Source organism: Nannobrachium achirus (genome assembly GCF_963921795.1).
Source record: "Nannobrachium achirus genome assembly, chromosome: 24".
Lineage (NCBI taxonomy): Eukaryota > Metazoa > Chordata > Actinopteri > Myctophiformes > Myctophidae > Nannobrachium > Nannobrachium achirus.
Window position 1 is genome coordinate 43,276,966 of NC_137831.1, and position 116,935 is coordinate 43,393,900.

General features: G+C 41.9%; 5 protein-coding genes across 7 annotated transcripts in view; 4 read left to right on the forward strand and 1 right to left on the reverse strand.

The window, feature by feature from the left end:
- Nucleotides 1-12,020: 12,020 nt before the first annotated feature.
- LOC308280570 (uncharacterized protein) lies at nt 12,021-16,503 on the reverse strand. The gene is made up of 4 exons (XM_080720895.1): nt 16,394-16,503; nt 15,425-15,459; nt 14,020-14,193; nt 12,021-12,774 (listed from the first exon to the last, which is right to left on the reverse strand). The coding sequence occupies exons 1-4, from the start codon at nt 16,488-16,490 to the stop codon at nt 12,556-12,558; spliced, it is 525 nt and encodes a 174-aa protein (XP_080577021.1). The 5' UTR covers nt 16,491-16,503; the 3' UTR covers nt 12,021-12,555.
- A 12,345-nt stretch (nt 16,504-28,848) lies between these two features.
- LOC308280482 (splicing factor U2AF 35 kDa subunit-like) lies at nt 28,849-46,925 on the forward strand. The gene is made up of 8 exons (XM_080720760.1): nt 28,849-28,903; nt 30,295-30,382; nt 33,679-33,745; nt 36,212-36,261; nt 40,808-40,906; nt 42,634-42,767; nt 45,254-45,346; nt 46,349-46,925. The coding sequence occupies exons 1-8, from the start codon at nt 28,860-28,862 to the stop codon at nt 46,530-46,532; spliced, it is 759 nt and encodes a 252-aa protein (XP_080576886.1). The 5' UTR covers nt 28,849-28,859; the 3' UTR covers nt 46,533-46,925.
- A 778-nt stretch (nt 46,926-47,703) lies between these two features.
- LOC308280004 (cystathionine beta-synthase-like) lies at nt 47,704-79,556 on the forward strand. Of its 3 annotated transcripts, XM_080720243.1 has the most exons (16): nt 47,758-47,819; nt 53,912-54,155; nt 59,830-60,102; nt 61,925-62,031; nt 62,676-62,810; nt 63,668-63,747; nt 64,672-64,876; nt 66,352-66,443; nt 67,823-67,948; nt 69,447-69,531; nt 72,082-72,187; nt 73,078-73,155; nt 74,617-74,751; nt 75,059-75,167; nt 76,282-76,366; nt 77,856-79,556. In XM_080720243.1, the coding sequence occupies exons 3-16, from the start codon at nt 59,837-59,839 to the stop codon at nt 77,990-77,992; spliced, it is 1,746 nt and encodes a 581-aa protein (XP_080576369.1). In that variant the 5' UTR covers nt 47,758-47,819; nt 53,912-54,155; nt 59,830-59,836; the 3' UTR covers nt 77,993-79,556. The 3 variants fall into 3 exon arrangements, with proteins under 3 accessions (XP_080576368.1, XP_080576369.1, XP_080576370.1); XM_080720242.1 differs by lacking the exon at nt 53,912-54,155 and having other exon boundaries at nt 47,704-47,819; XM_080720244.1 differs by lacking the exons at nt 47,758-47,819; nt 61,925-62,031; nt 62,676-62,810; ... (9 more) ...; nt 76,282-76,366; nt 77,856-79,556 and adding an exon at nt 47,826-50,777 and having other exon boundaries at nt 59,830-60,051.
- Nucleotides 79,557-112,464: 32,908 nt separating this feature from the next.
- LOC308280549 (uncharacterized protein) overlaps nt 112,465-116,935 on the forward strand; it is a 35,993-nt gene continuing 31,522 nt past the window's right edge. Inside the window, exon 1 of the mRNA XM_080720871.1 lies at nt 112,465-112,562. Within this exon, the coding sequence (XP_080576997.1) occupies nt 112,543-112,562 (20 nt within the window). The 5' untranslated portion in view covers nt 112,465-112,542. The remainder of the gene's footprint in view (nt 112,563-116,935) is intronic.
- LOC308309359 (zinc finger protein 654-like) overlaps nt 113,723-116,935 on the forward strand; it is a gene marked incomplete at its 5' end in the record, with an annotated part of 5,079 nt that continues 1,866 nt past the window's right edge. The window contains 4 exons of the mRNA XM_080754908.1: nt 113,723-113,795; nt 114,697-114,899; nt 115,734-115,870; nt 116,480-116,621. Coding sequence (XP_080611034.1) covers nt 113,723-113,795; nt 114,697-114,899; nt 115,734-115,870; nt 116,480-116,621 — 555 coding nt within the window. The remainder of the gene's footprint in view (nt 113,796-114,696; nt 114,900-115,733; nt 115,871-116,479; nt 116,622-116,935) is intronic.

Here is a 116,935-nt window from a genome sequence, read left to right on the forward strand (position 1 = left end):
GTGCGAGTGATGTACAGTATTTACACTGAACTGTAGGGAGTATGTTAAAATGTAATAATGATTTATATGATTTATAAAGACATCAGTATGACATAACTCACTGTGAAGCTTATTCTGTTCATTGCGTGCATTTTAATTTCTCCAGGATGGTGATTGATCGATTGAATACTTTAATAGTTTGCAAATAGTACAGAGCTAGTACTTTTCATAATTGTATCATGATTTAGATAGAATTGACAGGATGATTTAATGATGATTTCTGGAAGGAGCAGAAGAAGTTGGGGACAGCAACTTCCTGATTTATAATCTACCACACTAGTATAAACATGTCTGAAATAAATGTGCAAATCAAATCCATCCATCCATCCATCTTCAACCGATTATCCGGAATCGGAACGCAGGGGTAAGAGTTCCAACTGAGACTTCCAGATCTCCTTATCCCAACTCCCTTAGGGAGTATAGTAGTATACCGAGGCGTTCCCAAGCCAGTTTGGAGATATAATCCTTCCATCTGGTCTTTGGTCTGCCACGGGGTCTCCTCCCAGTGGGACGTGCATCGAGGACCTTCCAAGGAAGGCGCTCGGGAGGCATCCGTACTACTAGATGCCCGAACCACCTAAGCTGACTCCTTTCCAAGTGTAGGAGCAGCGGTTCTACTCCAAGTCTCTCTTGGGTGACTGAACTTCTCACCCTATCTCTAAGGGAGATGCCAGCCACCTGTCTGAGGAAACCCATTTCGGTCGCTTGCACCAGCAACCTTATACTTTCGGTCATGACACAATCCACTGTGGTGCATCTGGCTTTGTCGAGCGTCTAGACCAGTGTTTCAAAACCTTTTTTCAGCATGGGCACACTTTTCATGTCCCAAGAATCGGGATTTTTTTTTTAACAATACAAAGGAAACTCATTCACCCAGTCCACTTCCACACCCGGCCACGGTCCAAGAATGCCATTGTCAGGGGTGTCGCACCAAATTCTGGGCCCTGGGTACAAGGATTCATTGACTGGGAACACATTATTACGCATTATTTTGTGCTTGTAACTATTGAAAAATAGCAGACAGGTAGGTCTGCTATTTTTCAATAGCTACATAATTAAGGCCCCTCCACCTTGGGCCCTAGTAAAGTACCATGCATAGTAGTACATAAGGACCGCAGGAATACACAAGAAACCGATGGGGAGAGTGATTTAATCCGGTTGCTCCGTAGGTCCGTACGTAATTGTCTCTGTCCGTAACCTTACAGACAACACTCAACCCGACGGATTAAAACCGATAAAGACGTACGTACGCTTGAACTACCTGTGGCGAACTTTTGTCAACCGTGGCAGTAGTGAGGACAATTACTTATGACAGCGGTTCTGAAACTATGTGTCCCAAAAAGAAATAGCCTACAATTTAGCAAGAAACAGGAAAAAAGGAACGTCATTGTAATCACTGAAGAGGACGTCTGGACTCCTCACAGGCTCATGAGAAAGCTATATTGGCATGAGAAAACATACACACAAACTGCGCGCACACACACTCACACCGCCTGTCCTCCAACAGCGAGACGGGTGCAGTGCACTTTTTTTGTTATAATTACTCAGTCCTAGTGGTTAATCTGTACCGAGTTGCATTTACTGCGATAACGTTGCGAACAGACAGCAGCTTATACCAAACATCATTCTGTGGTTCTACATATTTTGGCTAAAAAACCACCTCCATGTGGGCGGCCCCAACGGGAGCAGAATTGCAGCGGAGAGCGGGTCGGCACGTAATAACGTAGAGAGGAACTATGCATGTCGACGGATCTACCGTACGTACAGGGGCGCTGGAAGTGGGGTGCTGAGGGAGCTGCAGCTCCCCTGGTGGTGGGGAGGGGAAAAAAAAAAGAAAAGAAAAAAACGTTTTTTTTTTTATTTTTTTTTTTTTTTATAAATAAGCCTATATATACACACACACAGAGCTATATTAAAACAATAATGTATTTGACTTTGGGGAATAAAATATGTTGAAAAAAGGTATTTGATTATCACATGGTGACCTAATCACATGGTCACCTTGCCACTTCCGGTCAGAAGGGAAGTCAAATTTAAATCCCGCTTTGATGGCACACCAAAGTCTATTTATTTGAGGACTAGAAACTGTCTATAGGCTCATTGTTGCAAACTAACACCGTTGTATATGGGGAATAAAAAACAGTAGAAAACTGTTACAAAAATAATACCCGATTTTGTAGTGTGTGCGTGAGTGACTGTGTGTGTGCATGCGTGCTGTGTGTTGCACTGTGTGCTAAAATAACTAGTAACTATACAGCTCCTTGTTACACCGTTGTGCGGGGAATAAGCACCCGAAACCGTAATAAAAATAACCCAAAACCGGATAAAAAACGTGAATTTTTCGGCGTGCGGCCTTTGGCCGCACGCATGAACTCCTCCAGGCTCAGCTCCCCTTGGGATTTGGGAGTTCCAGCGCCCCTGCGTACGTACTCTCTCACCCAAAAACGTACACAAAACCACACATACGTAACTATAAACGGCCCTTAACTCAGTTCCACTTCCCCCCCCTGTGACGCCCCTGGCCATTGTTAAAACCTCTGGCTCCTATGAACAGCACAGCTTTGTGGACTAAAATGATGATATTGTACAAAGTAAAATCCCCATTGTTCATTTGGTTAAATTTGCACACTCAATTCTATTGAGTTACAAATGGATGAATGAACACTGAGGATTTGACTGTGTATAATTTATGCCACTTCATTGTGTTAAACGGTTACAGTTCCAAAATAGTCTGGCACATAAACACACGCCCAGTTTCACACTTGTAGTCCCAGGTGATTTTGGGTCAGTGAGTCAGCCAAGGGTCAAACATGCTCACAGTGGTGGAAAAGACGTTATTCCATTTACTCACTTACTGTACTTAAAGGGATATTTCACTTTCAAAAAAACTTTTTGTCATTTTATCGTCTAATCAGACTTTTTGGAACACCCAGGACAGTTTTTGAATTTCTTCATTCGGTATTTAAATGTTTGATATTAATTTCCTCCAATTTTCCCCCTTCCAGGACCTTCCTATTCAAACCCTTTGTAACTTCAAACTCCATTTTAATCATGATAGATTCAATGAAAACAACTGTCCTTTTTTCTGGTGACTCCGAGTCCTGACACCCTCCAAATACGTGAGCAGGCTGTGTTTTACTTTTTTCGATAACATTTTTCATTGATTTATATTAATCTTTTGGGGAAATGAGAATTATTAAATACAATAAAAGATTATAAAAAATAAATGAAAAAAGTTATAAAAAAAACACGGCCTGCTCACGTATTCGGAGGGTGTCAGGAGTCACCAGAAAAAAGGATGGTTGTTTTCATTGAATCTATCGTGGTTAAAATTAAGTTTGAAGTTATAATGGGTTTGTATAGTCCTGGAAGGGGGGAAATGAATGATCAAATATCTAAATACTGAATGAAGAAATTAAAAAAACTGTCGAGGGTGTTCTCAAGAGCCTGATTAGACAATAAAATTACAAAAAGTTTTTTTGAAAGTGAAATATCCAATTAAATACAATTTTAAACCATTTCCATTTTTTATACTTTAAATACTTCCACTACACTACATATCAGAGGCAATTTTGCAGCTTTATACTCTACTACAATAACAGTAGTTTGGTACATTTACTTGAGTACACTCTTTAATGCTGTACTTATACTTGTTGTAACAGTATTATTACTTTTACGTAAGTAGGAAATCGGAGTAGGCATTTTGTCGTATGTACTGTAAATGTCATGACGGTTTCCTTTAAAAACAAGGAAAGGATTAACACACACAAATCATTATTAGTATGTATTTTGTTATCAGTAAAAAATTAACAAATGAATGAAAAAAAGGTGTAAAAACATGAACGTCATTCAAATTATATTAATAGAATAATAAATAGTCCTTTGTTTTATTTTTGGGTCTTTTGCCAAAAGAGTCAAATAATATTTTGGAATGTTTCTGAATGTAGCCTAGGAAACCTGCTCTCCAAAATACTAAACATATTTTTTGACCTTGACAAAAGCCTGTGGGACAGTCTCAAAGACAGGAAATTGAAAAGTTCCTTTGTCCCTTTGAGTAGGGAGTAGCCACATAAGATATTTAAATTATTATGTTATTAAAGTTATAAAAGCAAATATCTTAACTAATAATGAAAAGCCAACTTTGTCTGACACTTATCTGGCGGAAACCTGCTAAAGCCTCAAAGAGTGTTTTGATTTTTTCCTTTTATATTATTACAGGAGCGTCAATTAGGTATGGCAGGGGTATGCAGCTGCCATATCCTGGGTCCAAGGGAGAAAATAAAAGTTGCTTTTAAATATAAATCCATGAATGTCTCTTTGTCTATCTGTGCTGGTTATTATGTTGTTAAATTACAATAACTACAAATGCAAAATGTAACAAAATGGTCACTTTAACAAGGTATTATAATCATATTCTCCACACTTGTATTCTCCCCATCTTGACAAAATGGTATATTCCCAGGTTCCGCAGGTCAGCTGCACAGGTGCAATGCATTATTGTTAATTGTGGCATGTTTACTAACATGCCAAGTTTAGCTGCACTTGAACAACCATTCAAAGCTGCCATATCCAGCCCAAGAAACCGTAGAAACGGGGGAAAACTTAAAATGTACTTCTTAAAATAAATGTATCATGCCTGTAGCTAAGGTATGGCAACATGACTGGTGTCTTGCGCACGCGCGAAGGCACGCGTGCAAGACACCAGTCATGTTGCCATACCTTAGCTTTTTCTGAACTGACGCCCCTGTATTATTATCATAAATAACAGTGGGTGTGTCTGTGTCATGGCGTGCACTAGTGGTTGATTGTCAATCACAGACTCCTTGATTTGATTCCAGTTGGAGACCCATGTGTACCTTATCTCTGCCCTCTGTTTCCTGTCTCTACACCAGGGGTTCCCAAACTTTTTTGTCTCGAGGCACCCCATAAATATTTTTTTTAATCCGAGGCACCCCTACATTATAATTGTACACTCCCAGCACCTTATATTTATAGCATATCGTCGTTGTCGGGTGGAAACTTTGTATGTCCAAAACCGTTTGTTTTGTATTTATCATCTAGAAAATGTACAAAACTAGTGAAAACAGTAGATCTACAAGCACACAACGCCTCGCATCGCGACGGTCTTGCATGATGAAGCAGGGCTTTGCTTTACCAAAAGATGTACACATTTGAAACTTGGAGATACAAGGTTTCTGCCCGACAGTGACGATATTTTAGTGATTATGTTGCGAGGAAGGAGATAACAGCCATTTTGGTTAGAACTGATGGAAAATAACTTTAAAATTATACAAAATATTTTTTCAAGTGTCAAAATAAATTCCAATTATTTTCAAATTATCTCGCGGCACCCCTGGACTGGCATTGCGGCACCCCAGGGTGCCCCGTCACCCACTTTGAAAACCCTTGCTCTACACTGTCCTGTCCAAATCAAGCAAATAGGCTACTTACAAAAAGAAACAAATTAAAATAATTAATAATAATATTTTCATCAATTCCCTGCCCTTCTCTAACAACGACAGTAAACTCTTTACGTCTTAATTTAACTCTGATTGAGTGCTAGTTTGACCTGGTCACTGAGTGTATAGGCCAACATTTGTACACTCTCCGTCTCCGAGTTACAAATGTTATCACTGAGGATTTTACTGTGTAGAAAGTATTCATGGGGGCACGGTGCGCAGTGGTTAGCGGCGCTTCGCCTCACAGCTAGACGGTCCTGGGTTCGATTCCTGCCGGGGGACGCTGTGGGCACTGGGGGGCGTGTTCCTCCCTCCGCGTCATCAGCGCCCACACCCTAGGTGGGGTTGGCGATAGGGCCTTTCTGTGTGGAGTTTGCATGTTCTCCCCATGTCTCCTAGGGTTGATACCCTCACAAAAACATGCAGTAATTCTGGTCTCAATAATGCCTCCCCCTGGCCAGCCGGGGCGCCTGATGTAGGGGAAACAAACTGGTTGGAATAACGTGTTCCTTCCACGCGCTATGTCCAAACCAGGGAAATCCCCTCTGTCAGGTGAAAAGAAGCAACTTGGACTCCTCGTGCATAGAAGGAAGCATGAGGTCAGTCCGTTGTCTCCCCAGGCACGCAGAGGGAGAGCAGAGCCCAGGATTACATAGGCAATTGACACTGGGTGAAAAATGGGTTACAAAATCGTGGGATAAGAATTATTAGAGAGAGAGAAAAAAAGAAAGTATTCATTGCAGGACACCGGGAGGATACCTTTCTGATTTGGAAAGGATGTCCATATGATGCTGAAGTGTTAATTACAACTTATGTAATACGTTATAATACTTAATATTTGGTGGAGTTTGTGATAACATCAGGCTAGTAGTAGGTAATATTGAATGAGGTTGACACTAGATGGCAGTATATATCCTACTGTGGCATACCACCACACTGTTGTTGTGCTAATTAAAGCTGTGGTTCTTCTGTTTTGGGGAATGTCTCAGTTCATATTTACACAATGTTAACATATTTATATCTTGTATCCTGTTAGACAATACAGACAAACTTACAGAATGTAACTTTCCAAATCAACACATACTGACACATCATAGTGACAATGGTGGTGGATTTAAATTAAACTGTGTTTTTTTTTAAGAAATCTCCCCCTTTAGAAAAACACCTTTCTTTTCCAGCGCCCTGGTAAAGGACAAGTGGTAGATTAAACGTCAGGAAACTCAAAACGCATCTGAAACTATCACCATTCGTGCATACATAATGTATTCCTCCCTCTTACCACAGATGTGCTTTGCTTTTATGTGTGAATTCCTGTAATGTACGACTTACTTTTCTGAAGTGTGTGTGTGTGTGTGTGTGTGTGTGTGTGTGTGTGTGTGTGTGTGTGTGTGTGTTTGTGTGTGTGTGTGTGTGTGTGTGTGTGTGTGTGTGTGTGTGTGCGTGCGTGTGTGTGTGTGTGTGTGTGTGTGTGTGTGTGTGTGTGTGTGTGTGTGTGTGTGTGTGTGTGTGTGTGTGTGTGTGTGTTTTCAGTGTAGTAGGTTACCACAGACCACCAAGGGGTGTCGCACCAAATTCTGGGCCCTGGGTGCAAGGATTCACTCACATTTTGTGCTTTAACTACTGAAAAATAGCAGATCTACAAGCTTGCAGCGCGGCACCGAGTGCCGCGCTGCAAGCTTGTAGATCGTGAAAACTTGTGCAAGTCTTTGAATGTTTCAAATCCTTCTAGGTCTTTTGAAAAACTTATGTTTCTATGTCAGTGGTGCTCAAACCTTTTCATGTGAAGGACCCCCAAAATGATCTGTATTTGGCTGCGGACCCCCATTTCAAAAATTTTAATTCCAGGGACCCCCCAGAAGCAAAATTTGAGCTACAAATGTAAGCTTAAGAAATACATATATTCAAAGATTTGCACACATTTTCACCACTTTTTCAATAATGAAGGCCCCTCCACCTTGGGCCCTAGTAACTCAGTCCCACTTCCCCCCTCCTTGTGACGCCCCTGACCTTACCACAGACCACCCTGCTGTTGCGTGCCACGAGGCACTGTACATCCACTTCCTGTTTTCACCCACTCGACTCCACCTTCTCCAATGTAATCTTTTGTCTTACTGCATGCCTGTTACATTAATGCAGTCAGTGGTTCTCAACCTTTTCAGGCCGCGACCCCCAAAATAATCATATTTTAACTGGGTTCACCCCCACCCTGACGAGCACTAAGAGTTGAGGCATTACATTTTGTATAACACGGTTCTATTGTGAAAATAGCAGACCTACATGCTCACAACGCCTCGCAACGCGAGGCGTTGTGAGCATGTAGATCTGCTATTATCAAAATTTCTACCTCTTTGACAATTTGGCCAATGTTTAATTTGTTATTTTAGAGGTATTAAAGGTATTAAGTCCTTAAATTGTCACTTTAGAAATGTGCAGATACCCTCTATACACTTAAACCAAATGTTGGTTTGTTTACTGTTGAGAGAGAAAAGAATGTTGCACATTAAGTTAATCATATGGGGACCCCCCAAAATAATTTGGGGACCCCCCTGGGGGTCCGGACCCACAGGTTGAGCACCACTGCATTAATGTACAGTAGCACCCTAGTCGTTGAGCTGACAATTTAAGCACGTCCACAATCCACATGAATCCTAGCTAGCATCCATATTCTCTGAATGTTGTTCAGTACTAGGCAAACATTTGGAAAAGAATAGCAGATATACAAGCCCACACCGCTTTACAACACGACGCATTGTGACCTTAAATAATAGGCTATAATGTATTATGTTTGCCTCTTCTGAAATGCTTTGTTAATGTGCACTATTAGAGTGAGTCCTCAAGTAATAAAGGAATGCGGTCGCAAGAGTTTTGGATCGCTCCATGCCTGGCGATGAGGTGCAGGTTTCACTAAGAGATTGTTGTGTTTCTGTTAGAATGGTGTGAAACGAGAAAGAGCTGGCCTTCAGAGGAACCAAAACAACAGAGTTTCCTGCTGCTGTGCGTCTCTCTCTCTCTGCCTGTCTGTTTCTCTGTCTGTCTGTCTCCCTGACTGTCTGACTGAGCCAAACAGCCATCTGATCTAATGCCTTATTATGTCTTGTTTGGTCAGCACATGATGCCATGGAGACTTGAGTTCAATAATATTTTTTGTTTTTTAAGACTCAAATTTGATTACAATAAATGTATGCCCATTGATTCCGGATGGGTACATTTACTAAATCTTTTTTTTGCCTTGGGAATGTGACAAATACAAAAATATATAAGTCTCCATGGCGTGAATAATTATTTAAAAAAAAGGCATTTTGGGGGTGAATTACTCCTTTAAGAGATCAGTCAGAAGCCATTCACATTGATGTTGTACTATCTGAAAACCACTTTGCTTTAGGCTACATGTGTTGGCCGGCCTGGGATGGAATCTCACCTGCACCCTTTCTCTGTGCCTCCAGAAGGCTGTGCCTTGTTCTTGGCTCTCTCAGCCTTTCTACCATTCAAAATATCAGGGTCCAATATGTCAAAGACCCTAGCCATCCCAACCACAGACTATTTCAGATGCTGCCACTTGGGAAAGGGCTCCGCAACCACAAGGCCACTGTTTGTAGCCTGTGGAATAGCTATTTTCCCCAGACAATCACGTTTATGAACGAGGAGGCCAGGAAGAAGAACGATAACAAGGTTTGAAAACGGTAATCCCCACTGCCTGTCTCATCTGCCTGGCATATCACACATACCCCTCTCTCGCTCACACGCACGCACGCACGTGCACACACACACACACACACACACACACACACACACACACACACACTTGAATGTCCCCATACTCTGTTTTTTTCTGTCTGTGCTATCTTGTCTAAATTGAGAAAAATTGCTAAAAACAAAAACACAGATTCAATAACGTCGTTGTCGGGTGGAAACCTTGTATGTCCAAAACCGTTTGTTTAGTTTTTATCATTTTAAAAAACGATTTAAACTAGTGAAAACAGCCGATCTACAAGCACACAACGCCTCGCGGTGCGAGGCGTTGTGTGCTTGTAGATCTGCTGTTTTCACTAGCCTTGTGCGACAGTCTTGTATGATGAAGCAGGGCTTTACTTTATGAAAAAACATACACATTTGAAACTTGGAGATACAAGGTTTCTGCCCGACAGTGACGATAATTTGGCAGTGCGACCCTCCTCATGCACGGCTATGCGGGTTGTAACTGCTTGCCTTATCCTCCTGTGATGGCTGCACTTTTGTGGTGATTAATTAGACCGAAACAGGATGCACAGTCTAACTACTAATCTGAATCTGTACTGCACGTCACACCTGTACTGCTGGAATCAACGCCTGCACCACTTGTGGTTGGAAATACCAAAACGGGCCATACTGTACAAGGAGCATAGCACTGGCTTTTGGGTTTGTGCACCTTTACCCACTGCCCTGTACACTGTTCACACAGTACAAATAAATCCCCTTTGCACAGTTCAATTCTTCAATTTCAGGTTATGTTCATAGTCAGGGAATTTTAATAAAACCCTGGGAATAAATTCCTTACCAAACGATTTCTTCACCAATGTGTTCGTAAAGGTGTCTAGTAACATATCTAACAAAGATTGAAATTCAACATCCCTAGGAAAGTCTTTGACAGCTAGGGTAATTCTGGGTCTCATTCACTTACTATACAGTATACACTATACTATAAGGGAAAAAATTACTCCCAAAAAATATGCTTTAAGTAGCATGTGAGGGATCTAACTAGGTGTTTTTAATAATTCTGAATCCATTGCAAGCATTTGTTTTGCACGAAAAACATTCCTTGGGCCTTATAGTAGAGTGTAAGTGAATGAGACCCAGAATTACCCTAGCTGTCAAAGATTCTCCTAGGGATGTTGAATTTCAATCTTTGTTAGATATGTTAGTAGACACCTTTACAAACACATTGGTGAAGAAATCACTTGGTAACAAATTTATTCCCAGCTTTGACAGGTATTCTGCTAAAATTCCCTGACTATTATTGTTCATAGGACATGCAGTTTGTCCAATCTTTTTGTTTCCGTCAGTCATCACTTAGACTTTTTGCAGAACAATGCTTTTATTTGACGTATGTATGTATGTATCACATCCTCTTTTTTTCTTTTTCTTTTTTTTAACAGCACACCCAACCCTTGTGAGAAGTCACAGGTACAACGTGTGCAACACGCACAGACAACTTTCTACAGTACGATACAAGTTTCATACAGGAAGTGGAACAAGTGGGTTTGGTTTTTTTGCAGAGCAGAACACTCCCAAGATTCATCCTGGTGTGAAAACATAGACGTAAGAAATGTAGCACATGTGAACCGCAGGAGGGTTTTAAGTGAAGCAAAGTGATTTACTGGAATAAATAATAAAGTGGTCATCAATAGAAACACATTCATTTCATAACACAGTGATCAAACAACTATGGATAAAGCACAAACAATAATAGTTGATTGCACAAATCGACAGAATCAGTGTTATATACAGCAGGGGTTCTCAAACTATCTCAGGGCACCCAATCAATATTTTTTCACTCCCAGCACCTTATACATACAGTATTTATAGCATATCGTCGTTGTCGGGTGGAAACCTTGTGTGTCCAAAACTGTTCGTTTTGTATTTATCATCTATAAAATGTACTAAACTAGTGAAAACAGCAGATCTACAAGCACACAACGCCTCGCATCGCGAGGCGTTGTGTACTTGTAGATCGGCTGTTTTCACTAGTTTTGTGCGACAGCATGATGAAGCAGGGCAAAAGACGTACATTTGAAACTTGGAGATATACGTTTTCTGCCCGACTGTGACGATATTTTAGTGATTATGTTGCGAGGAAAACGTTGAGATAATAGTCATTTTGGTTAGAACTGACTGAAAATAACGTTGTACTTCAAGTTTAAAATGATAATAAATATTGTTTTAAGTGTCCAAATAAATTCCAAATATTATCAAATTATCTTGCGGCACCCCTGGACTGCCATCACGGTCGGCACCCCAGGGTGCCCCGTCACCCACTTTGAAAACCCCTGCATTAGAAGGACAATATCAGTCATCGGAAGCAGGCAGTGTCAGCTGTTTGAAGTTGAATCCTGCAGGAGGAGGTGTCAAATAGGCTATCTAAATACTGAATCAAGCAACTTAAACACTGTCTGGAGTGCACACAAGCCTGCATACGTAGGTGTTAAAATGAAGTGTACTGTATTATTAAGTGAAGTACCTTTAAATAAAATCACAAACTGCTATAAAAATCTATTTAACAAAACATAATGTAAACAAACATTTTCATTCAGAATAACATGTGTATAACAGCATTGGGTGTTAATTGATATAGAATAGAATAGAATAGAATAGAATAGCTTATTGTCATTGTAACAATACAGTACAGGCACAGTTTCATTGTCAACGATCAACTCATTTCCAAAGCACAGTACACGTACAAGCACATACACAACAATATAATATAATATACATTCAAGGCAGATGGCTGCACGCCTGATTCTGCCAAAGGTTTCTTCCCATTAAGAGAGTTGATCCTTGCTTTTATATAGAGCAACATGTGGTCTCTCTGTGTGTCTTGAGACAACTTGTTGTGAATTACGGCTCAAGGAGAAAACCTTTGACCCAAGGTAACTGTCAAATGTCTTACAAACATTAAAGGGATAGTTCACCCAAGAAATACAATTTTTAATCGATTACTCACCCCATGGAGACATGAATTCATGGTTTGTTTTTGTCGCATTCCTAAGCTAATAATTTGATGACCAGAAGTAAAGTGGTTCCCTATGGAGACGCTAAGAGCCTGCTTTGTTCCCTATGGAGACACAAATAGTGTCCTCAAATTATTGGCTTAGGAATGCGACAAAACCAAAAAATATGAATGAATTCAAGTCTCCATAGGGTGAGTAATCGATAGAAATTTTGGGGGTGAACTAACCCTTAAAGTGTGAAATTCTGTGTAGAGGAAGTTAGCATTTCCAACTGAAAACCACAACCACGTCACATTCTTTCAGTTGGAAATCCTCTTTTTGGCGAGCGATGTGGTCAGTGGACAAAGCATGAATTAACCCACGCGTATCGCTGCGTACTCTGAAGTCTCCTCCGTAGGCCTTGGGGGCTGCACGCGCGCACCTGGGCTCTGGTGGTTCAGCGTGGCGTACAGCAGAGAGCTCTCCTGTTCATCGTTTGCTAATGTCTTCTTCCCTCGCTGTGCCTGCTTCCTCGCTGTGCTGTAGGTGTGGTCTTGGTCCCCTGACGCTGTTGGGTGAATGCTGGCCGTCGCCTAGGGATGGGACGATATGAAAATTTCATATCACGATTATTATGACAAAAGAAATCACGATTTATGATATTATCGCGATAATCAAAATCCACTATCCATTTGCTTGTAGATCGTCCATTTTTTGGCAAAGACATTTGATAGAGTGGGTTTAAGAGTGGGTTTAAGCTCGGGAAATACAGGGTTCCCAGTTCCCACACATTTTTACTAAGGCTGGGACTTTAACTGATTAATTGCGATTAATTAATTACAGAAAATTAACACGATTAAAAAAATTAACGCATTTTAATCGCACCTAGTTTTTGCACCAGAGAACCTTCAGTTTCAGGCATACCGATCATAGCAATGCACCAACCAAGAAGAGACAACAAACGCAAAGGGAGAAGTAGCCGAAAAGAGCGCTTTGCTTGGCCCAGTGGATGCGAAATTTTGATTTAAAAAACTCACTTGTTGATTCACTCGTACAACAAAATGTGTTTTACTAAAAAAAAAAATGCTTCTCAGGTCAAATATCGATGTGCGATTAAAATGAGATTAATTGCGATTAATTAATCACAGAGCCTGTAATTAATTAGATTACATTTTTTAATCGCATCCCAGCCCTAATTTTTACCAATTAATTTCCAAAACTTTTCCAGAATATTTAACCCAATTTCCAGGACTATATAACAATAATTCAGCTCAATAACAGGTCACTTACTCCTATGTGCAATGCCCAAAGACAGGTAGTGTATGCCAGTGGTTCTCAACCTTTTCAGGCCGTGACCCCCCAAATAATCATGTTTTAACTGGGGACCCCCCCACCCTGACCAGCACTAAGAGCAGAGGAATTTTGTATAACACGGTTCTATTGTGAAAATAGCCGATCTACATGCTCACAACGCCTCGCGTTGCGAGGCGTTGTGAGCATGTAGATCAGCTATTTTCACAATTTCTGCCTCTAATATTTGACAATTTGGCCAATGTTTAATTTGTCAATTCAGAGGTATTAACAAAATCAATAAACAAAGATAATGCATAGTTCCTTCCAGGACCTTCCAGGACCCTTGATCAATTCCCAAACTTTTCCAGTACTGGAAAAAAAAAATCTAATTTCAAAATATTTCCAGGAATTTCATGACCTTGGGAACCCTGGAAATAAAAGGTGAATTGATCCGATGTCACGATAAATTAAATCTCCGCGATACGATTATCGTGAGTGTTTTTTATCTCAATAAACGATAATATCGCTTATCGTCCCATCCCTACCGTCGCCATGGGTGTTGCCTGCTGCTGGGAAGCTCGCCGAAGCGGGGCGTTGTCATAGGTGCGTGCAGGGTCTCTGCCGGGCGAGGACTCGCGGGGAGGGAGACCTTGTCTCGGGTGAGGTTGGATTCTGGGTTGAGGCGGCGGCGGCTGGTGGGACATGGGTACGGACGTGTACTGCAAACATACGAAAGAAAACAGATCAAAAATGGATCTAGTCACACCCCATCAAAAATTCTGATATATTCTGATTCTCAGGACATTGTTATGATGATCATTAGACTCAATAACCCACCTACTGTATATACCTGACTCCCTCCCAAGTTCAGAGTTTTAATGAATGTAGAATTATGTGCAGGATCTAATTAGCTGATTTAATTTAACTGACCATGTTTAAAACAATTAGATTTTAAAATAGAAATACTCTCACACTTCTGCCAGTGTGCCAGTGATCACTCTCCCCTGTGACAATGTTGGCACCCGGTTGGCACCCGCCCATAAGTCCGAAGGTTCATTAGTCCGAATTTAGTTAGGGTTACTGAGGTTAGGTTTAGGGTTAGGGTTAGAGTTAGGCATAGTATTCTTAACAAATTCGGACTAATGAACCTTCGGACTAATGAACCTTCAGACCAATGAACCTTCAGACCAATGCCATGGCACCGGCACCCAATGACGCCGCCTCTGTGTGAGCCGCGGGGCCGCAGCCCCCAGGAAGATCAAGCCCGAAAAATTAACACGCACAGCTTTGTTTGTGGGGAAAACAAAACATCAGCCCGGCAGCCCCCCACCCCCACATTCCTATGGGTGGGGGGCTGAGGGAGCAATAGAAACCAACGTTGAAACTGGAGGCGGAGCGCTCCCAGCCTAGTTGCATGTCTGCCTAATCATTCTTTTGTTTAAACCGGCCAGGTAAATTCCAGTGGGGGGGCTGGTGTGGGAGGCGGAGAATTAGTGCCTATAGTTCCTTTGTTTTAACCTGGCAGGTAGAGAATAAAGGCCAGCATACAGTAGCTATGCCTTCACTTATTGCAGTGTACAGCAAGATGCCACTTTGATACTATGGTGCTTAACTGTTGAAACATGCTGAACTTTCATTGTAAAAATGTACCCAGTGTACTATTGACAAACTGTAAATAAAGTATCCATTTGAGAAAAAAAACGCCCTTTTTTTGCGACGGGGGGGGGGGCTAGCGGGGGGGGGGGGGGGGGGGGGGGGAGCGCTCGATGCTTCGGCACCCAGCGGCAGGGACAAAACTCGGCGCCTATGCCGGCACCCGTGCCTAAGTTTGCCGACCCCTGGTTTAAAGGAACTGAATGAGGTGACTTTAAAGCAAAGGAACAGAAAACTGAACGAGGTGGCTTTACGTTAAATCACATAAACAATAAACATATAAATGTTTTATGATACCTGAGTGTCAGTTTGTTCCTTTTTCATTCGTTTTCCTGCATGATGGACAAAACACATTGTCATTTGGTGTACAGTAATCATTTTCAGAACCACAATCGTGTCTGCAGATGCAGAATGAAGTCCTATTGTGCAGAAAAGCCAAAGTCTAAAAATCCAGGCCTGATGGTGGTGCTATAGGAAAGGTCACAGGGTCACCAACATCAGAGGGTTTCTTCCTCTTGGGAGAATGAATGTGCACCAGGGACGTGCTGTCCATTGGGAAAAGCGGGACAACTCCCGAACGGCCGGTTCATTCCCGGCCAGTCCAGGCCGGCCATTAGGAAAAAAATAAAATGTCGTTCCATTTTGGGGGCTGGGCGGCCAACAAAGTAAATCGTCATTGTCGGGCAGAAACCTTGTATCTCCAAGTTTCAAATGTGTACCTTTTTTCGCAAAGCAAAGCCCTGCTTCATCATACAAGGCCGTCGCACAAAAGTAAAAAGTGAAAACAGCAGATCTACAACGCCTCGCGGTGCGAGGCGTTGTGTGCTTTTTTAAATGGTTTTGGACATACAAGGTTTCCACCCGACAATGACCAAATATATAACTCATAGTAATTGGCCCACTGGCTTGTCACTTGTCATGATCTGAAATGGCAAATCTTTGTGTAGCAGCAGCGCTATAGAGAGATCTTTCTCTGACTATAGTGCACAATGAGGGCCTCTACAACTCTTTTTCCCGGGCTGAATCAGGGGCCCAGCATGTCCCTGATGTGCACAGCAAATGTCATAGCAATCAGGTCATGGCTTTTGTATGTTGGACACAGACAAACAGATGGGGATTCAAATATAAATTGTGGTGGAGGTAATGAGACAGTCAGTGCAGATCTTTATAATGCTTGTATATCTTGAAAGAGCACACGTGTGACAGATAATGATAAATGTGTGTTCTGACTCTTTGTGTGACTTGGGCCGATTTGAAGCATCTTACCTTTGCAACGTCGTATTGATAGGACAGACAGAATTATCACTATGGCGACAAGCCCCACGCCAGCCACGGAATAAACAACATGCCACGGTATGTCCATAGACTCTGAATTTACTCTGAATTCTGTGATGAGAAGAAATACATTGAATTCAATTCAGTGTTTCCTGAAACTCAACTAAGTACTGAAAACACTAGGTTTATTTGTACAACAAAGCATATGTTAACAGGGACGTGCTGGCCATTGGGAAAAGCGGGACAACTCCCGAACGGCCGGTTCATTCCCGGCCGGTCCAGGCCGACCATTAGGAAAAAATTATAACTAAAATGTCGGCCTTCATTCCATTTTGGGGGCTGGGCGGCCAACAAAGTAAATCGTCACTGTCGGGCAGAAACCTTGTATCTCCAAGTTTCAAATTTGTTATTTTTTTCGCGACGCAAAGCCCTGCTTCATCATACAAGGCCTCGCACAAAAGTAGTGAAAACAGCAGATCTACAAGCACACAACGCCTCGCGGTGCGAGGTGTTGTGTGCTTGTAGATCGGCTGTTTTCACTAGTTTAAATCATTTTTTAAATGATAAATACAAAACAAACGGTTTCGGACATACAAGGTTTGCACCCGACAATGATGAAATATAACTCATGTAATTGGCCCACTGGCTTGTCACTTGTCATGATCTGAAATGGCAAATCTTTGAGTAGCAGCAGGCAGCGCTATAGAGAGAGAGATCTCTCTCTATAGCGCACGATGAGGGCCTCTCCAACTCTTTTTCCCGGGCTGAATCAGGGGCCCAGCACGTCCCTGTACGTTAATCACGCAAAATGCAAAAATAACATTCTGCAACAAGGGGAAGTAGGACTGTCAGAAAATGTGAGAACCTTCTGTTGCACTTGGTGTGTTGTTCCTTAATGTAACAGTGGTCACCTCATCACTATCTGGAATACATGAAACATTGACACTTTGTCACTTTGGCTTGCGTCTGTTGGATTTAACTGATAGATAGGACTTAAGAAATAACTACGAAAATTAAGGGAATTTTTACGTTACAGGGAATTTCCCGCTGCTGAATGAAACCAGCTATAGCTTTGCTTTATCTAGTCTATTCTACAGTGATATAGAGTGGAATTTCATTTGGCAGACTAGTACAATTTAGATGTAAAGTTTGATGTGTGGAAATGGATATACTTACCAGAGACTGAAACTTCAATTAAATGACTTTTAGAACTTCCACCTTGACACTGATATAGCCCGGAGTTGCTTATATTTATGTTGTCAAAATACAGATAAAAGTATCCTCTTAAATTTGTCTCTTGCTCCCACTTCATGTGAATGTGAGTGCTGTTATTAATGATGGTGGATGATATATTTTCAACTCTGTACCAGGACATCAGTGGTGGTACATTGTTGCAGATCTCCACAGTACAGTTAATCCTCAGTGGTTTCCCTGGTGAAACTCTATAGATAGTGTTGTGACGTACTTTAATGACCGGCACACAATCATTATCTTGACCTGTATTGGGAAAACAAACAAACAAACAAACAAAGTAACGTAATTGAGAATGTATGCAGAATCACTGTATCTCACATTGGATACAGGCAGCATTTCACATTGAGATGCTGGATCATAGTCAGTCAGGATCTTGAATTCCATGAAGAAAAAAAAGATGACAATGACATCCATGTGATTCTTTCTCTCTCTCTCCCCCCATTCTCTCTCTCTCTCTCTCTCTCTCTCTCTCTCTCCCATTCTCTCGCATGCACATACACGCTCACACATAGATGTACTGCACTACCAAAATACTGTTACTAATTTACTATTACCACTTGTATTGCCTTTTGTGTACATAATACAGCAGGTGCAATAATTCATATTTGTATATACTCATATCCATTACACTTCATAGCCTCTACTCAGTAGAGTCTACTGTGTATAGTTTCTGTCCTTAACTTATTGTGTAAATGTGCCAACCTAACCAAGGCAAATTCTGTGTGCAGTTTTTGTCAGGTATGTGCAAACATACATGACGAAATAAAATAATTCTAGATTCTAGTAATGAGTACTAGTCTCTCAAACTGTAATCTTCATATTATAAACAAGTGAAGATTAAGCTTGGTATTCTTCTTAAAGATGGGGTGCCATGATTCTTTACCCCTCTAAAACATGATTATCGGGTATTATGATTATACTAGTATCTGTGTTTTTGGATCTGCACTTTTGACCCACAAGGTGTCAGCATCCAGGAAGAAACCCCAACTACAAAAGGAGTACATAATTGTTCATAACAACCACACCAGGGGGTCTAATGAAGTACTGTCAACCTCATAGACACATGAAAACCAGAAAAAGTACAAGTACAAGTGTGAAACCACAGCGTGATTAAATATTACCAGACAAATCGAAATAACACATCACTTTTCCCTTCATTATCAGTGAAAGTGGTCTGTTCGTGACATACAGGGCATCACACAGTGTGACACATACATTAATGTGACATTTGACTTCCTACAGAGTGGGAACAGCATGATGTGTATGAAAGAGCCGGAGGTCTACACAGGAAATGAGTAGCAACCCCACCTACAGTACCTAACCTTACTATAAAGATGTACCGGTATAGTATATGATATACTAAGAACCATTGCTTCAGTCTCTCTAGAACTGCAATGTGAACTCCATGGCATTAAGAAATGGCCAGCTCTGTTTAAACCTTTTTTTCTGTTGGAAAATTACAATTTGTCATGATTTACTATATTTAATTAAGTATAATTTTAAAGCAGGTTTTTTTATTCACTCAATTATTTGTAAGGAGACGTCGGTCTCAGAAGTAGCGACAACGTACATAAGTGTACGTCGTACACTGGTGATTAGCCACCGTATAATTATAATTATATGTATATATATATTGTTAGTGTTACCTTTACACTCATTCCACACAAGTAAACAACAAGGGTTACTAACCAAGGAGAAGTGAAAAATAAAAATCCTCTCACTTCACTGTGCAGTGTTCACTGTAATAAACAATGCTACAAAACTGAAATCACACCTAGGAACATAAAAGCAGTGTGTGACTCTCTTCTTATTTATTCTTCCTTTTTTATTTTTTACCCAGCACATGTGAATTACTATAGATTTGAGTGCACCTTTTTGAGGTTTCTATTGAAAAAGGTTCTGTGTATTACACCTCAGTTACTGACAGGGTAGAAACAAACACACCATTAATGCAATAAGCATATATTGTAAACCTGAAACATGAATCTGTTTAATTAAAAATATATATACACAGTATACTGTATGAACCGAGTAAAAGCAGTCACTGTTTGATTCCAAACCCGAGGCCCTTAATTATTATTACTGTGTGTCAAAAAGAAAGCATAAAATGCCCAAAAATAAAGACATTAAAAAGAAATGGTATACACTATACAGGTATGTTTTAGAAAGGTAGGATCTAATCTCACTTCAGCTTTCCATTTGGTTTCATGCTAATTAATACAGGGAGCAGGATGCGAACAAGCACAGAAGGACGCAAGGACAAAGGATTTTGAAACTAATGAGTAATAGTGCAAGACTTTGAAAAGGTCATTTTCCTACGCCTCACGTTTACCATTTATGCTGTTTCTACGAAATAAACGGCTAATATTTTCCAATGACAAACTCCCACACACTAAAAAACCATTGCATGACAAATGAACAAAAATCTAAATCTAAATTTCTTGTCTTGAAAACACATATTTGTTCCTGAGGAACTTTCCATAGTTCATAAAACTTACAGTATGTTAACGCTTAGGCGTTTTGTTGATCTAATGTATTAATATTAACTAAATGAGCTGGCTTCATCTTATATCACTGATACCTTGCCCTCACTGTGCCCCCTATGTCACTGAGGTCATCCGATCAATTTCTCCTGTTGCTTGTGGCTCTTCCACAATCTCCATTGAAACGTTAGAACTTATTTTAATGAATACCCATTTAGAACGGGTACACATTATAGTGTATCATTATTTTATGCTTTCTTAACTATTGAAAAATAGCAGATATACAAGCTCACAGCGCGGCACCGAGTGCCGTGCTGCGAGCTTGTAGATCTGCTATTTTTGAAGAATCGTGAAAATTAGAATTTTGACCCGATTCTATAAGTGTCTTTTGAATCCTTCTAAGATTTCTTGAAAAACCTATGTTTCTATGTCAGCAATCTGGCAAGCCATCGTCAAAGAAAAGGTCCTTTTCACTTAACTGGAGCTCAGTTAGTCTGTTCTTGAGAGACTAATGTCAGTGGTTCTCAAACTTTTACATGTGAAGAACCCCCAAAATGATATTTATTTGGCCACGGACCCGCATCTCAAAATATTTAGTTCCAGGGACCACCCAGAAGCAGAATTTGAGTTACAAATGTTCGCTTTGAAAATACATGTATTCAAAGAATTGCACACATTTTCACAACTTTTTCAAAAATAGCAGATCTACAAGCTCGCAGCGCGTCACTCGGTGCCGCGCTGTGAGCTTGTATACCTGCTATTTTTCACTGGTTAAAGCATCCAATAATTCTAGGCCTAAATTTAAGCAATGTCATATGATATTAATACGATACAACTAACGTCTGCAGTGGTTGGACGTGGTCTCCCTGCTTTTCCATTGAGATATTTAGTCCCTGGTGTTGGGTACCAGAAGGATGACTGATGCTCATAAATGCAACATCTCCCCTGGTCCTGGCCAAGCAGGGATTCCCACAACGTGAGGTAGAAATGTGGTCTCTCATGCAGGAGACCAGGGCCAAATCCTGAACCCATGAGCCCCTGGGCCTTAGAGCAGTGTTTCTCAACCACTGTGCCTGGGGACCTTTGGTGTGCCCCTGAGAAGGGTCAAATGTGCCCCTTGAAACTGCTTGAATGCCAGTATTGTATTTATCATTTTAAAAATGATTTAAACTAGTGAAAACAGCCGATCTACAAGCAAACAACGCTTGGTGCGAGGCGTTGTGTGCTTGTAGATCTGCTGTTTTCACTACTGTTGTGCGACAGCCTTGTATGATGAAGCAGGGCTTTACTTTGCGAAGAAACGTATAAATTTGAAACTTGGAGATACAAGGTTTCTTCCCGACAGTGACGATATTTACACCCCCGTATTATGTTGGTGTGCCCATGGATTCTTGGGACATGAAAAGTGTGCCCATGCAGAAAAAAGGTTGAGAAACACTGCCTTAGAGCAGTGGTTTTCAACCCTTTTCATAATAAGGTCCATTATTTATTAAGCATTTGAGCCACAAACCCCCATTTGATGGGGTTTAGCCTCTGAGACCCAAAAGATTTTGTCCACAATTCCATGCTACATCGATGTGGTACCATAGGAGAGGTAACAATTCCTCTACATTCTCTAATTGTGTGGATTTCTTGTAGGGCTGGGATGCGATTAAAAGTTTTAATCTAATTAATTACAGGCTCTGTGATTAATTAATCGCAATTAATCGCATTTTAATCGCACATCGATATTTGACCTGAGAAGCATTTTTTTCCAAGTAAAACACATTTTGTTGTACGAGGGAATTAATCAATCTAACCCTAAAATGAAGTAATGCAGGTGTTCAACGATAATTTAATAGTACAGGTCCATTTGGTTTCATTTTACGCTCTCAAGAGTTAAAGATCTATAAGGGTCCATTTGGTTACCAACTCTCCATCATTTAACTGGGGACCGTGAGAACCACTGACCACTGTGCGTCAGAGAATTTATATTTAGTGTGCGATACGAGACACTTCCTCAGACCTGGTGGCTCAAAAAGTTACCACGTAAAATTGCATTTAGTAGCAGCAGTGTCACTTTTTTGATCCAGCACCCAGCCTAGTTAGCCTCGTAAACCACTAACCACTAACACATTTCAACATGAAGTTGATGATAAAACGGACTGCTTCTGTAGCTTAGTCATACGTCTCTGGTATGATTCACCAGAGAGTATTATTACAACAAATAACAATGAGTAAATGGGTGTGTAACCACTTAAACCCTATACTTGGTTGAAAATGGACGATCTACAAGCTCTCTACTATTAATATCTTCGTTGAAATTGACGATCTACAAGCTCACAACATGTTGCAATCTGGTATTTTCTTTCCGTTTTCAAACAAATACTGGGGTAAGATGACGTGTGTGTGTGTGTGTGTGTGTTTGTGTGTGTGTGTGTGTGTGTGTGTGTGTGTGTGTGTGTGTGTGTGTGTGTGTGTGCGTGCGTGCGTGTGCGTGTGCGTGCGTGCATGCACGGCTGCACGCGCGTGTGTGTGCGTGTGTGTGTGTCTTGTGGATATTTGACACACAAACTGTGTATCATTCTATCAGCCTAAGTCGACTCCTGACAAAGTAAAAGTCCCAGACTTTTTTTTATACGTTTTCTTCAATAAATTAGTGGACAGCCAATCCTTTCCACACTTTGTTAACACGTCAAAGCGTGTGCACCGTGCTGCAACATACAATTTGGGGCTAACGGAACAACCATGAAAACATCTCGAAATGGACTTGCATGCTACTTCTACATCTACACTATCGTGTCTTGTTACTATGAAAAGTTCCACCGGCTGTGTGTCTGTCCGTCACATCACGTCACACTTTTGCCCCTAGTCTTATCTCTGCCACCGTTGGCCCTATCAGTACCAAACTTTACACACACACTCCTTGGATGGCAAATCACAACCACCGCCCCAGGCCGATCTTTGCAAAACACATTTTTGGACACTGCTCCTACAGATTTTGGCCTAAAAATCACGCAAAGCGGTACACAGTATCTCTAAAGTTATGTCATCAACATGCATCTGTCCCATTTCCCATATTCCCTCCTGAATGGCTACGACTGCCTTCGAAAGCAGTGGTTCTCAACCTTTTCAGGCCGTGACCCCCAAAATAATCATATTTTAACTGGGGACCCCCACCCTGACGAGCACTAAGAGTTGAGGAATTACATTTGGCATAACACGGTTCTATTTACAATTTCTGCCTCTAACATTTGACAATTTGTCCCAGGTTTAATTTGTCATTTCAGAGGTATTAAAAAGTCCTTCAATTGTCACTTTAGTGCAGATACCCTCTATACACTTAAACTTTATGTTGGTTTGTTTACTGTTGAGTGAAGAAAACAACGTTGCACATTAAGTTAATCATCTGGGGACCCCCCAGAATAATTTGGGGACCCCCCCCCCCCCTGGGGGTCCCGACCCACAGGTTGAGAACCACTGTTCTAAAGTTTGTGTATGCGACGTGACGGTCGCTTATCTCCCGATTAGGGAGTCTTACTGGTACTCTGTGATTAGGCAGAGAATGAGAGGATTAACATGTTATCTGGTGCAACCTTGCATTTGATTATCTGATCATCTGAAACGTTATTCACCAAATGTGATACAAACATTGATTAATTGGCCTTGGTGACTCTGCTGAAGCTACACATTGAGTTGTGGTCATTTTCTCCAGTAGCACAATGTAACCAACTAGCAAAATAAAAAGATGTACTGTATACAATTCCAGAGTATCATCTTTAACTGTATAACCATCATTCCAACAGTTCTGTGTGTGGCCTCTGCCACGGATGCCTGGAGACATAATTATTGAGCTGTTCTACAATGACACACGAACAATGGAGCCTCACTATACACCAGGGTTCCCCAATTAGTTTTCCCCTAGGGCCGAATTATGTCTAGGGTACCAAGCCGAGGGCCACAACATTGCAGGGGGCGACGGTGGCGTTCCCGCTACTCCAGCGACAGTTTTCGTCGTTGTCGGGTGAAAATCTTGTATGTCCAAAACCGTTCGTTTTGAATTTATCATTTTAAAAATGATTTAAACTAGTGAAAACAGCTGATCTACAAACACACACTGCTTGTATCTGCTGTTTTCACTACTTTTGTGCGACGGCCTTGTATGATTTGCGAAAGAACGTACAAATTTGGAGATACGAGATTTCCACCCGACAACGACGATATACTAGTGTTGTTGCTGCTCTTATACCACCATTATTACTGGGGTTGGTGTGGGCCAGACAGTAGCAAATGGCCCGCAGGCCGCCTATTGGGGAACCCTGCTATACACACACATACACACACACACACACACACACACACACACACACACACACACACACACACACACACACACACACACACACACGACACACGACACACGACACATCCAACCTCTAAAGGTCCAATCAGTGGCCCAAAAATAAACACAGGGCTAAATCATAGTGTCTTGCTCTACCCTTTGGCCTGGTGAAGTAACACATGAGGAACTCCCCAGCAAACCCACCACCAAAAATGGTGGTGGTTTTAAATTGGATTTTGCTGTATTTTGGAGCTGTAATGTCTCCCCTAAAACAATACATTTGCTTACATTGGTACTGAAAACATTGGAATAAAACATCTATTTATTTTAAATATACGATGGATTGAGAAAGATCCAACATGTGTGTTCCATCTACAAATCAAACTCTCAGAAAGTATGTCACTATATACCCTAATAATAACCCTAATGCAATGGTTCTCAACCTGTGGGTCGGGACCCCCAGGGGGGTCCCCAACTTATTTTGGGGGGTCCCCAGATGATTAACTTAATGTGCAACATTGTAATATTTTCTCTCTCAACAGTCAACAAACCAACATAAAGTTTAAGTGTATAGAGGTTATATGCACATTTCTAAAGTGACAATTTAAGGACTTTTTAATACCTCTAAAATGACAAATTAAACAAATTGTGAAATTTGTGTGAGCATGTAGATCTGCTATTTTCACAATAGAACCGTGTTATACAAAACGTAATGCCTCAACTCTTAGTGCTCGTCAGGGTGGGGGTGAACCCAGTTAATTTAATATGATTCTTTTGGGGGTCGCGGCCTGAAAAGGTTGAGAACCACTGGTGTAGACAGTGACACACGAACAATGGAGTCTCACTATGCAGTGACAGGCAACAGACAGACAACAACAGACACTCCACACACACATCCAACATCTAAAGGTCCAATCAGTGGCCCAAAAATAAACACAGGGTGAAATCATAGTGTCTTGCTCTACCCTTTGGCCTGGCGAAGTAACAAATGGGTAACCTCCAAACACACCAGAAAAAATGGTGGTGGTTTTAAATTTGATTTGCTGTATTTTGGAGCTATAATGTCTCCCCTAAACAAAACATTTGCTTACATTGGTAATTGTTTGTAAAGAAAGATCCAACATATACCGGTGTGTTCCGTCTACAAATCAAACTCTCAGAAAGTATGTGATTATATATAACCCTAATACAGACCAAAAGGATCCTGGATTGGGCATTTAAGTACAATATACGTATTCAGGCAGCAATGAGAGAAATGTGTAATAACGAATGACTTACTTTGGACGTCCAAGCTCAGAAGGAGCAGAATTAATAAGACGGATGAATGCATGACGGTAGAGCTCTGGGTCCTCTCTGTGTGCTCTCTGTGTGACAAGTGACAACAGAAACACAGTTACACATGATGTTCCTCAAACCATGCCTTCCTCTCCGTAGTGAAACCAACAATCACATGCTTTAGTCTTGAATGATGCTACCATGCAATGTGTTTCCTCTCCAGGGGTGTTGCACCAAATTCTGGGCCCCATGGGTACAAGGATTCACTGCGGGGCCCCCCATGAATGTTCTTCAGAGGCGAGGGGGTTTAACCCATTTAGACTGGGAACGCATTATTACACGTTATTTTGTGCTTTAACAATATAAAATAGCAGATATATAAGCGTGGCACTCGGTGCTGCTAGCTTGTAGATCTGCTATTTTTGAAAAATGGTGAAATCTTGTGAATATTTCAAATCGTTCTGTTTTTTTTGAAAAACCTATGTTTCTATGTCAGACTTGACAAGCACACATTTTCACAACTTTTCAAAAATAGCAGATCTACAAGCTCACAGCACGACACTGAGTGTCGCGCTGTGAGCTTGTATATCTGCTATTTTTCAATAGCTAAAGTATAAAACAATTAAGGCCCATCAAACTTGGGTCCTATAACTCAGTCCCACTTTTCCCCCCTTGTGACGCCCCTGGCTTCCTCTCTCTTTCTTTCTCTCTAATGTTAGTACAGTGTGTGTAAGTTGCTACCTGGTGTACACACACGCACACACACACACACACACACACACACACACACACACACACACACACACACACACACACACACACACACACACACACACACACACACACACACACACACACACACACACACTTCCATGTCATGGCATCACGGTTGAACTACTCATGGAATTGAACCCCAAACCCTGGCAGTGGTTTGGGTTCAATTAAAGACACATGGAGACACATGGGACCACAGTATAAGTAGAGTAAATGTCACACTAATGGCACACTGACCAATTCGGCATGTGATTTTAAACAATCAGGATTCTTATCTTTCATTGATTCATGAGGGTGTGTGGAGAGAAAATCTCTCAAATTAATTTAAAAATAAATAAAATATTGAAGATGATATGTTTGTCTGTGTCTATGTATACCGTCGATCCATGAAATTATGATCATATATTATAATATAGCCCATTTGAGCTTTATGAAAGTAGCCCTATGGTGCCCCCTTTTGGACCAAGGCAGCGATACTTTTTAGGGTACTTTTTTATGTTAAATATGAAAGACACATTCATCCCTCTTAATTGATACACAGGGAACATATACCTAAGCAACATTAAAAGAAAGATAAGATAACAGCAAGGGGGATTTACAAACATCCACAGCACTGAGAGCAGTGTGTGTCAAGAAAGGGAAAGGGAAGTGATACCTCCTGCATGGGGACAGAGAGAAGCCTGAGGAAGCAGACACAGAGCCGACAATGACAAGACTGAGACTGTGGACACTGCAATGCAGAGTGGCATAAGGGACTTGGCAAAAATGTGTCAGTGTAGTCACTGTAGTGTATTGAAAATGAGCTGCTATATTATTGTATGTATTAAATGCGTATGGTATTACAAAAGCCAATACAAAAGCCAATGATTTCAAAAAAGTTGATTTAAAAAGCTAAAATGGGGAAACATCCAGATGGAATTTGTGTGATATGTAACAAAGACCAGACTGTGAGCATGTCCTGGAAGTAAAGGAAAATTATATATGAAGCAGTACAAGTATAGAGAGCCTCCTGAATCTGAATCCCACTGAAAAAGGTAGTGAAAGTGAAAGTGTCAATGTAGAAATACTCTACAATACAATACAAGTCAATGTCCAGAATTCAAAATCTACTTAAAAGTACTTAGTAAAAATACAAAAGTATTGGTATCAAAATACCAGAAGTAAAAAGTAGGCCCACTCATTATGCAGAATGTCCCATTTCAAGTTTTCAAATGTATAGGTCTAATAGCCTAAATAAATATTTGAAAATAGCAGATCTACAAGCTCACGATGCGAGTCATGCGATGCATTGGGAGCTTGTAGATCTGCTATTTACAAATGGTAGAAATGTATAGGCTAATAACAGAACACATCTACAAAGTATACTAAACTATAATAAGTTTGAGTAAAAGTACAATATTTGCCTCTGAGATTTAGTGGAGTAGGCCTACTGAAAATTGGAAATACTCCAGTCAAGTAAAAGTAGGCCTACCTAAAATGTACTTGGGTAAATATACAGTACATACTGTAGTTACTTTCAACCAGTGTCAAGGACTGTGAAAGCAGTGCTACAAATTAACCTAGTGTTTCTCAAACATTCAAATTTCAAGGTCTCCCCTTAACTGACAGTGTACAAATGGAACCAAATGAACAACCAAATGAACCCTAACGGGTTCATTTGGTTCCATTTGTACACTGTCAGAGTTACAGACTTCACTTGTATGGGTCAAATGGTCAATTAGACCCCTCTAAACTGTCTAAAGGAACCCACAGAATCCCTGGAATCCACTTTGAGAACCACTGAATCTAACCGAGTCACAACATGCTATGACAACATGAGGTCTACCTGTGGGGGGCAGCACTGTGCGGCAAGCCCGTCGGAAACCACACGAAGAAGACCATATACGGCAAGCGAGTGTTCCTCTTATTATTATAGCTCTATGGTGTTCCTACCATAGGAGACGCGTGTGCATAAATTAGAAAGCGCGGCCTGTGATTGGCTGGAGCGGAGTTCTGGAGCGCTCGGCTGTGGTCACTTGGACTGCGCGGGCGGGTGTGAATGCGTTTATCGTGGACAGGGCGTTTATCGTGGGCTTGCCCAGGCCTTACGGCCTGGGCATAAATATAACGATTGCATTCACCACGGCTTCGCCCCCGAGCGCCTGCGCTCGGGGGCGAAGAGCAGGACCAAGGTCCGCTGGCCTTCGCGCCGCTTGCAATGTCGTGGACAATAAAACGAGCGCTCCTAAGGCTCCTTCAAACGGCGTCTCCTACGGTAGGAATAATAGCATACGGCGACAGCGTCCTCCCCTTTGCGTATGATGTCGACAACAAACGTGCCTGGCGAGTGACGAGTGACGACGAGCCGAAAATGGCGGAATACCTGGCATCCATTTTCGGCACAGAGAAAGACAAGTAAGTTGGAAAATGCACCTTTATTTCCATTAGTATTGTATACAGAAACGCTTGCACAACGCCAATGCGTAGTTTAGCGATTCCACCGTCTTCCGTGGCCGCCTCGAGACGCCGCGTGTTCACATTGTCACTGCGTTGTGTTCACAACCACCCCTGCAGGACTGCTAACGTGCTAACATGATGCTAACGCATTTTGAATGAAACACACAGGAAGGGGACAGAGGGAAATGCGTGCGTGCGAATCAATAAGCTACGATGCGACTTGGTTATGTATCTGGCCTTTTAAAGAGATGATATTGGGTTTGAGTCATTGATTCGCCCAGAAAACAGTCAAGCAACTTGTGCATGTATTTGTTTGTTGACTGTTTAGCTTAGCTTGTTAGCTACCACAGCCAGTGTGGTGTGGTGTGTGTGTGTGTGTGTGCTGTGTGTGTGTTTTGTTTGGTGGACAGACCGGGGGAGTGCAGCGAAAAGACCAGTGGTGGAAAAAGTGCTCACATGTTTGACTTGAGTAAAAGTATCAGTGCTTTGATTGATTGAAGCCTTTATTAGAAGGTTGCATAGAAAAGGGTACAGTTTCATCATGACGGTACTGTTCACTGGTACAAGGTCAACTAAAAGGAGATCCTAGGAAGGTACTTGGCTTATTTACATAGGAAACCATTGAAGTATCTCGTATAACATTGCTGCAATTTAGAAATACTCTGCCACAAGTAAAAGTCTGGAATAGAGCATTTACTTGAGTAAAAGTACACAATTATTGGTGTCAAAATGTAATTGAAGAAGACGTACCAAAAGTAAAAGTCACTCATTATGAAGACTGTCCCATTTCAAGTGTTCAGATCTATGAAAATCATTTGAAAATAAATAGCCATAGATCAATGGCATAAAAGTGTTTAGGGCTGAAGTGGTTAATTTATGTTTAGTAATAATCTAAAAATACAAAGTCACTTGTAACCAAAGTTTTCAAATAATTGTAGTGCGTTAAAAGTACAATAATTGGATACAAGATGTAGTGGAGTAGAAGTGAAAGTATTGGAAACTGGAAATACTCAAGTAAAGTACAAATACCTCAAAATGTAATAAGTACAGTACTTAACTAAGCCAAAACCAAATATTGTGCAAATATAAGTTTGAGATATTTGTTATTGAAGGTATTTCATTATTCACACATGTTTGAATTCATGTTAATTGTAGCTTTCACTCATGGCTTTCACTTAGCAATGACTCTGTAAAGCAGTAATAATGATACTTTATTGAATAATGTATAAATAATAGCCAAATCGATCGTTTGTCATAATCTATTCAATGGGGGACCATATCTCGACACAACACGGTTCCAACAGCAAACATTGAACGACAAATGCATTGATTTTAATCTCTCCCCTCAGGGTCAATTGTTCTTTCTACTTCAAAATTGGAGCTTGCAGACATGGTGATCGCTGCTCCAGGTTGCACAACAAGCCAACATTCAGCCAGGTGAGTTTCACAACATTACTCTTTCAAACGTACCTTTTGGAGGAAAAAAAGATGAAATAAGAATTATCGTTCTTTTGTGAAATAATTTGACCACTGATTATGTACTGATAGAGCTATATCTGACACTGTTGTCCGAAGAATGATTAGTGTAACAATGTTTCTGTTAAATGTGTTAAGTTTCCTGAAAAGTGACTGCTACTCTATGCTATGGCATATAGCCTTGTTAGGCAGTTCTGTGTTTCTTGAAAACTCAAGGTTATTTCTGTTCTCTTTTGTACATATTTCTTCCCAAAGTTTGTCTACTTATGTTCTATTATTTCAAGTGTGAATCACTTTAGCTAAATGCACTAAAAAATATTTAATAGATGACACTCATTTTTAACTGTATGTTGCCTTTCAGGTCTCATGTTGGGGCGTTTTCAACTTAATTCATCTTGTGCTTTTGTTCTCTTTCAGTGAAGTCTCACTTCTAACACAGGAGGAGGTGGTTTACTGTTGTATCTGTTGAGAAAAGTCATGCTTTTCAGGAGTGTTTCATTATAGACTGCCCACAAATACCTACATGAAACGCAGAAGCTCACTTCCACAGACAGACAAAATCTTTCAATCGTGAAACAAACATCTATTCTTAGATTTCACTTAAAGAAATTTGGAAAGGTGTTGGGCTTAACCCTCAAGTGGACCACAGATGACCAGCGTCTGCTGGATCATGTGTCTGTAAGCAAAACCTTAAAAAAATAAGAAAAGGTGTGCAGATGTTGCACTGGCGTAGGACTTGGGCGCCTTGACGCGACAGCGGTTTCTACAGAAACCGACAAAACCGGCAAAATAAAATGTCATATGCCATCCGTTTAGACGAACACAGCGTTTTTGGGAGTTTGAATCATCAACTAAGTGAAACCTTCCGGAGCGGAAATCTTTGAAGACGATCTGCCTCGCGTCTCCATATAAATGGGCGAGTTACAGGGAATCCGCAAAACGCGTGACGTCATGGCTCACGCCGCAAAGCCGTCTGCCGTGAAGCCTGCACGCTGCATTGGTGAGATGTAAACAACAGCCGTGATAAGAAGTAGAACGGCCAGATAGACATCTGACATTGCGTCACTGCCGCATGGCATGCGCAGTTTGCGCGCTACAGTGTTTCATTCACTGATGCATCCCTGTGTAAATGCAGATTAAAAAGTGAGAATGCAATGGGACTTTGCCGTTCTCCTTAGAGAACGTTGTAACGTGGCCTCGGGCACGGGAAAGGAGCCAATCTGACACAGACAGAACAAGTGGTGAGCTCGATTTTCATCCGGCAGCCCTTTCTGACAGTGTGTGTTTCTATTCTTCCCTCTGCAGACCATCTTGATTCAAAACATCTACCATAATCCCCAAAACAGTGCACAGACGGCCGACGCCTCTCGCTGTAAGTCCAAAGATTTGTTAGCATATGGAGTGTAGAAGTCCAACCCCCACCCCGCTCGCTTTTTTTTACCCAGCTCCGCTTTTTTTTTTTACACCGCTCCCCTCCTCGGTTCTAAAATGTAGATCGTCTAACAAGCTGACGAAGCAACTTAGGCCGTTTGGTACAAGCCCCAAATTTACGTTGCCGTGTACACGAGATTTCCCCCTTCAGTGCCAAATATCTCAAAGCAAACATCCAGACCAGTCCTAAAAACAGATCTTATGTCTGTGTTGTTGTAAACACATTTTTTTTTTGGCTTTCAGGCTTGTAACATTTATCTTCTTCAACTTTAAAAATCAAAGGTTGGCCCCAGGATGGATTTGCCAGGGCCCTCGCATAGACAGTGTTTGTGGGGCCGGAGCTCTGGGAGTTAACGGCATCAGTCGAATTACCATGAGACGCAATTATGTTACATGAAGCTTGTGACACTTTCCAATACCCCAAAAAAAGTCACAACTGATGTAGTCCATGAAACAAAAAATGGTTTCTTGCGCCAGTGACATTGACCAGTATCGGTGAACTCCAGTGGCTGCAACCAGTATTCATGTTGCGCTGGTGGGCGTGAACAGTGTTAGTTGCGCGTAGCCTGTCACACAGGTAGGTGAGGGTTGGGCCGTGGAGTCTCGCATTGTCTGTCTGATTCACTGAATGTGGCATCTTTTTTTGCTCTGTTGTGCTGACGCTCGACTTCTGTTTCCAAACAGGGATCTTAGAATTGGCCAGACTTATCACCTTTGGAGCCCAGACTTAAAGACATCCATTAGAAAAGAAAGCTGTCAAACTTAATTTTTGCAAGTCGACTCAACTCGGTAAAAAGTTGAGTTGAAGTCGACTTTATCGTTTGATGACGTCATCACATCACATACGACCCCCCAATTATTTTGGGGGGTCCCCAGATGATTAACTTAATGTGAAACATTGTTTTCTCACTCAACTGTAAACAAACCAACATACAGTTTAACTGTATAGAGGGTATCTGCACATTTCTTAAGTGCCAATTTAAGGACTTTTTAATACCTCTAAAATGGCAAATTAAACATTGTCCAAATATATAGAGGCAGAAGTTGTGAAAATAGCCGATCTACATGCTCAGAACGCCTCGCATTGCGAGGCGTTGTGAGCATGTAGATCGGCTATTTTCACAATAGAAAGTATTATTTTTTGTTCAACTTCGACCTTCGACTTTCTCTGGTGGGAGTCGACTTGTATAATCAAGACTTGTCGACTTTTTCGTTAATGCCCTAATTGATAGATGGTTCTTAACTGATACAATGTAATGCACACATGTCTCATTCGGTAACAGCGAGAGCTGTTGAGTAAATCCTTGTGCATATTTATTGCAAACAGTTAATTGCCTAACAATATTCAATCCAATTCTAATTGAATTAGCATTAAGGTCACAACTACGGTTGACACCAGACCATTCATTGAATCCACTTTATGGCTGTAAAGCATTATTATTGTTTCCCCCAAAAAGCTCCTCTTGGGTAAGATCCCAAAAGACCCAAAAGGTAATATAATTAGTCTACTCAAAGGTGAAGGAATGGCTGTTTCTCGGATCCCTGTGATTGCAGCGCAGATGCCTCGACAGAATTCACCCCAAAACAATTTACTTTCTCTTTCAGCATTTGTGCACCGCTTATTTTGTTTTCATCAGCCGACACTCACTTAGTTGACACGCAGGACCTGGCATTACTAAAGGACGGCATTTCAAAGATCAACCGATTTATTGATTGATTTTTAACGTATTTCTTTTAATATCTAATTACAACTTCTTCCCCTCCCCCCAAACTCCATCGTGTTTTTGTATGATTTGTGTCACATAAGTGTACGTTTTGTATTTCAGACCATTGCCCTCTTGAACATATACCGTAACCCTCAAAACTCAGCCCAGTCTGCCGATGGTTTACACTGTAAGTTGTCCCCTTCATATACAGGACCCTGCGGCATCGACTGCCCTTAGTTACAGTCACATTTCATTTATACTTTGTCCAAAGAATTGCATATTTTCAACTAAAGTTACAAAAAAAAAAAAAACATGTTCCTTTAATATTCCCAACCCCATTTCCCTGGCTCAAGCTGTTGCCTTTCTATGACTTCAAGTTTGGGATATTTTATAAACTAGATACCAGAAAGTATTGGTTAAATACCCAAGCTTAAGCTTAAAGGAGTAGTTCACCTCATTCCCGGAGTCTTTGTTGATGTAGAACTGATGTGATAGGCTTATAAATGCACATTTACGTATTCGCAATGCATGTTTGTGTGTTAACAGTGACTGCACTGTACAGTGAACAGACAACATACTGTGAAACGGCTTCAATTAGATTTTTGTTAAACTGCAAATAACATGCAATCTCGTAAACAGACGCAAGTTGGCCTATGAATAGTTTTAAGCTTTAAGCATAATCATAATTTAGTTATTAATCTCATTTATTAGCTTGGACAATTTAAACGGCCTTGTCCAAACAAAAAGGTTTACTTTCACCCTTGTTGTCCCTATTTGGCTAAAGAATTTCATATAATGTTCAGAAATGGCAGATCTACCAAGCATCACACAGCAAGACAGCGTCATTCATGACATGTTGTGAGCTTGTAGATCGGTTATTTTTGAGAGACCCGCCTGCCAGTGACATCATCGATGGGGATTCCAAGCTAATAGTTACTGCAGGCTTTATATTCCTGGAAAGTCGGCATGCTATACTGGCACATTGTTTTTGCGTTAATAAATCAAAATTATTGTGTATCATTATTTTATGCTTTAACTATTGAAAATAGCAGATATACAAGCTCACAGCGCAGCACCGAGTGCCCTGCTGCGAGCTTGTACATCTGCTATTTTTGAAAAAACGTGAAAATTTGAATTTTGACCCGATTCTATAAGTGTCTTTTGAATCCTCCTAAGGTTTTTTGGAAAAAAAAATATGTTTTTATGTCAGCAATCTGGCCAGCCATCGTCAAAGAAAATGTCCTTTTCACTTAACTGGAGCTCAGTTAGTCTGTTCTTGAGAGACTACTATGTCAGTGGTTCTCAAACCTTTTCATGTGAAGGACCCCCAAAATGATATGCATTTGGCCACGGACCCGCATCTCAAAATATTTAGTTCCAGGCACCCCCCAGAAGCAAAATTTGAGTTACAAACGTTCGCTTTAAAAACACACATATTCAAAGATGTGCACACATTTTCACGACTTTTTTCAAAAATAGCAGATCTACAAGCTCGCAGCGCGGCACTCGGTGCCGCGCTGTGAGCTTGTATATCTGCTATTTTTCACTGGTTAAAGCACTCAATAATTCTAGGCCTAAATGGGCTAATCTTGTTTGAAGAAACTGCCTAAACTGCCCAACGATCACTGGTAGGCAGGTTTCTGAAGTGTCCACAGCACTCCTATGAGACACAAACCAAGTAGGAAAAACATAGTACCATTTTATCATGGCTATTAGTGATGACCAATTATATGAAGATAGGTTGAAAATGGGTTAAGTCAGGGTTCCCCAATAGGCGGCCCGCAGTGGCTACCTTCTGGCCCCCACCAGCCTCAGTAGTAGCAGCAACAACACTAGTATATCGTCGTTGTTAGGTGGAAATCTCGTATCTCCAAATTTGTACGTTCTTTCGAAAATCCTACAAGGCCGTCGCACAAAAGTAGTGAAAACAGCAGATCAGCAAGCACACAACGCCTCGCACCGCGAGGCGTTGTGTGCTTGTAGATCGGCTGTTTTCACTAGTTTAAATAATTATTTTAAATGATAAATGCAAAACGAACGGTTTTGGACAAACAAGATTTTCACCCGACAACGACGATATCTGAACTGTCACTGGAGTAGCGGGAACGTCGCCGTCGCCCCCTGCAATGTTGTGGCCCTCGGCATGGTACCCTAGACATAATTCTGCCCTTGGGGAAAACTAATCGGGGAACCCTGGGTTAAGTTGTCCTTTAAGTGGTTAAGGTCAGTGGGTAAAACCCTAGCAGCAAAGATGTTAAATTGGGGGTGTCCCTAGTTTCAATACGTCATCTTTGTGAGGGAAGCCAGAAACTGATAAAAGTTTTTGGAGATCGTACAGCCTTCTCAGTCCTCATAGTAACCTTTTGAGTGACAAATCAATGGCGATTTGCTGTACAGTTGTATTGGCCTATATTTTGGCTGTAAACGATTACATTATGCAACATCTTTGCTTTGAAATTTTCAAATCGAAATTTGGAGACCGCCACGACTATTCGAAAAAGGTTTTTCTTTTTTCGGTGGCATCCCTAATCTTAGTCTCTATGGGTTAGGGTTCGAACCCGAACCCATTATGGCGGGTTGACAGAAACAGTTGATTTTCAGGCCTTGGTGCTGCTCACCTCAGCTTTGACTAAAGTTGTGACATGCGTTGCAGGTGCTGTCAGCGATGTCGAGATGCAAGAGCATTACGACGAGTTCTTTGAGGTGAGTGACCTTTTGTGCTTTTGATTTGTCTGTAATATCCAGACATCATGCCAGCCACACATTCATTCACTTGCGCACGTTATTTCTGCCTTTGTATGTCTAACCTGCTGCCCACGGGGCAGACGGAACACTATGGCATTGCCAGTGTTGACCCAAGTCCTGGTGACGCAAGAATCCTTTATTGGTTTAACGGTGATTATTTACCAAGCAGGTACAGGGCAATTTATTGACTGCCTGTACCCTTTCGATAATCACGTGATGTGATCCAACCACATCACGTGGTTGGATTCTACCTGGTTTTCGATCCGGGTGTGGATTGGACAAGGAATAGAAAACTTGGTTCAGTGTCTTGCTCAAGGACACTTCAACACTAAACCTAACCTCGCCGACCAGGCTTTCTGGGGGAAAGCCTGGTGTTCGTTCACAACAGGCCGCTTGGTTTCCGCCTAAAGCGCGGAAACCACTAGAAGAAGCGGCGTCGCTTTGATTTGGTTCCCCCCGTTTGTTTCCCCAATCCCTATTAAAATGCTAGAGTAGCCTAGTGTAGTCTTGCCAGTCGCTAGCAGTTGGACTAAAAGATGCATATACCAAACGAATTTTAGATAGTATAGTATGTCCTTGAGCGCAGGGGAATATTTTGGGTTAAAACTGAATCCGGTTTGTTCTTTCCGGCAAATTGTAGTCCTTTGAGTACTACAACGTGACGTGTTGTGGTTTCCGCTCCAGACCGGTTACAACCCCGAAAAGTGAAGTGATCCCAGACTAACTAAACCAGGGGGAGCCGGGGATCGAACTGAGAAGAGAACCTTACGATTCCCAAGCGGGCGCTCTACCTCCTGAGCTGCTCACATGCATTAGAGAAGATGTTAGTAGTGGGGTGGAGACCTCTCAGAACACCTGCTTGGGCAAGGGAGATATTGTGCTTTGATCTTAATGCAGTGCTACTTGTCAACCAGTAGGTGTCATACCCAATCACATGTCTCAATGGAAGGAGAAAGTAGGGAGACCACCTCAACACATACTACCTTACAGTTTTTTTTTCTTCTTTTTTTACCACATTTTTATTACAAGCTTTTCAAGCGGAAGAGACATGGAAGAAGTGCATCTTTTCAGTTCATAGATTGTCTGTCAGTTAACTTGTGTAATCTGTAGTTTGTCTGCTCCTCTGACCTGGCAGTCCTGTGGCTGCTTCTTCTTAACACCACAGCAAACCCCAGGGTTCTCAGACATAATTCATTTACCCTCTGAAAAGAAAACTCTGGTGTACATACATAATGTATAGTAGGGCATTCACGAATTGTGAGTTTTAGTATTCGAATTATTCAACCTCAAAGTATTCGAATAGTCGAATATTCGACAGGACTGGCCAAACTGTCAACTATTAAGTAAGCAAGAGACGAACATTGTGAAAATAGCCGATCTACATGCTCACAACGCCTCGCATGTAGATCGGCTATTTTCACAATATTTATCTGCGGAACCGAGTCACATTAAATGTAATACCTACAATTCCAAGTGCTTGTCAGGGTGGGGGTCCCCAGTTCAAATATGTTTATTTTGGGTGTCACGGCCTAAAAAGGTTTGAGAACCCCTGGTATAGAGCATTAACAAATTCATCCACCAGGGGCATTGACAACTCATTCTTATGACTTCCTATCTAGACAAGCTTTATGAACTATATATTTTTTAAAGAGAAAACAATAAAAAAAAATAAGCGAATATTCGACTTTGGTGAACAACGTCGAATAGTGACTTTGATATTCGAATATTTGGTGAATGCCCTAATGTATCCACGAGTTTCCAACGCCCCATAGTGCATTGCGCAGGGGTCTGTACCGAGCTTCCGGCGCCGATTTACAAGCTCACAACGGGTTGCATCTGCGACGCGACGTGAGCTTGTATGTCTGCTGTTAAACCCGGAAGTTTGGTCCCGATGGTCTCCAGTAAACTCCTGCGGAAACTTGTGGATATAAGAAAATATTTAAAACAATAAGATAAAGACGATGACAAATCATAAATAACTGGATACCCTCTGAACCTGCTTATTTGAAGGGGAAATAAAAACATTCAATTTGCATGCTTAGATGCTCTTTCTCTGATACCAAAGTGCAGGTGTTCAACCTAGTGGACAGGGTACCCGCGGATCTTGAAAAGCATTGAAAAGTATTGAATTTAGTTTTGCTAATTCAAGGCCTTAAAATGTCTTAAAAAGTATGGAATAGTGTGAGTGGGGGTATTGAATTTTATCTGGGGCAGAATGAATAAACGTGTCGCCAACAGACTATTAGTTGCGTTTCACTCTGTAGTTTTTGAGCGGTGGTCACACCGTCTCCATAGCGTGGCCGTGTGTGTAGGTATGTGGGTGGGTATGTGGGTGGGTATGTGGGTATGTGGGTGGGTCTGTGGGTCTGTATGTAGCCTCATGTGGTGTAGTACCTTTTATGGCCACACATGTTAAGGGAGGGGCGCTGTTTTCAGGCCAGGCCAGGCACACACACACACGCACACACACACACACACACACACACACACACACACACAGGGGGGGAGGGGGGAGGGGGGGGTCGGTGGGTAAACCACCGCTCAGTTCACACGGGTGTGATTTTTTATTCCTGGTTGCCGTCCGACGTAATCCATCTCTCGCTGCCGCTGGTTGAGACGCGCTGTCTGCACACACAGCACAGAGCGTGTGGCGACACACATTGTGTGTGTGTGTGTGTGTGTGTGTGTGTGTGTGTGTGTGTGTGTGCGCGCCCGCACGCTCGGCTCACGCAGCAGTCTCACACAGAGAGAATCCCTCGTCTCTACTCAGTGCTCGTTGTTGCGTAATTGTCGTCGTTATTTATGTAAGCTAAAGACTCGCCAGGATGGCATGTGTGGAACCTTCGCAACCCGTTTCGATTGTAAACAAAACGCAGTGCTGTTTGGAAGTACTAAGACAGGACAGCCACCAAACTGTTAGCTGTGCCAACAAAAGGAGCTAACGGAGCTAACACGACCAACTTATTATCAAAGCACCTCCAAAAACATGCACAGGTTGTTGGACAGAAAATTGCGCTAGATAATGCATTAAATAATGACAGCAACATGTGTGCACTGTGCAGCCCATGGTGGTGCAGCCAGCTAGCGTTCATGCTAACTTCCCAACAAAACAACGATGTATCTACCCAGCGTTGCCATGTTCTCTTTCTGAGAGAGAAACAAGCAACCAGGTCTATGAAAATAATAAGTCCAAATTAGGCAACTGAGGCAGTTCAGTCAAACTTTATTGTCGAATATTGTCAAGAGTAGTGGTTCTCAAGCATTTTCTTGTAAAGGACCTCCAATATCTTAAAGCAACTTCAGATTTAAAAAGAACAAGCCCAAAGTAGCTTGTAATAAGCAGACATGGCAACCCTCTATAGGCTTTTAAAGGGACAGTACACACATTGCCTTCTGTCAGCTTGACAAACATTTGGAAATTCTAATGCCTAAGTTTATTAATTAGTTTATTAATAGCCTAAAATGTATATTTTAACACAAATCTTTGCCAAATTAGCCAACAACTACCAACAATAGAAAAGGATTTATAGTGGGACTTGTTAAACATGGGTACAACATTTCCCCTAAATCTATCTGAGATATTGTGCCTTTTTGTTAATGATAAATTGGTCTTAAATCTGTCTTGCATAGACCTGCAGATATCCTGTTACATGTATTTCAGAAGGACAACATTATTATTTTTTTAAATCCAATGAGATCAGTTATATCGGCTAGTAATAATCTAATAAACACTTAATGAAGAAAAAAAAAACGCTGGGCAAAGGACAAGAGAGGAGATCTTAGCCATAGATGGTGAAATTGATAAGGCAGTTGAGCTACGACACATGTCATGAAGGAAATCGTATCCATGTAATAATTGTGACAGGCCTCTCCCCCCTCTCTCCATCCTCGCTGATCTCTCTGGTAGAAATGAAATACAGCGTATAGATTGTTAATTGTTAAGATTGCTGTTACTAAAATTAATTGAGAGATGTTTTTCTTTTGGATTTAAAAGGTCAAAGTTACAGTGAAGGTCAATATTTGCCCACATAATTGTTGAAGAGACCAGAATAAGAATATTGGTTGGCCAGGTTTGCATGTGCATTTGATTATTCCTACTGTATATGCCTTTTACTGACACACTGCTTTGTCTCTGATTTATGAATGTGGCCTTACATTTGTCAATTCCTTTGCCACGGTAATGGTATTGAATTTGTCATTTTAGAGGTATTAAAAAGCCTTAAAAAGTATTGAATTTGTACTTGGGAAATGTGCAGATACCCTGCTAGTGGAGTACAGATACTGTATAACTATCTGGGCCGCAGTAAGCAACAATGTTAGGATCCATTTTGCTCCCTGTGCTCGGACTGCAGATTGAATGTTTTATTGCGGTTTTAAAACCCTTCATTTGCATTGGGTGCCATGTTCCTATTTTGAGTTCCCAGGACCCCTCACACTAACTTGCTTTTCGATATGTTCCCAAGGATTTTATTTATTTGGCTTGCTCTCTACTTCCTCTTCACAGGAAGTGTTCACGGAGATGGAGGAGAAATATGGCGAGGTGGAGGAGATGAATGTCTGCGACAACCTTGGTGACCACTTAGTGGGCAACGTCTACGTCAAGGTTGGTGTTGGAACTAGAATGTGGTAGGGGTGGGCGATATGGAAAAATACAATATCACCATATTTTCCCAAAGCTGTATCACGATACACGATTTTATCACGATTCTTTTTCACGTTGGTTTTTATGGTTATTTCTCAAGTTACTTGACAAGAACTAGACTCTGGGTTCCTTTTGGGAGGTCTAAATTGAACTTTACAAGTATGTAACTCTGACAGTATACATATGAAACCAATTGGACCCTTACAGGTCCATTTGGTTTCATTTGTATACTATCGGAGTTAAGTTGACATTTTAAAGTTTGAGAACTACTGATTTATTTTAGACACAAATTGCAGGTTTAAATTGAATTCTGCAATGAATCTCTGTATTAACGATTAAACAGGAATTTTTACAAGGCTCCCTCAATTGTATCACGATATATACGATATCTCTGAAAAGGCATATCGTGGAGACATTGTATCGTCTCAACGATAATTATCACCATATCGCCCACCCCTAGAATGTGGCAACCATTTAAACATGTTGCCCTTTGTTATGCGTCCATAAATTCAAAGTCAACAAAAGTTGTTGAAGTAGCTGTATGTGAGTTTCTTAAAATGTTCCACTGAAATGTATAGCAGATTTGACCTGTGGATGCATAGCCAACTCATTATTTTGCAACTTGTGGCGTTAGTTGAAAAAGTATTAGTTGTGCATAGGGGTGGGCGATATGGTGACAAATATCGTTGAGACGATACAATGTCTCCACGATACGCCTCTTCAGATATACAGTATATCGTGATACAATGAGGGAGCCTTATGAAAAAACCCTGTTGAATTGTTAATAGATATTCATTGCCGAATTCATTTAAACCTGCATTTTGGTCTAAATCGGTAGTTCTCAAACTTTAAATGTTAAGGTCTCCCCTTAACTCATTCGTAGTTTACGGCCGTAAAGCCCGTTAATTTCTCTATGTCTTTCACTGCCGGCTTCTCCTACCGGTTAACGTGGGCGCTCGTCCAGTTCCAATCGTGCGTCATCGGACACTGCTATGCATCGTGTGTTCGCGTATTCCATCAGCTTCTCAAATCCGTTGAAACTTTTTCAATTGATCAATAAGTTCTCCATCTGTAAGCCGCGGAGTTCAGACAGAAAGTTAACGGGCCAAAATAGAGGACGGACTTCCGCTTCCGGTTCAGGGACTCCAATGTTAAAGTTGTCCGCTCAATAATGTGTCCGTGTAGAAACCGATCACGGAGCATTAGTTCCGGCCTATTTTAGTTGCGCTTCGATAAAAAAATGTTTTTTAATTCATTTTTATTACATTTACGGGTTCTACGGGCATGGCAGAGAAGGGGTACAAAGGGGTATTTTGATGGCAGAGTTTGAGTTAATGGACCCAAATGGACCCGTAAAGGTCCATTTGGTTCCATTTGTATACTGTCAGAGTTACATACTTCGGGTCAATAAGTCCCTGGACCCCACTTTGAGGACCACTGGTCTAAATGGTCTGTTACTCCTTTTTCTTTTAGTTTTAGGTGGTTGTACTGTTAAATAACCATAAAAACTAACTTGAAAATTATCATGATAAGATTGTGTATTGTGATACAGCTTGGAAAGATATCATGATATTGTATTTTTCCATATCACCCACCCCTAGTTGTGCATAGCGGTATAGCCATGGTTAACGGTATGAGCTGGAAAGGATTTGCATTCTGTATGTTTCTAACACTGTGTCCGTGTGTAGTTCCGCAGAGAGGAGGATGCAGAGAAGGCAGTCATGGACCTGAACAATCGCTGGTTCAACGGCCAACCGATTCACTCGGAGCTCTCACCCGTCACCGACTTCAGGGAAGCCTGTTGCCGCCAGTATGAAATGGGGTGAGTGTTGTGTGTTTTCCGCTACACCACCTCTGGCAGGTTCTAGAACCCATTTAGAACGGGTACACATTATTGTGTATCATTATTTTATGCTTTAACTATTGAAAAATAGCAGATATACAAGCTCACCGAGTGCCGCGCTGAGAGCTTGTAGATCTGCTATTTTTTTTTTTAAATCGTGAAAATTAGAATTTTGACCCGATACTATAAGTGTCTTTTGAATCCTTCCAAGACTTTTTGAAAAACTTGAGAGATTACTATGTCAGTGGTTCTCAAACCTTTTCATGTGAAGGACCCCCAAAATGATGTATTTGGCCATGGACCCCCATCTCAAAATATTTAGTTCCAGGGACCACCCAGAAGCAAAATTTGAGTTACAAATGTTCGCTTTGAAAATACATAGTCAAAGATTTGCTCACATTTTCACGACTTTTTCAAAAATAGCAGATCTACAAGCTCGCAGCCGCTCTGTGAGCTTGTATATCTGTTATTTTTCACTGGTTAAAGCATTCAATAATTCTAGGCCTAAATGGGTTACGGTAAGTGCCGCAACAGCCAATATCTCTCAGTCAAAAAGCAGTTTGTCCTCTAGCTAGGCATATCACGATCTCATGTCTAAATCTCGCTAGCATGAATCGCTCAGTGATTTTCCACTGGACTGATCTGTTCTGTCACTCAGCAGTAGGAATAATTCAGTCCCGTGGAAGATGTACGGTTGTGCTAAAAAATATTCAAACCCCCCCCCCTCTGCAAATCTGGTTTATTGGCTAAATTCACAAACTGACAACTGAAATAAATAAATAAATCATACAAGAACAATGTAAATAGCTCAAAAGTAAAATTCCTGTTTAGTTTGTTTTTTCAAATTCTATACCAAATGCCACTTTCAACGCCACTTTCACTTTCAATTATTCAACTCTTAATTACACCTGAAAACATCTGTAATCAACTGCAATCGACTAATCAAGGGCTTAAATAGTTGCATCAGATGTGCAATCTGGCCTGACTAGAAGTTGGTTGACTTGTTGACTGTGATTAATAGAAACATGGCTAAATCTAAGGAATGGTCAACAAAGTTCAGAGAAGAGATTATTGCTTTGTAAAAAAAAAGAAAGGAAAAGGATATAAAACAATTGCGAAGACACTAAGGGCCCTATTATGATCCAGGTCTTATGCCTTAACTTCTTTACCTTTTTTTCACTATTTTGAAAAACATTTTTAAATACTTCAAATGCTGATCTACATCTGCACGTTGTGAACTTGCAGATCAGCTATTTGAAATATTTTAAAAACAAAAACAAAATAGTAAAAAAAAGGCAAAGAAGTTAAGGCATAAGGCATAAGACCTGGATCATAATAGGGCCCTGAATGTTCAAAAAGGACAGTTTTGAGCCTAGTTGACAAGTTCTAAGTCAAAGGAACAGTAGTTATACTAATGAACAAATTTGTCAGAGGGGGTTGAATAATTTCGAGCACTACTGTAGTTTGTTCAGGTCACCCTCATATGTAGGTCAGAAGGCGCACGTGGCTGCAGGTGAACCTTTCTCACCAGAGCACAAACACCAGACCAGCTAGTTTGTTTGGTCATGTATTTGAGCTGATAAAATGTCCAGCGTAAAAGATATGAAAGAAAATGAGGCAAATGTAAATTTAAGACGTTTGATTTTCTGAATGCACTCCACCTAAAAACGAATATCTGTGCTACACATACTTGACTCGGTACATTTGTGTATGTGTGGCGCATTCGTTTTGGGCCTCTAAAATGCATAAGAAACTGGGATGTCCTTGAAATAAAAAAAATTGAGAATCACTGCTGTATACTGATTGTTTGATAATTGCATCCTTCTGTTCTGTATTGTATGGACATTTGTCTATCAGGGTTCCCACGGTCATGAAATTCCTGGAAATATTTTGAAATTAGAAAAAAAAAATCCAGTACTGGTAAAGTTTTGGAATTGATCAAGGGTCCTGGAAGGTCCTGGAAAAAAATAGCTATGCGTTGTCTTTGGTTATTGATTTTGTTAATACCTCTGAAATGACAAATTAAACATTGGCCAAATTGTCAAATATTAGAGGCAGAAATTGTGAAAATAGCAGATCTACATGCTCACAACGCTTCGCGTTGCGAGGCGTTGTGAGCATGTAGATCTGCTATTTTCACAATAAAACTGTGTTATACAAAATTCCTCTACTTAGTGTTCGTCAGGGTGCCGGGGTCCCCAGTTCAAATATGATTTCGGGGGTCACGGCCTGAAAAGGTTGAGAACCACTGGCATACACTACCTGTCTTTAGGCACTGCGCAAGTGCGCATAGGAGTAAGTGACTCGTCATTGAGCTGAATTATTGTTATATAGTCCTGGAAATTGGGTTAAATATTTTGGAAAAGTTTTGGAAATGAATTTGTAAAAATGTGCGGGAACCCTGGTCTATCCTCCTTACCTTTGACTTTATTGACCAACAATCTAATGTAAATGTTAATTCACAGAGAGTGCACCCGAGGCGGCTTCTGTAACTTCATGCACCTCAAACCTATTTCCCGGGAACTTCGCAGGGAGTTGTATGGACGTCGCAGGAAAAGGTAAGTGGTTCCTGGAAGAGAATCTGTGTCTCGAAACGTTCTTGTGTTCTCCGTCCATCTGTTTGATGGTGTACACTCAAATGTGTTGCATCATGTGAAGTTAAAAGTTAAAACCCACTAACTATTCAATATTTGACCAAAACATTTAAAGATCTACAAGCTCTACAAGATCTACAAGCTCTCAACACCTCGCACCTCGAGGCGTTGAGAGCTTGTAGATCGGCTATTTTTGGCAAGTAGGTTTGGTGTAGAGGTAAAAAGAAAAAGAGCAGACCAAGTAAAAGGTCAAATTTACCAAGTGTCAACGATTTAAGTGGTTAAATATCTGGAAAACAATAAATTGACAGTGCTGTCAAAAAAGTAAAACAAATCTGCCATACAATTTTATACAATATGTAGTGGGGGTCCCTGCTTCATCTTTCGCTGAGCTAAGGGGTCCTTGGCCTGAAAACGTTGACCCCTGCCGTAAAAGAATGAAGGACATGACTATTGGTAAATAATAGGCCTAGAATTATTGAATGCTTTAACCAGTGAAAAATAGCAGATCTGCTATTTTTGAAAAATCGTGAAGATTAGAATTTTGACCTGATTCTATAAGTGTCTTTTGAATCCTAAGGTTTTTTGAAAAACCTATGTTCCTATGTCAGCAATCTGGCTAGCCATCGTCAAAGAAAAGGTCCTTTTCACTTAAATGGAGCTCAGTTGGTCTGTTCTTGAGAGACTACTATATCAGTGGTTCTCAAACCTTTTCATGTGAAGGACCCCCAAACTGATATGTATTTGGCACTGACCCCCATCTCAAAAATATTTAGTTCCAGGGACCACCCAGAAGCTAAATTTGAGTTACAAACGTTCGCTTTGAAAATGCATATATTCAAACTTGTTGCCGCGCTGTGAGCTTGTATATCTGCTATTTTTCACTGGTTAAAGCATTCAATAATTCTAGGCCTAAATGGGTTAAATCAACCGTGGTCATTTATTTCCATTTTTTCCCCCCATCAGGCACCGCTCTCGTTCGCGTTCCCGTGAACGTCGCTCGCGATCCAGGGACCGTGGACGAGGAGGAGGAGGTGGAGGAGGAGGAGGAGGAGGAGGAGAAAGAGGTGGCGGAGGCGGTGGCGGCGGTGGCGGACGGGACCGCGAGAGGAGGAGGTCAAGGGACCGAGAACGTTCCGGAAGATTCTGAAACCCAGCCAAAATTGATCCAGTGTCCTACCAACCCCCCCCCCCCCCTGCCTTTCCTTTAACCTAGGAGTGATAAATGAATTTGGTGAAATGTTCAGTGTTGTTTTCTTTTGATTCTGTACCCTCGCCCCCTTTTTTTAAGACAAACTTGTGTCGCTTTTGGAATAAAAGCAAAATTTGTTACTCTGCATTGGGTCCTTTTTGAGCGCAATTGGATGGCATGCCATTTGCAAAGTAACGCCTCTCAAAATGACTGAAAAAAATGTGTTTTCTAGTGCTAATCGTGTGTTCCATCTCATCGTACTATGTTTTTTTTATTTTGTGCATGTTTTTATACATAATACTTCATTTAACTGATCTCTTTTTAAAAGCCATTAAAGCCTATGGAATATTGGATTATTGTTTACAATTGTTGCTTTAACTTTTAACGCTTTATTGGATATATGTTTTAACCAGGGCTCCCACCACGGTCATGAAATTCCTGGAAATATTTTGAAATCAGAAAAATATTTTTCCAGTACTGGAAAAGTTTTGGAATTGATCAAGGGTCCTGGAAGGTCCTGGAAAAATAGCTATTGTCTTTGGTTATTGACTTTGTTAATACCTCTGAAATGACAAATTAAACATTGGCCAAATTGTCAAATATTAGAGGCAGAAATGGTGAAAATAGCCGATCTACATGCTCACAACGCTAGGCGTTGTGAGCATGTAGATCGGCTATTTTCACAATACAATCGTGTTATACAAAATTCCTCAAACCTCAGTGTTCGTCAGGGTGGGGGGTCCCCAGTTCAAATATGATTATTTCGGGGGTCATGGCCTGAAAAGGTTGAGAACCACTGGCATACACTGCCTGTCTTTGGGCATTGCGCATAGAAGTAACTAAGCGACTCGTTATTGAGCTGAATCATTGTTATATAGTCCTGGAAATTGGGTTAAATATTCTGGAAAGGTTTTGGAAATTAATTGGTAAAAATGTGTGGGAACCCTGTTTAACATAAATGAGCTGTTGCTTTCAATGTTTATGAACTTGTTTTCCCCAAAAACGACATCAATTCAACGTTTTGATTGGTTGAGGAGGACTAATGGACGCCCTCACTTCAGCCAATGAGAGCGGTGTTAAAGCTGGCCCGTGTCCTATCCTATCCTAACCACTGTCCAATGAGTGCGCTGTAAAAACTCAGGACGCGTTTAGAGTTTTCTTTCTCAGAAGTTGCCACCTTGGTCTCAGTACCACTTAATTTTCTTGTTTTTTTCCGCCGTTTGGAACGTTTGCGTCTATTAATAGGTGAGTAACTGTCCTTGTCAAGTTGTTTAATGCTTTTTAAAAGGTCGTGGCATGATGCGTACAGTGCATTTTGGACAAGAATGCAGAGAATTCATGCGTTTTAACCAAATTTTGCCATCTCTAAAATGCGAGGACTTTTCAAATTCAGTTTTGCCAATGCGCTCTGCCATCAACAGAAACAATGAGTTTTAGTTTAAACAAGTTTTCACTTACCCTTACCAGTCTTCATTCTATGTTCGTTGATTAGTTGTTTTTTGGAAGGAATAAAGGGCATTTTAAGGTATAAAATATAGTCTGGATTAGTGGATTTAAATTCAGGTGTTATGCGTAGCAGGGTATTAGAAAAAGGGTTTAATACACCTTTCGAGCTATTTGGTTATGTTTTTAATTCAATTATTTCCCAGATTGGTGTTTTGGTGATTGTTCTTTTTAAAGTAGCTACAAGCTGGCCACGCCACCCGTTCGTTCCCATGGGTTTTGCAGATGCTGTTCCGTCCGTGAGAATTCATGCTGTTCATAACTTCACCAGCTATTTGTTATGGATGAATGAATATCCATAGTCCACAATGTGCTGATGCAGATGCTGTAGGCCTACATACATAGCATATGCATTGATTGCCATAGATAGAGGATGGGGTACTTGGGATGGTTATATCTAGGCACCTCGATGTAAAATTGTCTATTTAGTCCAAAATGTTAAAGAATAATGGTCTTGATATGTAAAGTAGGCATGATGTGAACATGCACGGTAGGCATACATCATATTAGACAGTTTTATCCTCCTTCCTACTTTTTGGTTTATTCTCCAAAATGACTTTTTATAGCCTACAGCAATTTGCAGAAATTGTAGAAATATCAGACCCAATAGAATGTTTAATCATGTATGTAGGCCTATACTTTACTTAAAAATAAATATTCAATGTTTTAATATTTTTCGACAAATTAGGTGGACGTTCTTCGTCGTCTTATTGGGAATGTGCGTACAAACAAGGTTTCCCACTCCCAGCATTGTGGCACAATATCTGTTAACTATTAATAGGTTGAGTGACGTTGATGTCAAGGTCGCTGAGGGTCCGGGCAGATGGAGCTGCTTTCTAAGTGAAATTAATCCAGATTGGTGACAGAGTCTTAAGTATGTCGTAAACAGCATCTATTTCTAGTAGGGTCAGGGTTATTTCTCAGAATTCCCACCATGTTCTTGGAAACTGGCCTCGTCAGCCTCTCAGATTTCAGTTTATTTTGAAAGGATTTTTTTAATTTGACGTCATCTTTGAATTAAAAGATACTCAAACGTTAATGGGCAAGTAAAAAAAAAGGTTGAATATTTAATAACTCATAATAGTCATTAAATGCTTTGCAGTGTTTTGAAGGTGCTGCGTGTGCATGCATGCTACTTTTATTTTATGCTGACTTATGTTCGGGACATTGGGAGATTTGGGACGTTTTTGTATTTGTAGCCTACAAACCGCGGTTCTGGGCTGGCGAAACAATAAAAGTATCTCGTTTTTTATCAGAGATTTGTGATTTTGTTGGCTGAATTTCAAGGATTTCAATGGCAGGAACCACTTAAATTTGCGAGTGTTTTGGAGGACTGAAATAGGAGCTGCACCGCAACAACCTACAGCAACAACTTTCCAAAACAAATCTGTGGGGATCATAGAGTTGGGGATGCCTTGGTCGAGGACCAAACTTAAGCCATGGATAAAGGACTTGATCCTCGGTTATGATGACACACTGGCAGAGCAGGAGACAAAGAGCGTGCGGCTAAAAGCCCACGTTGTTGGATGTGCCCCGATGGCTCTGTCTCAAGCCCAGGGAGCGCAGGAGGGGGGACCGACGGACGTGCTCTTTCTCTCTGACGGAGTGGTGCAGATGCCGGCTGTCCTGACGGCGTCCGCCTGGGACGATCTACAGGAGCGAGAGGACCGAGACAGCTTCTCCAGCCTCATCAACACCACGGTGTGCATGCAGGCGCACCAGCTGCAGTTCTACCTGAACCCAGAGCAGACCAAGAGCAGGTTCTTCGTGTGCGTCAGTAAGTTGGCCTCCGTCGCAGCCGGACCGCCTAAAGACATGCCCCCTTCTTGTACAACTCTTACAGCTGTTAGGGAGCAGATTTGTAAAGCGTGGAGCTCTCTGATGCCTCAGGCATGCCCAAGTGCACACTCTCAGCAGCAGTCTCAGGATACCCAGAGTTTTTTCGATTTGTCCACTTTGCTGGGGGCATGGCAGGATGGCGAGGATGACGCTCTGGAGGACTCTGTACTGGAGAGTGTTGAGGACGGGGTGAGAGTGGCACCACCTTGCCCTGTGTCCCCGCAGCCCTCTACTTCCTCCAGCGACCCACCCAGCCACCACGCAAACGCATACACAGGCTGGGATGCTGACAGAATCAGATGTAAGCCGGTGGAGCAGTTCAGCATCCCTGTATGTCGTCTTCTTATGCCGGAGGAAGAGGCTCAAGCTGCTTTGGAACAAGGGAGTGAGAGACGGAGTGGAATCCTCAATCCCCCGGAAGACACAAATACAGATTTGCCAATTACCGCTCATCGTCTAGAAACCGTTCAAACGATTCTTGGTCTTCCTGAGAGTGAGGTTCTGGAGAGGGGCTCTCCTGGCTGCGAGGAGAAATTGTCCCGGGATTTGTGTCCACCATTTGCAATCCTGAGCACTTCAGATGAAGATGAATCCATAACCTCAGAGGCCATCCCACCCAAGGACCTCCTGCCTGATACTGCTGGTACCACAATCCAGGCGGAGGGTGTTGTTCCCTTGGCAGCCAGCACACAAATGTCCACCAAGGGTCCATCTTCAGAGATTTCCCAGACGTCAGAACAGAGCAAAGAACAGACCTCCATTCCCCCATACCAGAAACCACAGTCCACACCCCGTCTTCTTGTCCCCGCGTCCAATTCCTCAGCTTCTGGGAGCACAGCGTCGGATCAAGGAAACCTGCAGGTAGGGCTGTCACAATTATTACATAATCGTCTAATAATTATTTGACATAATTGCAAATATTTTGTCATAATCGTCATAATCGTGAATGTTGAAAAATGTTCATACATTTACAAACGTTTTCAGAAATAGTGGAAATAGCAGATCTACAAACTCACAACGCGTCGCGTTGTGAGCTTGTAGATCAGCTATTTCCACTATCAATGTTATTTTTTAAGTAGAAAGTTGTCAAATATGTCAGTAATTTCTTTGTATATTTAGTTTGTGTCATATCTGCCATGTGCAACTTCAAAGCCTAAAAGCCGAACAGAAATGTAACTATCAACGACAAAAACACAACTAGAAAAATATTGTTCCTTCGAAACAATTGTGGGCTCGCTTCTATGGCTATAAAAGTACAAAATGTCAAGATCGCAGGCAGTGCTCTCTTTGACGTTACTGACGTCAAAGATTGGTCCATTTTTTCCAAAAATGTTATGCAAAAGTTGACCCGCTGGTGGCGCTATAACAGGCCAATGATAGAAGGGTGGTATCTGTTCCTTGACCTATTGGGAATGTGCTTGCAAGATTTCACGCACATCCCAGGCTGTGTTCATGATTTGAGGTGTTTTTGGCTTTGGCCACTTTATCGCTGCTTGCAGCTATATTTATTATTATTATTTTATTATTTTATTGTATGCACTTCATAGGCATGTTAGATAAAGGTCCTTAGATTGCGTGTAGAATGTTTCATGCAAATTGCTAAAAAGAAATCCTAGAATAAAAACGGTTTTAAGCGTTTCACAAACTGCTCAAAATGATATAGCGCCCCCCTTTGGCCAATTGGGGTATGATTGGTTTTAGTGATATTTGGAATAACACTCTACATCTTTGCCAAATGCCATGAACATGCTACTTTGTATGTATGATTTAGAGGCAGAAGAATAATTTGCATAAAAATGCAATATTCATTGAATTATTTAAAAAAGCATGTTTCAATTTTAAAGAAATCCGATCTGACAGATCTTTAGATATCGGTCCAAAGTTCACGTAAAAAACGTTTTGTGCACGTGACACGAAAATTTCAGAATAAAAGCGGGTTTACGCGTTTTACAAACTGCTCAAATTGGCGGAAAATCTAAGGGCGGAGCTTACTTAACAACGACACAGATGTCTTCCGCTTGAGTCAAAGCACGCGTGTAACAAGTTGCATGTCTTCAAACGAAACGAGTCAAGACTTATGCCCGTTTGAAGTTTGAATTTTCAAACGCTTCGTATAGCGCCCCCCTTTGGCCAATTGGAATAAGATTGGTTTCAGTGATATTTGGACTAACCCTCTACATGTTTGCCAAATGCCATGAAAGTAACACTTTGCATGTTTGATTTAGAGGCAGAATAATAATTTGCATAAAACCGCAATATGAATTGAATTATTAAAAAAGTATGGTTTAACGTACAAACTTCTCACCACATAGACTGTATAGGTATTGGTCCAAAGTTCATGTGAAAAATGTTTTGTGCACTTGACGCGAAAATCCCAGGAGGAGATAGATTTTTACTGTTTTTCATATAATTCCGAATTGTGGGAGACCTAAAGGTCAGAGGTCAAAAGTTAGAGGGTAAAAGTTGTTCGGCATGAGGAGACGCATAAGTGTATACAGGTTTCATGGCTGTATGTATAACACAGCATGAGCTATACCTGTTCAAAGATCGCACTTTCGAAGGCTTCCTACAGCGCCACCATTTGGCCGATTGCTGTAAAAAATAATAGCACACTTCGCCACTGTAAACTGAACACATTGATGTTTTTATTTTCATTTTCTCACTAAGTATGTAGGAGTAGAAAGGAACCGAAGTTTTTGATACTTGCACTAGTATATAAACTAGAAAATGTGCAATTTGGGAAATTGCGAGTGTGGTTGCCCGCCCCGCCCCGGCGCGAGCGGCGGGGATGCGCCTCCGGGACCCCGAGGAAAACGTCGGGGCCCGAGGGAGAGGACGTAGGGACGGATACCGGCGAGGCCGCGCGACGCGCGATTCGAAAAGCTGCCGTTGGGATCCTGCGTTCTTGATATAAGGATACGGTTTCTTGTTTTAGAGAAATAGGCTCCTCCCACGAGTTTCGCAAGACGATTACGTTGTCGCGTCGCTCCTGAGATCGTTTGTGTTTCGTTTTGAGAGGGTCGTTCCCCCTGAAAAACGCGTTTTGGCCTGAAACGGTTACGTTTTGCGCGTTTGTGGCGCCCCCTAAGGGTCGAAGTGGAAATGCTTTTGGGGATTTGTTGAATATCCCACCCGCGACTTGTGGTTAAAATTTGGTGTTGACTGGATGTTTCATTTGTGATTTATGGCTATTTTGTGCAAAACGGGCCCCTCCCGCTAACTTTGGAAGGCTGTTACGGACGAACGGTATGGACTCTAAAAATATCGCTTGAATATGTTTATCGCATGGGTCCAGAGATCTTGTGTACCGATTTTTGTGACATTTGGAGAAAATATGTGGGAAAAGGAGCGAAAAGTGTGTTTTGAAGAAAATTCAAAATGGCGGAAAATCTATCCTGACGCAAATGGGCGTGGCCTATATGGGGAGATGCGTCATGACCCAAGGAATCCAGGGAAAAAATAATTTTAATTTTCCGACCTACGGTTCAAGAGTTATAGGGCAAAACGTAAAGTGGGGTGTTATAGCGCCACCATGTGGCCGAATGATGTAATTATTTTTTAATTAATTCTTAAAATTATTATGAATCTCCTCTCCAAGTTTTGAAACTTTAGACCATATGCTTTAAGAGAGAGAAAATAATTGAATGTGAGTTTTTGCTATTCCCATTATAAGTCAATGGGGGAAATTAATTCACTAATAAATTCATATCAATTAAACGATACAACTTTTCTCTTATCGCAATAATAGCACTCGATTCCCGATGAAGCCGGTCGTTTTGACATATGGCGCGAGTGTGTGGTGCAAAAACTGTGGGCCGTGAAACGCGCCGAAAAAAGTTTCCCTAGAACTATAGTGTGTTGCCCTGTAAGGGCAACCACACTAATGAAATAATGACAATATCTAAAGTGTGCTCGCCTTATAGGCGAGCCCACAATTAAATCGTTAATGGCGATTATTTGAGTGACAATTAATCGTCATGTAAAATGTCATGCAGGTGGAGGAGGAAACGGAGACGCGGGAAGAGGGCGCACGGAGCAAACGTAGGGCTGCAAAGCCAAAGAAGAATCGCTGCAGCTCAGGCGCGTTGGCTGCCGAGGAGGAGGAGGGGGGAGTCCGCCCTTCCGGGAGCCATCCTTCCGGGAGCCCTCCCTCATGGCTGTTCGAAACACAGAGGGCTTCCGCGGCCAAAGCAAGGAGCGGTTTAAAGCAAACCAAACCTGTGGGGACTGTCTCAGGAGGTGTGCACTCCACTGTTCATAGTGACGGTACCCAGTTCTCATATGCATACAAACCTCCCACTGCCCAACTACTGCAGGATCTCAGCAAATTTACAGTCACCGACGACATGCTGCGCTGGGCAGTGAAGTGCCTTACGGTTCCAAATCAGACCGATAATGCTCACAGTTCAGTTTCTGAACGGTAGATGTATTTCCCCAAATGTGTCACGCAGCTATTGCTGATGGCTCCTTATACATCAGTGGTTCCCAAAGAGAGAGTCCTTGAAATTTGAGCACTTAAGAGTTGAGGCATTACATTTTGTGTAACACGGTTCTATTGTGAAAATGGCAGATCTACAAGCTCACAACGCCTCTCTAGGGCTGTCACGATATGACATTTTACATGACGATTAATTGTCACTCAAATAATTGGCGATTAACGATTTAATTGTGTTTTTGTCATTGACAATTACACTTCTGTTTGGCTTTTAGGCTTTGAAGTTGCACATGGCAGATATGACACTAAACCTACACAAAGAAATTACTGACATATTTGACAACTTACTACTTAAAAAATAACATTGATAGTGGAAATAGCCGATCTACAAGCTCACAACGCGTCGCATCGCGACGCGTTGTGAGCTTGTAGATCTGCTATTTCCGCTATTTCTGAAATTTTTCAACATTCACGATTATGACAAAATAATTGCGATATTCTCAAATAATCACGATCAGACGATTTTGTAATAATTGTGACAGCCCTACGCCTCGCAACGGAGGGGGGGGGGGGGTGTTGATCGACATGTAGCATAGTATACAGTATACCATACAGTATACCACACCTTTATTCCCCATTGTAGTCTTCTCCTTCATGGTGCGTCCCTTTTTGAGAGTGCTTTCTCCGGTGACTACAACTATTTGGGCATCTGAGATGCAGTCGTCTCTGTGTCTGGAAGCACGGAGTTCTCTGCTGCCATGACCTAGTGGGAGAAATATGTGAAAAAGGTGTTCACTTCCGGCAGAAAGCGTGAAAATTTGCACATAGGGGTATTTTTGTGCGCTGAATTCAAAAATTGACGGTCCCAAGCACTTTTCTCAAATTCACTTTTCTCTCATTCACTTACCTTAGGGTTAGGAAAAAAAGACCCCCCAAAAATCTTCTTTAAGTAGCATGTGAGGGGTCTATCTAGGGGGTTTTCGTGATTCTGAATCCATTCCAAGCATTTGTTTTGCACAAAAAACATTCCTTGGGGAAGAAATGGACCCCACAAACTATGGTTTAGTGATGAGTCATCACTTTTCAAAGTTTTGTTGTGTCCATTTCTCGGAAAGGAATGTTTTCCGTGCAAAACAAATGCTTGCAATGGATTCAGAATCCCGAAAAACACCTAATTTGACCCCTCACATGCTACTTGAAGAAGATTTTTTGGGGGGTCTTTTTTCCCTAGTATGGTAAGTGAATGAGAGCCACCAGATCCCATGGGGAAAGTGCTTGGGACCGTCAATTTTTGAATTCAGCGTACAAAAATACCCCTAGGTGCAAATTTTCACGCTTTCTGCCGGAAGTGAACACATTTGCCTTTTTTTGTTACATATTTCTCCCACTAACCATGCTACTTGGATGGTCAAGAGCATGAGTAGAGGCGAGTGATGGCGACTTATCACCAGTGCTGCAAGATTCTGTGAGAGAAATATCACCAGTGCTGCCAGATTCTGTGAGAAATTAAAAAAAAAGGCCAATAAACACTTTAAAGTTAAACCATCCATCGGGCCATTTGAAAATACCCGGTCTCGTTCTCTTGACAACACTTTGTTCGGCGACTACAATTATTATAGTATTCTCAGATTGAGTAATCTCCATATCTGTGTCCAGAAGCATGTTCTCTTGTTCAGCAAGAGAACATCTCAGATGGCCAAGAGATGGCGACTCACCAGTGTTGTCAGATTCTGCGAGAAATAATAGATCGGCTATTCTCTCAATTTCTGCCTTTAATATTTGACAATATGGCCAATGTTTATTTTAGAGATGTTAAAAGTGTCTTAAAAGTCCTTAAATTGTCAAATGTGCATGTACCCTCTAGTCTATACACTCGGACTTTATGTTGGTTTCTTTAATGTTGAGAGAGAAAACAATGTTGCACGTGAAGTTAATCGTCTGGGGATCCCCTAAAATAATTTGGGGACCCCCCCCCCCTGCCTTACACGACGAGAGAATGTATTTTGTTGTTTTGTTGTTTTTGTTGTCTTCTCAGGTCCAAATTACACCAAAAGGTCTGAATGGAGTAAAGGAACATTCAAATTAAATCAGTTAAAAAATAAGTCACTTCACTTGTTGGATCAGTCATTCTATAGGAGTAGTTCACCCAATTATTTTCTATCAATTGCACACCCCACTCATGGATTTTGTTTTTGTCTCATTCCTAAGCCAATAATTTCATGACCGGTGGTATTACCGGTAAGAGACACACAGAGTATACTTTGTCTCCTACCGGATACATTAGCCGGGAGGAAACGTTAATCAAATTATTGGCTTATAGGAACGCAGCAAAAACCAAAAAATCCATGAATTCAAGGCTTCATGGGGTATGCAATTGATAGAAAATATAATTTTTTAGTGAACTACTCCTTTAAGGTTATGATTTCATGATTTAAATCGTGATGAAATAAGTGATAGAGTGAACTGTATCTAGTTCTGTTTTTGGTGGATCTGGTGCTTTGTACAATACATTCTAATGTTCAAAATGTTCTCCCAGTTTCAGCAACTGTTATTCATGTGCTGTTGAAGAAATGTTGACTATATTGATGAATGATAGCTTTTGTAACATTCAAGGCAGAGCAGCAAAGTTTTCACAAGAAGTGATTGTTGTCTTGGGCACGTTATTTAAAACATAAATGCTCTCTCTGTCCAGAAGATGTCGTCTGAGTTCTTGTCAATTACCTGACATATTTTCTAAAACTTTCACCACATGTGCTTTTCTATTTTAATTTGAGATATTCCAAATAGAGACAAACTCAATTCATGTTTATCGAAAAAGATGTTTCTTATGCGGTGCGCACTGTCCAGCCACGGCTCTGCCTCTCTCCCGGGACACTGACCAAGAGCAGTGCAGGTCAGCTTTCAGTGGAAGTGACAACAGGAACAAAAACACCTCGCTATTTGCACGGGGTCCACCCTATGTTCCCCAGGTTCTATGTTCCCCACTTTCCCCCAAAAAAGGTTCTCTGTTCCCCAGGTTCTATGTTCCCCACCCACCCTCCCCACAAAAATGTTCTATGTTCCCCACTCAACCAAAAAAAGGATCTACTGTATGTTCCCTACCAAAAAACAAAAAAAAGAAAGTATGTTCCCAACTCAAATGCAGGAAATGGTCGGACATCTGGGCACTAAGAACATGTGGGCAATCCTAATTTAAGTGCCCAGTTCCCCAGGTGCCCAGATGTCTCCACCCCTAAGTGCCCACTCGTCTAGGTGCCCACTCATCCAAATGCCCACGTGTCCCTATTGCCCAGATGTCCAGGTGCCCACTCGTCCGGATGCCCAGTCTTAACAAAAGTATGTTGTCCAGATGTCCCTGGTACCCCTGTCCCACTAGTATTCGTAATTTCTCCCCATTATTGTGTGTTTTGAGTTGTTATTAATAATTAGAAATGAATGTTTCTTGCATTTTTGGATGAGTGGGGGACATAGAACCTTTTTTCGTGGGGGTAAGTAGGGAACATAGAACCTGGGGAACATCAGACCTTTTTGGGGTAAGTGGGGAACATGGAACCTTTTTTGTGGGGGTAAATGGGGGAACATAGAACCTGGGGAACCTGGTCCCATTTGCACAGGACAGAGTTAAAGTGTCCAACAACAACTCTGGTAGTAACAGAATGATCAAAACAGTTGACTAGACTGGACCATTAGTTCTCAAAGTGGGGTCCTTGAGAGAGTTCCAGGGGGTCCCCAGATAAATGATAGTTAGGAACCAAATGGACCCTTAGAGCCCCCGCAGACGAAAACAGATATTTTTGGTTCTGTAACATGTACAAATGTACGAAACATTTGTACACTCTCAGAGTTAAATTAACCTTGATTTTACAATATCAGTTGGGGTCCCAGAGATAGAAATGCCATTAAATGGGGGTCCGTTGCCTAATGCATGCCAAACTGGGGGTCCTTGAAATTGAAATGGTCGAGAATCACTAGAGCCATAAAATGAATCTTCTCTTATATGGGCCTATCTTTTGAAATGGGGGTCCGTGGGCTAATAATTGTCAATTGAGGCGTCCTTGACATGAAAAGGGTTGAGAACCACTTGACCTTTTCACCTCTGCCTGTGCCCAGGTGCAGGCATGTGCACACATAGACAGTTTGCAGTTTTTACTCTGGTGAAAGAAATGCAAATGCCCCTGCCATACCAGGCTAACCTGACTTGCGTCAGATGGTGGCAGTAGTGCGTAGGCTACCGCCCTACTTTACCATCTGAGATCTCTCGGTGGGAGTTGATAATGCTCGTAAAGCCCCGGGCCGGACCAATCAGCGGCAGCTACGGGCGGGCTCTGAGCGGCTCTGAGCCAATAGAGTCTGATTGCAGACCACGTGGATGCAGACAGGCCAATATGAGTGGTTGGAGTTGGCACTCCCAGACTGTGACAGAGAGACGGCCACATCCAATCACGTGCTAAAGAATTTCAAAAAATGTCTCGCCCCTTACATCGAGTCTGCCCGAGAGATCTCAGATGGTAAAGTAGAGCGGTAGCCTACGCACTACTGCCACCATCTGACGCAAGTCAGGTTAATACCAGGCAGCATTCAAGAGAATTACCTTGTCAAATCTCTTCTGAACTTGAATGCAGCATCTTATGTTGAAAGAATTGACCTCTCTGTGGAAATCCACGCCATACACCACATCTCCAGTATTGAATTGATTATGGTTAGTTTAGTGTGGTATATGAAGTACCGAAATTAGCCAACCTCCAAGCTCAACACGTCGCAGCGCGACTCGTTATTGTGAGCTTGGAGGTCTGCTATTTTCGATATTTTCACCAAAAGGGCCCTTTCAGAAATGTCAGCCCCTGCCTCTCTAACATTCTCTGCACGTCCGGCTTCTCTCAAGCTGTACAACGAGACACACAACGGTCGATTGACAAGGACTACCTTTCCTAACGTAGGACGACGGTAGCCTTTTTTTCTTTACTGGAACTATATCTGCACACTGACTCTGACCTCCAAGGACCTTCCAGGGAGGGTGCTCTTGTGCGTCTTGCGGCATCACCCTTTCTTGTTTTTTTTCTTTTGCTAGTTGTTTTTATCGCTCTGACTTTGGACACTGCACTATTAGGTTGTGTTAGTATTTTTTTTTATTATTGTATTTCTGCTTGTGTTTGACATGATGTAGAGATACTTGTTGCACTAACTAGCATTGACTGTTATGGTCACTTTGATTTGGGCACTGTATTATATTGATAGTTGTGCTTTAGGACACTATGTATATATATTTATATATATTATTTGTTCCCTTTCTTGTTGTACCTTGCTCTTACTGGACTTACTGTACTCTGTACTCTGTTCTTGTTTTTTCTTTTATCTTTTTCATACTTCACTGTAACTTTGTAAATAACCTTATACTGCTGTGCTGCCTCTGGGCAACTGATTTTCCCCCATGGGATAACAAAGGTATCTATCTATCTATCTATCTACGTCCCTGTCCAGGTGAGCCATGCCTGCTGCGCCCCCCTCCAAAGAAACCAGCGTCATGGGCCCCGTGTGCCCCCACGCCAAGATGAGGGAGAGCGTGCTCCCTCTGAAGGGGCGGGACAAGCTGACTGACCTGGAGGAGAGTGAAGAGGCAGATGGACCCATTCAGCTCAGCGGAGGAGGGGGTGCCGCTGGGGACAGGAAGTGGATCCGCCCTGACCTGCCCAGCCGCTGCACGTGGAGGCTGGGGGGGCCGAATACCGGCTCCCCCCACCTTCATCCCCCCAAGTAAGAGACGATTAACTTGAGCCGAATGTCTAGGGTGTAGGACATTCACCAAATGTTCTAATATCAAAGTCACTATTCAACGTTGTTCACCGAAGTCGAATATTCGCTTTTTTTTTCTTCTCTTTTTCTCTTTAAAAAAATGTATAGTTTATAAAGCTTGGCTAGATAGGAAGTCATACAAATGAGTTGTCAATGGCCCTGGTGGATGAATATTTTAATGCTCTATACCAGGGGTTTAAACCTTTTTAGGCTGTGACCCCCAAAATAAACATATTTGAACTGGGGACCCCCACCCTGACAAGCACTTGGAATTGTAGGTATTACATTTAATGTGACTCGGTTCCACAGATAAATATTGTGAAAATAGCAGATCTACATGCTCACAACGCCTCGCGTTGCGAGGCGTTGTGAGCATGTAGATCGGCTATTTTCACAATGTTCGCCTCTTGCTTACTTAATATTTGACAGCTTGGCCAGTCCTGTCGAATATTCGACTATTTGAATACTTTGAGGTTGAATAGTTCGAATACTAAAAATCACTATTTGTGAATGCCCTACTAGGGTGGTCACAATTATTACATAATTGTCTAATCGCAATTATTTGACATAATCGCGATTCTTTTTTCATAATCTTCATAATCGTTTCCATGTTGAAAAATGTTAATATATTTTTTTAAAGTAAAAATAGTGGAAATAGCAGATCTACAAGATCACAACGCGTCGCATCGTGACGCGTTGTGAGCTTCTAGATCGGCTATTTCCACTATCAGTGTTCTTTTTTAAGTATAAAGTTGTCAAATATGTCAGTAATTTCTTTGTATATTTAGGTTATGTGTCATATCTACCATGTGCAACTTCAAAGCCTAAAAGCCAAACAGAAATGTAATTGTCAACGACAAAAACACAATTAAATCGTTAATCGCAATTATTTGAGTGACAATTAATCGTCATGTAAAATGTCATAATCGTGACAGCCCTACGAATGTCAGTACATCTCAGAGGTAGAAGGCAAGACTGTCCATTCCACCAGCCATATTGGCAAGCAGCTAGCCAATCATTTTCAAAGGTTTTATTCCTGTCGGCTAGCAAATCATTGAAAGCTATTGATTTTTTTGATGGCATGTGGCATGTGAGTTTGAAATACTTTGTTTGGATTTGAAGATGGAATGTTGCAATATTATTCATATTTAGGTACACACATTTCACATGACAACTGTGCTATATTTTAACAAACAAAAGTAAATGAACAAATGTATAAAAAGATCATCTCACATACTGTAAGGCATGGGTCTTCAACAGGGGTCCGGGACCCCTAGGGGGTCCTCAGAGTTACTACAGGGGGTCCTCCAAATTGAGTGATAGAAACCTTTTTTTCTCCTTTTTTATAATAACCACTTGAATCCTAGCGTAAATCTTCTGAGAACTTTAGCCAAAAATAGCTGATCTACAAGCTCACAACGAGCTTGTAGATTGGCTATTTTCGGCAAAGAGCTTTGGTGTAGAATAGAAAAAGAGCAGACTAAGTACAGAGGGAAAGTTCAAGTTTATTAAGTACTGACGGTTCAAGTGGTTAAGTATCTGAAAACACAAATTGACATGAATCCAAAATACACTGACGATTGTGCTGTCAAACAATGAAACGATATGGAATCTACGAAAAGGTTGTGGGGGTCCCTGCTTCATCTCTCTCTCGACTAAGGGGCCCTTGGCCTGAAAACATTGAAGACCCCTGCTGTAGGGGTAATATCCTTATGACAATAAATGCTACAATACCTACAGTATGTGGCTTTGAACATACAAGATGATCTACTCCTCTTCACAGACCTCCTGCGACAAACATTCTTCCCAACATCCTGCGTAGAATTGGAGATACTCCTTTGGTACGCATCAACAAGATTCCCAAAGCCTTCGGCCTCAAATGTGAAATATGTAAGTCTTACCCTGTAAGTCCCTGTATGAAATAGTCTAGACAAGAAACTCCATTATGAACAGGCACATGCACACATAGACATGAAAAGGGGGCTTGAGCCCCTGCCCTTTTAACAGTCCGTAAAAAGTGCCCTCTCCAGGCCATGAATGCAGTATTCATTATGGTGAGAGAAATTCAAATGCCCCTCTTTCCATGGCATACCTGAATGCAGCATTCAAGAGAATTGCCTTGTCCAAACTCTCCTGAACTTGAATGCAGCATCTTATGTTGAAAGAATTGCCCTCTCTGTGTAGAAATCCATGCTGTATGCCCCATCTTGCCTTTTTTATGCTTAGTTTAGTGTGGTATCAAGTATGAAAATAGCCGACCTCCAAGCCCGCTGCGACGCGTTGTGAGCTTAGAGGTCTGCTATTTTCAATATTTTCACCAAAAGGCCCTTTTAGAAATGTCAGAGGTGGGATTTTGATGGCTTGTTTCTAATCAAAGTTTCAAATGAATAAGATAGATACAATTACTTGGTTTGAACACAAATGGTTTTAAACGCACATTTTGGAATGGGGCATCTGGGCAGTGTACCACTACAGATACCCAGGTTAAATTTCCATCCAACAACCAACAATGTCGTATTCTTCTGTGTGTGCAGTGGCCAAATGTGAGTACTTCAACGCTGGCGGCAGTGTAAAAGACAGAATCAGTCTAAGGATGGTGGAGGACGCGGAGAGAGCCGGTGTACTGAAACCGGGTGACACCATCATAGAGCCCACGTCAGGAAACACAGGTAATGAACTGTTTGTTTAGGTCAGGGGTCGGCAACCCAAAATGTTGAGAAAAAAAAAGAAATCTGTCTGGAGCTGCAAAAAAATAAAAGCCTTATTTAAGCCTTATAATGAAGGCAACACATGCTGTAATTGTCTATATTAGCTATAGCAAGGGGAACCCACACTGGACGCGGAGGCGGCGCGGAGGCGCCGCGTCAAAACATACGGCCGCGTTATTTTCAATGAACTAACCCACACCGGCGGCGTCAGACGCGCGCAGTCGCGGCTCTGCCGCGTCGCCTGCCGCGCCGATACACCACTGTTCTATTTATCCAGCGTTGCCGCGCGTTGAACATGTTCTCCCATGGTTCTCCCCACCGGGGAAATGGATGTACTGTTTGGCAGCGCGCCGCATCCAGTTGGGGTTACCGTGCGGCACTTCATGTGCGTCGATACCGCGGCGCGACGCTGCGCAGCCGTTCGCGTCCAGTGTGTGCTCCCCTTTAGCCTACTATCAAAATGACTAAGTAGGCTACAAATACATAATGAGCATTCATGATTAAAGATTTATTTGCCCTGCAGCGCATCCTGGAGAGAATGTTGAAATGTATTATTTTTTCTACAAATTCTTACAGCATTGGGAAACATTAAGAATGTTTGTGTCATGTTTGTCCTCCTACAGAAACCATATTAAAACAAAAAATATATTTTTCCATTTTCATACATTTTTGAAAAAGCTCCAGGGAGCCACTAGGGCAGCGCTAAATAGCCGCATGCGGCTCTAGAGCCGCGGGTTGCTGACCCCCGGTTTAGGTGAATAGAAAGGTGATTGTGTGAAGACCTCTGTAAATCAACAGTGCACTGTGTTTGTTTCTAGGTATTGGATTGGCCCTGGCTGCAGCTGTGAAAGGCTATCGCTGTATCATTGTCATGCCTGAGAAAATGAGTATGGAGAAGGTGAGTTCAAAACACCAAGGCTACAATGCCCATTTTCCCCCTTCTGCTGTTTGAAATGTCTTACAAATAAACTTGCCTTGCCTCGCCTTCTGCATGTTACCTTCTGCATGTTGTCTTCCTGACCCTTAAACTCTGCAACTGAAAGGTTATCTGAAAATGTGTGTGCAACAAGCGGAGCCTATTTTAGGTCTCATGGTTTAGTATAGTCGGGGGATATCTTAAAAAGTCCTGGAATAAATTCCTTACCAAAACATTTCTTCTCCAATGTGTTTGTAAAGGTGTCTAGTAACACATCTCACAAAGACTGAAATGCAGTTTCCCTAGGAGAATCCATTACAGCTGATTAAAGTTGGTGTCCCATTAAATTAACTATACAGGATAAAACACACCAAAATAAATATGCTTTAAGTAGCATGTGAGGCGTCAAACTAGGGTTTTTTCATGATTCTGAATCCATTGCAAGCATTTGTTTTGCACGGAAAAACATTCCTTGGGCTAAAAATGCCCCCACAAAAATATGGTTTAGTGATGAGTCATCACTTTTCAAAGTTTTGGGGGAGCCGCCTTTACCCCAAGGATTGTTTTTGTGCAAAACAAATGGTTGCAATGGATTCAGAATCATGAAAAACCCCTAGTTTGACGCCTCACATGCTACTTAAAGCATTATTTTGGTGTGTTTTATCCTGTATAGTTAATTTAATGGGATCCCACCTTTCAGCAGCTGTAACGGATTCTCCTAGGGAAACTGAATTTCAGTCTTTGTGAGATGTGTTAATAGACACCTTTACAAACACATTGGTGAAGGATTTTTTGGTAAGGAATTTATTCCACGATATGACACTATTTCTGAAGATATCCCCCGACTAGTAGGAAACCTAACCTAGGAATCAATGATTTGAATTTGTTTGTTTTGTCCTTGCACAGGTCGACGTCTTGAGAGCCCTCGGAGCCGAGATTGTCCGAACCCCCACCAGCGCTCGCTTTGATTCGCCCGAGTCACATGTGGGCGTGGCCTGGAGACTCAAGAATGAAATCCCCAACTCACACATCTTGGACCAGTACCGTAACCCCAGCAACCCCCTGGCGCACTATGACACCACGGCTGAAGAGATTCTGGCGCAGTGCGAGGGTGAGAATTAGTTTTTAATAATAGGAGGTAGTGGGGGGGGGGGGGGGGGTGGAGTGGGACTGTTTTACTAGGGCTGAGTTACTCGGCGCCGCATTATTACGCATTATTATGTGCTTTAACTATTGAAAAATAGCAGATATACAAGCTCACAGTACCGCGCTGCGAGCTTGTAGATCTGCTATTTTTGAAAAGTTGTGAAATGTGTTTTTTAAGCGAACATTTGTAACTCAAAGTTTGCTTCTGGGGGGTCCTTGGAACTAAAATTTTGAGATGGGGGTCCGTGGCCAAATACGTATCATTTTGGGGGGTCCTTCACATGAAAAGGTTTGAGCACCACTGACATAGAAACATAGGTTTTTTCAAAAAAACGTAGAAGGATTTGAAATATTCAAAGAGCACAAATTTTCAAGATTTAAAAAAAATAGCAGATCTACAGGCTTGCAGCACGGCACTCGGTGCCGCGCTGTGAGCTTGTATATCTGCTATTTTTCAATAGTTAAAGCACAGAATGTGTGTGAATCCTTGTACCCAGGGCCCAGAATTTGGTGTAACACCCCTGGAACCACACAACTTGGCTTTCTCTCATTAGACTCAATTGGAGTCTAAAGGTCCACACATACAGCAAACATTGGTAATAGGCAGGTGTCTTTGGTTATAAATACTGGTGCCACTGCCACAAGATATTTCTGGGTCACAAAGAATAACCTTAATAGAAGAATAATGTGTTCTTCTATACAGGTGAGTGTCATGTCAATAGCCCACTCTAAAATCTATTGTTCTCTGCCTCTGGACTGTGGCTTTGACCTTTATATCACTCTTTTAAAAATGTAAAATGCAGTGATGTACACCAGGGGTTTTCAAAGTGGGGTGCCGTGACGGCAGTCCAGGGGTGCCGTGAGATAATTTGATAATATTTGGAATTCATTTGGACACTTGAAAAAATATTTTAGTATCATTTTAAACTTGAAGTACAAAGTTATTTTCAGTCAGTTCTAACCAAAATGTCTATTATCTCAACGTTTTTCTCGCAACATATTCACTAAAATATCGTCACTGTTGGGCAGAAACCTCGTATCTCCAAGTTTCGAATGTGTACGTCTTTTGGTAAAGCAAAGCCCTGCTTCATCAAACAAGACTGTCGCACAAAACTAGTGAAAACAGCCTATCTACAAGCACACAACGCCTCGCGATGCGAGGCGTTGTGTGCTTGTAGATCGGCTGTTTTCACTAGTTTTGTTTAGTACATTTTATAGATGATAAATACAAAACGAACGGCTTTGCACATACAAGGTTTCCACCTGACAACGACAATATGCTATAAATATATGCCTCGGATTAAAAAAATATTTATGGGGTGCCCTGAAACAAAAAAGTTTGGGAACCCCTGATGTACACTACAGTATTGCCTTTACTGGAGGTAGGTACAAAATGTGAGCTAACACACATTTACCTTCCCTTTTCCCCTCCAAACCCAGGTAAAGTGGACATGCTGGTGGCAGGAGCTGGAACAGGGGGTACCATCACTGGCATCGCCCGGAAACTGAAGGAAAGATGCCCCAACATAAAGGTTTGAAATGTGTACGGAAAGTACCGTAATACCCAGTAACCAAGACAAGGTTTCCAAGAGGAGAGAGTACAGTATGTTTGAAGTTGGCCAATTATCTTTTGAATTTGCCATCATGTGTGCAAAGAGACGTGGGATTATGGGAATTGGAGTCCTGACCAGGCCTGGAATTTCGTCATTTTAAGGGCAAGGCCACTTGGCCTTTGGTGTTGTCCATTTTTTAAGGGCACAAAGGCCAAATGCCAGGGCAGGAAGGTCATCAAATAAAACAAGATTTTAGTACATTGAAAGAATTTGTTGAATTTAATTTAAGGGTTAGGGATGATAACATAATCTGCAGAGAAATAGAGAAATGATGGCGTTTACAATCTGATCCATGCTCAGCCCTGCTCCAATCAAAGTCAGTGGATTGGTTTAAAGATGGGGACTCTGGGGAGTTAAGATGTCAGAATCCCAACAAAAGACACTGCTGTCTACATGACAAGAAAGAGACACCGGTGTCTACTGTCTGGTAGACACCGGGGCAGAGGAGAAGAGACAGAGGAGAAAGTGGTACAGTCAGCTGGGGCGTTAAGGCCTCAGGTCATGCCTTGGGTGGGCAATTATTTTTTCCATGGGGCCACATGAACAACAGAAAATATTGTGGAGGGCCGGGCCAAAAGGCAGTGCTCCCCGCAAGCTGTGCTCCCCGCAAACTAAACACACAGCTTTACCTCCGACTTCAGTAAATAAATACTTAGCAGTCCAATTTTTCTTGAGAACCCGGCATTCTGCCTCGACTTTTCTTTTTTTAGCCACCCATTTTTGATGGGTTAGGTAAGGCAGGTCGTCTAGACTTGTGACCAGTCTGACCACCTGCTTGTTATTGAGACAACATCCAATGATCACGCACATGTGCTGACGGGGTAAATCTCGCTCTTTCAAACGACCATCATTTTGACAACGGAGCGTCGGGAGGGTTAGCGACTCACCCCACGGAGGCTAGGGTTAGGGTAAGGTGCTGAAGGTTGCGTGTTGAAAAGATGACACATAGAAGCAGCGAAACGCTTGCGTCCATATGTACATGAATAAAAAATAATAATAATAAAAAATAAATGCTTCTGTAGTCCATGCATGAGGTAAAATTAGAAAATGTGTTTATTTTGTAATTTGCCATTAACCCTACAAGGGCTGGTCAGAGTGAACCAAAGGGCCGCATACGGCCCCCTGGGCCGTACAATGCCCAGGTCTGGGTCATGCCATTGGTTTGAGGGGCACATGGCCAAACTGAGGGGCAACGACGGCCATGGACTCCATGAAATTCCTGCCCTGGTCCTGACTATATAACTCTTTTCTCATTTATAATATGTCATTGTTGAGCAATGGTTGTTTGCTGTGTCCAGATTGTTGGTGTGGACCCAGAGGGCTCCATCCTGGCTGAACCCGAGGAGCTGAACAGAACCGATCAAACCCAGTATGAAGTGGAGGGCATCGGTTATGACTTCGTCCCCACCGTGCTGGACAGATCGGTGAGCGTCATGAACAGTATCGACCTAAAAGATTCTAATCTGGTAGTCGTTGCTGTTAGGCAGAAACCGCCTAGCCTATTTCCATATTTGGATTTGTGTGTAAATTAACACTTTACTGCAGGGGTCTTCAACAGGGGGTCCTCCAAATCTTTGTGTGATAGAAACTTTATTTTTTCTACACTAACCACTTGAACCCTAATATCCCTATTCTGTGTGGAACATAAACCAAGAATAGCCATACAAGCGCGAGGCGTTGTGAGCTTGTAGATCGGCTGTTCTTGGCACAGAGGTTTGGTGTAGAGTGAGATGAAAAGCAGACTAAGTATTGATGGTTCAAGTCGTTCAATGTCTAAAAATACACATTAAACCAACAACTTAAACTGATGATATTGCTGTCAAACAAGTCTACGCTGTCTCAGAAATCTATGAAAATGTTTAATCTCCAACACAATTTTATACAATACGTATTGGGGGTCCCTGCTTTATGTCTCTCTAAGCTAAGGGGTCCTTAGCCCGAAAACGTTGAAGACCCCTGCTCTGCTGTCTACTAGATCATACTACAGTGTCACACAAAAGTATCAAAAGTAGAAGATCTGTAAGCTTGAAACACAGGACGATGAGATGTGTTTTGAGTTTGTCGATCGGCTACTTTAGCTGGGGTTTTTTTTTTTACAGTATTTTTGGAGCATGTCATGCCTTTATTGATAGTATTTTAGTGGAGACAGACAGGAATAGGGAGAGAGAGATGGGGAATGCTGCCAGGCTGCTTTAGCCTATATGTGGTATGCGTGTAGCTGCTTACAGGTTGACTTGAGGCAGATCGCCCCCCGCCTCCCCGTCTCTCTCTCTGTCTCAACACTCGCTGGCAGGAGAACGATTTTGCCGATTCAAGTCTATTTTCTTCAAAGAAAGATATACTGGCGAATATTAGAGACAATATAACCCTAGCGCAATTTTGCGTCATATAGACTAGCCTACTCTGTAGCGAATAACGAGTAGCGAGTAGAGCCTATAGCCTAACCCTAAAACAATCTAGCACAATAGACATCATGCACAAATGCGCTCTGTAGCCTAATTGCATCAAAAAAGCAAAATTGCGCTATGGTTATATTGTATCTAATATTTGCCCGTATATTTCTATCTACCTTTGAAGAAAATAGACTTGAATTGGCGAAATTGTTCTCCTGCCAGCCGAGTGTTGAGACAGAGAGAAACGGCGATCTGCCTCAAGTCATCCTGTAAACGGCTACACGCATGTGGTATACGCCTGGACCGCTAGTCCAGTGGGCGCCCCTACTTGAAATGTTTTTTGAACAGTTTTGGACATGAGGTTTCCACGCGACAGAGACAACGTATAAACATTTATGGTGCGATGGTGTGTTGTGTAACAGTAACAACGGATGAATACTGTTAAAGTTAAAAGGACATTTTTATCATTTCAACCTGTCTAATAGCATACGTTACTTACTACATCCTCTCATCCACTGTGATTCTCCAGGTAGTGGACACCTGGTACAAGTCCAACGATGAGGACTCCTTCAACATGTCTCGTATGCTGATTAGAGACGAGGGCCTTCTGTGTGGTACGTAGCAGGGGCGTCAATTGGGTATGGCAGGGGTATGCAGCTGCCATACCCTGGGTCCAGGGGGTAAAATAAAAGTTACTTTTAAATATAAATCCATGAATGTCTCTTTAACAAGGTATTATAATTATATTCTCCACACTTGTATTCTCCCCATCTTGACAAATGGTACAGTATATTCTCAGGTTCCGCAGGTCAGCTTCACAGGTGCAATGCATTATTGTTAATTGTGGCACGTTTACTAACATGCCAAGTTTAGCTGCATTTGAACAACCGTTCCAGGCTGCCATATCCAGCCCAAGAAACCATAGAAACGTGGGAAAAAATAAAATGTACTTCTTAAAATAAATGTATCATGCCTGTTGCTAAGGTATGGCAACATGACTGGTGTCTTCCACGCGCACCTTCGCGCGTGCAAGACACCAGTCATGTTGCCATACCTTAGCATTTGCTGAACTGACGCCACTGGTACGTAGGTTCACATTTTACAAGGCTCAGTGAGTAACTTACGCTGCACTTACGTTTTAACACATATGCATGCACAAAGACCTTGCTAATAATCTCTTTTTGTCTCATCAATAACTTTATAATTTTGTGTGCGTGTGTGGGGCTGTCACAATTATTACATAATTGTCTAATCACAGTTATTTGACATAATCGTGATTATTTTTGCATAATCGTCCATGTTGTTCATATATTTTTTTGAAGTTAAAAATAGCAGATCTACAAGCTCACAACGCGTCGCGATGCGACGCGTTGTGAGCTTATAGATCGGCTATTTCCACCATCAATGGGCCTCATTCACCAATAAGTTCTTAACTTTCTTCTTAACCTGTTCTTAAATTTCTTCCTAAGTGAATTCCTAAGTGAAGTTGAGTCCGATTCATGAAACGTTCTTAGGAAGGCAAAATTGTTCTTAACTATGTTCTTTTCATGATGAATGCCAATCCTCGTAACTTGAAGGGGTGTGCCAGCTAATACTAATTATCATAGGTAGACGCCCCACATATCCTAATTTGCATCCCTATTACCATAGGGAGCCACCCACAAATCCCCATATAAGGCACGACTTCATGACACTCTCTGCAGTCACACCTGTGTTTGATTGCTGTACACACAGATCACAAGAAATCACTCACAGAAATAAAGTTGAGAGAATGAAGTCAAGAATCCCTAAAGTGTAAAGATGGTGGAACTCCAAACATTAAAAAGATATATATCAATACTTCTGTGGAGGTACTTCTGAAGTGAACAGCTAATTATTTGTATTTAATGAATGAATGTATTTTATTATTTCACTATAGACAAGGTAAATTTGCTGAAATTAGAATGTTATCCATATTTCATGTTTGGAAATCGCATTATTAGTGGATATAAAACATTGTATTACTGAAAGCTGGTGGGTGGGTATAGAGAGGCTTTAAGTTAGCAGCTGCTTGGTATGTAATGGGGTGAAGTAGGGTAGGGTGTGGTTGGGATATGGTGCAAGGGGGGCTTTCAGGTAGGAAGCGGACAGGAAAATGGGCGTTTGGCAGCTGTTGGGATATGGGGGTGAGGGTGTAGGGAGTTGTGTTATGGGGGGGGGGGGGGGGGCATTTTGGGTTGGGATGCAATTTTCAGACCTGTTGAAAACTAGTCTAAAGCAGTGGTTCTATTCCATTTTCATGTCAAGGACCACCACATTGACATGCATTCTGCAGACCCCCACCTGAAAATATTTTCTGCCTGGGAAGATTTTTCAAGATTTATCACAGTGTAAAAAATATCCGATCTACAAGCTCAAAATGGGCTGTAATGGTAATGTGTTGTGAGCTTGTAGATCGGCTATTTTCAAACAAAGTTTAAAACTGGGTTAAAATGGTAAAACTCTTCCTCGTTTTACAGTGGACCGCCTGGAACTTCCTAAAGGATCCCTGGGGGTCCCCAAACCACACTTTGAGAACCACTGCTCTAAAGATATGATACAAATATTTTGGTGATTTAAATCATATTATTATACAACAGTAGAATTGAAGAAACTTAAAGAATACATTATATTAGCACAGCATGTCACACTTAAGAACTAAAAGGCCACCCTAAGAGTGCTCTACAGTGTGCGTAGATTTTTTCTTAACATAAGAACAAATCACAGCTAAGAAAACATTGGTGTATGCCAAATCTTCTTTAAAAACTTCTTAAAAGGGTCTAAGAACTAATTTCTTCGTAAGAACGTTCGTAAGTAGGTTGGTGAATCGGGCCCAATGTTCTTTTTTTAAGTATAAAGTTGACAAATATGTCAGTCATGTCTTTGTATATTTAGGTTATGTGTCATATCTACCAATCCATGTGCAACTTCAAAGCGTAAAAGCCACGCAGAAATGTAATTGTCAACGACAAAAACACAATTAAATCGTTAATCGCAATTGTCACGTAAAATGTCATAATCGTGACAGCCCGATATGCACAAAGACCTTGCTAATAATCTCTTTTTTATCTTTTTATATCTGGTGTGTGTGTGTGTGCGTGTGCGTGTGCGTGCGTGTGCGTGCGTGCGTGTGTGTGTGGTGTCAGGTGGCAGTTCGGGGACAGCTATGGCAGCAGCAGTGAGAATGGCCGAGGAGCTGAAGGAGGGCCAGCGCTGTGTGGTCATCCTGCCAGACTCCATCCGTAACTACATGTAAGAAACCGCAACTACGGTATATAAAAATCACAAGAATAATGTCATACAGTATATACTAGAGATGTGCCGATTGATAGGTGAGTGATCGTGATCGGCTTTGATCGGTATCGGCTTTGCCTCTATCGGCTTTGCCGATCTACAAGCTAGATCAGCTATTTTCACTATATTTATCTGTGGGACTGAATGTAACCTCAGCTTCAACTCCTACAAGTTGAATTGGATGCTAAAGGACCTCAGCCTGCAATCTCCTAATGTTTATACTTAATATACAATGTCAATGTTTTGTAAGAATGTTTTTTGACTGGTCAATTCACTTGGGAGACAAATGGATGAGGACAAAAGGACAGATAGACAGATTATTTTTGTTAGTATGATCTATGATCTAGTATAGATAGCACTGGTTCCCAAGCAGTGGGTCGGGACCCATTTGTGGGTCGCGGACACATTTGAATTTCCTACATTTTGTTTTTAATTGTTATCCTTTCAAAACATTAAAAATAAAAACATTGACAAAGAATGTTTGAAAAAACCAATGATTTTTCTAAGTAATTTCATGAGTTAAAAAAAAAAGAAATCTAAGAAATCTCATAAATTAGAATACAAAATGTTCGCTTCGCGACGCGTTTTTAGCTTGTAGATCTGCTATTCTCATTAGTTTGTGTCCCATGCAAACTAATTTCTCTTTTGGGTCACAGGCTAAAAAGTTTGGGAACCACTTGTAGTATAGACACAGAGTGACCCCTACTGGCCACTCAAATTATTGCATAATCTTCTCTTCAGGAGGCAGAATATAGTTTTTAATTCCTTCTTCTTGGCTCACTGTGAAAATGTAAATAGAACATACAGTAGGGTTCACACTGAGCTCGTCCTCCTCTCTTTCTATCCAGGTCCAAGTTTCTGAGTGACAAGTGGATGTTCCAGAAGGGATTTCTAAGGGAGGAGGACATAATGGTGACCAAACCCTGGTGCGTACATTTACGTTTCAGAGTGACCGACGTACATCCTGTTCTTAACCACTTCATCCCTAACGTCTCTATTCTGGGGCTAACATTCGGCAAAAAACAAGTAGTTAAACCCTATACTTAAGCCCCTTTTCGACTGCAGCTTTAGCACCACACCACACCACACCACCCCACACCACACCACATAAAAATATCTACATTTTCCATTACACAAAAGTACCCCTATCGATAAGAAACAAATTGACCCTTTTAACTGAGATTATAATACAATATAAATTTGTATTACAACTATCCTAAATTATAATACACTATAATGGATTATAACTGGGATTATATCACACTATAAAGTATGAATATATTACTATGATAATTATAATACACTATAATTGCGACCGTAGGTCGCATTTACTACCAAAACCTCCACGGGCTGTCCGTCAGTGAGTCAGTGAGTCTGTCACACTTTTGCCCTGCTCATATCTCCACAACCGTTGCCCCAATCCATGCCAAATTTTGCACACACACTCCTTACCTGCCAAACTACAACCTCCAAGGACCCCCGGAGCTCCAGGGACCCTGGGGGATCCCCAGGTGTAAAAAAATGTCCGTCCGTGAGTCATACGTCACACGTCACACTTTTGCCCTGCTCATATCTCCACAACCGTTGCCCCCATCCATGCCAACTTTTGCACACACACTCCTTACCTGCCAAACTACAACCTCCAAGGACCCCCGGAGCTCCAGGGACCCCCAGGTCCCTGAGGGACCCCCAGGTGTAAAAAATGACCAAATGTGCAAAAATGACCAAATGACCACCCCCACGGGGCTGCTCACGGGTAATTCCTGGGGACCACCCACTCCTGGTGCTCCAGAACGGATGCAAAAGTGGTGGCGCCCCCAGTGGAGGACCCCCTCCACTGCAGCTCACATAAAATGCCCTAACTCGGCCTAGGAGCGTCCGGGAGAGCCGGGGCCGGTACCTATTCGTCCACCTACGGTCGCTTATCTCCCGATTAGGGAGTCTTACTGGTAGATTATAATAGTGGTTATAACACAATAGAATCTATTATCATGTATTACAACTATATCCTGGTGGTCTAAAATAAAAGTCAGTGAGTGATCAGTCATTATGAAGTGTTTGCCCCTGTTTTAGCTCAGACCTACTCTAGATTGGATACTTTTTAGTACCACGTTTAGTACCACTTTCACACCACTCTACCCAGGTCCTTGTAGTGGAAAACCTGGCACAAGTGGGCGGTGTGGAGTGGTGTGGTGTGGTGTGGTGTTGGGCCAGTGGAAAAGGAGCTATGGTTGACCAAATTCCCAAGTGCTCTCTCCAGGTTCCCAATGGCTCTTATTGTAGGGCCAGCCTCCCGTTTTCCAAAAACAGCTGTTTTCACTGAATGTTAGCCCTGGGACAGGGATGCTAGGGTTCATGCGGTCAATTGTGTCTGGTCTCCCCCTCAGGTGGTGGAACCTGAAGCTGCAGGGATTGAACCTGTCGGCTCCCCTCACCGTTCTGCCCACCGTCACCTGTCAGAAGACCATCAAGATCCTCAAGGAGAAAGCCTTCGACCAGGCTCCCGTCGTCGACGAGAGAGGGTGAGGGGTGAGAGAGAGAGAGGGAGGGAGGGGAAGTAATAATGTGAGAGAGTTAAGAGTTAATTTAGAGGTTATGAGTGCCAGTCAGAAAGGACACTTTATATTAATCTGGGACACAGTAAGAAACATATTTTTGGTTGGTCATGTATTAAGAAGACTGGTGTGTGTGTGTGTGTGTGTGTGTGTGTGTGTGTGTGTGTGTGTGTGTGTGTGTGTGTGTGTGTGTGTGTGTGTGTGTGTGTGTGTGTGTGTGTGTGTGTGTGTGTGTGTGTGCGCGCGCGTGTGTGCGTGCGTTGTTTGTGTGCAGGCTGATCCTTGGCATGGTGACCTTAGGGAACATGTTGGCGTCTGTCCTGGCTGGGAAGGTGATGCCATCAGATCCCGTCAGCAAGGTTCTCTACAAGCAATTCAAACAGGTCAGACACTGGCCCCTGCCACTTCACTATTTCTAAAGACTTTGAAATCTATAATCATGGATATGCGTGACATACTGTATATAACACATCAGAGGCTTATTATTGCACCGTACGTGGGGTAGGGATGGGACGATATGAACATTTCACGATTATTGTGAAATCTCGACTTACGATATTATCCCGATAATCAAAATCCATTACCCTGGGGCGGAACATTTGCCAAAAAATTGCAGATCTACAAGCTCACAACGTGTCGCAACGCGTGATATCGTCCTCCATCATGCACTTCAGGATCTTGTAGCTTTTTTTGGCAAAAAGATTTGATGGAGAGTGAAAAAAAGACTGTATCAAGTACATATAAGTACCTTTTACCAATTTTGAGGGTTTAAATGGTACTGGATATGCAGTCCCAGTGCATGATGGAGGACGATTTCACGATAAATTAAATCTCCATGATTATCGTGAGTGTTTTTTATCACGATAAACGATAATATCGCTTATCGTCCCATCCCTAACGTGGGGAGGAAAACAAATCACACTACAGTTTTGATAAATGTCATATACTGTAAAGATAACCACCTTTCGTTTTTCCTTACCTTTTCAGGTAGTCACAGAATATTTTTCTATTAGAAGTGAGTCGTTTGGCCTATGTAGTCTCTAGTAAGGGCAATACCCTGTTTTGAAATGAGGGTTGATGTATCTCTAAACAAACTTGTATTTTTGTCTGGCCACACCTTAATTCACCTACTCAGAAAAATGTCATTGTAAATGAATTACATATAATAACATATCATTTTTACACTCACTGAGGATTCATCGTTTGACAGCACAATCATCCGTGTCAATTTGTGTTTTCAGATATTTAACCACTTGACCTAACAAACTTGACCTTTTACTCTGTACATAGTCTGCTCGTTTTCCCCTCTACACCAAACCTCTTTGCCAAAAATAGCCAATCTACAAGCTTGTGAGCTTGTAGATCTGCTATTGTTGGCCAACGTTCTCAGAATATGGAAACTAGGGTTCAAGTTGTTAATATAAAAAGGATTGGAAGATTTGGAGGACCCCCTGTAGTAACCCTGATCTCCATTCATTTGACCTCCCTCCCCCTCAGATACGTCTTACTGACCATCTGGGGAAACTGTCCCGCATCCTGGAGACGGACCACTTTGCCCTGGTGGTGCACGAGCAGATCCAGTGTACGTATACATGCACGCACACACACACCAATGCAACAGAAATACATTCAAAGACACAGTTGGATAACAGAAAGATGAATGAGAACATTCAGGAGGAAAAAAAAACTAAAAAAAAAAACTATATCGTCGTTGTCGGGTGGAAACCTTGCGTGTCCAAAACCGTTCGTTTTGCATTTATCATTTCTTAAATTATTTAAAATAGTGAAAATAGCCGATCTACAAGCACACAACGCCTCGCGGTGCGAGGCGTTGTGTGCTTATAGAGCTGCTATTTTCACTACTTTTGTGTGACGCTTTTGTATGATGAAGCAGGGCCTTTACGAAAAAACATACAAATTTGAAACTTGGAGATACGAGGTTTCTGCCTGACAGTGACGATATATCTGCCTCTGTTTTTTTTATTTTATCCAGGGGTCATCAACAGATCCATACAACGGACAAAATGTGTCCATGGCAAGACTTGGTTTTGTCTGTGGCAAATTCTAGATGTTCAGTTTTAAAACACCATTATAATGTTCTTGCAAGGTCCAAATTACTGAATGTCAAGTCTTCAGGTTTTCTTCAGAATATGTATGACACTTATTTTCTATGACACTATGGAATATTAGGGGGACTGCCCCACAAGTCGAACTCCCGTTGGGTCGAACACTGTCGGCAGGTTAGCTTCTCACCAGCGTCGGCAGCAGCGCCGCCGCTACTATGACGCGCGTGACGCGCTGTGCGTCAGGCATCACGCTGCCAAAGGGCACCAAAAAATGAGAGAGAAAAGAAAAAAGAAGAGCCAAGCCGATCCATTTGATCTGGGCGCAGCGCAGTCCGCGACGCACTCTGAGTCTGCACTCACTCACAGACAGACAGACAGACAGACAGACACTCACCCAGTGGAGATCCAACGGTCATAGACTGATCTGATCTGATACATTGCAAGTAAGAATCAAACATTTTCCACCTCATGTGAATTAACTTATCCCTGCCCAACTCAACAACTATGGAATATCACCAAAATGCCTTGTGGCGGTCCTGGTCGGCAGGTTAGCTAATCACCCGCGTCACGGTTACTGCGGTTAGGGTTAGGGTTAGGTTTAGGCATAGTTTTACTGAGGTTAGGGTTAGGTTTAGGAACAGTTTTACTGAGGTTAGGGTTAGGTTTAGGAACAGTTTTACTGAGGTTAGGGTTAGGTTTAGGAACAGTTTTACTGAGGTTAGGGTTAGGTTTTGGTGGTCGGACCAAAGGGTGTTCGACCTAAGGACATTTTACCCAATACCCATATTAGGACTTAGGACTTAGGAGTCTACTAGTGGTTCTCAAATGTTTACAGTTCCATTTGTACACTCGTGTTACAGACCTGTTATGGTCATTCAGGGCTATCTCTTTATCTGCTTCTGGTAAAATTATTGTCTTCTAACTTTTATGTCTGTGGCAAAAAATGTAATTTTGACAAATTGGCGATTTCATCCCTCCATCTATCTGTGCTTATCCCTCTACCAGACTTGACGGACGGCTCTCCCAGTCTGAAGCAGATGGTGTTTGGCGTGGTGACGGCCATCGACCTGCTCAACTTCGTCACGGCCAGGGAGAAGAGGGAGAGGTTCGTATCCGAGTGCAGCGACCTATCCGACTTTTGACCTGTCCGACGCAACACTAAGCATGTTTGTGCAAAGCACACAAAAACACACGGACAAGTTGTGCCAAAGGTACCATGATGAAACACTAAATTAGGTTTAAAAAAAAAACAAAGAAACGTGCTTTGATTGATGTATGGCTGCCTCTTTTTCCGATAAATGTATGGATTTGCTTCACTTATGTTGTAAAAGCTAGGGATGTTTACCTAAGGTATGTTACACTGCTTAATTAATTGACTTGTGATGTGGTGACTCAATGTTGGGATGAAAAGCAAATGTTTTCTGTTTTCTAACTTTTTTAGAAAGTCTTACTTTTGTACTAGACCACTTAGATTTGTATCGTTTTAAGTCCTCTTTCTCCCTTATAATGCAACTTTGGAAATGGGTTGTTTGCTCTGTTATACCAATATTTAGCCGAAAATGGAGTGGGAATCATTTTTATGTTTGTGATTGATATTATTATTGCGATTATTTTGTTTATCAAAGTTATATATTTTATTTTAAATAAGTGTAACATAGCTCTATATTATATAGCAGTAATCATTGCTATAGAGTGTTTGTTTGGTAATAGGGGTCTCTCCAGCTCTTTAACCCATTTATAACGGGTACACATTATTGTGTATCATTATTTTATGCTTTAACTATTGAGAAATAGCAGATATACAAGCTCACAGCGCGGCACAGTGCGCTGCGAGCTTGTAGATCTGCTATTTTTTTTTTATCATGAAAATTAAAATTTTGACACGATTCTATAAGTGTCTTTTGAATCCTTCTAAGATTTTTTGAAAACCCTATGTTTCTATGTCAGCAATCTGGTTAGCCATCGTCAAAGCAAAGGTCCTTTTCACTTAACTGGAGCTCAGTTAGTCTGTTCTTGAGAGACTACTATGTCAGTGGTGCTCAAACCTTTTCATGTGAAGGACCCCCAAAATTATATTTATTTGGCCACGGACCCCATCTCAAAATATTTAGTTCCAGGGACCACCCAGAAGCAAAATGTGAGTTACAAACGTTCGCTTTGGAAATACAAATATTCAAAGATTTGCACACATTTTCACGACTTTTTCAAAAATAGCAGATATACAAGCTCGCAGCGCGGCACTCAGTGCCGCGCTGTGAGCTTGTATATCTGCTATTTTTCAATAGTTAAAGAACAATAATTCTAGGCCTAAATGTGATCCAATCAGGACAGAGAACCCATACAGGACACAAGATAAACAACGACGAGCAAACACAATTGTAACTGGAAAAGCTGATAAAAGGCTTCTCCCCTGATTGGTTGACATTGGTGACCCGCCTGAAAATGTCTCTGTTTACTAAAGAGCTGGAGAGACCTATAACAAACACTCTATAACAGGGGTCTTCAACGTTTTCAGGCCAAGGACCCCTTAGTTGAGAGAGAGATGAAACGGGGACCCCCACAACCTTATCATACATAGATTCCATATAGTTTTGTCGTTTTGACAGCACAATCATCAGTGTATTTTGGATTCACGTCAATTTGTGTTTTCAGATATTTTACCACTTGAACCATCAATACTTAATAAACTTTACCTTTCACTCTGTACTTAGTCTGCTCTTTTTACCCTCTACACCAAAGCTCTTTGCCAAAAATAGCCGATCTACAAGCTCACAACGCCTCGCGCTGCGAGGCGTTTTGAGCTTGTTATTCTATCTGCTATTTTTGGCTAAAGTTCTCTGACTATAGACGCTAAGGAGAAAATAAATAGGTTTCTATCACACAAACATTTGGAGGGCCCCCTGTAGTAACTCTAAAGACCCCTAGGGGTCCTGGACCACCTGTTGAAGACCCCTGTTGTATAACAATTATTGCTATCAAAATATAAAACTTTAACAAAATATTTATAATGAAAAATATCACATACAGTATACCTTTAATATAAATATTATGATACATTCTTACGCCGCCTGTGTATTATAACGAATGAGTGTGAGTTGAGCTAATGCTTATGTACATTAACAAATAACGCTTATTAGCCCTATTCACGGCCCGCCCACTCAGCATCCCCCTGGTGCTGAAGTCACGTTTTGAAGGGTAAACCCCTGCTAAAAGCCCATAGAGTTAACACAGAAAAATCCAAATTTAATGCAATTTCCGAATAGTAAAGTATAAATACGGCTAGCATGATCAAGAACACAAGATAGTAAAAGGCACAAAGCATTATAATTTACTTTTCCGTTCGAAATAATGATTTGTTGGCTTTAAGTCCAGCTATTTCTGTTATAGTTTCCCCTTCTAAACTGACGTCAGCACCAGGAAGTTGCTAAGAAATTTGCTGAGTGGGCGGGCCGTGAATAGGGCTTATTAGAGGTTAGATTGAAATGAGAGAGGAGGTTAATTGATGTCAATTATTATCAAGAGCAGAAGGAAACAGTGTAATTGGAAAGCCAGTATTTTCAAGAAGCGGAATCTGATCTGAGAGAAGCTCTTAAAGAATTGTATAATATTGTTTGATGAAAAATCAAGACTTTTGCCAATAAATTCAATGCAACCACACAACGATCTCTCCTTGAATATGTGAGTTGAAAATGACATGCATTGTTCTGCACTGAAAGAGGAAAAAGAAAAAAGGAGTTGGTTCCACTAAAATATTGTTTGTGTGCTAGGGCATTCACGAATAGTGATTTTTAGTATTCGAATTATTCAACCTCAAAGTATTCGAATAGTCGAATATTCGACGGGACTGGCCAAACTGTCAAATATTAAGTAAGCAAGAGGCGAACGTTGTGAAAATAGCCGATCTACTACATGCTCACAACGCCTCGCAACTGCTATTTTCACAATATAGAATCGAGTCACATTAAATGTAATACCTACAATTCCAAGTGATTGTCAGGGTGGGGGTCCCCAGTTCAAATGTGTTTATTTTGGGGGTCACGGCCTAAAAAGGTTTGAGAACCTTGCATTAAAGGAGTAGTTCACCCCCAAAATGACTACTTTTTTTCTATTGATTAGTCACGCCATGGAGACTTGAGTTCAATAATATGTTTAGTTTTTTGTCGCATTCCTAAGACAAAAATGTGATAACAATAAATTTACCCCCGTTCGTTCCGGATGGGGACCCGTTTCGAAACAGGTCCCCATCCGGAATCAATGGGGGTAAATTTACTGTTACTGGGGTAAAATACTCAAATCAAATTTTTGTCTTATGAATGTGACAAAAACCTAAAAATATTATTGAACTGTACTCTCCATGGCATGACTAATCAATAGGAAAAAAAGTCATTTTGGGGGTGAACAAATTACAACAACAAATTCATTGACAGCATATTCTTATGACTTCCTATCTAGCCAAGCTTTATAAACTATATATTTTTAAAGAGAAAACAATAATAATAATTTTTAAAAAAAGAAAAGAATATTCGACTTCGGTGAACAAGGTCGAATAGTGACTTTGATATTCCAATATTCTAATATTTGGTGAATGCCCTACCGTGTGCAATACCCACATAGGTACAAGTGATCATGCTGTAATGGAGATCTACGGTAAATTTGTAGCTTGAGTTGGACAATACACCACAACCCTTGAACCCATGCCTTTATTTGAAAACTTTGTGTGCATACAGTGTCGACACTCTTGTCAATCGATTTCACGTGTCTTTTTTAATACACTGTATCAGGGGCGTCAATTGGGTATGGCAGGGGTATGCAGCTGCCATACCCTGGGTCCAGGGGGGAAAATACAAGTCACTTTTAAATATAAATCCATGAATGTCTCTTTGTATATCTGTGCTGGTTATTATGTTGTTAAATTACAGTAAAATAACATGTTACAAAATGGTCACTTTAACAAGGTATTATAATTATATTCTCCACACCTTTATTCTCCCCATTTTGACAAAATGGTATATTCCCAGGTTCCGCAGGTCAGCTGCATAGGTGCAATGCACTTGAACAACCGTTCCAGGCTGCCATATCCAGCCCAAGAAACCATAGAAACGGGGGGAAAAAAATAAAATGTACTAATAAATGTATCATGCCTGTAGCATGCGCGCCTTCGCGCGTGCAAGACACCAGTCATGTTGCCATACCTTAGCTTTTTCTGAACTGACGCCACTGTCCCTGTGACAGAGCATAAAAGCTCCTTTAACAAAAGACTGTTACATCCAAGTTGCAAGAAGGAGCACTTACACATATTTTACGATTATCATTTACCCTACCTTTAATGAGATTATGGGATTATAACAATTTGGACTTTTTAAAGAATTAATATTTAACGTCACAAAGCAGATTTACGTTGTTTCATCAATGAAGTTGAGAGAAAAATCACTTCTCACATATCCAGTGTTTGGATGATGTACATAACAAATGATTCCATCCGTGCCCATATGCAACACAGTTATAGTCTTTCCAGGAAACAGGCCGTCCTTTGGCCCAGTAGTACCTGCAGAAAAAACAACAATGTGTTTTAACCACATCCACTCAGTCACTCACACACAGTAACTTTGATAGAATTAAAAGAGAAAAATGTCTGTCTCACGGTGTTGTCAGTGGTGTTCCATCCACCCACGTCCAATTTCCATCAGTCCTTTTCAGACCAATCCAAACCCAGACAGTCCAACTCATCAATCCTTTGATGAATTCCTGATAATTTGTCAATGATTAAACCATACATAATACAGAACTATATAGTATATACTGTACAGTATTGTTGTGAATGATGGTACACCTGGACATACACACTCCCGTACTCGTGCACGCATGCACACACACGCACGCACGCACACACGCACGCACACACACACACACACACACACACACACACACACGGCGATCTAACTATGGCATTAGATCGGGGTCTTTATTCACATGAATTGCGTTGCTCATACATGTGCATGCGTTCTACTCACTCTGCACAGACTGTATGCTTGATCATAAGGTGCGCACAACCACCAAGGGTCTGCACGCACATGTACAATGACTTTAAAATGATGTTCCATCATGGTCACACGCAGGTAGCCAGGATAGTGGTATTGATACAAAACACCTGCTTTGCAGGATTTGTTCCGTTATCAAGGGGATGTCTTGGATCAAATCCTACAACGTATACTTGCGTTTAAATAGTAATGTTAACTATTATTATTTTAAACCCTTTTTCTAAAGACCCTGCCATTCCAAATATAATTATGATTATTTGGTCCTTGGGTCCCGATGAGACTCTAGAGGAATCCATAGCAGTTATATCTATTTTTATTATAGGCTAATGTAAATAAAAATGTGTATGCTCTTAATCCTTCATTAATACTCATTTTATTAAATAAAACAAAAGTTTACATCTGTTTTGCCTGGCTGTATGTCCTTTCATGAAGCACCAATTCTGCCCATTTGGAGAGTTTCAGTTTTAACCCACCCAAAGTACTCACCGAAATCTCAAACGATTGCAATAATTCAAAGTTCTCTCAATATCTGAAGTGTCTACGTGTGTCTCCATCGTGCCTCTATAAATGTGCCCAAAGACAATCCACCTATCCTAGTCCCTCCCCAACTCACAAGAGGGCCACCCATGGCCCATTTGTTTACACAATATTTTAGTTGCAGATGGTAGAAATGACTGTTTAACAGCTGTCATGCAGCATATGGAAACATAACAACCATGGACCTTTTTATTTGACAATGCTCAGGTTCACATGTGTGTTAGGGCCAGCTCCACCCACAAATGTGTAGTAATATAATGTCATGATAATGATGGGTGGTATGTGGTTGAGTATGATATTATTGCGTCATTATATGGGGGCGGCATAGCTCAGGGGTAGTGAAACCGTTATTAAAGGGTTCCCAAAGGGTTCCCAGTTCGAATCCAGGCTCCCCCTGAGTTAATGTCGAAGAGTCCTTGAGCAAGACTCTGAACCCCTAGTTGCTCCCGGTGAGTAGGTGCCTTGCATGGTTTCCTCCGCCACCGGTGTATGAATGTGTGCGTGAATGGGTGAATGTAAGGCACAATCTATGTAAAGTGCTTTGGATAAAAGCGCTATATAAATGCACCATTTACCATAGCTGTTTTTTGATTGGCACTTTTGACTCAAGGTTTCAGCCTCCAGGAAGAAACCCAAAATACAAAGACATAATTGCTCATAACAACCACACCAGGGGTCTAATGAAGTACTGTCAACCTCATAGACACATGACAACCAGAAAAAGTACAAAACTATGGCATCACCTCTTTAATGTGTGAAGGTATGGACGCATGGACGTCTAGTTGCGTCGTCTTCCCATTGTGAGTCAATGTGAAAGTATGTGCAGGCATCAACGCAGTTATGTTACATGTGCTTGACTCTTTTCGAACACCATACACACACGCACGCACGCACGCACGCACGCACGCACGCACACACACACACACACACACACACACACACACACACACACACTAACCTGTTCTTCTTCACTGTTAATGATCACCAGATCTGCTCCTGTCTTCTGACATTGTTCTCTACTTTCCTTCCAAGTTGTCGTTTCAGTAGATTTGTAATAACAGCTGTCTTCAAACTTCTTCCATCCACCGGGACACATTTTGACTAAACATGAGACAGGAGTTTCATGGATTTTCATGGATTTTCAATGTACTGGTAATAAATTGTAACCTGTAGAGTAGTTGCGACTGTAGGTCACGGTTAAGTATGAGAACCGTCACATCTTGTCAGTACGTATCTCAATATGAATTAACCAGCGTTTGATCTTTGTTGTTGACTGTTAAGCTCTGACCTCACTGTGATGTCAGATGAACCACACTAATAGAATCCTGTTTATGATCATATATGGAGATCCCTGATGTCATCAATAGTAAGCCCATATCTGTGAATGCTAACCTGACTGCGCCAGATGGTGGCAGTAGTGCGTACCGCCCTACTTTACGATCTGAGATCTCTCGGGGGGAGTTGATAACACTCGTAAAGTCCCGGGCCAGACCAATCAGTGGCAGCTACGGGCGGACTGAGACTCTATTGGCTCTGAGCCAATAGAGTCTGATTGCAGACTACGTGGAAACCCGTCTGGGTGTAACGTCATGCAGACAGGCCAATGTGAGTGGTTGGAGTTGCTCACCTGCTAAAGAATTTGAAAAAATGGCCCGCCCCTTACATCGGGTCTGCCCGAGCAATCCCAGATGATGGTAAGCAGAGCGGTATGCAGCCAGGCATACGCACTGCTGCCACCATCTGGCGCAGTGAGGTTATGTGAATGCCAATATACAGTATTTAAGGTACATGTCAGTCTAAACTATAGACTATACATGTCAGTCTAACCAGTGTGGCTGGTTCTAGAGACAAAGATCTCCATATGGGCATAAAAGGGATTGTATGTATGATGTCAGACACCATAGACGTCATAGGACTTTCACTTAACGAGTAACCGAGTACATGTCTGGGGTCTCACAGCACACGCGTACGGTTGGTTCTACAGACTCCAACTTTTGCACACGGATAGCTCTAATTTTTGCCTATGTTCTTAGCTGCTTCCCCTGTCGTTAATACTGTACTTGCACTATGTACAGTGTACAACAACTTTTCTTATTTTTGTATTTTTGTATTTTTTTTGTAGAACTGCCGATCCAACCAATATGCCCATATCTCCATGGATCTCCATATGGCTGTAAGTCCAACTGACTAACTATGCGTTATAAAAGTTATCATTTCTTTTTATATATATATATATATATATATTTTGTTTTAATAGCTTTTTACCCACTTTTTCGCCCCAATTTTGTCTTCCCCACATACATTTTTGTCTTGTCAATGCCGCCCCTGCCCGTGAGAATACATACAGTGACATCACCCTCCCCGCCTGTTTCCCTCCCATGAACACGGGCCAATACACGGGCGTTCTTATTATGCTCGACAAAGCCGGATGCACCACCGCTATGGTGGGTAGGCAGATTTTGACTGCGCCACCCGAGCTGCCAAAAACTTTCCCTGAATGAGTGAGGTGGTATAGTTTTGTGTCATGGAATACTCACAGTACACAGCAAGACCTATGATCACACCCAGCAGACACAGCATCCCCAGACACACAGCAACAACTCTGAGAGGCCTTTTCACTGTTTTCGAGCGCCGTCCTGAAACACAAAGTTCAGATAGGCCAGTGGTTCTCAAAGTGGATTCCAGGGACTCTGTGGGTTCCTTTGGGGGGGTCCAAATTGACCCATACTGTAAAAGTCTGTAACTCTGACAGTGTACAAATGGAACCAAATCCATTTGGTTCCATTTCTGTCAGAGTTAAGAGGACCTTGAAATGTGAAAGTTTGAGAAACACTGAGATAGGTTACTGTGCAGTAACTGAGAGAGACAAAACAAGACTAACTAGCTAAATTGGACGTTTCTAAAGCACTTGATATACTCCTATACACTTGCTAGATTTTCTGCTGCAAGAAAAGAGATCTTTTCCTACTTTAGGAAAGACAATGCCTTGTTTTTGTGCAACAACCTCTTTTCCACTTTGAAACTAAGAAATGACCATGACAATGTTTCACAACTTCATCAACTCACCCTGAGTGTATCTTGTGTTCTCCCTCAAGTCCACGGCACAGCTTCTGACATCGTCCAGGCTCTCATAGATGTGCTCCTCCTCCTCTCCCATCTGCCCTAACTGTCCACTGTCCTCAGTGTCACCTCTCTGTCCTTGTTCTCCGTCCTTCTGTCTTACCTGGTTTTGCAAGTCTGACATGGCATTGATATAAGACAAGGCAAGTGTGTATATTTACACAAATATTTTATATATATATAATTGTCTTTGGGACCAACTCGTTTTTAATTTATGAGCATCAAAACAATATTTAAAATGCACATGCAATCACATGCAAGCACATGCATTCCATAGATTCCATGGGGCTGGACCACACATGACCTCATCAACTTGTGACGGGAGTTTGCCCTATTGAGTTGAACGATTAACTATTTCTAAAATAAATGAAATGGTTAAGTTGTTTTTGATTTTTGATTTTTAGAGGGCAATTATAATGTATTAAGAAGTATTTGGCGTATTAACCTTTTAAGACAATGCAAAAACAAACACACATTTGAATACAATACAAATGTATTAAGGTTTTAAGAGAATATCAAATTAAATCTTTCCGGTGTTGCTGCTCGGAGCATTCACAAACTCAACATGCTCAGGTGCCACTCACACACCTGTGACTGGCAGTGTGTGCTGGCAGTGGGCCAGCACACACTGGGCCCTGGGTACAAGGATTCACTCACATTTTGTGCTTTAACTATTGAAGAATACAAGCTTGTAGAGCTTGTACAAGCTTGTAGATCTGCAATCTTTGTGAAAATTGTGAAAATCTGGAAGTCTTCGAATATTTCAAATCCTGTTTCTATGTCAGTGGTGCGCAAACCTTTTCAAGTGAAGGGCCACCAAAATTATATGTATTTGGTTACGGACTCCCATCTCAAAATATTGAGTTCCAGGGACCCCCCAGAAGCAACATTTGAGTTACAAATGTTTGCTTAAAAAGTGCATATATTTTCACGACTTACTACAAGCTCGCTGTGAGCTTGTATATCTGCTATTTTTCAATAGCTAAAGTATAAGATAATTAAGGCCCCTCCACCTTATGCCCTAGTAACCCAGTCCCACTTTCCCACCCTTGTGACACCCCTGGCAGTGCATACCAACAAAGGTCTCCATCATGACCTCCTGTGGTCCAGAGAGGTCGTCCACGCTCTCATAGATGTCCACCACTCTCTCCTTATACTGTCCACTGTCCTCAGTGTCACCTCTCTGTCCTGCTTCTCCTTCTCCCTGTCTCACATTTTTTGACAGGTCTGACATGGCTTTAATATCTGTAGAACAAGACAAGGTATCTACATTTATGTGTGTGTATAGTGCATTTCAACAAGGATTAAATCACCATCCAAAACTTAAACTACGCATACTGAGCGCATAAGCCAATATTATCTGCATTGACGGGTAATGGCCTACTGCATGCGCGCACACACACACACACACACACACACACACACACACACACGCACACGCACACGCACACGCACACACACACACACACACAGGTTTGCAATTGCTACTTTGTGGGGACATTACACATAGTCTACTATCTTTGTGGGGACATTCCATTCATTTTTATGCAAGTCCTGTGGCCTTACCCTAACCTCTATCCCTAAACCTAACCCCTAACCCTAAACCTAACCCTAACCCAGGGGTCGGCAACCCAAAATGTTGAAAGAGCCATATTGTACCAAACAAACCCAAAACAAATCTGTCTGGAGCTGCAAAAAATTATAAAGGCACACAACGCCTCGCACCGTGAGGCGTTGTGTGCTTGTAGATATGATGCGTAGGAGTGTAATGACGAAGCGAGTTCGGGGGAGTGTTCTGGAGGTTGCGTGCGCTCACGTGGTCGGGACCTGCGCGTCCCGCCCCCTATACAACATATAGGTAGACCTGCCTGTAGGTAAGGTATTGTTGCGCAAGCTACTGCTGCTGCTACGCATGGCTGTCTCGAGGGGCTACTGGTTGTTTGTGCTGCTGACTTCTGCTTGGATCATGTCTTTCGCGTCTTTAGCCGCTGTCTACGCTAGGATCAGGGGATTCAAGGCAAGGTTGTATGGAAAAAACTTTGGGATTGTGGATTTGGGTAGACACTGCTGTGTTCTAGTACTGCTTCAACAAGTGTGTGGGTCTCCGCTAATGTTGCTAATTCCCAGCTGACTTCTGCAGTGCAGTGCTGCTGATCCTTGCGGCAGGTGTTGTCGTGGCTAGGCTAATTTAGTGTGTTTGTGCTGTTGTTGTTGTTGCTTAGCTAACTTAATTGTGCCTTTGTAGGCCATTGCTCTTCTTGTTTCGGCTGCTCACTATTGCTAAAGCTCATTTTTAGCTGCTGTGATCAAGGCAAGGCTTATGGCATAACTGTTGGGTTTGTTGTTGGTAGTAAACACGGCTGAGGTCTACTTCTAACTACTGTTTCATCAAGGTAATGTTGCCCATTCCAGCGATTTTTGCATACTACAGATCAAGATGGAAGTAGTTGTGGCTACTGGCTAATGCTAAAATAACTTCATTGTGCTTGGCTTGCTTGCGACCGTTCGCTATAAAGGTAAACTCAGTTGGTTGTGCTTATCGGGAACAGTGGTGTGTCGTCGACGGAGCTAGCCGTATCTGCTACTGTTGAGCAGCGTTCCTTTCTTCAGTCAGCCAAGGGCTAGCTTTGCTTGTTGTTAGCCGGCTAGCTTCTAACTTCTGTAAGGATAGCTGTTAGCTGGTAAAACAGCTTGCTAGCCATGTTCTAGGCACAAGTATGGCCCCGTGTGAAAACGTTGCCTCTATTAACAGTAATGTCTCATGTCAGGAGGAATACATTAATTTGTAGGTTGCGCGTGTCAGTAAGCGGCATATTATAACTCTATGAATCTACCTAGCAGAGCTTTACGTCTTCACGGAGGAGGTTTACGGTAGCACATATTAAGCGCTGCGTGTGGGAAATGTAGTTCTCTATCATGCCAAGCCTCGGCGTTGTGCTAGAAGTAATAGTCGTATGAACTACACGTCGGGCCAGGAGGAAAGCATTCGATTCAGGCTTCGTCGCAGCGTGCTTAATCTAGTTAGTATCTGGGGCCTATATTGTGCTGCCTCTCCTTGGGTCATGTGTATGTTTTGCACTGTCTGGCCCTCGCGGGATGAATGATTAAAACATTAATCGCCGCTCGCTATTATAACTCTATGGCCGCTCGTTTGAGAAGCTATAAAGGATGTCTGTCTGCGCGGGCTCCTGGGAGGAGGAACCCGCTAGCTCATAGGTGCCATAGTTTACGTGCGATCAATGTTTTGCTTCCGCTAACGCAAGTCGTGCCTGTCTGACCTGACGTCACCAGTTGAGTCGCTAGTGCATGCAGGGAAACGTAGTCTACTCTAAAGCTAACCATTCTCTTCAGTTTTCAGCATCCATCAGCTGCAGCTCATCAGCTTTTTTCTTCGCATCGCAGGCTATTAGTTAAAGTTGATAAGTTCTAAGTTGTCAGTTGTGCTGCTATATTAAATGCTAAATAAATACGCCAATTGTTGCTGCTGCCGCAGTCGGATACTGTCATGTCTCCGTGGTTTCGGCGGAGGCTAGCTCTACTCAAGCTGCTAATGCTGCTGTTATGGCTGCTAATAATTACAACTGACGCTTCCGCTTGTAGGATGCTGACATCATGTTATCTGTGCAGTTCATGCTCAGTGCCACGTGTCTGATACTAACATTATTTGTATCATTACAGCTCCTGGCTAAAGCACTTCTGGTCCGCTGCAATCGTTACTGCTTCATGTTAAAGCTGCTACCAGTGTATCAGAAGTAAAAGTGATTTAATTTAAATGTCGTTTCAAACTAAGGTTATAGTATTGGGTCACATAGCACACTTTATGTTTTCTTACAGCTCATGCTAAAGCTAATACATGTTGGTTGCTAACATCCTGTTTATTATTTCAGCTCAAGGCTGGAGCGGCTGCAGGCCCACGGCTTCTGCATCAGGTTATCATGGCAGCTTTATGCTAAAGCGGCTACATGTTCCACTAATCATGTTTTACTTTATAGCTTCTTGCTGCGGCCGCTACATGTCTGCTGCTAACATTTCTATATTTTCAGCTCGTGCTGGAGTGGCTGCATAGCTGCTACTGCAGCAGCTAACATAATCTTTATCACTGCAGATCCATGCCGGAGCTGTGGCAGGCCCGCTACTACAGCAGCATTTTGATCATTGCAGCTTCTGGCTAATCTCCTACAGCTTCTGGCTAAGCTCCTACAGGTTCCGCTAACAGTGCGTTTTTCTTCATAGCTTCTTGCTTCGGCTGCCACATGCCTGCTAACAGGTTTTCAGATTCGGGCTGGAGCTGATGCATGGCTGTCGCTACAGCATGTTTGCCATTGCAGCGTCGTGCTGCAGTGGCTGCGTTGTCTATTAACATGTTATTATCTTTATAGCTTCGTCCACGGCTGTAGAATACCATGAGGCCAGTCAGGAGTCGATTAGCACTGCAGAGGGCTTTGCTTCTACAGCATCGGCCAACCCAAGCAAGGCGGTCGTCACGCCTGCCAGCCCACCCGCCGCCTGCCCGCTAGCCCGCCGCCTGCCTGCTGCCCGCTAGCCCGCCGCCTGCCTGCTGCCCGCGAGCCCACCCGCCAGCCCGCTGCCCGTGAGCCCACCCGCCTGCCCGCGAGCCCACCCGCCAGCCCGCCGTGTCGTGCTAGAAGCTCATGGGGCGCAGGCTCGTCTTCCGGAGGCGCAACACGCCGACGCCGCCATCATGCCGCAAAGGAACCTGGGAACTGCAGTTCCAGCACCAGTGGCGGGAACTCCATTCCTCTCATCAGCAACAGCTATCCTAGAAGCACTGCGGAGCCAGACTCTAGCAGGTAAATAGCAGCGCATTTGCTTGTTCGGTGCTGTTGGGGTTTCAGTCGCTTTAAGCTTGGAAACAATAGGTAGCCTTAGTAAATAGCAGCACATTAGCTTGGTTGGTATATTGGCTTGGCCGCTCTTGCATTGCTTGACTTAAAAGTCAAGATGTGGTTTTGTTGAGTTTCTTATATTACGCATCAGCAGACTCTGGAGCAGAACTAATTCACTTTTCCGTCCTTTATTTCCATGCTGAAACATCCGCCTGATGTCTGCCCCCGGCACCCATTACACGAGCCTGGTACGGCATAAAACCGAGAGAGCTGCGGCCTGCCCAACCAGCTGCCCACCTGCACGCCGCCCCCCACCCGGCTACCCGTCCACCCGCATAGCTCTCTCGCTGGACCGGGGCAGTGACAACAGCAGCGCTCCGGGTGCTGTCATCAACCAGGAAATCCTCTAGCCGCCGGGCATCGGCAGCTATGTCCGTTACGTCAGACTCGGCAATCTGAAATCCGGCACGCCCAGCTACCAATGAGCATCAAGCCATGCAACTCGGGACTGAGCGGCTGTGCTACTAGCTCAGGTTTCATAAGGTTACATTATGCCGTTCTGCTTCGGCGTGTACCCGATATGTTTGTGTGTTTATTTGCCGCTGCGCTTCACATGCCTAATATGCAAAGCAAGGTGTTTGCTGGGGTGTCTTTTTAGGTTAATGGCTGCCTCTCTGCTGCGCTTCACATGCATTTTAATATGCAAGCCAAGGTGTCTTTTAGGTTAGATGGGTAAGTTTAACAGTATAAACCAGTGTTATACGCAGTTGCTCCTGCTCAGTATAGCATCGCTAAAATGACACCTACCTTCATTGTTGGTTGGCTGTTGCTAATATTAATACACTTCAGTACTACTGTGTATTTCTATCGCGTTTGCCCATTCTAGTATAGCATAGCGCTCGAGTTCTAGTGTTGGTCGGCGTATCTACACTTTAGTTGCCTCCTGCCCACCGCAGTAATCGCTAAATTGCAGCAGTGCTACCTTCTTCGCCGTTGGTTGGCCTTTGGCAAGCTGCTAATATTAATAAATGTCAGTACTACAGCGTATTTCATTTGCTGTCCATTCTAGTATACGTTTTTATGAATAGTTGCATTGCTATGCCGCACTCCAATTTCTCTGCAAAGCAAGGTGGTTGCTGGGGTGTCCCTTTAGGTAGGATGTTCTGAGCTGTCCCGCCGCCTTTACTTTAATAACTGAGCTTGGCCTTTCCAGAGTATTGTGTTAGGTAGTTATATAGTTCAGTGCCTCCTGCTCACAGTAAGCGCTAAAAGTACAGCAGCGCCACCTTCCTCGCCGTTGGTTGGTCTTTGCTCGCTGTTAGTATTCATTAATTCCAGTATTACTGCATATTCATTTGGTATCGCTCTAGAGTATTAAGGTTAGGCAGTTAGTGTAGTTGTGCTCAGCACTAGTCGCCTATTTACAGCAGAGCAACCTTCACCGTTGGTTGGCATTGGCAGTGGATTCTTAGCTTTTGCTTGTGTTGGGGGTTGTTGTTTTGGGGGGTCTCGGGTAATTGCCTGCAGAGATATGTTAAGCCCACGACGTACACAGCCATACATGTACTTCGCCGTACATGGTACACGTGTGATCGTGGGCCTGCAGGAAATGACCCGAATACAGAATCCATCGCCAAGTTATGCTCCTGCCTAAGTTGCCATAGATGCCTGTTCTTATTCCTAGGCTGTTGGTATGCTGCGGCCTTAGTATAGTATCACAGTATACATGTCATGCATTTGTCGCTCTCCTGCTGCCGTTAGTATGCCTAGTGTATGCTGCTGCCTTTATGTATCGTGCTGCTGCCTTCATATCTTGCTGATGTTTATATGCTATGTTGCTGCTGCCATTCTTGTCAATAAAGTATAATCTAACCTAAAGAACGCTCCCCTGAAATGATGCGTAGGAGTGTAATGACGAAGCGAGTTCGGGGGAGTGTTCTGGAGGTTGCGTGCGCTCACGTGGTCGGGACCTGCGCGTCCCGCCCCCTATACAACATATAGGTAGACCTGCCTGTAGGTAAGGTATTGTTGCGCAAGCTACTGCCCCGCCACCACCCCAGCTCCACCGTAGGTTCTGTGTTAGACCCCGCGGGGGGTCTCGGGTAATTGCCTGCAGAGATATGTTAAGCCCACGACGTACACAGCCATACATGTACTTCGCCGTACATGGTACACGTGTGATCGTGGGCCTGCAGGAAATGACCCGAATACAGAATCCATCGCCAAGTTATGCTCCTGCCTAAGTTGCCATAGATGCCTGTTCTTATTCCTAGGCTGTTGGTATGCTGCGGCCTTAGTATAGTATCACAGTATACATGTCATGCATTTGTCGCTCTCCTGCTGCCGTTAGTATGCCTAGTGTATGCTGCTGCCTTTATGTATCGTGCTGCTGCCTTCATATCTTGCTGATGTTTATATGCTATGTTGCTGCTGCCATTCTTGTCAATAAAGTATAATCTAACCTAAAGAACGCTCCCCTGAACTGCTGTTCTCACTACTTTTGTGCGTCAGTCTTGTATGATGAAGCAGGACTTTACTTTGCGAAAAAAAAACATACAAATTTGAAACTTGGAGATACAAGGTTTCTGCCCGACAGTGACAATAAAAAGATCGTTAAAACAAAACAAAAAAATGTTTCCCCCCATCTTTTTTTCTTTTTCATACATTTTTTAAAAAGCTCCAGGGAGCCACTAGGGTGGCGCTAAAGAGCCGCATGCGGCTCTAGAGCCACGGGTTGCTGACCCCCGCCCTAACCCTAACCATAACCCTAACCCTTAACCTAACCTCTAAACCTAACCCTTGCCTTGTGGGACACTAAAATTTGTCCCCACAAGGTCTTTTTCTCCGATTGTACTATCTTTGTGGGCACCTGTGGGCCCCCACAAAGATAGTATTGCAAGCCCACACACACACACACACGCCCACACATACACACACATGCACACGCACACACACACACACCGTTTCCTGTGTGACAAGTAAACAGCTATAGACCACAAGCTGTTCAAGTTCAGAGTCCTTGATTGTAAAAAAAAAAGAAACATCATACTTTAGCCTACTAGTTAACATAACAACACCAATACCATCATTACTATCATCAATGCAACAAAATTAACTCTAATGTTTCTTGGCGATAACTTTATACCTTTTGAAAGCCTGTTCCCTTCTCCTTGCATGCGTGTCTTGAGACATCAAGACATCAACATAATATGATTCGGCAGAATATTTATATTGAATTGAACTGAAATGAATTGCATTACCTAGATCTGGGGCAGCCTCCTGTGAGCTGGACCCCTGGTCTCTGACCGGGTCTGCTCTCACACTGATGGACATATTCACCTCCTCTGCTCCTTTCTCCTCCCTCCTCTCCCCCTTCACTCCTCCATCTTACTTCACACTCTTTCAGAAATATGTGTCAGCATGTTAAGAAACGGCACGTGAAAGTTACTTGAGTTAATTGTGTTGATATGCATTACATCATATGCACTATATTCATAAATATGTTAAAGGTTATCTTACTCACTGTCCAATATCTGTGTGGTCCTGTTGTCTGTTCTAGGGTGACTTTAACGCCGTCACACCCCAAAGAAGTGTTTTTTGAAAAACTTGTGAACACGCATGCATACAGTATGTGCGTGTACCACACAAGACTCTTTGCGTCAGAATGCAGGTGTTAATGATAACAGGGTTCTGGCAGCATGCCAGTAAATTCATAAGTTACAGAGAAACCACATCCTGATGAAAAGATGTAGAGGAGACATCAGACTAAAGTGATGATGATGATGATGAGGAGGAGGAGGAGGAGGAGGAGGAGGAGGAGGAGGAGGAGGAGGAGGATATTATTTTATGCATGCAGTTGACACTCCTGCCCTAACCCTGATATTAATGACTTAGAACCTAAACCACAACCATGGCCCTATACAAACAATATAGAACCTAACTCCAAACAGAACCATTGGAGCTTTTTGGGGACAGAACATAGCATGGGAGTAAGTGCGGCCTGAGAAACCAAATTCAGGGCAAGAAAATCACTTAACCTCACTTAGGATTTTGGCAATTGACAAGAAAACAAAGAAGTCTTTCAAATTTCAGATACTCTACGTCAGGGGTCTCGAGCTCAATTTACCTTGGGGCCGCTGGAGGCGGAGTCTGGCCGCGCGTGCGTGCATGTGCGCCTGCACGTGGGTCAGTGACGTGACGCCCCAAAAAATGTGTTTTTAAAAAAACTTTAAATTGCAGGCATAAAAGTTATTTACTTTTGTTCTACTCACTCTCAACCTTATGGAAATACATTTTGTTTTTAGATATTTTATTGGAATCAGACTTTATTCAGCAGTTTGTTGTACTTGTGCCTAAAATCGTCATATGGTGTGACATGAAAATAATTGTTCATAAAATGAAAATGGAGTACATCTTTCTTAAGTTACTCACTTTATCATAACTAACCAGTGATCCACTATAGTTTTTTGAAAATTAATTATATCTGTATATTTTTTTCATAATCGACACTCTGTGTGAGGCCCATGTTCATGATCTTACAACATATTTTAAATGTATTCTGTCAAAACTTTCTCTAAAATTACACAAATATTTGTGACTCTTCCTGATAATATTCTCTATGTAATCCATAAACATTTCTTTGGTTTAATCATTAATAAAGGTATGATTTTTCACTATTTGGAATGTCACACCAAATGATTTAGTGTCACACCGTATGATCATATCTTCATGTGTCAAAGCAAACTGTGTTTTAACCTACCTATTAGTGAGTACTGAACTTTACTGATTGATTAAACAATTACCCAGGATAACATGGCCTTAATATTTCTGAACAGGATATTATTGTAGGGCTTTAACATGGGATAAGAAAGAATTGTAGTAGTAGATGGATGATGAGGATGTGCACAGGAATGCTACGCACACCTAAGTCTTCTGCCGGCCCACGGCAGAAGGATCCTAAAGAGACAATAAGGCGCATAGCCACACTTGGAGCCAAGGCAACATTTTATTAACACCAATTAGTGGAAACAGAACTCAGCATTCAGGTAAATTGCTTTTTTCCGAAGTCTCCTGAACTTGAACACAGCATTTTGTGTTGAACAAATGTAATTAGGAATCATGACATTACACCACATCTCCACTAGCTAAAGAGTGCTGGGTTGCGCAACTCCGAAAATAGCTGATCTACAAGCTCTCGCAGCACAACATGTTGAGAGCTTGTAGATCAGCTATTTTCGCTAGTTTTGTCTCGGGTCCTACCTTAACACTGTCCACTGTCCAGTCCAGTGAGTGAAAGTACAAAAGTATTAGATCAGATTAGATTATACATTTAGACTGTATTGTACATCAGCCAGTCGTATTTGGTGAGGGTAGCAAACCGGCTGCCTTGTTGCGGTTCTGCTATGCCACAGACAACCTCCTGCTCTTCGTAGAAAATGCAGTCTCGCCCCTTTGGCTCCTCTCTCCTTGCTGGGTCATTGTTTAGTTTCTCCCTGTACTTTCTCGTTCTCTCAGCACTTGTCATTTTCCAGCTGACAAAAGAAAATGGAATGTATAGTTTAAGACAAAGAGAAAATATTGTTTAGATTGAAACAATATGTTAAGGTTTCTGTGAAGGGGTTTCTGCTCTGTCTGATGAATTTGAAGTATCACTGAATGAAGCTAAATTACATTTTATGTAAAAATGTTTAAAACAAATGTTTAAATGTAAAAAGAAACATGGAACTTTGTTATTTATTGTTATATCTGTAGTTAAATACAGTATAAATCATATGGTGTGACAATCAAGTCATATGGCGTGACAAGCAGACATGTCACACCATTATGATTAAGTGTCACACCATATTACGTTTTCTGCATTTAGGTTTACCTTGAGGCTACTATGTACACATTAGCATGCTAACAGCATGCTAGCTATAACAAAGCAACCTAGATCTACATGGAAATATGACCAAAACTTCAAATAACTTAAGCTTTTTTTAATGAAAAGGTGTCACACCAACAGACATCCAAAGTGGTGAGTTTGTCAAAGTTTCAACAAGATGGCATTTCATGAAAATGTTAAAATCATAACTCACCTCAGACACCTGTCTTGCAGTTGTGCTGGGAGTGCTGAATAGCCTTACAGAAGAAGGACCTCTCTAGCCAATAGGTGTCCAAATAATTGCCTGTTTAATTTGTCCAAACTAGTGTCACACCAAATGATTTTGGTTTGGGGGACAAAATGTTTTTGATCAGAAATGACTGAAAACATTATGCTTTGACTTTGAAAAGATATAGGCTCACAAATAGACATTTTTTTAGCCTAAATTCATTTTCAAATGATTTTTAGCAATTCTTTTTCTTAGTTTTATTCAAGTTCCCACTTTGAGAAACAAGGTCAGGACAGTCACACCATATGAGTTTTGCCATGTTTGGTTGAAAATTCTGAAGAAATGAGGAATGAAATGTTTTAATTTTGAGTAAGTTCACATAAAGCTTAATGTCCTGCACAATATTCAGAAGGTTTTTGACAAATATATTTTTTATTTATACATGTTTGACACCGAGGACAGCGAAAACGTTACGTCACGTCACCCACCCACATTCACTAGCACTAATTTGTGCTAATTTTTTTATTATTGTAGTTTCATACCAGTCTAACAACTACTGTATCTATCTCCCCATCAAAGAAATAAAAAAAAATCCAATCTTATCAAATGTCTTTTTTATTAGGACCCTGGTGTAAGCAAGTTGTGTTTAACTTATGGAACATGTACTGTACTGTTATCTGTACTGTATTAACTGTTTTCTGTACCAAACTACTAATAGAATTCTCAATCAATCAATCAATCAATCAATCAATCAACAAATAAACAAACACAAAATAAGATGAACGAGGACCCTGGTGTAAACAAGTTGTGTATAACTTTCCTCAGGTACATCCCTTCTTTGGTAGTCAATTTGTATGGAACATACTGTACTGTACTGTTTTCTGTACAAAACTAGCTACTAATAAAACTCTCAATCAATTTTATTGATTGATCAATTGCTCAATCAATCAACAAATACATTAACAAATTAAGAATTAAAAAGTAAATAAATCAGTAATTTCAGTTTCTTCAGTCTTCTATATCTGCTGTATTGTCATTAACGGTTTTTAATTATTGTTCAATTTTTTTTTTACTCCTGCTGGCAATTCCACCTGATTTTATATTGACTGTGTCAATTCTTGTTTAGAATGCGCAGTTGAGATGAGGATGCAAACTCGTCCAAAACATGATCGCCTCCGCCCCCACGATCACATCCAGCAAGTATTCCTACACATAAAACACAGGGGCGAGTTTGTTTTGGGCGAACGTTCCGGATAACTCAGCAGCGTTCTCTCTCCTCCGTTTGGCGACACGGCACAGTGCATTCTGGTTGGATAAATCACCTCGGAAGCCTTTCCCCACGACAACAACAGTACCATGGAATAATAATATCTTTGGCTATCTGTCAAATCAACTTTTCTGCACATGTCGTGCACCACAACGGTGGCAAAGTTTCGTTTCACGGTTAGCTCTGCTCCACAGTGGCAGATCTGCTCTCTGACCGGGTCTCGCATTAATTTGATTTTACAACACTGATGATGATGAGACGAGGGATACGTATACGTGTTTTATCGCCGATATTAAATCAGGCGACGGCGCTGCCATTTGATTTCCAATGCAACCTTTGCAAGGCAGGACAGAGGAGGAAGAGAAAACAAAACAGCAGTCTGTTTAACAAAATCACATGGATTGGGAGTGGATGGGGTTTACGACGTGCGACGCGTTCAGTCTGGTTGTAACCTACGCTCACATAGAACTGATTTGATACCCACGGTCGGACTACACCAAAAAATGTGCACATACGCGCGTACTGTCCGTGCAGACGCTCGCGTATGCGTAAATGCTCCAGGCTACACCAAGGAGGGAGTATATGTGAGGAAGACCAGATAGTCTGTGTACAAAACGCATAGGCGTGCTTAAAAAATAGAACCGATCCTATTTTTAGGGAATGCATATCCGTGGTTCGCGCTATCCGTACGCCTGTGTAGCCGGCTGAATTGATATACATGCGTATGCGCCCGCCCCGCATACGCACGCATACGCACTGACGCGCGCGAAACGGCTTGGTGTAGTCCCACCGTCAGACTGCAGACCACATGAATGAATACTTGTCTTTTATCTCGCTGCGTACGCATCACTTTGTTTTATTCAGAGAGAGACATAGCCTGGCCCTATACACGTTGGTATAATGTCACGCTTGGTAGCAAATTAAAACACTTCTTTAAACTGTTGTGAACACAGCGCGCTGGGACGAATGTCCGCATTTGCCTAGCCATGCAGGCTCAGAAGAAAAGTCTCCATGGCAACGCTGCTGTAACTTTCACTCATTGAAAAATGTTTCTCTACTTGCATCAAGCCCGGTCGATGTCATGCCCCCGAGAGCCGTATACCCCACCGGGTTCGTCAGCTCCGCACACAACACTGTAAAAGTGCCATTCATATAATACTCGCGGGCCGCACTAACATTAAACTTTCATATTAAGGTGGGGGCCACAAAATATCGTCTCGCGGGCCGGATTTGGCCCGCGGGCCGCCAGTTTGAGACCACTGCTCTACGTGTTTTATTCTGAACAAGCCCATAAGAATACATTCAACATCCTTCAAATATTTACAGTTTATTATCCAGTAGGCCTACATACTTGTTTCCATCGGACTGTTAACTTTGACCATGGCATCACTGTGTTGGGCTTGTCACATTATTATTATTTTTTTTTTCCAGAAATACAAAAAAGTGTACAAGCTAAGTTGATATATAGGCAGTACAGTATATGGCTCAGCAGGACTGGAATAATGCTATTTTAAAGCAAGGTTTTATTAAATGTGTCCAGTTTACAAGTTCATAAAAAAGTGGCTTCCATGTCATTCATGATGATGAGTTCATATTGACACTGATGTTTACTTGTTGACTTCCAGTAAAGAATTTACGTTTTAAACATTGAAAGACACTTCCTTGGCCTACTGGCAGCGTGCCCATGCAAGACATGATCTGCCACGTCAGTTCAGTGGTTTGTGAGAAACGCACACACACATGTACACACATAGGCTACGGTATGCGCTGATGCTGATGTGGTGGTTGGTGGGAGAAGGTGACTAAGCTATCTGTATATGAATGTATTGTCAGTGGTGGAAAAAGTCACTTTATACAGAAATACTCTAGTAAAAGTCTGGAATTTAGAATTTAATTTGAGTGTGGCATGAAAATGTACTTAAAGTACCAAAAGTAAAAGTACTCAGATTGTCCCAGTTCAAGTTTTCAAATGTATACAAATCCTTTGAAAAAAGCAGATCTACAAGCTCACAATGCGTCGCACCGTGACACATTGTGAGCTTGTAGGTCGGCTAGCTGGGTATGTGTTCTGGGTATGTGTTCTTCACTTCTAAATTGATGGTGGAAACATTAACTCTGTCATTAAAAGCAAATTGAATAACCATGACCATGCTAAGCCATAATAAAAGGTTGTTTATATTCATGTGATTATAGCTGAAAGAGTTTGTAGTTCTGTATAGCCTACAATAACATGTTTGAGTTTTCCTCAGTTTCAAATTACTACTGTTTAGATTCACAAAGCAGAATGCTAAGCTGACGTACAGGGACGTGCTGGCAATTGGGAAAAGCGGGGCAACTCCCGAATGACCGGTTCATTCCCGGCCGGTCCAGGCCGGCCATTAGGAAACAAATAAAAATAAAATGCATTGTGTTTTGGTGCAATGCATTATTGTTAATTGTGGCACGTTTATTAACATGCTAAACTTACACTTAAACACGCATTCCAGGCTGCCATATCCAGCCCAAGAAAACCTGTGTTTTTTTTTCAGACATTGTGAAAATAGCCGATCTACATGCTCACAACGCCTCGCAGAGCGAGGCGTTGTGAGCATGTAGATCTGCTATTTTCACAATAGAACTGTGTTATACAAAATGTAATGCCTATTTTCCATGAGGACTCCCATCTTTGCCATACCCTAGCTTTTGCTGAACTGACGCCACTGCACTGTATAGGTGTAAGAAATACTACAAGAAGTGGAGTTATACTTTGATACAGGCCTTTAGTTATTTTACCATCCTAAGTGGCTTTGGATTTAAGGTCAACATCATTTTCAAAAGTATTTGCTTTGTTTTGGAATTAGATGCTTATTGTTTTATAATTCTAAGACATCTTTTTATAAGGCAGATCAACAACATTTTTGTATAGGACTGATCCCTTAATGTTTGTTAGTTGTAACAATAGCCTCATGATAATGATATGCACTTCGTCCTGAATAAAATAATAATTAAAAAAACAACAACACATATACACACATAGATACATACATACTATAGTATACACACAGATTGATTGATTGATTGATTGATTGATTGAAGAATTTATTAGAAGTTTGCAATAGAAAAAAGTACAGTTTCATGACAGTACAAAATCACTGGTACAAGGTCAACTAAAAGGAGATCCTAGAAAGCCGAGGCTTATTTCCACAGGCACCACACTTTGAGTATCTCATATAACATTGAAAGACAGAAGGATAGAACATAGTACTTTATCTAGGATAATATCAGTTTCAAAAGCATAACATCAAATACAAAGGCAGAAAAAAAAGAAAAGGGGGGGGGGGCATGGGGGCTTAGTCTAAGTAAAGACGTTTTGTGAATTTATAGATAATAATAATAATACATTTTATTTATAATGTGCTTTACATTCTTATAAATCTCAAAGTGCTACAAAGCAGAAAACTATGAAACAAGGCAGAAAAAAACTGCATATAAAAACAGCATATAGACAGGTGAAATAAAATCTATGCTAAAACAGGGCAGAGACAAAATTAACTGGGATCATTAAGAAAACGCTTTGTTAAAAAGGTGTGTCTTTAGTCCATTTTTAAAAGCATCAGTAGACTGTGGCATTCTCAGGTGCTCAGGGAGGGCATTCCACAGGCTTGGGGCTGTGAAGCAGAAGGCCCCGTCGCCCATGATACGAAGGTTGGTGTCGGGGGTGAGGAGAAGGTTGGTGTTAGAAGAGCGGAGGGAGGGACATGCTGGGCCCCTGATTCAGCCAGGGAAAAAGAGTTGGAGAGGCCCTCATTGCGCGCCATAGAGAGAGATCTCTCTATAGCGCTGCTGCTACTCAAAGATTTGCCATTTCAGATCATGTCAAGTGACAAGCCAGTGGGCCAATTACTGTACATGAGTTATTTCGTCGTTGTCCGGTGGAAACCTTGTATGTCCAAAACCGTTTGTTTTGTATTTATCATTTTAAAAATGATTTAAACTAGTGAAAACAGCCGATCTACAAGCACACAACGCCTCGCACCGCGAGGCGTTGTGTGCTTGTAGATCTGCTGTTTTCACTACTTTTGTGCAACAGCCTTGTATGATGAAGCAGGGCTTTGCTTTGCGAAAAAATTCATAAATTTGAAACTTGGAGATATGAGGTTTCTGCCCGACAGTGAAGATTTACTTTGTTGGCCGCCCAGCCCCCAAAATGGAACGAAGGCCGACATTTTATTTTTAATTTATTCCTAATGGCCGGCCTGGACCTGCCGGGAATGAACCGGCCGCTCGGGAGTTGTCCCTCTTTTCCCAATGGCCAGCACGTCCCTGAGCGGAGGCTTCGAGTGGCTGGTTTTCGATTTAGCAGTTCAAAGCAGTTCAAGATAGATGTCATGTGGTTGAGTATTCAACTGGCTGGGTCTTCTGTGGAGTGTGCTTATGATCTGCTCCTGTGGGACTAAAGGCTCCCTTTTCCTAGAAAGGGAAAAGGAAACATTCAAATTCAAATATTTCTAAAACGTATTCAAACACGCCTCATCCATTTCCATGAGAAGTTTAACAGATTTGCATATCTGGTCAGCAGAAGAGGAGAATGTAAATGACTTGCAGTGAATAATCAACCGATGTCTGATCATGTGCTATGAAGGACACATAGTGATGGTAAAGCAGTTTTCAGTGCTTCACAACACTACGTATATCAGTTGATTTCACTCATTAGATCACTATCAACCAGAGTAGATATGAAATGAGTAAAATCAGCCGGTCTAGTGCTTACTGTAGTTGACAGGCATTGACACTAAGGCTTGGCCACCTGCCCCCGGCAAGTAAATAAAACCTTCAGGCAGGTGAAGTTTGCTTTTAGGTTGCCCGACCGGGAAAGTGCTCGTTTGAGAGGGGACGCAACCATCTATAAACACAACATGAGATTTCTATCTAAACACCTGAACGTGGCCAGGGCGCTCTTGTCTTCTGGTCTGTGGAATAGAGCACGGTTTACCTATAAAGTGCTGTTTTCACTGTTGCTACACTTGAAAATATAACATAGGTGTGAACCCATAGTCATATTCAATAATAGCTATGTAGGTATTTGGATAAAAAAAGTAGGTATGACAGTTTTTATAGGACAGCCCCAGAAAGTAAAACTAAATAAGAGTTAAATTGAACGGTAATCCAAATTTTACCTATCATTTTATAATGGATAATTAACTTTTCGGGCAAGTCGGCATGACCTTTGGGCAAATAGAACATAACCTGTACTTGCCCAACTGGCAAGTGCCTAGACCTTAGTGTCAACCCCTGGTTGAAATGAAAACCTGCATATATAATGAAATAAAAAACATTTCTTCATATGCAGCGACAGCGATTACAATAGATCACATCAGAATGGATGAATATTTGTAAACAAACTGGTATTTCCAGGTAGAATGTCCATGGAAATAAAATAAAGTTTCCAGAACATTAGCTATGTCTAGTTTCTCAATTAACCTGTGGTTGGATATCTATATCTTTTGTCAAAAACAATATCATAAGTGTCCTGTTATTCCAGAAATAAGGTTTAAGGCCCATTCCCACTGGGCCAGATAACAGATCTCTTTCTCCAGATATTTTTCTATTCAAAGTGGATGGTAGATACAGATACAAAAAATATCTGCCACAGGGTTAGGGTTAAGGTTATTTTTCTAATTTTATCTGTTATCTGGCCCAGTGGGAATGGGCCTTAATGATTAATACTGCATTATATGGAAAGATAAAATATATAATGGGCAGAAACACCTATGACACAGACAAAGTGGTTGGACTGTCTTACTCATGAATCTGGGGAGTTTGGGGAGTCTGCTTCATAGCAGGGTCATTGGTCAATCTGAAGGAGAAAAAAAAAGAAACATCTGCTTGTTTGGAGAGTTATCAATCTATTATGTTCAGAGACTATCTCAGGTTCAGCTGAGATGAAATTCAAAGACATTTATTAGAGTTTGTTACCTTGTTTGTTTTTGCTGAAGTCTGAAGACTAATCCTAATCCAAATCCAGTCATGATAATTACACCAATGACAGCAGCAACAACACAAATAACTCTGATAACTGTGAGGGAAAGATAAGAAATAGTCATGTACTCTACTGCAGTGGTTCTCAACCTTTTCAGGCTGTGACCCCCCAAATAATCATATTTTAACTGGGGACCCCCGCCCCCACCACCACCCTGACGAGCACTAGCAGTTGAGGCATTACATTTAGTATGAAATGGTTCTATTGTGAAAATAGCCGATCTACATGCTCACAACGCCTCGCAACGCTGTTGTGAGCATGTAGATCAGCTATTTTCACAATGTCTGCCTCTAATGTTTGACAATTTGGCCAATGTTTAATTTGTCATTTTAGAGGAATTAAAACGTCCTTAAATTGTCACTTTAGAAATGTGCAGATACCGTCGATTCACATAAACTTTATGTTGGTTTGTTTACTGTTGAGTGAGAAAACAATGTTGCACATTAAGCTAATCATTTGGGGACCCCCCAAAATAATGTGGGGACCCCCCTGGGGGTCCCGACCCACAGGTTGAGAACCACTGCTCTACTGTATTACAGTGAAAACACTTGGGATCAAACACGCACATTTGATGGACAAGAACTTACTGAAAACACTCTGACTTGCTTCGGATTTCTCAAACACATCTGGGAAAAGAAAGTGTGAGTAAAGTATTAACATCATTCATCCATCCAACTATCACCTATACCAGGGGTCTTCAACAGGGGGTCCTCAGAGTTACTGGAGTTACTGGGGGTCCTCCAAAACTGAGTGATAGAACCTTTTTCCCCCTTGTTTATATTAACCACTTGAACTAGCGTCCATATTCTGAGAACTTAAGCCAAAAATAGCAGATCTACAAGCTCACAACGCCTCGCAAAAGAGGTTTGGTGTAGAGGGGGAAAAAGAGCAGACTAAATACAGAATGAAAGGTCAAGTTTATAAGTATTGACTGTTCAAGTGGTTAAATATCTGAAAACACAAATTGACATGAATCCAAAATACACTGATGATTGTGCTGTCAAACAATGAAACAATATGGAATCTATGAAAAGGTAGTGGGGGTCCCTGCTTCATCTCTCCCTCAACTAAGGGGTCCTTGGCCTGAAAACGTTGAAGACCCCTGTATAGGTCCTATACAGTTTCACTAACCTTCAATCTTAACATTTCCTTCAATCAAATAGTAGAACTGATTGAAAACATCTCTTACCACAAAATGGGGCTTGATTGTCGGAATAAATGACACTGGACGCCTTCTTGACAACCCCAGAATGGAAACGCACCTCACAGTGGACCTGTGAGACGTTTCTACAGAACCTTCCCAGTGTGACAGTACTGTTCACTGTGATGGTACCATCAGCGTTGGCTTTATGGACAGTGGTGTAGTTTGAAGATCCTTTATGTCTGGGGACCTCCAGAGTTACTGTTGGAGCAGGATGGGACACAGCTGAACAGGACACAACCATCTGCTCTGTGCCATTGGGTTTTGTGACGTGTAATATTGGTTCAGGTTGTTCTGAAAAACAAAAGGGTAATTTTGACAACTTTCGCGTGCGCGCACTCACACACACACACACACACACACACACACACACACACACACACTAGGGCATTCACCAAATATTCGACTATTCGGATATTCGAAATATCAAAGTCACTATTCTACTTTGTTCACCGAAGTCGAATATTCGCTTTTTTTATTTTTATTCTTTTATCTTTAAAAAAAGATATATATTTCTTCATGGTTTATAAAGCTTGGCTTGATAGGAAGTCATAAGAACCCTGACAAGCACTTGGAATTCTAGGTATTACATTTAATGTGACTCGGTTCCGCAGATAAATATTGTGAAAATAGCAGATCTACATGCTCACAACGCCTCGCGCGATTGGCTATTTTCACAATGTTCGCCTCTTGCTTACTTAATATTTGACAGTTTGGTCAGTTTGGCCAGTCCTGTCGAATATTCGACTATTCGAATACTTTGAGGTCGAATAATTCGAATAATAAAAATCACTATTCGTGAATGCCCTAACACACACACACCTTACCATTAACTATGAGGCAGGTTTTTGTATAGATGGCTCCTTCAGGATAGGCATTAAATAAACATCTGTAACAGCCCTCGTCTGCTTTGGTCACATTCCTGATGACTATGGTGCTATTCTGCAGTCCTGGGTCTTTAAACTCCACTTTCCCCTGAAATGGAGGATTGATCTTGGTGCCAAAGCGTTTATTGTAGGTAGCAACATCCTCTGTTCCTCCTGGTATCATTTTCTGCCAGGTAACTTGAAGGACGTTTTTGGATTGTGTGAGTTGACAGGTGAAACAGGCCTCCTCTCCTACCACGGCCCTTACAGGATCTTGTGTCTGGATCATCTCTGATGATAGACCTGTATAGGTGGAGGAGGAGTTGGAAAATACACTGACCGTTAAAGAGGTGGTGCCATGATTCCCCCCCCTCTAAAACATGATTATCAGGTATTATGATTATACTTTTTCCAAAAAAGTATACAGAAAGAGTTAAAATTGGGTTTTTATGTGGCCACACCCCCAGTTCATTAAGTATGCATGGATGTCATGGTGGGTGGTGACCCAGCTGAAGTTAGCCACACCCCACAGTGTTGGGTGAATGGTAATTAGGGGAGGAGTTGATTCTGTGATCTAAAAGTATCTGTGTTTTTTAACTGACACTTTTGACCACAAGGTGGCAGCCTCCAAGAGAAAACAAACAAATACCAAGAGAATACATAATTGCTCATAAAAACCACACCAGGGGGTCCAATGATGTACTTTCAACCTCCTAGACACATGAAAAGCAGAAAAAGTACAAAACAATGGCACCACCTCTTTAAAGCACCACTTCACCTCTGGGACAACCAGATCTTATTTTATTGTTGTTTGGGACACGATCAACACAATCCTGAGTTATCTTTTGTGTTCAATCTGTGTTTTTAGATATTTTAGTATTTCAGCATGCAACTGCATGCAACTGGTCATATGATGCATCATATGACTGGTTGTTTCATGCTGAAATACTAAAAATATCTAAAAACACAGATTGAACACAAAAATTAACTCAGGATTGTGTTGATCGTGTCCCAAACAACAATAAAATAAGATCTGGTTGTCCCAGGGGTGAAGTGGTCCTTAAATGGTGCATAGTTTGCAAAGAACTAGAAAGGAGCGCTTTATACATTTACAATTTGAAATAGGAAGACGATCCACCAAAGTGTATCTTTTATTTAAAATGCCCGATTTTGTGTACATAATAAGGTTCAGGTTGATTTGGACTCTCTATTTGTCATCAAACAATGCCATCTGTTTTTTTTCATCCAACGATGCCTATAGGTAAACACAAATTAGCTATTAGCTAATGTAATATAATGTTTAAAAAAACTAATTTACCTACCTTCTGAGAAGACTACCAGTAGGAAAAACTCAAGTGTGTGAGCAAGATGAGCCATTTCCGTTCAATTATAGCTCACAGCAGCTCAGTATGAAACACACAGTACACACATTTGACATAACACAGAAAACAAAAACTAAGTTAAACAGAAAGACAAGAGCAATGTCCACCGCTCAGCCAACACTGTATCTCCTTCCTGAATGCAGCAATCTAAGGAAACATGGTTCATCATTTGCACAAATTTGTATCCCAATAAATATAATTTGCCTGATTCAAAGTAGGCTACTGGGGAGAGCTTGAGCTTCATTACCTTGGCTTGAACTCACAACCTCAGCACTTTTTTAGATCCTGCCCCCAGCCCAGTCAGCAAGAGATAGGAAGGGCAAAGACAGTCTCATCCGTTCATACTACGTATGGGGGTCCCTGGCACAAAATTAAAAACACTTTCAGATGGGGGTCCACGGCCAAATATTTTAGGGGTCCTTGACAAGGAAAGGTTTGAGAACCACTGCCTTGAACTCAGTGAAGTGGATTCCATAACCAGGGACTCTGTGGGTTTAGGAGGGTCTAAATAGAACGATTGTCTGTAACTCTGACAGTGTACAAAGGGAACCAAATGAACCTGAAGTCCTGAACGGATCCATTTAGTTCCATTTGTACCCTGTCAGAGTAAAGGGGAGACCTTAGTTGAATTTTGAAATTTTAAGAAACATTTGCACTTTGAAGTGTGACTGTGAAGATGGATTCTCCAGTAGGTGGCGGCATTGTAACGACTGTGAAGTAGTAGGCTACACGCCACGGCCCATGAAACCAAAACAAGTGGAAGACACGATTCACGAACAGAAGCTTGCAGGTTGTATCTATGGCGGAGCAGGAGGACAGTGCTCTCGACCTGGAGGGTTTCGAGAAACAATTACAAAGTTTATTTAAGAATGATTGCTCGGGTCAAGCTCTGCAGGTGGACGGCAAAACCTTCTCTTCTGACTTCCGCAAGGTAAAACAGCCGGGAGACGCCGTTTTCATTCATTAAAATACAGTTTTGTTGTGGAGGAGAAGCCATTCAGGCAATATAGTCTGTTTTCCCCTCCCCCAGTGATCAATAAGTTGGCTGACGCCTCTAAACAGCACGTTGGAGGAAGAACTCGTCCTCAAACAGGTTTTCGACCACTGTCATATAGGTCTATTCCTTGTGCATGTGTTTTATTAAAGCAACTTGATGCACTATTGCAGTGGTTCTCAAACTTTTGGCTACGAGTTTTGTGTAGTTGAAAAGGTTTAAATGTTAAACATAACACTTTCCCCCCTATTTCTATTTCTTCTTTTCCTCATTTATGCTCATTTATTTTTGGAGCAGCCAGCAGTGCTATCTGCTTCCAGTGTTTGACTTTGTTTGTGTGTCATGTATTCATGTCAGTATTATGCAGTACCAAAAGATGCAATGCAATACCGCTGGGTACCTTCTTGCTGTTGAGAATCACTCTCTCTCACACACACACGCACGCACGCACGCACGCACGCGCACACACACACACACACACACACACACACACACACACACACACACACACACACACACAGGGCATAGCTAAATGAAATGAACTGCTCAAATGCACTGCTCCACTTAAACTGGGTTAAATGGTTTCCAATGGAAATAAGCTTAGTCTTTTTCTAGGATCTCCTTTTAGTAGACCTTGTACCAGTGAACTGTACCGTCATGAAACTGTACTTTTTTCCCATGCAAACTTCTAATACAGTCTTCAATCAAAATCAATCAATCAAATTTATTCGTACAGCAGATCTACAAGCTCACAGGATCAGGATTTTTACCTTATATTATCTATTTTTGATTGGGGACCCCCTAACCCCCTCAAGGATCCCTGGGGGTCATCATGCCCCAGGCTGTGCCAGGCTCATATTGGCCAGTCTGGTTAGCTTAGCAATAGGGTCTATGCACAGCATCCATATTGGCTAGAAATGACTTCATTCAAAAGTGTTACCAATGATACTTATGAAGGCTGTGTTCCATTTAGTGTAGCACAGTGCCAGTGGTTCTCAGACTTTTTAATTTCAAGGACCTCCTTAACTCTCAGAGTTACACACCCATAAGTGGGCATTTCGAACTCCCTCAAGGAACCATGAGGGTCCCTGGACTAGGGGTGGGCGATATGGTGATAAATATCATGGAGACGATACAATGTCTCCACAATATGCCTTTTCAGAGATATCGTATATATTGTGATACAAGGAGGCTTGTATCAGGCTTGTAAGGAGGCTTATGAAAAATCCTGTTGAATTGTTAATACAGAGATTCATTGCAGAATTCATTTAATCCTGCATTTTTGTCTAAATCAGTGGTTCTCAAACTTTAAAATCTCAAGGTCTCCCCTTAACTCTGAGAGTATACAAATTAAACCAAATGGTCCATTTGGTTTCATTTGTATACTGTCAGAGTTACATACTTGTAAGGGTCAATTTAGACCTCCCAAAAGGAACCCAGAAAGTCCCTGGACCCCACATTGAGGACCGCTGGTCTAAATGGTCTGTTACTCCTTTTTCTTTTAGTTTTTGTTACCTTGTACTGTAGGTGGTTGTACTGTTAGTAACTTGAAAAATAACCATAAAAACCAACATAAAAAATAATCGTGATAAGATCGTGTATCGTGATACAGCTTGGGAAAATATCGTGATATTGCATCTTTCCACATATCGCCCACTCCTACCCTGGACCACACTTTGAGACCCAATGGCTTGGCAGAGTGTTTCCAATGAGCCAATGGCACCCTGACTCTTTTTGACCAGAATGGAAGTGAGCCTTCATTAGTATAATTTGTAGAGTAAGGAAGTGGCCCAATTTATTTCCAATATGACTGCTGTGCAATGTGCATAGGGCCTATAATTGCCCTACAAAGGCAGAGTACAGTAACTACGAACAGAAATTTCACCAAAAAATGGGTTTAAAAGTGTTACAGCTGATCAGCCAAATGAGATATAGGCATATAAGTGATATTATACTGATTGTATAACTGTTTTTGAGGTAATTGTTCATCCCCCAATATCATGATGGCTAATTTGAACTTTTGGATACACAAATAAGTTGGTGTGTCCAAAAACGTAGTTACTGCAACTGCACTCTGCCTTTGTAGGATGATTGCAACGATACGTCATTTATACGCAACAACGATGGGTATACATACTAGGGATGTGAAAAAAAATCGGAAATCGACGCGTCGATCGACTCACGCTCACCGCGACTCAAAAAGTACGAGTCGAAAAGTCGAAAAATATATATATTTTTTTATTTTTCAAAAGTTTTTCCCCCAAAAAAGGTTTTAATCGTTCAAAAACGTAATAAGCGTTAATGTTTTCCATATGTGAGAGGACCGTGTGTGTGTGTGTGTGTGTGTGTGTGTGTGTGTGTGTGTGTCTGTCTGTGTCGGAGACGAGTGCATGCCGCCTGCATGTGTTGTGCATTCGCATGCATGCGGCGCTAGTCAGGTCCGCGGACTACTGGTTGAGAAACACTGCTGGACCGTGCTGATGTGCGCGTCATAGCAGTGCGCGCTGACTTGCCTGACTGTATCTCTATGGACTGGATGCTTTTGTTTACCTCCTGCCTCTGCATGCACGCTTGACACGAAAGCTTGCTTGTTAATGGCAGCGTCGCCGTTGTGTGCGATGATCACAAACCACACTACTCGTCGTTAACGTTAATGCGACACACCGGGGATATATGAGAGCGAGCGGTCAGCGCTCCCGCACGTTCCATGGACTTATTGTCACTCCGCTTCTAGTCTCTAGAGAACAGACTCCATGCTAACAAGGAAGAGCAATTATGTATTATCATTATTATTAGGGCTTTGATGCAAGTTCTGATGGGTGCAGCATACGTTGTGTTGTTTAAAGTAATGCGCCGTTGTGCTGCTCTCCTCTCAGCTGCTGCTTAGCGAAAAAAAAAAGTGAAAAAAGTCGATCGACGCGTCGATTTTCGGCCGCGACGCGTCGATTCGCCAATAATGCGTCGATTAACATCCCTAATACATACATATTCAATAAAAAAAAGTTAAGTTAATTCCCAGTGTGTCATGCTAGTGATGCTATTAGTCACTGTTAAGCTGGCAACGAGTATTCGGTGTCATCAACGTTTACAGATACTTTTATTATTATTGGGGTTATTTGATGACACAAATTTTATCTCAAGCTAGTATTATGTAAATACGCAATTATTATTCATTTTATTTTTCTCTCCCCCACTCTCTTTAGCTGGTGGAGGAGTACACATGTCACTGGCAGACTCCACTGCCCCAACTCAGGATCCTTGAGATTGCTCTTTGCTATTTTGATCGAGAATCTTACCTGTTTCCGGTAGGCTGTGATGATGTGCTCTCCATGCTCAGCAGCCTGGCCTTGTAAGTAACCCTGGCGGAGACCTTTGTTAGGACTGTTGGGAAAACGGGATGTACATTTCAAGAATTCATTCCTTGATCAAAGAGTAATTCATAGGATTTCTGTTCCCTGGCAGGAGTGTGTTTGAGCTCTTGCTGTTCTTTGACAAGAATGACTTCAATCATGATCCACTGAAACACTTGGCTGTTTCATTCCAGGTGAGGCTTCAAACCATTTTCTGATTAATTTTCTGATTAAGTATGCATTTCTATGAAGGGATTTGACAACAGCTGTCTGTGTCATGGTTGCCCCTTAAATGCAGAACCACTACAATATAGTTATCCACATAGCATGGCTTTTCAAAGTTTGAGGCATGCCATTCAGTGGGTGAAAAATAAAGATGAAACGGTATTCATATATTTAGTGGCTCTGGGCAGATGCCCATAGGGCAGGGGTTCCCAAACGTTTTTGTCTCAGGGCATCCCATAAATATTGTTTTAATTCGAGGCACCCCTACATTATAATTTTCACTCCCAGCACCTTATATTAATAGCATATCGCCGTTGTCGGGTGGAAACCTTGTATGTCCAAAACCATTCATTTTGTATTTATCATCTATAAAATGTACTAAACTAGTGAAAACAGCAGATCTACAAGCACACAACGCCTCGCATCGCGAGGTGTTGTGTGCTTGTAGATCGGCTGTTTTCACTAGTTTTGTGCGATTGTCTTGTATGATGAAGCAGGGCAAAAGACGTACACATTTGAAACTTGGAGATACAAGGTTTCTGCCCGACAGTGACGATATTTTAGTGATTATGTTGCGAGGAAAACGTTGAGATAATAGCCATTTGGGTTAGAACTGACTGAAAATAACTTTGTACTTAAATAATATTTTTTCTAGTGTCCAAATAAATTCCAAATATTATCAAATGATCTCGCGGCACCCCTGGACTGCCGTCACGGCACCCCAGGGTTTGAAAACCCCTGCCATAGGGGATGAAGACGCATGTCACCCTTTCTTTCCTGCTGTTTCTCAGCAGGGGAGAAAGCATGGCGTTTCAAAGTGTGAGGCTGTCATTTATTCTCTTTTTTTCCCACCCTACTGTCTTTCAGGAATGTCACGTGTCCCTTGCAAGGCATCAGAATGTTCACTTGCTCCAGGTGACCAATTGCTTACAAGATGGCGGGCCATGGGCGAACGCCACTCTGCAGTCCATCCTCACAGAGTCCACATTACCTCAGACTGAAGGTTTGTAACGGTGAAAACAGCCCATTTTTATGAATTGTCTAGCCGACAAGAAGAAGGTATGTGTCCTGAGCTGGATGCTTAAGAATTAGGTGCGGGACCCGACCTATCTGTGCCAATCTTTTATTTAATTTGTTATTATATTTGGAACCGGTGTTCAAGATGGTTCATATGCTTTCCTTACAAATACGGTTTATCAATGTTTCCACTGTGTGAACAGTTACTTCATTCTGCAAGGGGATAGAATGCTGACACCCAAATCAGGACTTAAGAGCCTTGTAATTACCCAACGACAGCACTACCTCCTGTCTCCTGAGCCTTTGCTGTGAAGTTCTGTTACTTTGGTTCTGTGTTAGCGTTCAATGTATCTGCCGTCTGCACTAGTGTGATCAAGAGAGTTCACAGTTTAGGCATTTAGCAGACACTTTTAATCCAAAGCGACTTACAATAAGCAGGTAATACATCAATATAATAAGCAAGATAATATGTCAGTACATCAGCAACAATACACCAAATGCAAAGGAATATTAATCTAGGAAAAAAATAACATAGACCTTAAACCTCTTCTAAAAACGTATAAAAAAGAGAGAAAAGCTATCTAGCTTCATGTGTGGTCATCGAGGGAAGGGCAGTGTTGAAGAGGTGAGTCTTCAGTCCACGGCGGAAGCTATAGGGAGTGAGTCTGTAGTTCTAAGTGCGACGGGGAGTTTATTCCACAGTTTGGGGACCAGGAGGGCAAATTGTCTATGAAGAGTGAATTTTTGTCCTGGGGTTTTTTAGCGAGAGTTCTGTCATCCCTGTGTTGACTGATCTGAGTGAACGGGTGGGACCAATTCCAGTTTAATTTATAAGTGACTTCATGATGTCACTAAATCCTACTCCTTTCTCCTCCTCTTTGACTCCTCCAGTGGACAGATATATCAGCTCCCAGCTGCCGGTCTTGTTGGAGCTGCGGGTTCGCTACCTGTTGAGCTGTGAGAGGGTCGGCGAGGCTATGGCCCTGGCCAAGTGCTGCTCTAAGCATCCCACAGCAGGGCAACATCACTTCTTCCTCCAGGTGTACCTCACCTGGCTTCACAAAACCTCCCAGCATGACCTTCTGAACAAAGAGGTAGGCTGAGTGTTGTATAGAGATGATGTTTACAATGGACGTGTGATATGTATGAGGGAGGACAGTATAATACTATTGGCAGAAACTCAAAGTTGACTTTAGTATAGAGAGATTGGAAATTGACCTATGGCTTTTTGCATGTGTCAATGACTATAACTGACCCTGTTACTAACACACTCCCAATGGTTTAAACCAGGGTTCCCCAATTAGTTTTCCCCAAGGGCCGAATTATGTCTAGGGTACCAAGCCGAGGGCCACAACATTGCACTACTCCAGCGACAGTTTTTTGTCAGGTGAAAATCTTGTATGTCCAAAACTGTTCGTTTTGAATTTATCATATTAAAAATGATTTAAACTAGTGAAAACAGCCGATCTACAAGCACACAACGCCTCGCGGTGCGAGGCGTTGTGTGCTTGTAGATCTGCTGTTTTCACTACTTTTGTGCGACGGCCTTGTATGATTTGCGAAAGAACGTACAAATTTGGAGATGCGAGATTTCCACCCGCCAACGACGATATACTAGTGTTGTTGCTGCTCTTATACCACCATTATTACTGGGGTTGGTGTGGGCCAGACAGTAGCCCCCCGCGGGCCGCAAGCCTATTGGGGAACCCTGGTTTAAACTGTAGAATAGATAGTACTCGTTAAGAGTATGTTTAGGCACTTGCGCTACATCTTTGCAAGACAGCCAAGACATGCACACAGCAGGAATTGAACCAGAGACGTACAGTACAGTACTGTAGCAATTGCACATCCAGTTAGCTGCTGGTGTGCCCTGAATAGGACCTGAATGGTGTAATGGCACCAATGGACCCTCCTCCTCTTTTTTTCAGGTGGCTGATCTTAATGGCAAAGATGCTCTTCACATCATCTGTAATATGGAGAGCGAGGAAAAGGATGAATCACTACTGGGCCTCACCAGAGCCTTCCTCTCCCAGGAGCTACGAAGAGGAGACATGGACCATTTGTGGTAGGTTTTATTCTCAATATAAATCAGGGTTCCCCAATAGGCGGCCTGCGGGCCATTTGCGGCCCGCGGGGGGCTACTGTCTGGCCCCCACCAACCCCAGTAATAATGGTGGTATAAGAGCAGCAACAGCACTAGTATATCGTTGTTGTCAGGTGGAAATCTCTTATCTCCAAATGTGTACGTTCTTTCGCAAATCATACAAGGCCATCGCACAAAAGTAGTGAAAACAGCCGATCTACAAGCACACAACGCCTCTAGTTTAAATCATTTTTAAAATGATAAATGCAAAACGAACGGTTTTTCACCCGACAACAACGATATCTGAACTGTCACTGGAGTAGCGGGTATGCCACCGTCGCCCCCTGCAATGTTGTGGCCCTCGGCTTGGTACCCTAGACATAATTCGGCCCTTGGAGAAAACTAATTGGGGAACCCTGATATAAATTAACAAATAATACCATGGCCAGTCATTCTCTGAGGACTATAATTATAATGCTATGCTACTATTTTGACTTTTCTTATGTCTATCTTGGTACATACGTCATACATAGTCTAATATAACTGTACACAATAGGAATATTTATCATAATTGTCTTATATGTCCTACAGTGACCTTGTGTTCCTATGGAGTAAACTACATATGCGGCTGCAAACCCCCAAACAAGTTTTACTCGAGGAGAGCCATGAGCTGATGCTGTCTGCCACCAATGTCAACTCAATCTTCCCGTTCATCAGAGTCATTCTGGAAGAGGTGAGACATACACTACAGTAAAGTATTGTTTCATGTTAGAAGCTACTTTCTTTGTGCAGACTTGCTCTTGAACTTTATGTCATCATCTAAGCAAATGGTGACTGTTATTAAAATAAGTTTTGATCATAAACCATAACCAGAAATGAGACTCAAGAGACCGCTGTTTCTAATAGACCACATGTTTTTGATGGAACAGACAAGGTAGATTTACAGAAGCAATAAGGAGCGATCTGCAGGTCCCAACTGACAATCACAGAAATGGATTTTAAAGGGTATTCTCTCAAGGATGTTTACGATATTATGACAATAACAAG

What these genes read in the sequence shown, in the direction of transcription:
- LOC308280570 (XM_080720895.1), bottom strand. Translation starts at nt 16,490, where the DNA reads ATGGACATACCGTGGCATGTTGTTTATTCCGTGGCTGGCGTGGGGCTT. An exon ending in ATCAATACGACGTTGCAAAG is followed by an intron (nt 15,460 to 16,393) that starts GTAAGATGCTTC and finishes TCCATCATGCAG; the next exon opens with GAAAACGAATGAAAAAGGAA. An exon ending in AGGCAACACCCATGGCGACG is followed by an intron (nt 12,775 to 14,019) that starts GTAGGGATGGGA and finishes TCCCATCCCTAG; the next exon opens with GCGACGGCCAGCATTCACCC.
- LOC308280482 (XM_080720760.1), top strand. Translation starts at nt 28,860, where the DNA reads ATGGCGGAATACCTGGCATCCATTTTCGGCACAGAGAAAGACAA. An exon ending in ATTACGACGAGTTCTTTGAG is followed by an intron (nt 36,262 to 40,807) that starts GTGAGTGACCTT and finishes TCCTCTTCACAG; the next exon opens with GAAGTGTTCACGGAGATGGA. An exon ending in TGGGCAACGTCTACGTCAAG is followed by an intron (nt 40,907 to 42,633) that starts GTTGGTGTTGGA and finishes GTCCGTGTGTAG; the next exon opens with TTCCGCAGAGAGGAGGATGC.
- LOC308280004 (XM_080720242.1), top strand. Translation starts at nt 59,837, where the DNA reads ATGCCTGCTGCGCCCCCCTCCAAAGAAACCAGCGTCATGGGCCCCGTG. An exon ending in GACTCCATCCGTAACTACAT is followed by an intron (nt 72,188 to 73,077) that starts GTAAGAAACCGC and finishes CTTTCTATCCAG; the next exon opens with GTCCAAGTTTCTGAGTGACA. An exon ending in GGTGCACGAGCAGATCCAGT is followed by an intron (nt 76,367 to 77,855) that starts GTACGTATACAT and finishes TCCCTCTACCAG; the next exon opens with ACTTGACGGACGGCTCTCCC.